General features: G+C 43.4%; 1 protein-coding gene across 2 annotated transcripts; it reads left to right on the top strand.

Moving 5' to 3' along the window:
• The first annotated feature begins 11,739 nt into the window (after positions 1-11,739).
• ISM1 (isthmin 1) lies at positions 11,740-83,645 on the top strand. 2 transcript variants are annotated; one of them, XM_035005828.1, is made up of 6 exons: positions 11,740-11,927; positions 57,202-57,441; positions 66,626-66,890; positions 73,316-73,459; positions 78,326-78,415; positions 81,941-83,645. In XM_035005828.1, exons 1-6 carry the CDS (start codon positions 11,790-11,792, stop codon positions 82,456-82,458), a joined length of 1,395 nt encoding a protein of 464 aa, XP_034861719.1. In that variant the 5' UTR covers positions 11,740-11,789; the 3' UTR covers positions 82,459-83,645. The 2 variants fall into 2 exon arrangements, with proteins under 2 accessions (XP_034861719.1, XP_034861720.1); XM_035005829.1 differs by lacking the exon at positions 11,740-11,927 and adding an exon at positions 51,216-53,725.
• Positions 83,646-132,375: the final 48,730 nt, after the last annotated feature.

Here is a 132,375-nt window from a genome sequence, read left to right as displayed (position 1 = left end):
GAAAGAAAGAAAGAAAGAAAAAGAGAAAAAGAAGAAAGAAAGAAAAGAAAAAAGAAACTGACTCAAAACCCATACTCCATTCTGGACCAGCCAAGATCAGTGAAACCACAGCTGACCTGCAGATTTGCAAGTGTAAATTAAAATATTTGTTACTGAAATCCACTGAAATGTTGGTGGTTTTGTTAAGCAGCACTATCACAGCAGAAACCTGACTAATATGCAGAGTATTTATATATAAAGTTATTATACTCTAGGATGCATATTATCTTACTCTATAAATTAGCAACATCCTTGAAAACATAATTATTTTATGTTTAGTTATATCATAACTGGCTTATACTAGGAAATTTTATAAGACTTAGAATCCTATTATGAATCCTTTTTGTAAAATGCAGTTCATGGAGCAACATCTTTAATTATACCGAATTTTTAATTTAGATTCCTTTTTTTTAAGTCGATTTATTTGTTTTTTAGTAATCTCTACATCCAATGTGGAGCTTGAACTCATGATCCTGAGATCAAGAGTTGCATGCTCTTCTGACTGAGCCAGCCAGGTGCTCCTGAATTCAGATTTCTTATATTCAATGCTGGATTAAATTGAAATTTATATGAAGTCTAAAGAAGGGTTCTAGTCCTGATTCTGCCAACTGATTTATTATTATCCTTTGGCAAATCTAACCACTACTAGCATTATCTCAAAAATGCTGTCCTCTATCTAGCTTATAAGAGTACCATAACAGAAAAGGAGATCCTAGGTTTTTACAAAATAATATGCTATTTGCTTCAAAATAGCATTTTTAGAACATATAAGATTATACTGAGGAATTTATAAGAAATTTAGTCAAAACCTCTCTTCAAAGATGTATCACAGTATATTTTTATTCTTATTTTTGCTTTTGAGGTAACTTATAAAGTGCACAAATCTGAAGTGTACTGCTGAATTAATTTTTACATATTAATGTAGTATGTAATTACCAGACCAAAATATAGACCACCTCTAGTACCCTGGAGTTCTCCTCATGCCCCATCTCTGTCTACACCTTGCCCAAGGCACTATTCTAATCTCCCAGCCCCTTGGATCAGTTGTACCTATTCTTGAATTTCATATAAATAGAATCATAGAGAATGTGTTCTTTGGTATCCATTTTTCCATTAAACATTATGTCTGTGAAAATCATCTGTATTGTTACATGCAGCTGCCAGCCATCAGTTCTTTTCCATTGATGATTAATATTCCATTGTATGGCCATATTGAATATTTTTTATCCATTCTAAAACTGATAGACATTTGGATTGTTTCCAGCTGTGGACTATTAGGAATAAAGCTGCTATAAATATTCTCACACATATTTTTCTGTGATTTTGCTGGGTGTATCTCAGTGATATTTTAAGTGATATTTTTGCAACATAAGTATCCAAGAATAGCTAAATACATTCTGGTATTTTCATACAAGATAATATGCTGTAGTCATAAAAAGTTTTCTTTTGTATGAGTTTTAATGGCCATATGAAACATGGTTTCACTTGTGTCCCCAAACTATATAAAAACATCAAAACAGGCATATAGGCTATGTATTTGCATGTACATATGTATGTATATATTTGGTGTGTGTATGTGGTTGTATAAACAGGAAAGAACTATATCAGAAGGCAAATAGTGATCATCCTTAGGTGATAGAAATATATATAATCGATTTTCCTTTTTTATAATTTTCCACATTCTCAACAATGAAAATGTATTACTCTTAGTTACAAAAATGCTTAATAAAAAATTAAAAGTAACAAATCTTCTGCTCATTAGTAAAATCTTATATTATAAATCTTATATTACATTTTTGCAATGCTTTTTAAAAATTTATTATATTTACTTAACCTAAATGATATATAAAATCTTACCCCTATCATACCTGCTAACGAGTCAGGATCGATATGGTCAGGCCAAGCCAACATTTTCCTACGTGGTTCTGCCTGGACTATCCCATGAATCCAGTTTCTCATTGATCTTATCCAGTTGTACAATAATCAGGAAAAGTAGAGACACAAAGAGAGAAAGGAGCGAGAAGAAAGGCAATATCTTAGTACTTCATTGATATAATAGAAGCACCAGATGAATCTCAATAAATAAATCATTACAAAGTGCCTAGAAAATTAATATTGTAATTTAGCATGTTGTAACTGTGCATTATGTTGCAGAAGTGAACTCTTTTATAATGACATATAGGTTTCCTATATTTTGAAAGATAACCTAATATTTCTTATTTATCATTCAATTTATAGTAAATATTTTTACTCAAAGGAAGGCTGCTGTTTAATACCACAGTATTGTGGTACAAGCAAGCAATCATTTTTATTGTGTTAAGTCATTGAGCTTTGGGGGGGAGTATTTATTATAGCTGCTGATGTTACTTGCCCTGACTAATACATGTATAGGAAATTTTTTTTTTAAAGATTTTATTTATTTATTTGAGACAGAGAGAATGAGAGACAGAGAGCATGAGAGGGAGGAGGGTCAGAGGGAGAAGCAGACTCCCTGCCGAGCAGGGAGCCCAATGCGGGACTCAATCCAGGGACTCGATCCAGGGACTCCAGGATCATGACCTGAGCCAAAGGCAGTCGCTTAACCAACTGAGCCACCCAGGCGCCCCATGTATAGGAAATTTTTCAATATTGATGTGCCTGATATCACCATCGCATATTGTTTACTCACATACACACACACACACACACACACGCACGGAAGTGTGAGAACAGTTTATCCTTCAGGCTTTGTGAGTAACCAAAACATCCCTTTAAAGTATTATTTGGTTTTCATATCCCCAACAAATAAAATCTTTATTCCAAAACACTACTTTCTGTTCATCACTTATGGATAAAACAACTACAATTTCAGAATTAAGTTAGACACCAGGTAAATAAAGGAAAATCCCGACCTTTGTAAAATAACAACCATCCCAAATTTGAGCTCCAAAAATGTGTAAACAAGCTCTTTCATGCTTATTCTTCCAAGGGGCTATTTCTCATCTAACTTTCATCATCCTGTTTAGAGTTTACCAAATGAGAATATTCAGATTTCAGTTTAGACACATCTGGCTCACAAATGAGGCACTACACCCCCAATCATTGTGAAATCCTTGCCATAAGCATTGGTGATGAGATCTTGTGTTTATTAGTAAAGATGTGAGAAGCACATCTTAAAGCTGTTTTGTGTGGAGACATCTCTGATGTGGCATCTTAAAGGTGTCAGTTTACTCTTTCTCTGCTGAGGAACTGCTGTCTTATTCCTTTCTAAATGCAAATTTACCAGTTTTAGCTTTCTTTCAGATATAACTCCACTAGAAGCTGTTGAAAAGATTTCCAAAACTCTTCAGTTGTTAAAAAAAAGAGAGGGCGTTGCTAGCCTGTTGGTTTTTTTCTTCATTTGACTGAGCTCTTTTTAACCTCTCTAGGTATATTTAGATTCTTCGCATTTGAAAAAAAAAATGTGACACAAAGTTAATGTATTTATTATTTTTAAATCATTGAAGTCAATTATAATTAATAACAAATGTACTTCTCTTTTGTTTTACACAACGTCTGGTTTGCTACCCCCCCAAAAAAAGTTTGAGGTGAGATGATTAAGAATGAATTGATAATGACTTCTTATTAGACCAAACAAAAAATAACTGATTCATATAGGAAAGTCACCCTCTAATATGGTCACAGTTCACTGCCCTGTGGGGACTGGACAAGGTTGACAAACAATTTAGAACTAAATGGCATAGATTCCTGGGAAATCAGATAAACTTGTGTTTTCTCTCTTTCCACATTAAAAAATATAACCCACCAACATATCCTCAGTCAAGAATTCTTCTCACTTAACTTCACAAAAATGATTCAAGATTTTGCATCTTGAAAGAGATTCCAAAACAACTGGGCAAATAGGCTTCATGTCCCCTGTGATGTAATCCACTAAGAACACAACATCATCCAGGTAGTTTTCCTGCCTAAAGTGCATAATCTGAAATTAATCTTGGAGAACCCCAATCAGACAAGTATAAACTGAAGGTCATTTGGCCAAGTCAATTGGTCTAAGCTCTTTAAACGTGTTAATGACATGAAAGACCAAAAGAAAAGGGGGCGTGGGGGCTATTGAAGACAGATGTAAAGAGACATGACAATGGCAATGAAATGCAGTGAGCAATTCTCATCTGAATCCTGGGTAGAAAAATAAAATAACTATAAATGATATTGTAGGGACAGTAAGAAAATGTCGAATAGGATTTTAAATTAGATAAGATGATTGTATCAATGGTTGATGTCCTGAACAAAATTATACTGTGATGATGTAGCAGAATCTCTTCATTCTTAGGAGATATATGCTAACATATTTGGGGCAAAGGGTTATATCGAACAGCTTTTTCTGTGTGACAAACCCCCTATATAACAGCAACTATTTATTTAGTTCATTATTCTATTTAGGCTGGGCTCAACTGCATGCTTCCTGTCATCTCTGTTGGGTCCCCTTATGTGTGTGTGTGATCAATGACAGGTCGGTGAGGTGGCTCTGCTTCTGGGGATAGGCTGGGTGTTGGCTGGGGTGACTAGGACCCTGTCTCTTTTCCTGCAGCAGGCTAATCCTGGCTTTTTCACATGGCAGTGGCAAAGCTCCAAGACAGACACAAAGGGAAAGGAAGCGCATGAGGCTTCTTGAGGCACAACCGGCAAACGGGGCACAACCTCTGGGTGTTGCCTTTTGTTAGTCAAAGCCAATCACAAGGCCAGCACAGTCAAGGGGAGATGCCTCCACATTGTGATGGGAGAAGCCACAAAGTCACGTTGTGAAGGGTCTGGGTACAGTGAGAGGAAAAACTGTGATCATTTGTGCGATCTACCACATGGATGTCTGGGTGTCATTCAATTATACATGTAACTTTTCTAGACATTTGAAATTTTTCAAAATAAAAAGTTGAGGAGAGGGTTGGAAAATAGCATAAGAAGCCAGATCCCGAAGAAAACATACTGTAAAATTCAATTTGTATTAATGCTTTAAAGGCAATTCAAATGTACTGTGATCCAAGTCAGAATATTAGTAACATTTGGGTAACTGGCCTCTGGGGCGCTGGTAACAGACTGTTTCTTGATCTGGGTAGTAAAAATTCCACTGAGCTATACACATAGGATATGTACTCTCTTCTATGTGTATATCATACTTTCATTTTTAAAATTTTCCTTTGAAAAACAGAACATTGGTCTTAAAGCTGGGAAACCTAATACTGCCACCAAGTCCCTTTGAAATATTGAAAATGTCTACTTAATTCTCTGGACCTCAGTTTCCTTGTCTAGAAAAGGAAGCTGCATACGGAATTCTAAGCTCCCCTTCCAATATCCAGACTCTGAGATTCAACTCTGAGTGAACAGCTCTCTCACTTTCTGCCTAGAGATTGTCAGAAATTTAAAAAAAAAAAAAAAACTTATATATATATAACCTTATATATGAAGCCCTTTTCTCTTCCAGCTATAACATGTCCCTGAAATTTTATTTTGCTTCCCAGAATTTGCACAGAAATAATTATAGCAAAGCAAAGGCAATAAAGGGGTCTTTTTAAAATACAGATGAGAGCTACACCAGCTCCCTAAAGTATGAAGTCCTGGACTTCAGGACTTCATACTTTAATATCACGCTAGAAATGTAGGAAAGGACCCTGCCTCATAAGGAAGAACCATCATAAACCTTTTCAAAAAGCCAATCCAATCTCCCCCACAGCTCTAGCTCATGCCTGAGAAGGACAGCCCTCACTCAGGAATGCAGTTTCTGGGCCTCCTCCAAAGGTCATGCACTCAGTGGTCGCAGGTTCTTTGTACATTTAGGGGCTCTTAGGATGAAATGGAGAGTGCCACAAGCATCCCCTCTTCACACGTTTTGTGTGTGTGTGTTGGAGCGTCAGGAAGCAGAACGTCGCCAGAGGTCCAGGTGTCCCATAAGCCTAGCTGTTGCTTCAGGGGGGTGGAGCTCCTGGGAGTGCCTCTCAGCCTCTGGGGGTGGTGATTTTCTCACTTTTGAGCACTGTGACCCCTTCATACTTCAAAGGACTCTAATGGAACAACACTTTGGGCTTTTTGTTTGTTTGTGTTTCCCTGAGGGCTTACAGTTCATCTCAGATCCTTTCAGCTACAATTTTCAGCAGTTTTCTGAAAGTTGCATCCATTGAACAAATATTTATGGAGTATCTACTATGTAAATTTGGAAGTGAGGGACACAGAGAAGCTCTCTGTCCTCAGGGACACAATATGGTGTCCTTCATCTAGGAGAGAGAAAGACCGGGGACTACTCAGCTTGCCCTGCTGTGGAAGTGATAGTTGAACTTCACATCAGCCCTAGAACAGCCATTCTTAGCTCCGATTTACAGATGAGGGAAATGGAGACTCAGAGAAGTACAGTAACTCGCCCAAGAGGTGACACAGATGGTTAGTGGAATCCATCTGCCCCCACTTTGCTATGATTTCCTCATCTACGGCACCTGAAAGGAGGTGGTAAGGTGTGCCAATCTCTCAGAACAGGGACTAGCAAACTAAGTCATGTGGTCCAGCTGTCTGTACACAAAGTTTCATGAAAACACAGCCACACCCATTTGTTCATGGATTTTCTTTGGCTGCTCTCCTACTAGAACAGGGGGTTTGAGTAGTTGCGACAGAAACCATAAAGCCCACAGACAAAAAAGTCTGCTATCTGGCCCTCAAAAGGAAAGATTTGCCACCCCTCCCCCTTTATTAATGAAGGTAGTGAAAACTCCTGTAACAAACCCCCAAATTTTAGCGGTTTAACACATTTTTTTCAAGTTTATTTTTCAGCCACACAAAAGCCCAGCCAGTTAGGGCACAGTTAGGGGTGGGGTAAGGGCTCTGCTCCAGGGATCCAGGCTGATCATTATTCTAAGGTCACCCTGGGCAGACACATTCATCCAGTGGGCAAGGAAAAAGAGAAAGGATCATGCATAGGAGACTTTTATGGGCTAGACATGGAAGTGGCACACATAACTTCCACATTCTATTGGCCAGAATTCAGTCATGTGACTGAATCTAAATCCAGAGGATATTGGGAAATGTAGTCTACTGGTATGTCCAACAAGAAGAAGAAAAATTTTGGGTGAACACATAATAGCCTCCACTGCAATCCCTACTCATTCTTACACCCAGAAACTCTCTGGTTTTTACTTCTCAAATCTGTTTTATACTCAAATACAGTAAGCATATGTTTAATTTTTTTTAATTCAGGCTTTTCTGAGATACAAACTGAAAGAAACAATTTACAAGTGAAATGATATGATGTCATGGATTTGCTTCAAAATAATCTGAGAGGGAGAAAGTACATGAGAATATAAGATGAAATAAGATTGGCCATGAGTTTTCTTGAAGCGGGGTTATGGGTATGTGAAGATTCATTGTATTATTCTCTTTACTTTTGTATATACTTAAAATTTCCCATAATAAAAAAGTTTTAAGACTACTAAAACTACTCTTCACTGCCTTGCAACAGTTTTTAGTAAGAAAAAAAAAGTAACAATAATAAAATCCTGTCATAATAGACTACAAGATTCTCTTCAACCATATTTGCAAGGTGTTCTGACTTGTTAATTTCTCTTATTTTCTCCAAATATTCCAGTCAAATAAGCTTGTCTGCAAAAGAAACAGACCAAGAATACCAGATGAAATCTATGAGAGAATAGTATAATCAAAAGACATAAGAGTTCATATTTATAGGTCAGCCACCTATAGTAGGAATACTTAAGGAAAGTGAACTTATTAAGTAAGGTCTATATAAAGACCACATTTGTTATAGCCATTAAACAAACACTGGTTGAGCAACTACTTCATTCAAAGCACTATGCTCAGGTCTAGAAATATAATGATGATGAGACAGGTCTCTGTCTTTTCTAAGACAAGCTGCTATAGCAAACAGCCCTAAGTCACAGCGGCTTTGAACAACAAAGTTTTATTTCTCATTATGCACAGTTAAATGCAGACACCCTTGTTCCCATACCTCTCCTTTGAGCAGTAACTCAGAGATTTGGGCTCTTTCCACTCGGAATCCTTTTTCATATAGAAAGGAAAGGTAGAGTGTGTATAGATGATCACTCATGATGTTTTAGGGCCAGACCTGGAAGTACCAGAGCTCTTCACAGTCCACCTAGACCCAGTGTTGCATGAACATGTTCTCTAACTATGAACCCAGAAAGAAAACTGTATGCTGGAGGTGGGGAGGGGATGTGTGCTCTGGAATGTTCTACCACAGGTGGTGATCCAGGTGTGGTGAGAAGGCAGACATGCACACAGACACATTCTACTAGGGCAAAGTAAGATCAATAATAAAGGTATGGGGTGCCTCAGTCGGTTAAGCAGCCAACTCCGGATTTTGGCTCAGGTCATGATCTCAGGGTTGTGAGATGAGGCCCGGAGTTGGGCTCTTGCTCAGCGCAGGTTTGCTTCAGATTCTTTCTCCCTCTCCCTCTGCTCCACCCCTCACTCACACTCTCTCTCTCTAAAATAAATAAATAAAATCTATTATTATTATTATTATAACAACTGTAAAGGTATGAATAAATTGCCCTGAGAACTCTGAAAAAGGAGGTAGGATTTTTTAAAACTTTCATCAGCAATTGGTACAATTCCATAAACGTCCTTGCAACCTAATTTGTTTCGGCTATTAAATTTGTAATTCCTTTTCCACAAAATTATAATCCAGTTCTCCCTAACCCCTAAAAAGCAGCCTGGTTTGGTAACTTTAGTCACAGAGTATGGACATTTATCAGTACTGGCTATGTATGCTTACTAGAACATAAACTCACCTGGAATTTGGATCTCACAGCGTGAAAGGATTTTAATAGGATTCATTCATACATTTGTTCAACATTTTATAAAGACTTCTGTCCCCAAAATTCAATTTACAATTTTTACAACATTTTACAAAGACTTTGATCTCCAACTCGCCCTTTACAAATTTACAAGAATTTACGCTCACTGCAAGGATTTCTTTCCAGAATTTTTTTAAAAGTTATTTCTCCTTAGGATCCAAAAATGTTAATTTTAGATGAGAGGAGAGGCAATTGAGGCTCACATGTGGGGACTGTGTGTGATGGAAATACAGGACACAGCAGCGCCTGGATTCTAATTTAGACCAGCCTGCCTCAGGCAATAGGAAAGTCATTTGTCCCTGTGCGCCCACATCATAATCTGGCACAACTGGGGCTTAGAGCCAGGCTTAAACTCTCTCTGCCTTCGGGATTCTAGTTTGCCATCTTAATTTATATATTTCATTATTGTGGTGATTCTCCTGCCCTCCTCCCCTTTCGAAGTGACTCTAATTAGAAAACACACAGGAGGATCCTTGTGGGGTCTGAAAACTGCTGGGATCCCCTCTTTGATGTCCCATCTGAACTGCTGACGGTCTATTGTTTCAAATTCTCCCTTAGTGCTCCTGTTGGCAATTATTTGGCATTTTAGAGCCTGGAGATTGCAAGGAGATGCCTGACAGGACCGACCGCCTGAAAATTCAAAGCAAGCATTCCCTCCAAACATCTCCCCTTTCTCTCCCTGCAATCCCTCCCCAAATTACTGAAAAGGAAAAGATACCGAGTGCTTTATAAACAGCTGCCAATTCATTAATAAAATGCTAGGGCTGGTTAGAATTTTGAAAATGCTCACAGCATCTCTAGAGCGGCAACAAGCTTAGCCCTTCCTTCTCCGGACACAAATTAAAACGCAACCATTACACCCTATCTTAACCACAGCTATTTAAATTCTGCAAAATGCCACGGTGACCTGAGGAACTTTCGGACTGATGAAGGGTTTCTTGTCTTAATTTGGGTAAGACTCGGCTGACGTCCCTTGCGCAAAGATGTGAAGTCGGAAGGTAGTTGACTTTAGAATCTTCAGTTTGTAGGACCGACAGAAAGGCAGAAACGGGGCTGGGGGTGTGCAGGCGGAAAAAGTTTATTTAATTTTGGTCACCAAAGGAGAATCGGGAGGATCAGCCCAGGGCACCGGAGTCCCAGAGGCGAGGTAGGCTTGGAAATTTGCGAAATGGACTTGTGCGAACGCCTAGGCTGGGGGCTCCGCACGCTGGGAGGGACCGGCTGGGCGGGCACAGGGAAGGAGGGAAGGAGGAAACCCGGTAGGAGGCGGAGGCAGCGCAGTATAAAAGGCCCCAGCCATACAGCACGCTCGCCACTCTGAGCCACTCGGGAAGGCGGGAGCCAGAGCAAGATCAAAAGGGAGGGAAACGCGCGCGGCCACTGCGGTTATCAGAGCCTGCTACCGGACCCAGTTCGCTCTCGCATCCGAGGCCAGGACTCCGCGCCCTCCGCTCGACCCGGGAGCCCTTCCACTCGCCCAAGGCCCCCAGCAAGGCATGAGCGGCGCGCGGGAGCCCGAGGCTGCAGCGCGGTCATGAGGCGGTGGCCCAGGAGCGGCGGCTGTGCGACGGCAGCCCCTAGGTCACCTCCGGGCGCAGCGCCTCCGGGATGAGCCCCTCGACCCGCGACTGTCTGCGCTGCTTGAAACCCCAGTGCCCCACCAACGTCCTGCGCGCCTGAGCCGCGGGCTCCCTGCCCAGAAGCTTCCCGCCGCGCCACCTGCGCGCTCGACCGGACCCACACCTAGCGAACCCGACTCGCCTCACTTCCCAGGCTCTACCCCGCGCCGCGGGCGCGTGAGCAGCGCTGCTCAGGGAGTTGCGGCCCACCGTCCAGGAGCAAGTGTCAAGACCCTTCTGGAACGACACTTTATCATTCCCCTGGTACACGCGCACGGCAGCTTCTTCGGCAAGGGGCGCACAGTCGCAGACAGACACCTGGCTTGTCCTGCGCCCTCTCGGTTCTCCACCACCACAACTCCCAACTCCACTTTGTCAATAAAGGTTTCTAAACTCGCCCAGGCACCCCACCCACCCACAGCCCCGAGCCTCAGTACGCACAAGGTCTGCCCTCGCCCTGTACAGCGACCTCGGCAGCAGTGTGCGCACTTGGCGCAGCCCGGAGGCCGACGCCGATCCCGGAGGGGCGCCCGGGTCACCTCCAAACAGTGACAGCCCCTGTGTACCCGGGGCCCCCATCTGGAGCCGGCTCACCCTAGGACTCGGCGGCGGGGCGGCGCGGCCCGCGGCCCGAAGGAGCGCTGGGAGGAGGGGAGGTGGCTCGTCGGGTGAGTGGCTCCGGGCGGCAAGGGCGGGGGAGCCAAGCGTGGAGGTAACTCCGGGCCGCCACTGAAGCCCTCCTCCTCATTCTCCTCCTCCTCCTCCTTCTCCTCCTCCTCCTCCTCCCTGCGCTCCTCTGGCTGCGGCTCCCGCTCCAGCTGCGGCGCCGCGGCCACATCTGGGGCGCCCATGTGCGCTCGGGGGCTCGGCTGCGCCCGTCCCGCCGCCGCCCCCGCTGCCCCCTGCCCGCAGGGTGGTCCCTGGCCCGGCCCGAGTCCCGGGCTGCCCCCCGTCCCCGCCGCCGCCGCCGCCGCCGCCGCCGCCGCCGCCGGGGAGCGCCGGGGTTTGCTCCGCAGCCGGCTTGGACGTCCCCGGCCCCGCCGTGGCTCCGCCGTGGTGCGGCGGCGGCGGTGGCGGCGGCGGCAGCTCCTGCTCCCCCGGCCCGGCGCGCCCCGCTGAGCCCAGCGCCAGCCCCGTGGGCCCGGGGAGCGGGGCCCCGGCGGGGGCCGAGGCGGGAGCCGCGCTGCCGGGCTCCCGGGCTCCAACTCCTCCTCCCCCGGCGCCACCGCCGCCGCCGCCGCCGCCCGCCGCGCCGGGTCCTAAAGCCGCGCGCCTCAAGAGGATGGTGCGCCTGGCGGCGGAGCTGCTGCTGCTGCTGGGGCTGCTGCTGCTCACGCTGCACATCACCGTGCTGCGCGGTTCGGGAGCCGCCGACGGGCCAGACGCGGCCGCGGGCAACGCCAGCCGGACCCAGCTGCAGGTGAGTGCGCCGCCAGAGAGGGGCGCGCGTGGCTGCGGGGCCGCGGGTGGTGGGATGCTGCGCTAGCACCCGCTGGATGCGAGGAGGCGGGTCCCCCGCCCCGCCAAAGAGCAACTGTTTGGGCAGCAGCCTGGCGGGGGCAACCTGTTTTAGGCAGAGGCGGAGCGGGGTTGCGTGCCTGAAGGCTGAACCCTGCACTGAGGTCTGGCAGACGCTCTCCTTCAGGTCTGTCAGGTACCCGGGGGTGCGAGGCTTGGGATGCGCGGAGGAAGTGTGGAGTTATGTATGCGTGTTTGCTTTGGGGTGCTGCCAGTCTTTGGTTGCCCTTCAGAGTCTAAGTAATGTTAATCTGGGGGGGGCAGGGGAACGATAGGGTAGGAGACTCTTAACTATAGGGTAATATCCCCAAACTGGGTTGGAGAGGAAGAACCTTGTGAGTCCGCCCCTTGGGAAAGCAACGCCAAAGGTCAGGAAATAATTTCCCGAGGAGAATGGCCAGACACGCTCTGTCTGCCCACGCGGTCCACATGCCTCCCTTGTCCCTCCCCAGCCTTGCGGAGGGCGCGGAATCAAGCCACCTGTCGTACTTGGGGCCCGGGTCACCTGGGGCTTTTAAACGTAAAGACTTCCAGCGTTCTGCTCCTGTTGAGGGTCGCTTTAAGGAATGGGATTCTGATGATCCGTTCAGCTCCAAGGCGGGCCGGGGCGGGGGGGGGGGGGGGGGGGGGTCCGCCTTTGGGGAGGGGATAATGGGCTTCAGACACAAGGTCAGTTACAGCTTCCGAATGAAGGATTGCTCAGGTAGGGATTTCCTGGGGCTGTCTTGGAAGACGTTTTTCCTTGAGTCTAAGGGTGTTAACAACTGTCAACTTGGAGCATGGGTAGAAGAAAAGAAGAAAATCCACAAAGGATTTTCCCAGGAAGCAGTGGGAATTTTCTGGCTCCTAAAATCTCTTCCTCAAACCAGCCTCTCTAAAACTCTTTACTCTGCAATGTCCAGATAAGTATTATTCATTGTTCCCAAAGGGCTTTACAATTACTGCCCCAGCTAATTCCTTTTTTTTTTACATTTTATGTAATTTTTGTGAAAAGTTTTACTGTTAAAGAGAGAAGAATTCACCTATTTCCATAGTGCTTACTATGTGCTACTGCGTTAAGTGCTTTACAGAATTTCACTGATTTAATGAGGTTCTATACTGTTAATATGCCCCCTTGACAGATGCAAAAACTGAGGCACAGAGAGATTAGGAAACTAGCCCAAGTTCATACATTCCAAACTCTTGATTAATTATACCAAGCTTTCTCTCTGCCCGGGTGTCATAGACTAAAGCAAGGTGATCCTTGCACACAAATGCCCAACCAGGAGTGGAAACGTATACACCCCAGAGCTAGCAGTTCTTTTAAATTTGGGACATTTCTGAAAATGTCAACTCCTGTGGGCCAACAGGTACAATGACAGACTGATAGGATTCCTTTGGGGAAACTGAAGAGACTCCCATTCTATAGACTATGGTATATCCCACCAGTCTAACACTGTAGGCATCATTCTTAATATCTTCAAGATTTCTGGAAGTCATATTTTATACATGATGCTTTCTTTCCTCATGGGCTCATGAAAAGCTGTAAAAATGATGTTCAATGGAAAAGTAAATTTGGCAGATTTCTTTATGAGGTGTTTGCTATCATTAGAATAACCTGGGGTTGGCCTTTTCTGCCTGAACAGTAAGGTAATGAGAGAAGCATCTGGTGGAAGTGGCAACTGCAAAGGGGAAGTGGATTAAATTCTCAAAAGGGCCTTCGGCTGAAGAACTTCCCCAAGAGGGCAAAAGAAATTGGGGGGATTTAGAAGGAGTAATGTTCCTAGGAATATCTTGGGTCCCAAGGAGCTGCTAATCCACCAGCTTCAGCTTATCTTGTAATAGTGTTGGGTTATTCTGTCCACTCAATGCACTTATCCAGGCAGAATGATGCATTTAACAGTTTGGTTCATAATTTTATTCTCTTTTGTAATTTGTTATTGTAAAAGTTTTATATTCTTCCTGACTGAAGTTATTTCTTTGGCTCTCCAAAGATATTACAATTCAAATGGAGAAAGAGAATATGTTCCACCAAGTGAGAAGGTCTGCAAAAGACATTTATTAGTATGTTGTTTTCAGCCCCAGAAACTGAATTCACTAGTAGCAGGTGTATTTAAAAACAAAACTGGGGACACTATATTCTTTCTGTTTACTGGACATTTCTAACCCATCTTAAGCTCCACTTAAGTTTGTTGGCTCTGTGATATTTTATTTTATTTTATTTTATTTTGGCTCTGTGATATTTTAAGTTGCTAAACTCATTCTTTGTAACCAGGAAGTTAACCAATCCTTACACTACCTTGTTTTTTTGGTTATTACTGCTTAAAATATTCTAAAATATGAGGTTGCAGTTAGAAATGCACAACGATTGGTTTATTTACCCAACCTGTATTGTATTTGGGATCTTTTAAAAAGAGATACTTCCTTGTTTAAGATCTGGTGATTTTCACGTATCAAGGACACCCAATAAAATAGTAGTAAGAATAACAACAATTATAGCTAAGATTTCTCAAGTGTCTTTTATGTGTCAGACACTCTTCTTAGCACTTTACGTATATCAACAAAAGTCTTATGAATCGGGCACTCTCGCTATCCCAGATTCAAATGAAAACACTGATGTTAGGTAACTTGTCCAAGGGTGCACAGCTAGAAGATGCTTAATTTGTTTTTGTTACTTTATAGTGAAAAATCTTCGAAGAATATTTGTACTCCAAGTTCTTAGCAAAGTCTTCATGCTGGCTATAAGACAGAAAAAGCCTTTTAACAACTTAAATTTGCAAACACATCTTGACAGTCTTATTGTGTTAAATATGAATATATATATTTATATATATATACACATACATTGATAACATTATATATACACACATGCACATATATATAAACATGATCTAACATGATTTTGGGGGTAGTTTCAACATACTAGAGGATACACTTTTTGGCTCTGTGACTGTCTTCGTACTGTAGGTACGATGTTATGAGGTGGCAGTAAAATGCTTTGAGCATGCTATATTTCATGTGGCTCATGAAAACAATGTTAGTCTTCATACTGCTTTCGGTATTTTAAAATATCTTATAAGAAATTGTCCAGTTGTCTGCAACAGCTGCATAAAAATGCACAGAAACAATTTTTTTTCACTTTTGAATGAATCTTATCTCCTAATTGAAATGAGTGTCTCATGTTGATCAGATACTCAGATTAGTTCTTTCATGCCTTTAATTGATAATAGTAAGAAAACAATTATATATAATGAAAGCAGTCTGGAAGATAGAGCATCCTAAAATATAGAATCCACAGCAATAATAATAAATATTATTATATCTCTTTTACTTGAAATTCAGATGGCTGCCTCTCTACTAAACGTCAGTCAGATTTAAAACCATGAATTTCTACTGATTTTAAATAATAAAGCTAGAGCTTATTAAGATATAAGCAAGTATTATAAACCATCAAATTGATTATTTTTATAATACCATTACTGCAAACCAAACTCTGAAATGTAACTAAATGCCTTTGTTCTCTGTCTCCTAATTACCATCTTTAAGAGCTCTTTCTTCCTTTATCCCTCTACTTGCCTTCAGTAATACGGCTTAGCCTCTTGTACTCACTGCTTCTGATGCAAGAGGTCACCTGAGCTCTTTATAGCAGTAGAAGCAAAAGGGACATTTATTTGTTCTTAATACAAGTAAGTTTCCTTCCAATGATTCTGTGGGATTGATAGTCTTTGTATACCCATTTCACAGATGAGGAAATTGAGGCCTGGAGAGATTTGAGTAACTTGCCCAAGGCCACACAGCTGTGGTGGGCAGGGCCAGGATTCAGACCAGGCAGGCGGGTTGTGGAGCCCAAGTTCCTTTTCCAGTTCCTCAGCAGGACTCCCAGCTCTGATTCAGGTCAACAGACATTGTGTTTCTTGTTTTGTGACTTGCCTGCCCATTTTCCAGGCAGGCTGTTTGCTCTTATCCCTGGAATTCTTTATAAATTATGGATGACTGTCCCACTTAGCTATTACTACATAACAAACCACCCCAATACTTAGTGGCTAAAAACAACCATTATTTTATTAGCTCATCAGTTTGTGTGTCAGCAACTTGCTCTGGGCTCAGCTGGATAGTTCTTCTGCTGATCTCACCTAGAATTACACCTGTGGCTATAGCCTTGTGTTGGCTTGTCATGAGCTTGATAGTCCAAGATGACATCACTCATATGTCTGATGGTTGATGCTGGCTGTCACCTGGGCTCTCTCAGGTCTTTCATCTTCAAGTAAGCTAGCCTGCATGGCTTTACATGGTAGACTTAGAGCTGCAAGAGAGTAAAAGCAGAAATTGCAAGACCTCTTGATGAACTTGTACAACTTCAGCTACATTCTATTGGCCAAACAAATCACTGGGTCAGTTCAGAGTCTAGGGGACAGGAAGTAGACTCTTCTTGACTGGAGGACCAACAAAGTAACATTGCAAAGGAGCATGTGTACAGGGATGGGAGGAATTATTGTGGCCATCTTTGCAAAATCTCTACCATATTGACTTTTGTCTCATAGGCTTTGTAAATGTTTAGACCAATCTTGCACTCATCTTTTAATATTGTTTCTGCTGCCTTTGGCCATGCAAAAACTTTCTGTTTTAAATGTAAGCAACTCTGAATCATTTCCCGTATGACTTGTGGTTTTCTTGCCTTACTTAAGAAAGAGTTCCTCAAATAAAGATTGTCAAAATCTTTAAACAGATTTTGTTCTAACGGTTTTATAGTTTTTATTGTTGTTGATGCTGTTGTTGTTTAGAACTACAATCTACTTTGGTGTTATTTGTGGGTTTAAGGTTTGTTTGTTTGTTTGTTTGTGGGTTTAAGGTTGGTTTGTTTGTTTTGGGCTTAAGCTTTAAGATAAAGATACAGCTTTGGTTTTTGTCCAAATGAATAGCCATTTGTCCTATCATACCTAGGTTTGATTGCTATTGTGAATAGTGTTTTATTTCTTGTTGTTATAGTTTCCAATTTGTTAGTTCTGGAATCTAGGAAAGCTATAGAAATATATGCTTACAGTTTTCTTGGTGTATGCATGAAAGCTAGAGGTATCCATTTCAATAGTGAGATCACTAGAGTTTCATGGGATGGAGTTGAAAATCTTCATTTTTTTCACTTTAGCACTTTAAAGAAGATTATGAGATGGTTAGAATTCATTCATAAAACCCTTTTGGCCTTGGTACCTCTTTGCTTAAGATCTCTGATTAATATTCCATATTATTCCATGGTCAATAGTCTATTCAGATAATATAACTTTTCTTTAGTCAATTTTGATAAATTATGTTTTCCCAGAATATCATATATTTTTACATACTGATAAATTAGACTTTCTCAGTATAAAGTTTGTACATAGTACAAGCATATTTTGCAAATATTCATGACTGTATATTTTTATGCTGTACAATCTTACATCTCTTTGTAAGACCTATCAGATCAAGATTGTTAATTATATTATGAAAACCCTCCAACTCTTGATTTATTTATTATCTACTTATCTGCTGATTCCTCAAGGAAATTGATTTCATTTTTATCCTACTGTTGTAGATTTGTCTGTTTCTCATAACCCCATTAATTTTTGCTTTACTTGTTTAGAATCCATGGTGTTGGGACATAAAGTATCCTTTTTGGTGGTTATATTTTATCAAGATGAAATTCCTTGTCTTAAATACTTTTTTTGTTTGATATTAATGTTGCAACTCTTGCTTTATTTTTCTTTCTTCTGGGATTTGTTGAGTGTCTCTTAAATATCTCTCTTATTAATAACCAATAGCTAAATTTTCTTTTTCCATGCAGTATGTCAATGAATTTAACTCATTTATATTTATTGTGATTACTAATAGATTTGAAGATATTTTTCCCATTTTATGTAGTATTCTCAAATTTCCACAATTTTTCCCACTTTGCCTCTTACCTTCTAATTTATTATCTGTGTGACCATTGGCAAGAGAGTTAGCCTATGTCTTAATTTCCTCCTCAGGAAATTAGATATGTAATAACTATTTCCTAGTGCTGTTGTAAAAATTAAAACACTGAATGAATGTTAAGTACTTTACTAGCACATGAGGGGCGCCTGGGTGGCTCAGCTGTTAAGTGTCTGCCTTCGGCTCAGGTCATGATCTCAGGGTCCTGGGATCAAGCCCCACTTCAGGCTCCCTGCTCCGTGGGAAGCCTGCTTCTCCCTCTCCCACTCCCCTTGCTTATGTTCCCTCTCTCGCTGTGTCTCTTTCTGTCAAATAAATAAAATTTTTTTTTAAAAAGTACTTTATTAACACATGAACATTCAATAAGTATTTACTTTGTTCATTTTTCCTCAAGTTTTGAACGTGTTCTATTGCTGTTACTCTTAAGATTTTAACAGATTTGAACTTACACTTTTCTATCAGTGCTGAAAATCAATCCATATTTATAACCTAAATCCCCCCCAAATAAGAATCTGACATGCCTTTTCTATGTATCTCTCAACTTTTAATACATTATATGAATATTTAGTACCAGATTATTCCTCTTTCTTTCTGTTTCTTTTTTCTTCCTTCTTCCTTTCTTTCATTCTTTCTTTTTCATTAGAACTATCTTAGGAATAATTTCTTAGCAGTTTCACTTATGTTCCCAATAATTATCTAGGTGTAACTATAAGATTTAGCTATTTCTTTATCTGCTGTTGCTGCTATTTGAATCTCGTATTTTCATCTTTTATTTTCTTGGAAAATATTCTCAAAAATTTATTTTAGAAAGGTTTTATCAAAGGCTAAACTCGCTGAGATCCTAAATTTTTTAACATATCCTTATTTGGTTATCATACTTAAATGCTAATTTGGTAGTTGGCTGTGTTCCATATTGTTTCCCCTCAGAATTTTGAAGATAAAATCCAATTTTATTACACCATCTCATGTTTCACTCAAAAACCTGATGCTGTGGCATTGTAGATGACTTTTTTTTTAAACTAGAAGCTTTTGGGATTTTTCACTTTATTCATAATGTTCAGAAATGTCATCATGTTATGTTTAGATTTAAGGCTTTAGTTAGGTAGTTCTGGTTAGCACTCAGTGGACCCTTTTAATCTGAAGCTCCATGTTTGTCTTCATCTTAAGAACACTTCTCGAGTAATTTCTTGCTTATGCACTCTTTAATCAGTTTCCTGTCCTCACCTTTCTCTCCCAACTTCTATAGCCTTGCCTCTCCTCTCCTCTTCCTTCTCTCCTCTTCCTTCTCTTCACTTCTCTTCTCTTCTCTTCTCTTCTCTTCTTCCCTTCTCCTTCTCCCCTCCTCCCCTCCTCTTCCTCTTCTATTTTTTCCCTCAGCAGTTTTAGTTTTAAAAAAAAATAATGAATATAATATACATACAATAAAATAAATGATTCTTAAAAGTTCAGGTCCATTTTTGACAATTTTATATGCTCATGTAGCCACCATCAAGATTAGGATATAGAATGTCTACATCATCCCAGAAAGTCTTCTAGTGAATCATTATAGGCAATTCACTCCTCCCGGAGGCAACCAGTGTCTGATTCCTATCATCATAGATTAGTTTGCCTGTTCTAGATCTTCATATAGATGGAACCATACTGTGTGCATTTTGTGTATGTGTCTGGCTTCTTTTGCTCAACATAATGATTTGGGGTTTCATTTTTGTTGGCGTGTATATTAGTAGATTTCTCTCATTTATTGCCACATGGTAATCCATTGCATAACTATATCACAATTTGTTTATCCGTTCCCCCCATTGGTAAACATTTGGGTTGTTTCCAATGCTTCAGATACTATAAAAAAGTCCATGTTAACATTCTTGTGCAAACCTTTCTGTTAACATATGTTTTCATGTCTTATGAGTAAATGCCTAGTAGGGCAACTGACATAGCCTCTATTGTTCCTAGTATTATAGGAATTTCTCTAAAGAAACTCACTTTTTAAAGAGATTTTTCTTCACTTTCTCAGCTCTGTAGTGTTTCACTTTCAGTTGGTTACCATTTCTTCCATGTCAACTAGAAATCATTCCTTCTTCTATAGGTGAACCCTTTCAGCTTTACAGCTCTGTTGTGGATTCTTTTTTTTCATCTGCCTTTTCAGTAGAATTTGGAGAGGGAAAGGAAGTAAATGAAAATTCTTGGTCTACCACCTTGAACTGAAACACTGTAATTTTATTTCTTAATTTAATTTTCCTTTATACAAACTAGAAGAAAGTTTTATTGTTTGTGTAGCCCCTTCGTTCATTCTTTCCAAGCCATGTTCTAATAGGCATTGATCTTTGAGTCTGGGGGACATTTTTAGAAGTCATGAGAACTATCCATTCAGTAAAGGAGAATCTATTTTGGTTTTAAAGCCTCCGAAGGAAAGAATCCCACAATCTTCTGTATGTCGTACAAGTATTTCTTTTAACAACCTTCAGTGTCACAATATTTTCCCTCTGATGTGTCCGTTAAATCTTTTACGCTACCTCTTAATTTCATGTTTGCTATTTTTTACCACTATTCGTTCACTTTTCAAAAAAAGCATCTCATGCAGGACTTGAAGACTATTATTTTAATAGTTTCTCTCTCTTCTCCAGATTCAATTATCTCCATCTTTTTTTTTTTTAACTTGTCTGCATTGGTCTTATTTTATAGCATTTAATGGTTTCTGTGGTCCTCTTATTTCTCTCTCATTTTCTGAGAATTCTTCTACAACCCTTAGCTCAGGATTTTTTGATTTATAAAAAGAAAGAGATGGTGATGAAGCCTCTTTCTTCAGGGACAGCTATCTGTCCCTCTGTCTGTACTCATTTACTAAAAGACAGAAGATTCCTTAGGGGATGGGATAGGGTTATCAATTTAATGCCCAGGATGATAGACAGTGACTTTAAGAAATAGCAAAGGAGTGTGCTATTAAGAAACAGATCTCATTTTGCATTTTATTTAAATCTTTTCTGTACTCCACTTCCAACTTCATAAGAAGCCATGAACATAAAAGATAAAACTTAATTTTTTTCTTTCTGTGGCTGCTGAGTCCAGAGTTTAGATGGAGTACAAATGCTGACCCCCTGGCAGGGACAGTGCTACAGGGCCAATAGAATAGGAGAGTTTCTGTTTTCAAATTTGGGGTTCCTGGCTGCCAGACTCACAGTTTGGGGCACCCCAACCTCCAGATGTTCAGATAAGTGACCTGGAAAAAGGAAGGTAGACTGTGAAGGCAATGGGCCATTTCCCACCAGACACCACATCTCTATTTTCAAAAATAAAAAGATGTGGCCAGAATCTATATGAAGGATCCAGGGAAGCTGGAAATGATGCCATAGGCCACCCAGGTGTTAACTTACCCCCACCAGTGTCTAGATAGAATATTCATGCCAGTGCCAATGAAACAAATGAAAAACATGCCTTGGCTCCCAACAACTTCTCAGACATAGGGATGGGGAGAGAATGGGGGGGGGGGGGGGGGGGAATGGCAACTGTATTATTATTTTTTAAAATACAGCTTTATTGAGGTATAGTAGATGTACAGTGAACCATGCATATTTAAAGTGAACAATCTGATGAGTTTTGACACCTGTCAAATCATCACCACTATCAAGATGATAAGTAAATCTATCATCTCCAAAAGTTTCTTAGTGCTCCTTTGTGAGTCCTCCCTCATTCTCCAGCAGTCTCCAGGCCACTGAGCTGCCTTCTGTCACCATAGATTCATTTCTACATTTCCTAGATTTTTATATAAGTAGAATCATACAGAATGTACAATACAGCAAGTTTCTTTGCTTACCATAATGATTTTGAGAATCATCCATGTTGTTTTATGCATAAAGCATTTGATCCTTTTTATTGCCAATTAGTATTCTACAGTATGCATACAATATGCTTATCCATTCATTCACTGAAGCACATTTAGGCTGTTTCCAATTTGGGCCTATAAAATAAAGATGCCATGAATATTCAGGTATGTCTTTGCATGAACATATGCTTTCATTTCTCCTGTGTGAATACTTAGGAGCTGAATGGCTAGGTCACATGGTAGGTGTATGTTTAGCTTAATTAGGAAATTGTGGCAATCTTTTTAAGGCACTCACATAACATGTTTAGGATCTATAACAATCCAGGGACCCAATGGAAAACTTCAGAATATTTGCAAGTTGAGCCTCAGGATGAGATCTTCCTACAGTTAAAACATTTGTAGATTGTGATCTACAATATACAGTTGAGTCTTAAACAATGCAGGGGTTAGAGGCACCAACACTCCCCTCTCCACACAGTTGAAAATCCATGTATCACTTTTGACTCCCCAGAAACTTAACTACCAATAGCCTGCTGCTGATCAGAAGCCTTACTGCTAACATAAACAGTTGATTAACACATGTTTTGTAAGTTATACATACTATATACTGTATCCTTACAATCAAGTAAGCTAGAGAAAAGAAAATATAAGAAAATCATAAGGAAGAGAAAATACATTTACAGTATCATACTGTTTTTATCAACAAAATCAATAAAAATCCATAGACCCAGGCAGTTCAGACTCCTGTTGTTCAAGAGTCATCTATATGATGGAAAAGTTGAAGGAAGGAGAGAAGATATCTCCTTGGAGAGAATTCTCCTATTTTTGCAGGATGCCCAAAGGATAAAATTTCATGGGGCTCAATTCACCAGGTGATGGTGATGGAAAGAAAAGTTAGATACTAGACCAAAAAAAAAAAAAAATAGGTTGCAAAGATGTCCCAGCAGAAGACTCCGCTTCCTACGTAAGCTGCTGTCCATTGCACCCTTCATCTTCCTGTCCCCATGCCCTCCCTGACTAGAAATTAAGTAAACCAGAAATAGATTTTCTATCTCTTGCCTGGGGACTCAATAACATTGTGACTTGGAAATCTGGTATTGGTTATGAGCCCCAAATGAATTGGAAGCCAGTTTTATTGCTGGGAACCTTCAAATTCCAGGAAGTAGAAAGGGCAAAAAGTAAAAAAGGGGAGATCTCATTAGGTGACTCTAATCCCTAGCCCATGAAGTGGGCTGAAGGAAATGTTAACATGAGCTGACCTCCTGGCTATGCTGGACGTAGGGGAGAGTGCTCAGGATTAGAAACCCATGCAGAGTTCTCACTGGAAGGCAGGAACTGTCCCTCCCTCACCCATCTACCACCCTGATGTTCACCAGGCACAGTTGTGGCTCCGAGACACAGAGGAGAGGCTCAGGATGACTGCTCCACCTTTGCACCCAGAGTGCGTTGAGTAGAGCAGCAGTACCTCCTGGGATCTCCTAAGGAGATAAGAATCTCAGGTCCCACCCAGAACAACTGAGTTAGGACCTCCATTTTAATAAGGGCCCCAAGCTAATCCTAGGCACAGCACAGTTTAAGTAGCATCATTTAAGATGCTTATCTTGTAAGTTGCAAGTCCCGGAAAACATTCAATACAAGTCGGGGATTATTCAGCTCTTGCTTGCCCAGTTATGCTGCACGACAGAGGACCCCCAAACTCAGTGGCTGTAACAGTAGGCATGTATTCTCATGCTCATGGGTCTGCAGGTCGTCTGGGGTTTAGTAGGTCTAGGCAGGCTAAGAGCCAAGCTGTGGGTTGGGTCTGGGTGTCATCCAGGCGTCTCCCATGTTCCTGCAACCAGCAGGCTACTTACCACGTGTTCCTGTCATGACAAGGAAAACGCTCAGCAAGGCAGAGGCTACAAACACTCTTCCCCCTCTGCCGGGGCCCCACCATTCCTTCAGCACACACTCATTGCCAGGCCCGACAGAGTGGCCAAAGACCCGGGCTTTGGATTCGTTCCAACTTCACTTCTGCTTCTCACTAACAGGCGCACCCTTAGGCAGAAGTCACACACTTCACTGTGCTTCCGTATCCTGTTCAGTAAAATGGGATAATAATAATAATAGCTACATCACTGGGAGCTTATCATGTTGCTAGGACTGTCCTCAGATGTCCTGGAACGGTTTAACTCATGGGTATTGGTATGATAGAGCTGTGTGACCCCAGGCAAGTCACTTCGACTCTTTGCATTTCATTTGCTTTATCTGAGAACAGACATCCTCATGGGATAATTCTAAATTTTGAACTTCGTCCTCAAAACTGATAATGATGATGCAAAAGCTAACAGCAAGCATTTACTCTGTGCCAGGCCCTGGCATCAAGACTATATGTCTTTACACCTTTTAATTCGCAAAATAGCCCAACAGGGACTATTTCTATTTTGCAGCTGAAGAAACTGAGGAAAAGCAATGTCAGGAAATCAAGGTTTAACATCTGATTGTTCAGAGCACCTCCTGTGGAGGGCAAGATATGACAGAACTGATGCAGTCCAGGCTGGCTCCATGTGGCTGACACATTCTGCCTCATGCCAATCAATGATGCTTCTGAAAAGGCTATTCTTGTCTTCTTCTGCCATGTGGGAGAAGGAAAGGAAAGAACAAGAACAGCTTGAGAGAAGAGACTCGAAAGCAGCTGGCCTCCTGGTTCAGCGGAGGCCCCCTCCCCACCCGACCCACCACGCGGCCGCATCCCAAAGCAGATGCCGGATGGATGTGATGAGCATTTCCAGTGGAACCCAGCCATCACCTAGGGCTGTGTGTCTGTGGAGCACTCAGCCTGGCTCTGGGCCAGCATCAGGCCGAGGGGAAGGGTGGGGCCCGAAGGACCCTGCCTCTGAGAAATTAGAACTAGAAAAGGCTGTGGATTTCTGTCAGCACAGGATTCCACCCACCAAAGGTCGTTTCTAAGTCAAGAGATGCACGTCCGGGGGTGCCTGGGTAGCTCAGTCGTTAAGCGTCAGCCTCCGGCTCAGGTCATGAACCCAGGGTCCTGGGATCGAGCCCCAAATCGGGCTCCCTGCTCGGCGGGAAGCCTGCTTCTCCCTCTCCCACTCCCGCTGCTTGTGTTCCCTCTCTTGCTGTCTGTCCTCTGTCAAATAAACAAGTAAAATCTTAAAAAAAAAAAAAAAAAAGAAATGCATGTCCATCTCTTTCTGCCTTCCCTCTGAATGCCCTCCCTTGTGCAGTCCCACTGCTTAAACATCGTGTGCTTCATGGTAGGGATGGAACTGTGCCCGCAAATATGTTCTTCATCACTCACAGAGCCTTAACCATTTAAGCCTGCAACCACTTCCCTGACGAAGGGACACCCTTTCCTACCTTCCTTTCCCCGACAAAACAAGAGAAACATGACATGCCTGGGGGACAGGAGTTCCCCAGGCTCGGTGAGCTATATATTTTGCTTTTTAGTGATTGTTGCTGGCCAGAAGAATTTCTTCATTGCGACTAATTCAATTTTCCCCTTTTTCAGTGTGTCACAAAGTCCATTTCTTCAAGGTCTTCTGAAGAACAAGTGGTCAGTTTTGAAAATGTTTCCCATAGTTGAGAGTAGTATCACATTCCCTTTTTTAGCTATGGCATTACATTGCTAATATCTAATCAGCTTGTGGGCCACTCTGGTTCCAGATCTTTTTTGGTTATTCTTCCCAAGTCCCTTACTGCCCTGAATCCCCAGTGTATTTTATCCTCTGTTTTGTTTTGGTTTTGGTAGGCTGTGTCTCATACTTCTGGTATGTTCTGCAGCGCCCTCTTTGTTCTCCCTTTGCACCCCAAATGTTGAGTTGGGCAAGTCTCATTTCAACTATCTTAATAGCTCATTAATTTGTTGATTGTCACAGAATTGAGCATCGACTGGGTATATAGCTAAAATAGAAAGGACAAAATAATTGTAAAAAATACATGACCACTGAAAATATGAAATCACCATACTATCCCGACAGAAAGGCAAAAAGGAAAACAAAAACAAAAAAACTGAAGACACCAAGTGTTGGCGAGAATATAGAGCACCTATAGGGAATGTGAACTGATATAAACACTTCGGAAAATTGGTTTTCCAAACTACTGAAATAATGTATATGTACCCCTCGGCGCAACTGTCCTACCCTGGATATATACACCACAGAAATGTATTCATCTGTGCACTCAAAGACCTGAGAAAGAATGCTCAGAGCAGCACTACTTATTTTTTTTTAAGATTTATTTATTTATTTGAGAGAGAGAGAGAGCGCTAGTGGGGTGAGGGACATAGGGAGAAGCAGACTCCTGCTGAGCAGGGAGCCTGATGTGGGGCTCGATCCCAGGACCCTGGGATCATGACATGAGCTGAAGACAGACACTTAACCGACTGAGCCACAGGCACCCCTGGAGCAGCACTATTTAAATAGCCCCAAAGTGGAACCAGCGAAATGCCCATCAACAGTAGAACAGGTCATCAGTAAGTGCACATACTGAGAGCGAACAAATGACAACTACTCACAACCCATACAACTTCACAAATGTAATGCTGACTGAAAGAAGCCAGGCACAGAGGAGTACTTGCTGGCTGATACTGTTTATGTAAAACAACCAGGAAGAACAAATGAATGCTCTGAGAAGAGAGGACACGGGTTACCCTGGTCAAGGAAGTGACTAGAAGGGAGCACCAGGGGGCTGTCGGGGGTACTGGTAATGTTCTGTTTCTTGATGTGAGTGTTGGCTGCACATATGCATTCAGTTCGTGGAATCTCACGGAGCTGTATAGTTATATGTATGTGCATTCTATATGTGTGTCAAGACTTCAATGAAAAATACAGTAAGGCATGCAACAGGCGGGGTGGACAGTACCAAAGAGATGGCCATTTTTCCCTGGGAAGGGCAGCCCACAAGCCCCAGAGCCCACTCCCTTTGCTCCCTGATGGGCGGTACCCTGCAGACTGGTCTCCACATTTTAATGAGTGTGGACGAGTTTCGGTGTTATGGGGATCGTCTGCTGCCTCCATGGCCCCATGCTATTGTTACGACATCAAAGACCAACTGCTGACTAAGATACAGTCCATATGAAAAGAATGACCAGCAAATTTACTGCTTGACTTCATTCCCTTTAAATGGAACTGGCCCCGTGGTCCTCTTTCAAAGCTCAATTGTGGACATATATCTTCTTTATAGGACATTGTGTACAATAAAGAGAAGCAATAACTTAAATTTTTTTTTAAAAAAACACCTTTGAGAGCGCTGTGAGATGAGCATTCCATCACTGTGGTTATGTGTGCCCAAACGCTCCTAAAAGTCTAGCCATTGGTCTGACAGCCTTCTATTCAACATGGTGACTTTTTTTGACTAATTGAGTTATATTTTTATGCCCCAGCCCTTTCCCTAGGCTCTGCGAAGTCTTGGGAAAGTCCTTAGTGAGGGGCGATCAACTTCAAACCAGAGGGCCACCTCACCGACATCAGGCAAAATGGCAAAGTCCATATCCCATTACTCATTAACTTATTTGGAGTTGCCCTTTGTGGAGTACACTTTTTTTTTAAGTACTGAGACCAAACTAAGCCTGGATCAGTTCTCTGCAGTCCTTCAGGACCCACGTGGACAGCATTCCTTCACACAGCCCTAAGAGTGGAAATCTCAGGGAGTTATTAGCATTTACAGATACTAGAACTGAGTGAGAAAAGAACAGAGTTGTTCTTATGACTCTGAGAAAATGAAGAACCTTATTACCTCTGTAAGGGGAAAACAGTTCTCCAGTACACAAGTAAAATCACAACATACAGGATGTCTTCAGTGTAACTTGAGGTCTAACTCAGGTGGCAGAGGAAGAGGCTTCTGCAATCCCAATTGCCAGCCCACTCAAAACCAAACAATCCAGAACAATCCTTTCAATCTGCAATCACTTATTACAGCAGTGAAGCAGTCCACAGGGGATAAAATATTTTCAAGAGTGGCCAAGTCCCCCTGGCTCAAGATTTCCACTTCTATTTAATCCATTACTTTTGAAATTTGAAAAGGTTCGGCATGCCACACTTGGCTGGAAAAAGGCTAACTCCTGAGTAGATCCTTTCCTTTCTGCTCCCCTCACTGGCACCTTCAGGAAGAAACACCTACCATGTGAAACAGCTGCAGGTTTCCTGGTGAGATTTTGACAGAGGCAAAACAATTCATAAGACACCTATGAAATAAGATAAATCTCACCTAAAACAGAAATAAGCATTGGAGGGAAGAAACTGGAAATATTTGGAAAGGCCATGGAATCCCCAAGGGGAGTGACTCTAACTGTTGAGTAGCAGGTGGAAGTAATGAGAGTCGGGCTCTTCAGAAGGCACCTGCGGCAGACAGCCTTCTGTTCCAAGTTCTCGCCTCGTCGCCCTGAAATACGGTCCAGTGAGGCGCCCCTGGCCCACCGTGGCTCTTTCATTGCTTTTTTTTTTTTTTTATGTTATGTTAATCACCATACATTACATCATTAGTTTTAGATGAAGTGTTCCATGATTCATTGTTTGCATATAACACCCAGTGCTCCATGCAGTACGTGCCCTCCTTAATACCCATCACCGTGCTAACCCATCCCCCACCCCCTCCCCTCTAGAACCTTCAGTTTGTTTCTCAGAGTCCACAGTCTCTCATGATTCGTCTCTTTTTATCCAAGGCCCGGCCCCATGCTAAGCTCCAGGATAACCCAAAAATGAACGTCAATATCCTTGGCCCTAAATGTGCTCATAAATGGGAAAAGGAGGGAAGAAGAGAAGGGAAATGGGCCTGACCAAACGCAGAGAACTCAAGTACAGAATGATATGGCCCAAAATAAGCAAAGAACCGTGTGCCATGAGCCAAGAAGAACACCGTTCCCACCTTCCTAATGTGAACGAAGGACAGGGATGTGAACACAGGGGAAAACTAAGAGACAGAATCACAGCTTTAAAGAGCTACCCTCTAATTAAGGATCCTGCTTCTTTTCTCTGGGCCTCTGAATGCTTGTTGCTCCAAGATTGCTCAAACCATTAACTCAATTTACTTATTTTGCAGTCTCTTTTATGTGTCTACTATTCTTGGGGTTGGGGTTCTTCATGCCACTTAGGATGTGATGGAAGTGCTGTGGAAAGTTGCCAGTGAGATGGAGCTCGCCCAAGTGGCAGGGGCTGTCTGTTTGCCACATAGACTCCCTTTAAAAAGAAAAACTCAGCACCCGCAAAATCCCAAGTGTTCAGCCTGGAACAACGTCAGGGAGCCATCTGTGGGCTCCCCCTTGAGATTCAAGGAAAGGTGGATGCTGGCAGGAGAATTGCTCTGGCTATGCCCCTAGAATGTTCTGTGTCTTGGTCCTAACAATCTAAGTGAAGTGCTTTTGTGTAGATAACAGGTGCTTGTGCATGCACACGGTGCAGTCAGGGTCCCTGCCCTGCTTACCAGGTTGAACCAGGGCTTCATCCAAGCTCTGTGCCACACACACACACACACACACACACACTCCCCAACCAAGATGAGGCACTCTACTTAGAAGGCAGGTCACAGGCACTCACCAAACCCTAGAATTTTCTTGTTGGCAAGATACCTGGAAAATAGAGTCCCAACTTCCCATTTCTTGCATGAGGAATCCAAAACCCAGAGAAATGAAAGAACTACCTCAAGGCCATACTACTCATTCCAGGTTGAATGACTCCCAAGCCAGTCCTCTTTCATGAAACCACACAAACTCCCATTTCTGGACATCTTTAACATGGTTTTGTTGTGCTGAAGAGAATTGGAGCAAATGCACATCTGAAATGCCCAGGCTCTGATAGTACAGTTGCTATTAGGTTGTTAGGAGAACTGAAAGGAAATTAAATGAACATGAATTGTGGCTGTTTTATTTCAGAGACCAGGTTGCAGTCAAGTAAAAAACATGGTATACATATAAGTATAGAGCATGGCCCGACTATATAGTAAACATTTCATGATTCCATTCATTCACTTAGCACTTACATATTGCCTATTAGGTGCAGGCACTCTGCTAGACACTGGAGATTCAATAGAGTACAAGCTTATGCTCTGGAAGGGGAGATTGCAAATAATTAATTCATAAGTAAAGTAATTATTATGGATTATAATAGGTGCTTAGCAGGACATGAATAGGGAGCAAAGATAGGGAATACCTGGGGATACCTACTAAAAGAGTGTGGCCAGGGAAGGACTTTGTGGAAAAGTGGCACTGAAGTCTGGAGCTGAAGAATAAGACAGGGCCATCTTTGCAAAGACCTAGTTGGAGAGCAGTGCAGGCAAATGTAATCACAAGCACCAAAGCCTTGAGGTGGGAAACTTTGGCTTGACTAAAGTATAGAAAAGAGACTGGAGAAAAGGAGTAAGTATAAGGGAGAAAGTGGTTTGAGAACTTGCAGAAGAGGGTGGAGGCTTCTAGGTCATGCTAAAGGATGTATCTGTTCTTCTGAGAACAGCAAGGAAGGAACCATTAAAGAGATTTTGGATGATGGCTCTGTCTCGTTTGTGGAGAATGGGTGGGATGGGTGCAAACACCTTAGGAGGTCCTGTAATAAAATAATCCAGCAAGAGAAAAAGGGACATGGACCAGAATGGGGAGGAGTGGATGGATGCAAGACACCATTCTGACACAGAGCCAATAGGATGTGCTGATGGATCGTATTTCAGAGTTGAAAACTGACAAGTCAGAGATAACTTCCAGTTTTATGGGGAATGGGGCATATATATCAGTGGATCTATATTGGACATATGGAATTTGAGATACCTGTGGGACATCCAAGTGAAGATGATGAGCAGGGAAGTGGTCAAATGGACTGGGAACTGAGACTGAGATGTCATGACTAAAGTGGTAAGAGGAGAACCAAGAGTTATGTCATGGACACCAAGGGAGGAGACTACCTCAAGGAAAGAGTCCTTTTGAATGCTCCTGTGAGAGCAAAGAAGACAAAGACAGAGAAGTGTCCATTCAACTGAGCAGCATGGCCATTGCTGAAAGCCTTGATGAGAGCAGTATAAGAGGCATCATGGGAAGAGATGCCAGCCTCTTCTGGGTGAGGTAGCAAATGGAAGGTGAAGAAGAAGAAACAGAATCTGTAAGTAGGTCTTAGGGAAGCTTTGCTATGAAGGGGAAACATGTGACTTGGGGTTGAGGGCAGATATTTGGTTCATTTGTTTTGAGATCAGAGGTACCAGGGTGTCACTGATGCTGAGACTGAGCCAATAGAAAGGAGAAAATTAATGATGACAGATTGAGAGGGGAGGGCTGAGGGGTAAATTGATCAAGAAAACAAGAAGAACGCATGTGTGGAAATTGGCCTTTGATAGAAGCAGGGTGACCGTTCCATGCAATAGTTGAGAAGAAGGGGGAGCTATGCAGATGGGAGTGTAGCTCTAGTGTGAGAATACAAAAGTCAACCATACAACTCTCATGGATGAATTAAGCATGGATGGCTCCTGTTCCTTCAATGAAATATGCAGTGAGGACAGTGAGGAAGAGTAGGGGATTTGGAGGGAGTAGATATGAAATAGTTATCTTGGATACCGGCGAAGGCGAGATTGTGAGTGAAGGGCCATTGATTCTGGAACAGTGCTGAGTACTCATTTGAGCTTTGAGAACATGGAAAACAGCAGGTTTTCAAGTTGGGCTATTTTATTTTTCCTGTCGTCCATCTGCTTGGCTACTAACATAGAGAAGTTGGATCATGGGGTTCAACCAGAACTGAAGTTTTGCCAGTGAAATAGATCATAGGGAGAGAAGGAGGCAAGGAGAGTTGAGGGGAGTTACAAAGAAATGGCTATATAAAGGAATATGTGCTAAATAAGAAGGAAAGTAAAAGAGAAAGCTGCAGGGTGGCAAGAAAATGGTAGCAGACCAGAGATCTCAGTGAGTTGAAATCTAGGGAAATGAGCTAACAGGACGGGAAGTATCTTTGTGTAGATGTTCTGACAGAAGGTCTAGGCAGAGGGTAGCTGAGATGCAGTGGAGGAAAAGGTTGTTGGTGGTGAGAAGTCAAGGAGCTGAGAGGGCCATCTACATAGATGTTGAAATTACCAAACAGGATAACAGATGAGATTGGTGAAGAAGACTGAGCCAGAAGGTTATATTTTCAAAGAATGAAGAAGAATGATGAGAGGGTCCACATAGCAATTGGAATGGCCATGATCCTGAAATGCTTATGCATTTTTGGTTTTGTTTTTCAGGAAGAAGGGGAAGAAATGGTCAGGAAGAAGCTATGGGGACCAGGAAGACCTAGGAGGAGGTTGAAGGAATAGTCAGAGATGAAGTTGAAAATGAGAGGAGATGGCTTATCATGGAATAAAAGTCTAGAAGGAGGGTTTGGGGGGGGTGAAGCTTGAGTCCAATTAAGAGATGTTCAAAGCAGTGTGGGATGGAGAGCTTATGGTCATGGAAGATCTCTCAATGGCAGCTAGAGTAACCATGATGGGAATGGTTTTGAAATTCTCTTGACTGGAGGTGACACCTTTTCTAAATGGTGGCCTCTGGGCTCTTGTTTCTCTGATTAGTTTGATGTAATGGCATCAGATGAGGGATAGGAGTTACTTAGGTCTCACAAGGTGGCATTGGCAGCCATAGCTTAAGGCATCGCTCCCTTAGTGTTCACATGTGGAATGGTGTACGCTGGTAGTTATATAGATCTCACCTGATTTTATCTACCTGTTTTTGTCAAACGCTTACATAGCACTTACTATGAGCCAAGCACTTTTCTAAGCAAGTGAAGAATGTTAATTTATTTAATCCTCAAAACAACACCATGAGCAGGCACTATTATTAACCCTATTTTTACACTATAAGGTTAAATAACTTGTCCAAGTCACATAATTAGTAGAGGTAGAGGCAGGATTTGAACTCTGGCTGCCTGGATCCCAGAGTCCATACTTTCAATCACTATGACCACAGTAGCTTGGGGCAAGTTCCTTTTTCATTGTCAGAAAGAGCTCTTACCTTGAAAATCAGAAGAAATGAGTTTGAGTCTCCACTCTGCCACTAACTGGCTGTGATCTCGGACACAGCACTTAACTTCTATCGTCCTCAGCTTTCTTAGTGGCCATTTCCATGCAGTCATTCAGGGACCCAAGCTGATGGAAGCACTGTCGTCTTTTTTTTTTTTTTAAGATTTTATTTATTTGGGTTTTTTTGTCAGAGAAAGAGAGAAAGAGCACAAGCAGGGGGAGCAGCAGGCAGAGGGAGAGGGAGAAGCAGACTCCCCACTGAGCAGGGAGCCTGGTACGGGACTCAGTCCCAGGACCCTGGGATCATGACCTGAGCCAAAGGCAGACGCTTAACCAACTGAGCCACCCAGGCATCCTAACACTGTCGTCTTTTTTTTTTTTTAAAGATTTTATTTATTTATTTGACAGAGAGAGACACAGCGAGAGAGGGAACACAAGCATGGGGAGTGGGAGAGGGAGAAGCAGGCTTCCCGCCGAGCAAGGAGCCCGATGCGCGGCTCGATCCCAGGACCCTGGGATCATGACCTGAGCCGAAGGCAGCCGCTTAACCGACAGAGCCACCCAGGCGCCCCTAACACTGTCGTCTTAACAGTCCCAGCTTAGAAAGGACACACATCACTTCTGCTCACATCAATCACACCTTGATGCAAGGTGGCTGGCAAGTGCATCCCTTGGCTGCCTCCACTTTGGAGCAGGGGTACCTATTTTTGGTGGATGGCTAGCCCTCCCTACCTTATTATTCAATGTGCCTTATGGTTCCAGGACTCTGTGTGTCCACTCCTGCGTACCACACTTGAGCCTGTGCTCTCAGCTTTTTGTCTTCTTCCTGCCTCACCATTAGGTGTGTCTCATGGCATGACCCACAACTGACCGTTAATTACCATACAGCCCATCACTTCGCAGATTGTAAGACATATAGTTGAGAAAAGCATCCCTTTGCACCTATATGTGAATATATATCCAGCTACCAATCAGCAAAACATAGTTTGGGTAGAAGTTGCTATAACCCATTTGATTAGGAATACAGGACTTAGAGTTCACAGTATTTCTGCAGTTAGAGTAGCAGGTATGGTTTCCCTGAAATAGTTAGATGTTTGAAGGGAAGATGGACTTACTTTCTCTATTACCCAGATAACATATTTCCTTTATGAAATGGAGATAAGCCTCAATGCTCATGGAATTTGCAGAAAGGAATGTTCATCTATTACCCAGCTGCAATGGAGGAGGTGCTGATCCACCTGCAGGTGAGAGAGAGAGCCCATTAGCAGTTTAGAAAGGTCACACTCATGGACAAACCCACACTGTATGCTGTCTTCCCCTTCACTCACAGATGGGCGACGCAAACTCAAGCAGAAAGAAAATATGCCTCAATCTGGTACTAAATGCAGAGCTCATTTTTTTTTAGAATGAAAAGTGTCCATGAGCAGGAGAACTGACTCAAAACAGCTCACCTAGGACTGATTTGCAGGTGGCCGTCTCTCACCGCTATGATGACCACAAGTTCTCACCAAGGTGTCAAGCTCAAGTACAGAGTCTCTGTTTCCCACTACTGTGGAAGATGTCATTATGGAGGGAAGAACGAAACAGCCTTAGCTAATAGAAATGGAGTGTGGTTACTTCTTTGGACATTGTATGTCCTTAAGTCCTGCAAGCTATGTGGTAAGGCAGTTTTAGAATTTGTTTTTCTCGCAAGAAGACCAGTGAAAAGAATTTAATTACAGGTAATCACATTTCATATAAAGAAACACATATAAAAGGTTTAACATGGAAGTTTATTCCATAGTTTACATGATATTAGTTTTGCTAGAGACTACTGTAATTCAAGCACAAACGAAGCGATAATTCGGTTTCTTAAACATCCTCGGCCAAGTTTTTTGTTTTTATTAACTATCTTTCAAGTATTTTGGTGCCACTAACGCATTTGTACTGAGAGAATAGTTCCCCTTACCAGGCTCCTAAAAACAAACTGCCAATGCAAAATCAAAAGAGGGCAAAAGGAAAGGTGTGTTTGACCTAAATATCAGATTTAGAAGTATCTGCCTTCCCTCCTGTGTATCGCATTAATTTCCTGCCAGTTTTTCTATTGGAATGCCCCCCTAAGTTGCTTGAAATTGAAAATCAAGTCACGTTTCTTTAATCAGCTCTAGGAAACAGTGGAAGAAGGGGGTGGTGGAGAGGTGGGGTTTTTTTATGAAAATTTCTAAAATCAACAAAGCCTAGATAAAAGAGTATGCACAACTTTGGACCATGAGGCTGGGATTTTAATCTCAAAGAGCATTTGTCCCCACCATCTCCATGCCAGTTAAGTATCTTCCCCCCTGTATTAGTTACCTCTTGTTCCAAAATTTAGCAGCTTAAAATAGGACATTTATTATCTCACATTTTCTGTAGGTCAGGTACTTGGGCATAGCTTAGGCTGCGAGTTTCTTGGACAGGACAATGGTCATCTCAAGGTATGGCTGGAGGACGACTGGCTTCCAGGTTTACTGGCTTGCTTATTGGCAAGATTTGGGTTCTCACGGGCTGTCAGCAGAGGGTCCCCAAAGCTCCTTGCCGTGGGGGCCTCTCCATAGGGCAGCTCAAATATGGCAACTCACTTCATCAGAGCAAACAAATGAGTAAAGCCAGAAAGAGAGCATGAGCAAGACAAAACCCATGGTCTTTTGTAACCTAATCTCTGTGACATTCCATCACTTTTGTCATATCCTATTTGTTAGAAGTAGGTTACTTGCTCCATCCCACACTCAAAGAAAGGGGATTGCAGGAAAGTGTGAACTGCAGGAGATTCGACCACTGAGGACCCTTCCGAAGCTGCCTTCTGTACTGGGCTCCACATGTAAATGGGTCCCTGCCCATTCTGATTTGTCGCAGTGCACCATTCCCCTTCCCTGTCTGGTGTGGTGAACTGGGTCCTTACTTCCTAGATCTCCTTATTTTTAATTCTAGTTTCTCTTGTCTATTTAAAATAGAATACATTAAGTTCCTTAAAAATGATTGCCCTCTCTTGCTTAAGAACCTCCAGAAGCTCCTCCTATTGCTTGCCTCAGAACAGGTATAAAGGAACTGCATATCTGGAATTAATCAACTTTTCTCACCCTTTGCTTTATAGGCTGTATTTGCAACCAAATTGGACTCTTATTCCTCCTTGTGCTCTTTTGCCTCTCTGCTGAGACCATTCGCTTGGCTAATACTGCCTTGCTCCCTCTTTCCAGCTACGAAAATTCTGGACAAGTCGCAAAAGTTTTTTCTATGAACTGTCAAGGTGGAAACGGGCCATTTCTGAACCTTTATGGCATTGTGTGTCCACTAAGTGATGACTCCATCATTCTTCATATATAATTATCTGAGGATGTTAAACATCCCCACTCCCCCCTCTGCCTGCCAAAACAGAGTAAGGGTCTTGGGAGCAGAAATAGTAGCTGCTCCTCTTTTCTACCCCACAGCACATGGTGTAATCCCTGAATGTATACAGCGCATGTTCAGTAAAATGTGCTCTGTCAGTTAGTACTGTGCTTCCCACAATGCTTTCACTAGATTTGCGAAGACAGAGCAGACATTCTTAAATTCATTTTAGAGATGAGAAAACTGACATCCAGAAAATTGACCTCCTTGCTGACAGCTGACCGTGATTAGATTTTTGAGTTCCAACCCCTGACCTATAAGAAGGAAGTGACTAATTAGGGCTTCTCCATTCATATCTTACTTTTTCTTTTAAATGTAAAACTGCTTAACTTGACCTGATTTTTTAGTGGAATGATTCACAGTCATTCAACAACCCCCGCATTATAATAAATGTTCTACTCTTTTGATTTTTTTTTAACCGTCCCAGGGCAAAAGACGGAGTAGAACAGAGATTTTTTTTTAAGAAGTAAATAAATAAAAGACCATCAGGGGCAGGAGGGGGGCCCGAATCTGCAATTTTTGCTCCTCTGTGAATTAACCTTTTCAACTTACCAAAAAAAGCAGCATCAGGAAACATTGTGCTATTAAATGTCACCTTGTGTGTGTGTGTGTGTGTTGCTATCCCCTGATTCACTTCTGACCATGTGATGAAGTAAGTTATCATGTAGCTTGGAGCCTACACAGGTCAAGAGGTTTCTAGTGACCCAGGACACTTTCGCCAGATGCTGTGGTTGGAACCACAGGCATTTCTGTCGGGAAAGTGGTGTATGTGGTGTGTATGTGGTGTGTGTGGGTGTGGGTGCGTGCGCACATGCGCACACCTCAGAGGAGGAGGAGCAACTTAAAAGAGACTCAGGCATGAAGGGTAATTATTTCTCAAGCCCACTGTCCAGACCTCTGTAGACCATATTCTGAATTCAAAATGATTTTCAGCCAAGCCATGTTTGCACCTGGGAACTGTGAACAGTCTTGAAAGCTTCATAAAGGAGATGTAACTTGACCATGATGGAAGTGACTTACAGCCCCAGAGGCTCAGATGTATTGACAGAAGGTAGTGAAGTAGGAAAGAATTATGGTTTTCAAAAAGTCGGATCCTGGTTTCTCTTTTATCTCAGTAGGATGCATGTGTCCTCGAATAAAGCCCTCTAACCTCAGTGCAAACGTGATGTTCTTGCAACAGGCCTTGTCTGAATCCCTTACTTTAGTGAGTCTGATACTGAGGAAAGTCAGAATTTCCTGTATGGCTTGTCTATGCTGCATCAGTATTGTGGTTTCCAAATACTGTATGAACCTGATTTCCCAAGTGCCAGGTGGGCCATGCAGTTGATGGCGACAGCAAAAAGGGCTGAAGGAATTAGCTACTGGGTTACTGGAGGCTAAGGCTGTGGTGCCCCATTCATATTAGTAAGTTTCTTTGTACATGAATTTTCAGAAGACTTTATTCTCTAGCATTTAATCCCTTGATTCTCCTTCAAGAACATTGCTTGTTTCTCCACTTGAATTAGCAGCCTGATGTCCAGCAGCAGGTTATTATCCAAAAAGCTGACTGTGACCTACCCATAGTTGGTGGTGCGTGAACTGACTCAGAGAGGCCGTGATCAACTGGAAAATTTGATATAATTTTGACAAGCTGGTGGGCCATTCATCTTAGCAGTGAGGTGTCTACACTCCGTAGGAAGCTATTTTTTTTATGTAACATTTTGCCTGACATAGTGCTGCAGGGTCAATCTCAGAAGGGTCTTAGGTTTAGCCAAAGCATGCTTCATCATTTCCCAGCAGGTGACTTCATAATACGTGAGGCCATTGAACTTCACCACTTGAGCCAGGTCCCTTAACACAAATTTCTACAAGTGTTCCTCTCATGTTCCCTAGGATGAATTTTGCTTCTCCTTTCAGCCCATGTCTTTCCCCTTCCTGCACCCCGATCCCCATGTTAGAGTGACAACTTCAGAGATCCTGAAGGGATGTCGCATGATGGCTTTGATGCCATTCCTCTGATCCCACAAGATGTTTGGGAGTGGGGAAAAATGGAATAAATATATTTTTATCTACAAAGCATAGCACTGGCTTTGGATTTACCATGAAGATACAACTGGGAGACAGGGTGAAAGTATATGATGTAAGGAAGAGAGGTGATAAACACAAAACTGGTAGAAAGGGCTGTTATTTCTGAAGCTGCTTATATAGTAGAGAAAGCTGTTTGTATTTGGGTGAGATTGGCTACACACCATGGGCCAAATTCTGGCCCCAAGTACGTGTGGTCAGCACATGAGCCCTGGAAAGAATCTGACTTTGCCTTTATCCAAATATTAGTCATTGCTGGGTGGATTTTTGTAGGATGATTTTTTTGAAAAGATAAATAAAATGAGGACACAAAGACCTGGAAGAAAAGCCAAGTCTTGCAGGGAATAGGGCTCCTAATGATCTTCCACTTACATCAAGAGGTACAGAAACAGGCATGAGTGAGGGCCAGTGGTGAACCTGTCCATTTCACAGGTGGACCAGGACTTGGGAGCTGGCGCAGCCAGTCCAGGCCCCAGGGCCTCCTGCCTCCTCACCTCTGGTTCTGCTCTGCCTCCAGACGGGAAGCCAGAGCAGGTCAACTTGAACCTCTCCATGCCCTGAGTGGATGGATGGGGCAGGACCACACGGAGTCCATTCTTCTCCAGCAAAGCCATGATGCGTTCCAGGCAAAAACCCAATCTGGGATGTTTTGGCCCAAAGGAAACATTTACAACCAAATTATACACCTCGGAAAATAAATGAGCTTTCATTTTGGAAGGATACCCTGCCAGGCTCTTTATTATTTGCACCACAATCATAAAGTTGGTTTTAATCTCTACAGTGGAATGCCGCTGGGTTGGCCAACTGGCAGGCTCTGGCGGTTTGAGTAGGGACCACTTCAGCCTTAAGAACGCACAACGGGAAGCAGGGGAAGTCCTTCTTCTGCAACATTTTTCTCAGGATCCATCATTTGGGTTTTGGGTGTTTTTTTTTTTTTATTTTGTTTTGTTTCTTCTGGCACATTCATTGCAACTTCAAAACAGACTTCTTTTTTCTTTCTCTTTTCTTTTATTCTGATTTTTGAACATTCCTGGGGCCTTCCAGAAAAAGACTTAATGTAATGTTTCCTTTCTAAATTGATGAAAATCCAGGAGTAGGTCCAAGAAAGGCTATAATGGATTTCCATTGATTGCTTGAAGGGGAACTGGATATAAAAAACTCGGAGAGAACAGAGGGAAAGGGCTTATCGAGCAAGTTCTCCTTTTCTACCTTAACAAAGACATCGGGTGATTTAAACCTGCTGGGAATCTGCTCCCAGGATTTATGCCACGAAATGACCATGTAGATATGGCAGCCAGGAGGCTTCGAGTTTCTGGGATGGCCTGGGTCTCATATATTTTACACTGTTATCAGATTATGTGCTGGCTAATGTGTTCTGATTTAGGGTTTGGAATAGGAGGTGTTCCTACCAGTGTTTAAAAATGTGGCTAGTACTTGTAGTCAGGAAACTCCCCTAGGAGCTACACAGAATTTTGCACTTGTTTGGAAGACATTAGGATGAAGTTCTGTGGACACATGGAGCTTCAGAATGCAGAGTGGAAGCTGCTAGAACAAGCAACGAGCAACGTTTGGCACTCTTAGATTGGGCAAATCGTGGCAGCACAGCTTAGAATCCTAAGTGATTCCCAAATTTGGTGGCATCACAGAAACTCCGAGATCTTTGAAAAGTACTGGTGCCTGGGTCCTATTCCAGACACCCTGATTTAAATGGTTTGGGGTGTTACCTGGGTATCAGGAGGTACAGCAAAGTTTGGGAACCCCTGCTGGAAACTATAAACTCCATGAAAGCAAGAATGGTGTCTGTCTTCTCATCATTGTATTCCCAGTGCTTGGGGTAGAGTAATTGGCCCTCAATAATTACATGTTGAGTGAGCAAATAAATAAAGTCCTGAAGTTCATCTGCCCACATACCATTCGAAATGAATCCCAGCAGCTCTTAAATATTTGAGGTGGTTTAGGGTGGAATGCGGGTTAAGTCTGGGTCTTCCTTGACCCCATCTATTTTATCCTCTGTCTCTCTTCTTAAAACATCCTGAGAATGATTTTATAAGCTCTTCCTAGGTTACTTTTCATCTTCATGGTATGGCAGTGTCCCAGCTGAGGACCGTTGATTGCTTTGTATTTTCTATAAGTCAGGAATTTATACCTGGGGTACCCTGCACCTTGGCTTTCCCTGTCCCTCCCTGTGATACCTTAATTATCCAGAAATGGATCAATCCAGTTCTTGGCCAGCAAATTCACAGGGGCTTCTCTCACCCGCTTTTAATGCACAGTTCTTATTCTCTCGTTCTGACACTGAAGGCTTCTACTACGCACTGTGCCTTCGTCCCACCTCACCCCCTCCCACAGACACCGAATCCTGGCAGTGGATAAGTCAACTTCCATTGTAAAAATGTTTATGGAGACTGTCAGTTCTTAACCTTAAAACTGAACCATGCTGTTTGTATTTTTCCAAGTGATGGAGAGTGTGAAGGACTAATGAAAATGGAGCGTGAAGAGATCAAACATGCGTCGTGGAATCTTTGTTCAAAACCTAGGACGGGAGCAATTCCCTTGGGGAGGGGCAGGAATTCCAGGGAATGGGATCCTCTATTAGTTGGACTTGAGGCCTGAGATCCCGGTCAGGGAGTGAGGGAACCAGCAGTGGTGTGAGGGGGGAGGGGTCATAAGATGCTTTCTTTTTCTTCTGAAAAGCAAGAAACGGATTTCCTTTGGTCAGAGAATGAACAGACCCACTTGTAACAAACTCTATCTTCTGACCTTCTAGAGCCTGCTTTCAAAAGTCAGGATGTTGAAAGTCATTCGTAAGTTGATGGAACCTGGCATGTGGGAGAAGTTTCTGTGTACTGTGTGCCTTTCCTGTAGACCGCTGGGGAGGGCGAGCATTTGACTGACCACTCATGATTTGGTTAAAAATGGATTTTTCTCTACCTAAAAACCAGTCTTTCCATCTGCAGACTTGGGGAGTGAAGGGGAGAGTCCAAGCTGAAGCCAAGAAATGGCATTTTCACAGAATGAGGTATAAATTTGCTGGAGGAGAGGAAATCTCTGGCTGCTGCACGAGCCCTTTCCAGTCGGGGCCTGTGGGGGTTGTCTGAAGACAGCATTCTCTCGGGTTGGATTCATCCATCAGGCTTCTGTTTTCCAGAAGGTCTCCCTGGGAGAATAAGGAGCAAGTGTGCAGGTGAACTGGTGAAGGAATGCTCCTCGGGGGTGTTTCCCTTTAGAATGGGGCACATTTTTATGGTGACTGCTGCGGATAGGCTGGGAACAGATAGATTTGTTTCTTCAACTTCACACCTGAGTCATTCTTTAATTTCCTGAAAAATTGCGGGTTAGCTGTTGGACAGTTTGGGATTTAACCTTGATGATGGGTTTGCTGTGTGGCGCTTTTAGGGCAGTGGGGAGCTCTCAGGTTTGAAAAGGAGCCACCTCCAAACCACGGTAATAGGCACTTGGCATTTGGGGTGCCTGAAGGAAACTCTCAATCTAATTCTCTCCTCTGTCTTCTGCCTTCTTTCTTCCCTCTTTTCTTGTATACTGATTGATAATTTCTCTTTGGCCTTCCTGAGGGCCTTGTTGAATCTGCCAGCCCTCTGAGCTAGAAAAGTTTATCTAGTAGCCAATCAGGGCCCAAGCCTGTCCCTCCCCATGGACCCACGTAGCTTATTCAGAGATAGATACACGGTGAAGGGGATGTCAGTTAGAAACCCTTTGCTGCCCCATTCGGGACACTTGCTACCTAAGTGAGCAGGACAAGGCTAGAATATATTGATGCTGGGGATAAGTGGGAAGCAAGTCAAATCTTATAGTACACCCTCTACCTTCGAGGTTCTACCTTTTCACCCCGTGTATTGGTTTCTAATGTCACCTGACTCAGCAACAGCTTCCTTCACCCAGGGACTCAGGAGGGTAAGGAGGTCTGTCCTGGGTGTCCTCACTGGGGGGTTGGGGGGAAGTCCCTGAGGAGTGGGTGACAGCTCAGAGGGTCTCCCCAGGCTGGACTGGATGCCTTCGGGCTAATTTGCTATTCACCTGATTACATTTCCCCAGTAAAAATACACCAACCATTTGAGAGCCCTTCATTTCCTGAGTCTTTCCCTTTGCTAAAGTGACTATCAGAATAATAGCTCCGTAACTACTACTCAGCTACCTGTTCCTCATATTTTCCTGGTTAGAGCCAAGGATCTCAGATGTTAGCCTGCATCCGAATTACTGGAAGGGCTGGTTAAAACACGAGCTGCTGAGCCCCACCCCAGAGACTGATTCTGCAGGGTGGGGCCTGAGAATCAGCATTTTTCAAGTTAACACGGAATGCTGATGCTGGGGACCACACTTTGAGAACAAGTAGGTTAAAGTGATAATTCACCTTATTACCAGCTTTCTGTGAGCTTGGTGAACACGTGTATACACTTATGTATCCATACTTATAAATATGTGTATCTGCAAATCAGTATGTATCTAGACATACATATGTATCATCTTTGGATTCTTATTTGACATTGAAGAGAACAAGTAGATTCCGAAAATGTTCAGAATCAGAACTGAATGTACCTGGGCTCCTACCCCTCATCTCCTTCTGAGTCTTCTTTCTGTCCCTGCTTCCCAAGCCCCTCCTGCCCTATGTTGCTGGTACACTCCCTGGGTGTTGAATGGTGAATCGGTCATGCCCAGGTGGCTGTCCCCTTTGGTCCCTCCAGTGCAGTCTCTACATTCTCTGTCTGGGCAGAGAGTAAAGCCAGGCACTGCTCATGATGTCACTGGGAGGCAAGTGCCTCTGCCATGTCATGTTGGGCAGAACTTGGGGTCACCTCACAAGTGGAGACCAAGCCAGGAACTGAGGTAGGGAGAACTTTCCCCACCTTTGTCAGAGCCTCTGTTCATCCCCCCCACATCCCAGGACCCTAACATGTTTTCAGGGAGGTGGGGTGATTCAGCTGTGCCCACACCTATGGGGCTTTGAAATCCTGTTCATTCATCCATCCATCTATCCTTCCATCCACTTATTCAGAGGGTATTTAGCAGGTCCAGATTTTTTGATGAGACGGCTAAATTTTTGTGATTCCATCGTGGAAAACTGTGGTGGACAAGAGCAATACCACGGAAGCAGTCAATTCAATAGGAAGCCCCAGCTGGACCCTTTATGAGCTGAGCAACTTTGGTGACATTCTCCGTTCAGTTTTCTCATCTGTACAGTAGAGGTGGTGTGCTTGTACCCATCTGATGGGGAGCTTTGGGAGGCACTGAGTTGATGCATGATGAGTGTTTGGACAAGGCTAGCACAGAGAAGACATTTCTGAAAAGGTAGCAGAGGTGGAGGAGTGCTTACAACTAGGGAAGATAGGAGCTGAGTGGGGAAACATTCAAGAGGAAAGATAGATACCTCTGAGTACTAGAAAGGCTAATGAGAAAAAGGAATAATGAAGAGGAGAAGAAGAGACCTGTGTTTACTACAGAGATGCTCCCCATTTGACAGGTGAGAAAATTGAGCCACAGGGAAGTAATGTTGGCAAGGTGAAGCCCCTCTTTTTTCAAAAACTGCATTCCCTGTACCCTTTATTGTTCAGAAAATAGCAGTAATATGGAAGTGTGGCATCTTTAAGAAATATTCGTGATCTTGCCAATTGCCATTGCTCTATGATTCATTCTGTTTTCTTTTCTTTTGGTTTTTGGTAATTATATAAGCTCTGCATCTAAGTAACATACACACCAAAGGGAGCACAAATCACAGTGCACAGCTCAATCGATTTTCACAAAGTGAACATACTGCGTGACCAGCTCCCAGACCAAGAAATAGAGCATGGCTGGTGCCCCCGAAACCCAAGGGCTCCCTTCTTGTCACTAGCACCCCCGGGGTCACCGCTGTCCTAACTTGTAACAGCCCTGGTTCATTCTGCTTGCTTTTAAGCTTTGTATAAATAGAATCGTATGTTTTATGTTCTTTGGTATCTGACTTCCTTTGTTCACTATCATGCTTGTGAGATTCATCAATGTTTGTTCATTGATGAACTTTGTTCATTCTCCTTGCTCCATAGCATTTCATTCTGTAACTATTTTATGCCTGCATTTCACTTATACGTTCTCCTGTGGATGGCCAGCCATTGGGCCCCCAGTACTTTCAAAGGTCACCCCAGACTTTTAGCAGGCATGAGGAAGAATGTGATGGCACCAAATGCTAATCTCCGAAGCAACACATGTTTGAGGCCGGGCTCTTTGTGACCTATTTTGTCTGTTCTTTGCTTCATCTGGCCCTCTGAATAGCTGTCACAATGTTTGCATGAAGTACTATGCGCCATTCCATTCTTTTTTTTTTTAGAGAGAGAGAGGGGAGGGGGAGGGGCAGAGGGAAAGGGAGAGAATCTTAAGCAGACTCCCCACTGAGTGCAGAGCCTAATGTGGGGGGCCGATCCCAGGACCCTGAGATCGTGACCTGAGCCAAAACCAAGAGTCGGATGCTTTACCAACTGAGCCACCCAGGCACCCTCATGTGCCATTCCATTCTTACTTCATCTCTTCTCTCTCTATGTATATATACACATATATAGATAGATAGATTTTTTATTTATGAATATATATATATACATAAATTTAAATATATACTTTGTTTAGTAGGGGGAGTCCTGGACTCATTTTCCTAGGAAAACTCATTCATTCTCAACTTGTGCAGTGTGACTATATATATATTTATTTATAAATATAAATTATATATATAATATATACGTATATATTGCATGTGCTAATGTATAAAATCAGACTGCCCAAGTGAAGAGGCATTGGGCTAGTATAAGTTTTCCTAAGAAAAAGAGTCCAGGACTCCCCCACCAAACAAAGTAGGGGAGCAGAGTTGAGGATGAAATCAACAGTGTGCTGCAGGTCAGTATTCTTGAGCCATCCCCGTGGAACTGCTACCCCTCATTACCCCTGGACAGGAGCCGCAGTCAGGGGAGGATGGGGACTTCTAGGGGCTGCAGACCCTCTTAGCCTCAAGAGCACCTCCAGGGGAGGAATTAGGACAGCAGGGCACAGTGGGAGGAACAGGGCTGTGGAGCCTACTTACTAGCTAGGGACCTCTCTGACTCACCTTCCCCATCTCTGGAATAGGGGTACTCATGTCTACCTCAAATGGATGTTGTGAAGGTTCGATTTAACGTCCAGTGCCTGGCACGAGTGATCACGTGGTCTTCCCAGACATGTCCTATGTGCCCTATATCTTCTCTTTCTGTCTCTGGACCCAGCATTTGCCCTTCTCCATCCTAACTTAGGCCTCAGGTACTTGATCTGTATGTATTACATCAACAGGCTCCCTTGCTCTGGGGCAGCAGAAGAGGGGAAGAAGAGAGGGAGGGTGGCAGTATTTAGCAAGCCTCATCTGCCCCCACACACCCACACACCATGCTCCTCCTTCCACTTTGGATAATGGTAATGTCTCCCTTTCCTTGCCTCTTCAGGCCTGGGGCTGTAAGATCGCCCTGGCTTTACTGGGCATGGGTACTGCAGTATCATTGGCGGTTTCCAGCATCTTTGATCAGACATCTGTAAATCGTTCCTTTATTAAGCTCTCCCTGGCCGCCCAGTACCTCAGTGCCATCCATTTCCTGCCCAGATTCAGACTGATACATCCTAATACCATAGTGTTTATACTGGGGAGGGTAGTAAACCTGTAAGCATGTTCTCTGTTGCAAACCGCCCCTCTTCATGACCGCCCCGAGAAAGCAAGCTTCTGAGAACCTTGCTGTCCTCTTTTCTTGAACTTCTCCTCACTGAATGAATTCTACTGGGAGAATTATCTTTGTCAAGAACAACATTGGGGGTTGCCTTGTTTCCCTAGGGTCAGAGTAGGAAATTGTATGGGTGCATGGAGGTAATAAAATGGTTGAAAGTAGTGTGGGTGCCCACTGGCACATGGCCTTCCACCCTCCCTCCACGGCCCTTCGTCAGAGGAGAAATCCCAAGAGAAGTCCTGTTCACAAACCATGCTTCTCCACACTCATTTCAGCTTGCTGCTGCATGGGACCTGTATACAGATAGGGGTCTTTTAGAGAAAATAAAAGAACATAATACGGTGCTGTAAAAGATTCAGTACATGCTGACTTGAAGTCATTAGTAAGAGTCTGGATCATTTTACTTCCTTACATTGAAAGCTTCCACTCCTAAGGAATTTCCCACTTCTACCTTGCATCTTATATGTGTGTAAGCATTTTTTAACTTCCCCAGTGGAGTCTGAAGTCCTTGAAGAAAAAACACTGTCCAAATATGGTTTTCATAATGTTAAAAACATGAGTCTGATACAAATATGAAAGGAATACATATCAAAAATTAATTTAATTAATAAGGGAGCTAAGATGCTAACGCCAGGTCAGAGGACTTGAGGAACACATATTTAAAACATTACTTAACAAAATCATAAGGATGTAAATTTGTAAGCTAGAAATAAAACTGATTAATGTCCTATAGGGCAATAAGTAAGCTTTCAGTTATTGTTTCTTTTTTTTCCCTAATTTTATTGATACACAATTGCTATATAACGTTGCATAAGTTTAAAGTGCACAACATAATGATTTGATATATGTATATATTGTGAAATGATCACCACAATAAGCTTGGTTAATATCCATCACCTCATGGAGTTACATGTTCCTTATGATGAGAATTTTTAGGGAATTATTTCTACCAAGTCAAAAAAAAAATTGGGGCACCTGGGTGGTTCAGTTGTTAAGCGTCTGCCTTCGGCTCAGGTCATGATCCCGGGGTCCTGGGATCGAGCCCCACATCGGGCTCCCTGCTCAGTGGGAAGCCTGCTTCTCCCTCTCTCACTCCCCCTGCTTGTGTTCCCTCTCTCACTGTGGCTCTCTGTCAAATAAATAAATAAAATCTTTAAAAAACAAAAAACTACTTATATTTCTACAGGATGAAAATGTACAGGTTAGCATGTAACATTTAGTCTGGGGCCTAATCAGTAGTAAATAATAGGTGAAACAAAGCTACCTTCTCCCGGAGAATTAGATAATCTTGAAGAGGCCTGTTGTCCTTCAGCCTGGTATGAATTGAGAGACCTGCAGACATCCTCTTGCTTTATTTCCAAGCTTTGGATAATTTGTCCTTCACAAGTGATGTGCCATTGAACTATCTCACCCTCCGCAGAGCACCCGGCACAAAGTAGGTGCCCAGGAAGTGTTCGCTGAGCGAATCTAAGAAAGGAACAAACACCCCCGACCATTTATAAAGAAAGGTTAGCCAAGCTAAGCTGAGGGACCACAATCGCCTGGTCTACCAGCTATCCACGTAAGGATCAAACAGTTTCCCTGGGAGAACAGACCAGCAGTCCAAATAAGAACAATCTGTATGGGCAGGTGGGGAAGCGAGCTAGTCCTGGTCTCTGCACGTCGGGCTGTAGTTGGTCTATGATGGCTCTATAATTGTTTTATAGTGTCAGTAGGGGTTCCCTAATAAATGGGCATTTGCTAGTTTCTGGCAGCCCACAGAGCTGTACAGGTGCATCATGAAAGTGAGAGGGGAGAACTGTTAAATCTCAGGTCTGAATCTTTGAAAAACCCGCAATAGGGCTGTTAACAAAGCAGCACACGTGATTGACGGAAGCGGTAGGCAGGGGGTTGTTTTCCAACAGATTTCACCCAGCTTGGCAGTTAGCAGGTGGAGAAGGTAAATGTGTTCTAGCAATTGAAGATAGTAGTTACATTTTAGATATTTAGAACCATCAGTTTTTGTTTCATCTGCCCACCTTCAATTTGATGTTTTCAAGCATTTGACGTAACTTTTTTTTTTTTTTTTTGCATTGTTGGAAAATATTTTTCTCCAGGACTAGTGTCTCCTGAGGACTCTGTTCCTAGGATGTCAGAACTGGATAGATGGAGGGGTTTTTTTGCAGTTCCCACTCCACCTCACCATGCCCATTTTACAGAAGAAATAACTGAGCTCTGAATTATTTAGCTTTTGCTGTAACAAGCCACTCTGAATTCATTAGCTTAAAACAATGAACACTGATTCTTTTCCATGAGTCTGTGGGTCAGCTCAGTGGCTTTTCTAGTCTGGGTTGACTCAGCTAGGGCTGGGTGGTCTAGGATGATCTCCATTTGAGTGGCTGGTCATTGGCTGGCTGATTGGGGCGGATTGCTCCGTTCCACATGTGTCTCATCATCCAATAGATTAGCCCAGGCCTCTTCACACAGTGGTCTTGGGATTACAAAGAGCAGCAAAAATAGACAAGCCCCAGTACACAAGCTCATTTCATTGGCCAAGCACTATGACAATGTGGGAAGCAGCTACCCAAAGCATAGATATTAAGAGAGTATTTGTAGACATTTTTGCAAACCATAGGCACAAAGGTACAGTAACCTGCCTAAGCTTACAAAACTAGATAGGGGCAATGCTAGGACATAGAACCAGGCCTCATACCTCCTGGCCTAGGCCCCCTCCACAGTACCATGAACCCTTTTCCAGGATTTCAAGGTAAAGGTCCAATTCCCTTTAAAACTTATTTTGGAGGTACTTGGAACATAGATTCATGGTAGGGTTCAGTGAAGGGTCTTGACTTTGGGTGTTGAAAGAAATCCATCTTCTTGATTAAAATCATAATCTGGGCAAGTGTCCCCTGGGTTACCCGCACCCCAGGCCAGCCTCTGGGGGTCTGCCATCTAATGCTCTTTGGTTCTGCCTCTCAACAGCAGAACACCAGCCTTGACCTGGGCCTTGGAAGCCCCCCATTCCATGCGTCTCCTTGTCCTGTTTGACATCCTCCCACTCTGGCCAAGGGACGACTTAGATAGTTGGGCCACTTAGGCATGTTAATAATTTGGTGCCTCTTCAAATCAGGTCCTGGAAGATGGGTCCTGAACAGTTCCCCCTCTGTTTTCTTTGCTACAAATGGAGAAATCACGACTTGAAAAACCCTCAGTAATCCAGACTCATGAAATATTTGCTCAAAATTTGACATGGAGGGGAGGCTAAGCCCCACATGGCTAAAGGGCCCCCTGGTGGCCACCCTTGGCCTGTTCTCTACAGCCCTGAGAAGGTTAGCTCTGCCCTCAAACTCCGACAGCCCTCTCAGCAGATAAAACCTCCCTGTATCTTACTCTTGAAGAGTCTCACACCAAAAAGGACTCATCAAAGTGTGCCTTCTAGGCAGGTCCACCATTGCCTCTGAGAAAGGTTCTGGAAAATACAATTTCTCCATCCCCTTACATTTGCAGAGATGTTTTAGATGATGGGTGAAGGTTTCTTTTGGCCAAATTGGCTTCTGACCCTTAGGCTCTACTTCTTACATGTTTTCTTAGACTTGAAAGAATAATTTGTGTTTCACTTCTATTCATTCTTTAGCCTCACAGGACATAAAGGAAATGGGTCCTGGATAGTTCCCACTCTGTTTTCTTGGCCAGCAGTGGAGAGAGCACAACTTGAAAAATCACAAATAACACACACATTTCCAAGATCAAAGCTGTTTATAGCAGTATCAGAGACAAGCCAGTGGGGTATTGACTTCCATTTTGTCAGCCAGCCCCAAGAGCCTTCCATTAAGGAAGAAGCACAGGAGTGGGTGGCCTGCCATAGTGACCCCTTCCCCTGTGGAACCAGCTCCCTGCTCAAATGCAACTAGTTGACCATTCTTCATGTCTTCTAAAGCCTCGCCTGGGATCATCAGCAGGGTCATTCCCAAGCCCTAAAACAGACATTCTTGCGATACATTCTGCCACTGTAATGTAAGATTCCTCAGCCATTAGTCAGGCTTTCAATAGAAGGATCCATACCCAACTGAGATGCCACACTCCTGCATTCTTGAAACATGATGTGTTTGTGTCACTCGCTCCCAGGGTCGTCTTCAGGCTGCTACAACAAAGATTGAAGCATATTTCTGGCCATTTCCCCTCTGCCAGGAAGTTGCCGTTCCATGCTTGCTGTTAAATAAAGCCAATGATACTGTCTTTGCTCCTGCTGCCTGGAGGGGAGCAATTACCATCACACCCGAACAGAGAGAGCAGAAGGTGGCCAGCCTTGTCATCTGCGTCTTCACCTGTGGGTCCTGCTTACTTCTTTCCGACACTTTGCAGACCAAGCCTCCACCACCCCCTACTGCCGCTGCCATAATGGTCTCGATGCTGTCTGCCCAACCAGGCCCTAAGAGCAAGCGCAACCCCCTAAGAAAGCCGACTTCACTGCCTGAAACTCATTTGTTTATTCTGGTTTTCTCTTCCTAGAAGCGCTTGCTCCCCAATCATGTGTAAAGATAATCAGGGTGCCCTTTTATTCTTTTATCTCCCCAAACGGGGAAATTTTGCTCTTCCCTTTGAAATACCACCAGTGGCATTCTTGAACTTATTTTTAGATGCGTGGAAGTGTTCCAGACAAAAATCGATGCCTAGCGCAGATAAAGCTCTGAGTTTTGAGTGTGTTTATCGTGGGTAGAAGAAAAACGGAGTGTTTTAATGTGAAAGGAGCATGGCCATATGCCTGGGTGCAGTATGGCTTCCTTTAATCTGGAAAAAGGAAACAAGCATTGTCGATAATAATATGCAGATGTCCAGCCCCAAATGAGGACATATTGCTAATTAGCTATATTGTTAGTATGTTTTAAGAAGAGAGGCTGCAGTGACATTAATTATAATCTCTGTTGTTTGTTGTTCAAAGTCTATGAGACCAAAAGCATTGCTAATAATATCTTCTTTAATATCTTCAATAGACGATGCCTAGATGGTTTTTTTCTTCAGAATCCCACATAAAAGCCACATTAGGGGTAATGAGGCCTGTAGCCTGAGCCTAATTAAAATGAAATCTAACTAGGCCCATAGCCATCATTATCATCAACTAGTACTTATTGGGTGCCCCCTGAGCTTGTGGAATTGGAGGGTGTGGGCTTTGAGATTGCAGATACGCTTGTGCTTTGCCCTCCAGAAATTTGCCATCCCGTCTGCCTCCAAGAAGTCTGCCTGGTTGTGTTAATCTGGGAATAGTTACCACAGCCTTGTAAAGAAAAAAAAAAAGGCACTAAAACCTTCCTAACCAGCCACCAATTTGTGCCTCTTCTGGAGGTTCTGGAAATGGTCAGATAAGCCTTCCCCCCCACACACACACATACCAGTCTTTGGTAGATGTTTGCAGAATAGGGCAGGTGCCTATTTGCAGACTGGGACAATGATGCTTAGCACACGTTTCCCAAAGGTGGACCCATCACCCATTTCCACACCTTGATTGCCTCCCTGTGAGCTGATCACCCTCGTTTGCCCTGTGTCCCCCAAAAAAACTTCTCCCTCTCTGTCTGCCTATGCCAAATGGCCAGCTGGAAACTCTGAACATTGTGACCACTTTGACCTCGAAGGGGCTGCGGCGACCCTCGCTGGTCGCGAGGATAGCCAGAATGAGCAACTCCCCGCCATGCAGTGGCTGGAGGCAGTGGTTGGGCCAGTGATGTCCTGGGAAGAAAGGACGCAGATGATAAAGCATCTGGCTTATCATCTTAGAAACTGTCCCCAGTCTACAGATGAGAGACATTTTTCTTCTCTGTTCATCTTGGTAGAGCCTTCCCAGGGGCATTCAGGACCAGCTACTGAGAGCTGGGAGGAGGGAGGAGATCCCAGCACCCCATAGCTTCAGAAGCCTCCAGATGACCCAGAAAATGCCACCAGGGAAGTGATGGCCTGGTGGAAAATCACAACACTATGACAGAAAACTTTCAGACCAAAGGTTAATGGGTTGAGATCTCTGTGCTGGGCCTGACGTTTATATTCTTTAACTCCGTGATATCTTACTAAGACCGCAGAGTGGCTCCACTCCATCCCAGCTCGCATGTCTTTTGGGTCTCTATGCCAGGCCCTCCCACGCCCTGCGGAGCCTGCACCCATTTGCTTTGCCAGGACTGTGGGCTCCGCTGGCCCACCCCCCCCCACCCTGCTCTGTGCTTTGCACCTGCTTCACTTGCTTCACTTTTGTTTGCCTCTGCAGTCTCGGCTCAGACATTATTTCTTCAGGCAAACCTTTCCCTATTTTTAACACCAATGTTCCAAGTAACAAGTGTCATAATTCCTACCTCAAATGGTGACAGTATTTTCCATGCTTTCTCTTTTGTGTGTATCATCCTAAGTTCATGGATTTGCATGGATTTTATGTGCAGTGGTAAACTACAAACAATTTGGGTTTGTTTGACACCCAAATTGTCTAATCTTTGTGCAGAGGGGACCCTTTAACCTGGCTCCTGTGTTCTTTTGGGAGGGCACCATTAACCGCTAAAAGCTTCCTCATTTTCTGGAGCATCCAAGTATCCCAAACTCACCTATACTTCCCTGCTCAAGCTCTGGAATCAGCGGGCCATTTGTCCAAGGGGCTCTGGTTTCTTTTCGTGAGGGCAAACTCCTTGAAATTTAATGATAGGATTTTAAGACAACTTAAAGGAAATATTACATTACACAGTGAGGAATACACTTGAGAAATGTAATATACAGATGCTGACACAATGAGAAGACTCTGTAAACGTATGGGGAAGGGCATAGATGGCAGAATGGGCATATGTAGCCTGGCTGCCACTGTGAAGTTCACCACGATGACTCACTAAGTGCCCTGTCGGTACCTCTGTGCGCTGCCGATTATGTGCATTGCACAGAACCGAGCACCCAGCTTTGAGTCCCTTCACTGAACAGGGCTTTTCCCTTTCCACTGGTAGTCACAGCTCTAATACTGAGTCACAACAGGGAACGTGGCTACTGGTGCTGCAGCATTGTCAACGTTAACATTAATGCTCGGGGCTGTGGTAAAAGAAGATCAGAGGTCACCAGTCCAGGATTCCTATGATGGCTCTACCCTGCCATCCCGGACCCAGGCTCCCCTATCTTTCCGCTCAGCCATCTTTAGAGACTAGCCTTCAACCTCGTGACTGCCAGCAGCCTCATTCACTTGAAGCGCTTGTATCTGCATTCCAGGTAGGAGAAAGTGTAAGAGAGAAGAGCAAAAGGTAAACTGACCGCCTCCCACCGGGCAGTCTCATCCAGCACCTTCTGCGTACATCTCATTGGGTGGAACTGCGTCACATGGTCGCTGCTGGCTGCGGTGGTTGCTGAGAAATGTAGCTTTAGCCAGGTACAGGGCCACCTGACAGGAATACTGAGTAAAAATGAATGAATGAATGAATGAATGAATGAATGAATGAATGAATGATAGGGGGATAGAATTGGGTAGGCAATTGCAATATCTGCCACAATACTGCCATCTAGGGCAAAATACATGGCTCCCATTTCATTATTTTATCATAGTTGTTAACATTTTATTACTTTTCCCCCCATTTTAGATAAGAATAGTAGTAAAATAACGGAGGGACAGGACAGACTTTATGCACAAAGATGGGGAGCGTCAAGTAGTAGCTATATAATTGGTCACTGTAGATCGCCTGCCTCAGCTGTTGAGCAGTGCGTGTGTATAGAGCATGTAACAGCCTTAGTGCTTCGGTTCCTCTTTTTGTTGGTAATCCCAGCTCCAGAGAGAACAGTGCGACCGGAGCTGCAGCACCGATTGAAGATCAGCTCAAAGACGCATTATGGGTAAAGAAATGTTTTCTCAAGCTAAGCCAACCTCCTCATGTCATGTGAATTTAGGCAAAATGATCCTGCAGCACCGCAGAAAGCATGGCGACGTTTCCTTTCTTTAGCTCCTGGGCTCGCCCAAAATAATGCCTTCAGAAAAGAGCGTTTGCTTTTCTAAATAAAACACAAACTATTTAAAATCTTCATTTTGTGGTCCACCCTTCCTGAGAATCTTCACTCTGCTAGCATAACTTAAGTAGGACATTCAGCGGGTGAGCTCATTGATAGAGATGGAGTGATGGCCACCAACCAAGACCTCCTGGGGGGGGGGGGTGGCTCTGCAAGGAAGACGTGCAGCGTGTTCCCCCAGACAAAAGATGAAGAAAAGGCTTTCTCCTGCATCGTTGGTGGATCCTGTTTGCTGCCTCCCACCCCAGACGTAAAATTGAGATTTTCAAAATAATGGCTACTCCCGAAACTTGTTATTGATTGAATAAAGTGGAGTTTCATTTTATATGAGGCATTGTAAGACATCCTTCTATCCTAGGGCTTCCAGTTTCTGGAAATTTGGGGCCATGCCATTGCTGAGAGCCAAGGTTTCCAGTTAAATATGTTTTGATAAAGATGCAAGAGGAATTCAGATATTCAGAGATTGTCATTAGTGTTTCTTTATTACTTCCCATCTTCCAAATGCTTTATGAACACTAAGCTTGTTTGGGGCATGGGTGGGGGTATTGGGAAAAGATGGAGAAATGCCACAATTGTGTGCAGAACTCAAGCCAAAACATACTTTAGCCCCAGTCTATTCCCGGCAGAGGATCTTTTGGCCTGAGCTGATCAGCCGATTGCCCTAACTCTACACTTCTCTCTCTCTCTCTGTCTCTCTGTCTCTCTCTTTTTTCATGTGTAGACGCAACCCAACTGAGTTGTCTTGACCATCCTGCTGGGACAGCATGGGACTCTCCTTATTATCTGCTGTTTTACATGGAGGATCATTGAGCCACAGAGAGTTTAATGGGTTTTCTTGGTCCATGGCTAAGCCAGGATCACTCTGTGGTGGTATATCTCCTACCAAGAAATTCCAGAGTCAGACCAAGAAACCAATCAGATTCAGTCCTTGGTTTTTGAGCCATCTAAACAAAATGCCAAATAGCATTTCCTATCTCTTCTCCTAAAATGTGATTTTTAAGAGTAGAAAGTGTACTTCTTCACAGGGTAAAGGAAGGAGAGCTCCATTTTGAACCCAGTTAAGCAGTGTGTCCCAGTTACTACAACAAAGTTAGGGCTGGATATGCAGGCAATCCCTGAAGCAATTGGCAAGCAAGCCTTGGTTCCCTTCTGAGAGTTATACTCACAAATCCTCTGCAAGAAATTCTCTATGAGAATCCAACTGTGCTCACTAACACTGTTGGAGAAGTTTTAGGGTTGGGGATCCAGGAAGAAGAACAAGAGAACAATTGCCTTCAGTCCTCACTCCTTGGACTATGATAGAGAGAACTCTTATGTTGAGGGAAGACTTAGCATGCTCCTCTCTCTCTCTCTCCTTCCCCTGCTCTCCTTCCCTTCCCTTCCCCCCACCCCCCATGTGCTGGGCTCAGTCTCAGCATAATACATTTGGCCCTCATTGCATTGAGCAATGCCCGGGAATGCCAGGGCAACTCCCTTTATGAGGATGTGCCCGGAGACAAAAACCATGGCAGAGAGGGGCCTGGAAAGGTGAACAAAGACACTGCCCTTGGCCACATTTCTTGAGCAAAAAAGGGAGGGCAAGCAAAAACATGATGATGAGCATTCAGGTTCTCCCCGCTGTGTAACTCTCTAACTGCATGTTTTAAAGAGGTGAGAGCAGACAGGCTATCTCTGTCTTGCACTTGCAGGGAAGGGTGCCCCAGGCCCTTGCCGGAATCTCTGTCTGGGGAAGGGTCAGTGTGCAGCCTGGTGGTCCCTTGCCCTCTTCGCATATTCACCAAGGTGGTCTCTGCACCAGCACGTTTATTCCTCAGCTCCATTTCTGTTTAAACGATATAGGAAAGATTCATGCCTTCAGATTAACTCTCTAAGAAGATATTTATCTGCTACATGTGTTTCATCCTCTGGCCGTTCTTGACCTTTGGTACTCAGAGTCGGGAGTGTTTTGATACCAGATGTAACCCTTTGGCTGGGTCAAAGGCACCTCGGTGGGGCAGGGAGTGCGTGTGGAGACAGTGTGCTAGAATATACACTCCCAAACCCCAAAACATGCCCAAGAATAACAAGAGCATTAACCACTGACCCAAACGCTGGTGAAATTCTATCTCTACATCTCCCTTCACCAGTAAACATGAAAATGCTATCCCTGAAGGGATGGAGGAAGCCACCAATGAGAGGTCCAGGGAGAACAAGAGGAGGAGAAGGGCTGGTTTGGGAAAGAAGTCCAGCAACTTCTACACTCTTCAATCACTACAAAAATTTTACCCAAATGACAACTAAATAGAGACATTTTTTACTAGCTGGAAAAACAACAGACTTGCACTTTTCTTTTCAGAATAAAGGCATTAAATTTCAAAATGCCTTCTTGTCAGTTTTTCTTTGGCTATCCCCATCTCTTCCTCCTCATCACATACTGTCTTCCCTCCTTCACTCCATACCAGCCTCACTGGCCTTCTTTCTGTCCCACAAAGAGGCCAAGTTCATCTCCAGCTCAGGACTGTCTTACTTGCTGTTTCCTCTGTAACAGGTGTTCAGGTCTCGCCTTCCCAAGTAAGTTTTCCCCAGCAACCTGTCTAATGTTGTCCCTGGCCACTGTCCATCATGTTCTTCTTTCTTCTTACCAGTCACCACTTTCTGATCTGATTTTGTCATATTTATTATTTTGTTCCCTCAATTAGTTGTACACATTAAGAGAATAGGGCCCATGTCTTGTTCATGGCTCTATGTCCTGTGCCTAGAATGTGGCTGACACTTGTTGACTGGATGGATGGGGAGATGGATGGATGGATGGATGGATGGATGGATGGATGGATGGATGGATATAGTCAATGATTTGGCTCAAGCATTTTATCCAGTTTGGTCAGATCTTTTTTCCATGGCCTGCACCAAAGAAACAAGCTCTGGACACGGGGGCTATAACTAATGCCAGAGTGATTAATTAGTTGAAGCTATGAGAAGGAAACCATCATTTGATTCCAGTTCTGAATGAACACCTATTCTCCTCCAAAATAGCACTTTTGTGTTGATGTGCTTCAATGTGTAATAAATATCCCATAACATCTTAGTCCTCAGAAAATTCCCAAGTAGCAGGCTGGGAAAAGTTTCCTGATGATTTGACTTTTTGAAGATGGAGTAACTAAAACCAAGGGGAGTGAAGATGAATTGAGAATACCATTCTGGTTTAATTCCAGCCATGTGAATTGTCTTTGCTCTTGAATTTAATGGTCTGTTAAGGGGGGTATTTTCAAATCATGTGCCTCCTATTTATTTGTCCGTTTGCTTGTTTGTTTGTTTGTTTGTTTTAGAATAACCTCCACATGGAAAGTGATGCTACATCAGAAACGAGCTTTCCTTTCTCCAAAGAAGCAGCAGGGGAACATCTGGACCACCAGGCTGCACACCAACCCTTCCCCAGACAGCGATTCCGGCAACAGCCTGGGCACCCTTCACTGCAAAGAGATGGCCCCAGATCCTTTCTCCTTGATCTACCAAACTTTCCAGATCTTTCCAAAGCTGACATCAATGGGCAGAATCCAAATATCCAGGTAACGTTCAAGAGTTGAAAGGTGGAAGAAAATGAAACAGTCTATCTTTTTGTGTCCCGATCTGATTCCAAAGCAACTACTACCTCACCTCACTTTTTTTCTCACCCCCTTATGAATCTGGTTAGCAATCATATCATCTCTGTAAGAGCAGTGTTGTACTGCATCTGTGTGACACCCTTGATTGGGAGATGCACCCTTAGTTTATGCACCACTAAAAAAAGAAAACACTGATAATTAAAGTAGGACACACCAAGGATTACAATACATCCTGCTCTCAGAGATGTTGAAATGTAAAAACAAAGCAAAATTATATGCCCTGAAATTGATAAAATATGGTAGCTGTAGAAAAGGGCCAATTTAACATGGAAAGTACACTCAGCAAAGTATAGTATGATTTCAAAGGTATTCAAGAAGGCAAGCCCTCAAATATCTCTTAGCTTGCCTCAGACACCAGCAACTCCTTCAGGAGGTGACAACACTTCAGTTGCTCTAAAATGTAAATGACTGATTCAAAAAGTTGGATGAGAGGAAGGGAGGTGAGAACAGAAGTTCCTAGGGGAGACATGAATCTGTACCGCTAAAATGGGCTGGGATGAAGCTGAAGGAAATGGGAGGTTAGGGAAAAGTGTGTGTGGGATTAAAAATAATAACCCTCATCTATGCTGAAATAGACATGCTTTACAAAGCAAATGTTGATCTGATTTGACTCTTCCAGCACCCTCATGAAGGAGATGCACAACATCATTTTTCCATTATCAGTAAAGCAACAGGTACTCAGGAAGTTCCTATTTGGTTTGCCCAAGGTTACATGGCTAGTAAAAGTGGTTGGAGTTCAAATCTAGGCTCTTGGGCTCCTGAGAATACTCACCCTACCAATCCATGTTTCAGAGACAAACCTGATTTTGATTTTTGCTGGTACTTCCTTCTGTGTCTTCCCAGAGATGGTGCCCATGATAGCCAAGGAAGAGGACTGGTCAACAAGGCAACCTCATCCCTGTTGTAGCTCCTGTCCTCATTTGCCTGCTTCCATACCCCTAAGCTTTGTTCTTGATTCTTTTCATTTGGGAAAGGGCAGCATTTTCTTATTCTTCCCCTCTGCCTCAAATTCCAATTAGCTTACATGGCTGAAAGTTCCTGAACCTGACCTCAGAGCAATTGATCCTTAATTAAATTAACTGTCCCTCTCTCCAGACTAACATTCTCTGCATGACACCATTTTAGATCAGATTTCCTTGGTCAGAGTTGTTTTGCTCATCACACCAGTGTCATAGTGGCTAACAAATGTCACTGAGACCATGCCCCAATTAGAATGTTGACCAGCTCCTACTGGGTATAAACTGCTGTGTTAGGGTTATGGGAAAGTAAGAAGTGTACGACCTTCTCCATCTAGGAGATGACATAGGTATGAAGGTCCCAGCTACCACCCAAGACAGTGCCAAAGGGAACATGGAGACAGAGGAGGAAAAATGCTATGTTCCATTGTAAACAGGTCTGAATAGGCAGGAAGAAGTAGGGCAGGATAATGTTGAGGGTCCAGAAATGAAAAATGTTCGGAGGTCACTCTTTGATGACCCATGAACAGAAATCACTGCATGCACCTGTTAACATTTCCAGGGAGTCTTGTATTGTTCTAATTGATTAATTGGAAAAACAGGCCTTTTGCTCCACTGTTCTCTCTCCAGGAAGTGGTTACATGGCTCTCTGCTAAAGAACAAAGGATCCATTGGGGGGAGGTGCAGATTGGCAAAAAAAGGTGCAGACATCTCCTTACTGTTACTCAACAGTGCTCCCCATTGGGCCTTTACCTACAGGAAGTGATTTTTTTTTCTTTGTTTATAGATTTTATGGTTTCAGGACCAGACCACCTTCACTCCAAGGGAGCTTAGGCCATGCCCAAAACAATTTTAGGCTTGCTGTGGCTCACATTTCCCCCCCGCACAGGTGGGAAATGACACTGTGGGGTTTAATGCTGAGAATTGAGCTATTAATGTAGTAGATTTAAGAATTTCTCTTTTTTTAAGATTTATTTATTTATTTGAGAGAGAGAGAGAAAGACACAGAGAGAGCACAAGCAGGGGGAGAGCCAGAGGGAGAGGGAGAAGCAGACTCCCCGCTGAGCAGGGAGCCCCACATGGGGCTTGATCCCAGGACCTGGAGATCATGACCTGAGCCAAAGGCAGATGCTTAACCATCTGAGTCATCCAGGGGCCCCAGATTTAAGAATTTCTTATGTTAAGTTACAAGAAAATGCCTGGATGCTGGGAACTGAAGGTTACAGGGAGAGTATCCTCTCATTGGAAAGTTATTAAGTACATGGGGCTCTACCTAAGAACCAAATTTGGAGCAGAATTTCTCAGGATCCCCTGCCTCTCTCCTAGATAAATCCGTGAGTCTGGGATTCCCCAGACCTCACTTGGGCCTTTTTAAAACATGAACCTAAATGTCAGAGAAGAACAGTGGTTGAAATCCTTAGGCCCAGGAAACCCAGATTCCTTTTCCAAACAGAAGGACAGGGCAACCGTGAAGTGCTAAGCCCTCTACAGCTCACACGATGGATCAATCTGTGCATGAAGTCAGTAAAGCACCCAGGGTTCCAATTCATTTTAAATCATCCTCATCTATGTTGTTTAGCTGGATGGGAAGTGAAGAATGCTCTGGAACAGTTCCACCTGGCTTCCTGAGGGCGAGGGGCTGTTGGAGTTGGTGGATGTGGAGAGAACTAGAATGAGCCAAAGGGGCAGAAAATGGAGGTGAGTTATGAGAAGGCCACACACGAGAGTCTGGCAAAGGCTCTTTCTTGCACTTTTATAAAAGGCAGCTTCCCTCTGCACTGTCATGAAGGTAGGACTGCAGAGATGGTACAGGTGGAAATTATTTGCCTTGTCCCCTCTGAGACCCCAAGGCACATGTTTACATAGACTTACAACAGGGGCAAAGTAACAATCAGTGCTTCGTTTTCACTCTATCTTACCATCACCCCAGCACGGGGACAAAAACTCGCCTTCGGGTGCTGCTTCAGAAAGGGAGGCTTTGGAACACAGGGTGGGAAGAGGACAGGGCCGCTCCTGGATGTCCTCATCCCTTTCCTGAGTTGGCCTTTGGACAGCAAAGTTCACCATAGCTCCCAAGATCGTAGGCTTCCCCATAGCTGCAAATATCAAAGTTATGGGCAGAATGGATTCGACATTTAATGGCGCACCAACCCTGATCCTGTTAGAGTGCAAAGCCCATGAAGACTAAAGTACTACCACCTTTCTGTCCACTGCCTAGACAGGCCACTCCACATCTGCTCTGTACAATCCTCATGGCTGTTAGCCTTCCGCAGGCAAGTGGGGTGAGGGGGAGCAGCCTATGTTTTACTGATCTGATGACCTGTTGGCCCTAAAGAAAAGAAAATTGAGCTGTATTTCTGGCCTTCTCTTTCTGGAAGACCACAGAGGTCACTCAGAAAGATGTTCAAAGAAAGAATGAAGCAGCTGCTCTCCCTGAGAGCCGCAGCCTAGGCCTGTGTGTGTGAGTGTGAGTGTGCATACACAAGCACACACACTCACACACACACACACACAGCGCTGGCTGCTGCAGCCCCATGCACCACTGCACCTGAGTAAACCAGTTCCCTGGTGGTCCTTTAAAAGATGAGGTGCTTTCTAAAAAGGGGGTGATGGGTTCTGTGTTGGCAGCCCTTACCCCTTCCTTACAGCACTGATCTTTTGTTGAAACGCACTGGTTTGACACGGGGCGGTTCAGCCAAGCAGACAGCCCCAGTGATCACCCAGGGCCGTCAAAGCATTTTCTCTCCCTGGGGAGCAAGTGAAGACAGGTGAAGGGCGCATCAGTGGGTCGGCTTCCGCTGCCAGGGCCCTTGGCCTTGTCTCCCCCCTCCCCTGGCAACCTGCCCCTCGCCCCCACCTAGCTGTCCTTTACTGAAGCCGGGGAGCTGAACAGGAATTTGATACCCTCTCTCTGAACAACCCCCCCATCCCCTCCAGTGTCTGAAAAAGTTTCCCACGCTCTAGGCCTAGGGTCTGCCGTCCCTCCTGCCAAATAACCCACACCTTTCCAGAGTGACATTGCTGAGCCTGCACAAGGGGCCACCTCCCTCCTGGACCTCTTAACTTTGGGGAAGGAAAATCCGTTAAAAAGCCCAGCTTTTTGGAGCTTTTTTAAACCCCCCTCCCCTCCAAGCCAGGTGGGACTGGCTTAGGGCTGTGAAAGTGAGTGGGAGGCACAAGTTAGAAAGAAATAGCCTCAAACTCCTGAACCCAATCTCCATATTAAATCTGAAACAATAGTAGAAGTTGGATTTTGTTAAAAATCAATCAATCAATCATTCAGGAAAGAAAGGAAATTCTCCCAGGACACGTTAGACTCGAACTTTAGTCTTGTTGACTGGGCTTTTGGTCTGCAGCTGATGGTCAGATAGCAAAGACAAAAGTCTCTAAAATAAGCTCATTTTTAGGCTTTACTGCATCAATTCATTACCACAGTAGCTATTCACAACCAATTATTTCTCTTTTCTGGATCAAGCCGAGGTTAGTATTCATTTCAACCAATATACTGATTTCTTTTTTTCCCATTGAGGGGGACTTAAAATAGTCATCTACAGGTCTTTTTTCCCCTTGCGAAGACTTATTTACATGGCCATTGGCCTCTTGAGTGCCACGGATACAATCAGATGGGTTGGCCACAGGCTACAAATGTATGTGCTTCTACTTTTGATTCCCCCCCTCCTTTTTCTCTAAACTACTTTTGGAACGGCAGCTCTGGCCAACCAAGAACCAGGAAATCTCTGTGCCCAAAGCATGGCCCCACATACGTCTGGGGACAAGCCTGTATTGTGGAGATTCTCACGGGGGCATACTGTCCAGCACATGAATGACAGAGCCCACTGACCTGCACTTGAGATCAGGCGCCACCACCGTGTCTGCCAGGCTTGGCCACAATGGCTTCCTGCCGGTTACTGGACCTCCCTGTGCCTCATTTTCCTTGTCTATAAAATGGGCATGATAATACTACCCATGAGTACCTCTGCAGTACCACTGCACAGAAGCAGGGGCTGTTATGAGGATGAAGTGAGAGCATCCATGTGAAGCACCTCGCAAGAGGGACAGGTATATGGTAAGCTTCCCCAAATGAGTGGATGCAGGCTGGTGATGACCATAGATTGAGATGACAGATGAAACATGTAACGTAATTGGGAATCACAAGAGCTAGTGTTGAGACCAGCTCTACACCTTCCTCGTTCTTCACTTCAGGAACGTGAGTTCTCCATGCCAGTTTCTGTGCTTGAAATTCAAATCTAACTTGCGGAGAACAAGCAGTAATATCTGGGCCAGCATGCTGCAAGTCTCAAAGCATTAACCACCATTAGCTGGGTTACCATAGTTGTTTTTAGAGCATCAGTGAGTCTGAAAGGAGGGGATGATATATCTCCATAGTCCATTTTGTGTCCTTTCTGCAGCGATTGTCAAGGAAGGAGGAGTGGCGTAATCCCGGGCCTTTCACTGGAGATTTGTTTTCTTGTCCCTGGATGCTCTGTGCTCCTGAGGAAATCACTTCACCTTAGGGCTCACGTTCCTGTCTGGGAAATACTGACCCATGCCTACCTAGTCACCATAGCTTTCAAGGCTTAGAGGACTGAGCTAAGAGATTGTAGAAGATTCTCCTGAGTTGAGGTCAAGGCTTCTGTATTCTCAGTCATTCATTGAATAACCAGTAGACTTTTGAGACTGAGTGTAAAGTGTTTGTTTCTAATAAATGTCTTAACTGTCAAGAGGAGGAAAGAAGCTGGTAACACTTCATAAGATCTTATCCTCACTTCCCAGTTTTGGACACCAAACTGGCAGCTATTTTGGACTCTTTCTCTCTCTCTCTCTCTCTCTCTCTCTCTCTCTCTCTCTCTCTCTTTTGGAGCTAACAAGATCCTGCCAGTTGTTGGACTTGGGTCTTTTGAAAGAGTTCTCTTGCTTGTACTGTCTTGACTCATGGTATGGAAGTCCAGAAGAAATAAATATACTAAGACACCTCAATTATGTGTATAAAGGAAGAGAAAGGATGGTAAGGTCTAGCATCTTTATTGGCTTGGAAATCTGCTGTACTCACTCCCACACCTTCAGCTCATCACATCGATTATTGTTTAAGGCATCTTTATCAACACATTCTTTGATGCTAAAGAACATGTAAACAGAATGAGAGCAACAGGAAATATAAAACTAATCCCCACCATCCGAGAAGCCACTGATCATGCTCATTAAGTTTCTTTAATTGGATGCCTATAAAATTTCAGGTTCAGGTTTAGATTTCTTCTTTTGATATCAGTATGAGATTTCCACATTATTAACTGTAGGGAAGGGTGGATTCTAAGGTTTGTGGGGTTTTTTTGTTTTGTTTTTTGGGGCTTTGTTTTGTTTTGTTTTTAATTCAATTGGGGCAGTGGCCAGAAATTAAAGGGGAAAAAGAAACCTCTAAGCTGTTGAGATTTAGTCATTGATATAGTTTTTGGAGTAAATTTGTATTTTGCTACTTATTGCCTGGCCAGGCAACAAATCTATTTTGTTTGGATCTGAGCAACGGTTTGGAAAAAGAAATCGTATTGACGGTAATAGCTTAAATCATGAAATTGTTTTTATTCCCGGCTTGGAGAAATTGCAGGGCACATTTTGCTTAGGCAATCCCTTTGACTCCAGTCTGAATACAAACGAATACCAAAACTGTTGGGCATGTTCCCCCTTATCTTCTACCCAGAGACTGATTTCATTACCATAATTGCAGGCTTGCCTGGCTCTTGGCAGCTTCTCCCCTCCGAGACCCTTAATAGCCTTACAGACGATTGTTGCGGCTCAGTTGTTCTGTCTGTAGGCAGAGGGGGACGAGACTGCAGAGGAGAAGGGTTATGTCTCCAAAGGCTCAGCATTGCCCCGTCACTGCCCGGCTTGGTTCTGCCCCGCCCAGCTTCGCACTCCTGGGACACTTGTCCTTCCAGAGTTGCGTGTGGGTCCCAGTCACTCTCCAGCGACCAGACATTCCAACAAACAGCAGTGATATAAGACATATGATTCCCTTTTTTCCCCTTTTTGAAAGATTTCTAAAAGTTCCATAATTACTTATAAATATGCAAGGGATGCTTACGAGAGTGGAAAATTGTGATTGTGCGGAATAAAGCCAGTGTTACCCATCTAGGCATCCCACACCAGAAAAAAAGATTCCCTTGGCTGGCTGCAGCCAAGGACACTCCGGGACTGATGGCCATACTCTTGACCTTGTATCTGGACCACACAAGGTCACAGCCCTGGCCCGGCCTCGGCCCGGCAACTTCCTTGGAAGGTCAAAGCAAGGAGAATTCAAATCTCCCCATGCCTAGCACACAAGGAAGGGGATGTTTGTCTCAGGGATGGGCACACCCTGGTGCAATTTGGCAGAGCATCCCAGCAACTCTATCAGATGTTGGGTTAGGGCAAAACTGGAAATGCATCTGCCCAGTACATCTTGCGCTGATTACTCAAAGCACATGTTTCTGATTCATTTGCACACAACTCATCCAGGGGGTGTTGCAAGGGCTATGTGATGGCCAAAGGAACCCAGCGAGTCTTTTATTATATTTTTTAAACAAGTTTCTCTACGTTGATTGTCTCTCAGAGCCAAGAAACTGCATTCTTCCAGCCCCGTGACTTCAAAACTAGGCTCTGTAAATTCGAGAGCAAGTTCTAACCTTGGCTTTGGAATTCTCTGTTCTGACCCTGAGGGTCGGTTGAGGAGTGTGCACACAGGGTCAGGGTATGGCATGAGTGAAAGCCACAGCTGTGGATCTTGAGGACCTTGTGCTCACACCTCTACACAAGCTGAGGCAGCCAGCCCCCACCAGCCTCTGTGGCCTTCGTGCCCCTACTTGCAGGGGACAGTACTTCTGTGACTTTTTGGAAGGCAGGGTGGCAAAGCTGTTAAGAGCATGGGCTCTGGGGCGCCTGGGTGGCTCAGCTGGTTAAGCGACTGCCTTCGGCTCAGGTCATGATCCTGGAGTCCCGGGATCGAGTCCCGCATCGGGCTCCCTGCTCGGCGAGGACCCTGCTTCTCCCTCTGACCCTCCTCCCTCTCGTGCTCTCTGTCTCTCATTCTCTCTCGCAAATAAATAAAATCTTAAAAAAAAAAAAAAAGAGCATGGGCTCTGGGGCTCGACTATCCACATCTGCCACTGACCAGCTGCGTGACCCTTAAACAAGTTGTTAACTTCTCTGTGAAAAGCTAACCTGTTGCTGTCTAGCAACCAAAACTTCACAGCTTGAAGCGATGACCATCGGATTGCTCATGGTCCTGTGGGTTAGGAATTTGAACAGGGCTCAGCCAGTAGAGCTTGTCTCTGGTCCACATGGTATTGGCTGTGATAACCCAACGGGGCCGAAGCATCTAAGGTGGCCTCACTCACATGACTGGGGCCCTGGAGTCGGCCATTGGCTGAGGTACCTCAGTTCTCCACCAGGTGGCCTCTCTCTCCACGTGGTCTCTATGTGTAAGGCTTCCTTACCCTAGTGGTAGGAACATTCTGAGAGAATGAGAATGGAAGCTGCAAAACCTTGTCACAGTGTCACTCCTACCATATTCTACTGAACAAAGTAAGTCACAAGACCAGGCCAGAATGAAAGGGAGAGGAAATCACTTCTTAATGGGAGGTGTAGCACATACCTACAAGGATGGGCTGAATTGCTGGGGCCGTCTTTGCAGATGGTCAACCATAGGGGCCAATCAATAGTACCAACCGTATACGGTTGTTATGAGGATTAAATAAATTAATATATGTAGGGCATTTAGAACAGTGCCTGGTACAGACTTAGTGCTCAATAAGTGTTTGGTTTTATTGTAATTACTCTTGTGTTACCTCAGGAACACATATAGTACATGTTTACTCCTTGAATTAAAGACTTCCCCACAATGTAGTTTTCAGTAAATCAGTAACTCCAGTGATGACCTGTATCCTCCCAGCCTGAGGCCCATGTACATCAGTCCTATCTGGTCATGGGCCCATTGGGCCATCTCTGGGTGTTTTCCATCCTGCATCCCCATATAGTTTCAGCATTCCTCCATGAGGGACGCATCCATCATTTCCCTCTGCTCTCTTAGACTTTCTTCCGAGGGTACCTAGTTTGGAGGCTGTAGACTCCTCATTGACTCTGGCCTGTTCTGAATTCTTCAGGTCACCATAGAGGTGGTGGACGGTCCTGACTCTGAAGCAGATAAAGACCAGCATCCAGAGAATAAGCCCAGCTGGTCAGTCCCATCCCCCGACTGGAGGGCCTGGTGGCAGAGGTCCTTGTCCTTGACGAGGGCCAACAGCGGGGACCAAGACTATAAGTACGACAGTACCTCAGATGACAGCAACTTCCTCAACCCCCCCAGGGGGTGGGACCGTCCAGCCCCGGGCCACCGGACTTTTGAAACCAAAGAGCAGCCAGAATATGGTGAGTTTACCACCCAGCAATACAAAATTGGTGGGGAGAATAAATGAGGATGATGAGACCTAATGGACATGGAGCCAAGCAAAACCCAGTTTACAGTATGTGGTTTTGGGTCTTCTATGAGGCATACCTCATAAAGATTTTGTTCCACAGAAGCCCCAAGGAGGCACCAACAGCCACATTTTTCTGAAAAGACTATAATTTTTAAATCATACCAATTATCCTAGGAGAGAATTTTTTTTTTAGTTAGGGGTCTTTGAGGTTCCCCCCAAGTTTTGGTTTTATTTCTAACAATGAAGAAGTTGCCAAATTAACTTCCTTGTATATTTTACTGTAAAAATTCATACTGAAAATCAGCTTAGTCCAAAGAGATGTGTCCAGCTGCTTCCTTGCTTGACATTGGCAGTGGAGCATCCCGTGGGAACCCACAGGAATGCGTGCTTCACGGGTTGTCAAAGGAAGGCTTCCCCACCAATAAATATCAAGATGCCAAGTTGGGACTTCCAGTTCCCCATGTTTTTAGAGTAGGAGAGGGGAAGTAACATGCACCTTACAAATTCAGTGACTTAAATAATAAAAATCCCTTTTCACTTCAGTTGGTGTGGGAGACAGAGTGGGGGAAACTGGGCTCCACTCCGTCATTCAGGGATCCAGGCTCCTTCCCTCTTAGAGCTCTGCCAGCTGCCAGGGCCTGAGTTACGCACCGGATGCTCTGCATTTGGTTAGCAGCCAAGGAGACAGACAGGCAGAGCCTGGAAAAGGCACACGTGCTCTTAACCACCTCAGGCTGGAGATGGTACACATCACATCTGCTCAGACTCTGTTGGCAACACGTGGTCACATGGCCCCATCTAGATGCAAAGAAAGCTGGGAAACACATCCTGGGTATGTGAGAAGAGAAAGAGACCCGGCAAGGCTTCGTGGGGAATCGGGCAGCCTGCCTTATGTTATAAGAATATCTGAGGTCATACACATGCCTCCATCATGACGGTGTTCTTGTGGTTCCTAAGCAGCCTTAGGAAAAAATGTTATATGATGGGAATGACTTGTCTCACACCATTGTACTCTCACCCTTACCTCCATTTCTCAGTGGAAAGACCAGCTGTCATTTCTGTCGCTAATAACCATGCTAAGCAACTTCCAAAACAGGAAGACCTTTTTTTAAGAGCATGCCTTGTGACTGGCACCGTGCTAGGCTCTGGGAATCCAAAAGTTAGAAAGACACAGGCCTTCCATAAAGAGGATCTCACCTGTCTGTGGACAAGGGAGAAAAGTTGAGTGATAGAGGAAAACAGTGCCATGGTAGAGATACACATCAGATGCTAGGGGAGCAGAAAGAGAACTCCCATACTCCTTCTAGCCAGAAGGCTTGTAAAACCTCCCCTTTCCCAGAAGTCCAGTTTATCTATTTTCCAAGAGAAAGTCACCAACATTTATATAGCACTTCCCATGCACTACTGCCTCTTCATGGCATCTCACATATATTAGCTTATTTAGTCAGCTCTCTCAGGCAGGTACCCCATTTTACAGATGGGAAAACTGAAGCCTAGAGAAGTGAAGCAACTTGACCTCAAGGGTCAAGACCTAAGATTCATCTCAGGCAATCTGAGCCCAGAGTTTGTTCTCTTAACCACTTTGTTATTCTGCCTCTCTGGGGAACAAAAAATAACATATCCCTTCAGACAGTGGTTTCTAGACATGCATGCTTAACTTGGGAGACAGAAATGGGAGGGAAAGCAAGAGAAACCCAGAGGATCCCTGGGTGCCAGTCTGACATGTCACAGGTTTCTGGCTTAACCTGTTTGCCTAGCACACAGGGGACATTGTTTTGAAGAATGGAGCTCAGACCCTCCCTATCAGAATCCCCCGATTGAGTGTTTAAAGTTACCAATCCTGGCCCCAGCTCCTTCCCTCTATACCAATGGCCTTCAAGATGTGAACCCCAAATCAACTGCATCAGCATGGTCTGAGGTTGTGACAGAAATGCAAATTTTCAGGCCCCAACCCCAGGCCTATTGAATCAGACACTCTGGGCTGGTCTCCAAAATCTGTGTTTGAACAAGCCCTCAAGGGGGCTCTGGTGCACTGAGCACCACTATTCCAGAGTGACAGTCCTCAGCCTTGGTTGCTCCTTATACTCACCTAAGCAGTTGTTTAAAGTCCCAATGCCCAGGCTTCTCTTCTCTTAGACTACGTTATAAAACACCTAGACCTATTTGGTGGAAGTTGGTGGAAGTTAGTTAGACCTAGTTGGTGATTGTGGGAACATGATAGGACCATGAGTTGGCTCCACTCTGGACTGTATTTGAGGTGCTACATTTGAAATGCCTTCTGTAGAGATACTTAAGGTATCGTCAAGGACAAAGAAAGAGTCCAAACAAATATTTTTCTGTCAAATAGTTGTATACCATTCCCAAAATTGTTCTGAATAACCCGCATAATGAAACCAGATGGGTATTGCTTACAATAACCTGGGTTTGGGACTCCGTTCTTTACAATTCTCTGCCTGGTCATAGGCCTATTTTAATAGAGTTCACAGTGAGTTTTGTCAAGGCTTAAGTGGATGTCTTAAAAAAGAGAGGCCAGTGTGGGCCAGAATTATAGCTGCAGGGGTACCGGGATATAGAACAGCATACGGCAGGCACAGAGAGACCTCACATCTCATCCCAGCTCTGCCAGGTTTGAGCTGTGTGACGTTAGGCAAGATCCTTAACCTCTCTGAGCCTCAGTTTCCTTATCCATAAAAGGTGGATGTTTCCACCTACCCACAGGATTATTACAGGAGTTTAATCAGTATGTTTAGACAGAGAAGCTGGTTAAAGCAGGCCCTCAAAAATTGGTAGCCACTCTCATCTAAGATTAGTGGTGGAGGCTTGCCCATGACCAAGTCAAGACCCAAATCACTCCAGTTGCCCAGACACTGTCACTGACCCACAGAAATCTAGTGCCCTGAAACTGCTTAATCACTACTTTAAAATTTCAAATGACATGCTTGAAACCCAGCTCTCAGCCCAGTACACTGCAGATTGTTTTCTTCCCTCACTGAACTCTTTGATGTCACAGGGACTGGTTTTTACTGTCATTGTTGTCATCTTAGCAATTACTGCTGTTCACATTCATTTTCTGCTCTCAGCGATGCTCCCTGGCAGGTGAGCAAATGAGAACAGGCTTGTTTTATTAAAGCAGAATGGAACACTGCCCTCAAAGCCTTCTGTCCTTCACACACATTGAACAAATAGAGATTCCCCAAGAGCAGGGTCTTTCCTGGGACATTCATCTTGAGACAATCTGCTACGGAGCCTTCAGGATGGTGAGCTGACATACATGCTTAGCCCTTCATCACTAGCCTAATAGAAATGATTAGCCACGTGGCAACGGATCTATTCTGTGCCCGACTTTGGGGGACCACGTTTTAAGTTTGGAAAATAAAGGGCTTTGTGAGCATTTAAAATAAAAACATGAAGAAAGCCACTTACTGGGATAATGAACCCTTCATTGTTCCAGAGTCCACTAGCCATCTAGAAAGCATATTTTAGGGAGAATTTTATGGTATATTTGTAACAGTTAACTTTTGCTGCTTAAGGAACCACCCCCAAAATTTAGTAGCTTCAAAGAACAAACATATTCTCTCTTAAGAATCTGCAGTTTGCCTGGACTGTTCTTCAGCTCTGGGCTGGCTTGGCTGGGGCTGGATTGTGTAGGATGGCTTCCCTCAGCAGTGGGGCCCCAGCTGGACAGGTGGCTGGCTGGGGTCTTTCTCCAGCTGTCCCTCACCCTCAAGGTGGCCAGCTCAGGCTCTTCACATAGTGTTGGAAGAGTTCTCTACAGCAAGAGGGCAAACCCTAATGCACGAACACTTTTCTTCCAGGCTTTGTTTGCATTATATTTTCCTGTTGGCCATAGCAAGTCACATAGCCCAGGCTGGGGGTCAGCAGGAGAGGAAAGTAACCAAAGGGTTGATATGGGGAGAGGAATTATGGAAGTCATTTTTCACATAATCTGACACAGTATTAACATGTAGTAATTTAGATCCAAGAAACCAAGACCAGAAATTACCTTGTGCAAAGATTCTGATATAAGCCTCATAGCAGGTTTAATGCTTAAGTCTCAAAGTTCAAGGATATTTCCCAAAATTATCTCTCCATATTACTGCAACAGGAAGGAAATGTTGCAAGAGATTTCTAGAAGGCTGCAGTCCCATTGCTTCTGCTGAGCCAAGCAGGAACACCACTTGGCATCATTGGTTACGTACCCACCATGTAGGTACAGGAACTTTACTATGTGATTTAATAAACTTTTTCTAACTGGCCCACCACCCCCTTGATGAGTCTAATGACAGTACAATCTTTATTTGTGACTTTTTGTTGCTGTTGTTCCCTTCAACAAAGCTGGTCTTGGTAGTATGTGTAGGATGTGGTTGAGTGTGTTCATGTGTGCCTATTACCCACTGCACCTGAATGCTCCCCCTGATGAGAGTGTGATGTCATGATGGTTCCAGGCATATCTCTGATGTTCTTGGGGACATTACCAAGAGATACCAGACCCCAGAGGTCTTGGAGGAAGCAGCAGCTGCCCCTACCAAGGTGGTTTCTCCCTCCGGAAGCAGCTTGCCTCCCCAATTCTATGTGTTGATGCCTAGTAAGAGATGGGAGAGATGAAGAGGCTCACACTGGGGAAACAGGCCCAACTCCTTCACATGAGACAGTAGTTTCAAACATCTGGCTTGGCTGTGTTGCTGGAAAACCATTTCTTTAGAAGAAGATCAAAATACAAAAAGATTCCTTTTGGGGAAGGAGGAGAAGTGGATGGGGACCCTGTGGGCAAACTCTCTGCTCTGGGTTAGGGATGAGAATACAACCATGAACAACCCCCCACCCCCAACTCCATTTAATGGGCTGAGGAGACTCGGCGGCCCTGTGTTTGCCTGAGGAGTGTTCAGAGTGAGCACCATGTAAACAACAGCCTGGGAGTCTGGCAAAGAGCCCACACTGCAGGTAGAAACATGTGTGGACTACATTCTTGCCAGGTCTACATAATAATGATCACCGTGACCTGTTAGGAACCGAAAGGACCCCTTCCCAGCAAAGCACATGCCTATAGCGCCAAGCTTGGCACTGGCAGAGGCCCCAAGGCTGTAGGAAGATCTGGAGGAACCAGGAGAAATTATTACAGAGGAGAGATGCTGCAGAGGGAGTCATGCTGTGGAGATCAAGGGCTCAGCACTAGGACCCCAGCTTTCCTTTCTGTTACCCTTATGACCTTGGGTAAGTCCCCCCACAATCACTCTAGGACTTAGTTTCTTTACTTTTAAAAGGAGAAACTTATTCTTGATAATATACCGACCTTCCTCACACCCCTCACATGCCCAGGCGCCCCTAGTTTGGTCTACTTCTTTTTTCCATACCTTTTCTTGGCTTCTAATATACTGTGTAACTTACTCATTTTGTGTTGATTAATTATTGCCTGACTCTTACTACGAAAATATTAGTTCCACCAGGACAAAAATCTTTGACAGTTTTATTTAATGATATTTCCCATATACCTAGAATTATGCCTGGCATACAAAGGGGCTCAATAAATATTCATTGGATAGATATTAAGTGATGACCTCGAAGGATCATTTCTAGCTTTACCATGATGTAGCGGTTATCTGCTGCTGTATAACAAACCATCCCAAAACTCAGTGGCTTAAAACAACAGCAGTTTATTATCTCTTGATTCCGTGGCTCAGGAGTTCAGGCAGGGCCCCACGAGGCAGTTGCCATGCTCGCCATGGCATCTGCTCTATTTAGCTGTCCACTGGGAGGGGCTAGAAGGTTCAACAAGGCTTCACTCACCTGTGTAGTATCTTAAGGCCCCTCATGTGCCTCCTCTCTTCCATGTGGTGGCCCATGATTTACAGGTTTAGCCTCAGCTTCTTTCAGAGTGACTGGATTGCCCAGAGCGAAAGTCGGAAGCTGCCAGGCTCCTAGGGTGGAAGTCAGCTCAGATTTTAGGGAAGGGGAAATAAACTCTCTCTCTCTCTCTCACTTGCTCACTCTCGCTCTTGCTCTCTCGATGAATGTATGTATGGGGAGGGAAGGAAGTGATGGTGGTCATCTTTGGAAACTACCTACCATAGTATTGCATGATCCCATACTCTACAAATGCATGCATTCTCATGAAGGTCTTACTGGGCACCTCCTAGGGGTCAGGCCCTGGCCACGTGCTGACCACCACAGTGCTCAAAACCTCAGACAGAGTCCCTGCTCTCATGAAGCTAATCCCTAAAATGAACTCTGGAGCCACAAGCCTTTTGACTCCAGCTGGCATCTGGTCCCCTCTAACGGTGAGAACGATGGGAGAAGACAACTGGCAGGCTACTTGACAAGGGGGATTTGGGGACTCTTCGGGCGAGGCTGGTGACCGTATCCCTGGCTCCCTTCCAGATTCCACAGATGGTGAGGGCGACTGGAGTCTCTGGTCTGTCTGCAGTGTCACCTGTGGGAATGGCAACCAGAAACGCACCAGGTCTTGTGGCTACGCATGTACTGCAACAGAATCTAGGACGTGTGACCGTCCAAACTGCCCAGGTGGGTTTATGCAGGGGAGTGGCCAAGTTCAAGGGGAAATTTTTCATTTATATTTAGACCTTTGAGAAAATGACTTTTTAAAGGACAACCATTTCCCTAATAAGAATTCTGACCAGACTGAAACAAGAGATGGGTAATGAGCTGAATGGATGGAAACATGGGTTTTCTGAGTCTTATGCACAATTGCAAAGGCCATGACGTAGAAGACAATGCTGCAGCGTACTTGTTTAATTTAAAGGAGGGACTCTGGTTAAGTTGGGCCTTTGATGTGGGATTTGTTGTGCCTTGAAGAGACACATGCAGAGAGACATTCATGGTCTGATAAGGAAGCCAGGATGAAAGACTTCACAGACGCGTACAGGAAAACCATGCTGGTAGCCCTGTCGGTGAGGCGGGAGAGTTGCTAAAGGCTCCGTGGGAGGAAACAGGAAACTTGGCAGTTAATTATTACTTTTTTTTAAAGATTTATTTATTTACTTGAGAGAGAGAGAGAAAGTAAATGGGGGGAGGGGCAGAGGGAAACACAGAATCCTGAAGCAGACTCCCTGCTGGACTCAATCCTAGGACCCTGAGACCCTGACCTGAGCTGAAATCAAGAGTCAACCGCTCAGGGTGGCTCAGATGGTTAAGCGTCTGCCTTCAGCTCGGGTCATGATCCCAGGGTCCTGGGATCGAGCCCCACATCGAGCCCCACATTGGGCTCCTGACTCAGTGGGGAGTCTGCTTCTTCCTCTCCCTCTGCCTCTCCCACTGCTCATGCTCTCTCTCTGTATCTCTGTGTCTCAAATGAATAAATAAAATCTTAAAAAAAAAAAAAAGAGTCAACCGCTTAACGGACTGAGCCACCCAGGCGCCCCCAGTTAATTATTACTTTAAACTGCATTGCCTACTCTGGGCAAATGCATTAAAATCCAGAGATTCAAAAGCAAAAATAAATAAATAAATAAATAATATTTTAAAAAAATAAACTGCATTGTCAGTGTTTTAAAAACTAAACTAATTGTAAACTTGGTGAGAGGCCATATTGGGGGTAAAAAAATAATTGTGTTTGTCTGTAGCAGTTGGGTATCAAAGTGTGGCCTGTTTTTATACAGCATACACATTTTTAAAGGGTCAAGAAGAAGGAAAAGGAAGAGGAAAAGAAAGAAGAGGAGGAAAAAGAGGAGGGGAAAGGAGGGAAGAAATATGCAACCAAGACCACATGTGACTCACAAAGCCTAAAATATTTACTCTCTGGCCCTTTACAAAACAATTTGCCAACTCCTGGTCTGTAGTTTTGCATTTTACATGTGTTCCAGTTGCCAGGTAGAATACCAGCTTAAAATAAGATCTCGGGTTCTTCCAAGAAATGGCACATTCTGAGTGGCTTCATCTGAAAGATATTTCAGAGAAAGTTTGATCCCCACATGCCCAAACTTCCTTTTTCTTTTTTTTTAAATTTAAATTCAATAAGCCAACATATAGTACATTATTAGTTTCTGACATAGCATTCAATGATTCATCAGTTGCATATCACACCCAGTGCTCATCACATCATGTGCCCTCCTTAATGCCCATCACCCAGTTACCCCAACCCCCCACCCACCTCCCCTCCAGCAGCCCTCAGTTTGTTTCCTAGAGTTAAGAGTCTCTCATGGTTTGTCTCCCTCTCTGATTTCTTCCCATTCAGTTATCCCTCCCTTCCCCTGTGGTCCTCCATGCTATTCCTTATATTACACATATGAGTGAAACCATATGATAATTGTCTTTCTCTGATGGACTTATTTCACTTAACATAATACCCTCCAGTTCCATGCACATTGGTGTAAATGGTAGGTATTCACCCTTTCTGATGGCTGAATAATATTACATTGTATATATGAACCACATCTTCTTTATCCATTCATCTGTTGAAGGACATCTCGGCTCCTTCCACAGTTTGGCTATTGTGGACATTGCTGCTATGAACATTGGGGTTCATGTGCCCCTTCTTTTCACTACATCTGTATCTTTGGGGTAAATACCCAGTAGTGCAATTGCTGGGTCGTAGGGTAGCTCTATTTTTAATGTCTTGAGGAGCCTCCATACTGTTTTCCAGAGTGGCTGTACCAGCTTTCATTCACACCAACAGTGTAAAAGGGTTTGCCTTTCTCTACATCCTTGCCAACATTTGTTGTTTCCTATCTTATTAATTTTAGCCATTCTAACTGGTATCTCATTGTGGTTTGATTTGTATTTCCCTGATGCCAAGTGATATGGAGCATTTTTTCATGTGTCTGTTAGCCATTTGTATGTCTTCTTTGGAGAAATGTCTATTCATGTCTTCCACCCATTTCTTGACTGGATTATTTGTTTTTTGGGTGTGAGGTTGATACAGACTTCCTTTTTCTTTTCTTTCTTTATTTATTTTTGGGGGGGCGGAGAGAGAGTGCAAGTGAGTGGAGGGGCAGAGGGAGAGGGAGAGAATCTCAAGCCAGCTCCACACTCAATGCAGAGCCTGATGCAAGGCTCAATCTCACAACCCTTAGATCACGACCTGAGCCAAAATCAGGAGTCCGGCCATAACCGACTGAGCCACCCAGGCGCCCCCAGACTTCCTCTTTCTATTCCTAGAACTCAGTTGTCAGACCATAAGGCTGAGATTTGAAACAAAAAAGAAGTGGAAGTGGGCACCTGGGTGGCTCAGTCGGTTGAGTAACTGCCTTCGGCTCAGGTCATGATCCTGGAGTCCCAGGATTGAGTCCCACATCGGGCTCCCTGCTCAGTGGGGAATCTGCTTCTCCCTCTGACCCTCCTCCTCTCATGCTCTCTCTCTCTCTCAAATAAATAAATAAAATCTTTAAAAAAAGAAGAAGAAGCAGAAGAGCAAATGGGTTTCTGAGGGGAGAGAGGAAAGATCAGATTGGGCATGTGTATGTTAGCAAAGAGCATATGTAGAAAATGGGGCTGAAATTTAACAAGTGGCTGTTCTGGTCTATGTCAGGCATGTGGGTGGATTTCAGAAAGTGGAGCAACCATCAAGATGCTTTTCCTGATCTTTCTCATGCTCATCATAATGAAGCTGAGTTGGAAGTCTGATGTGATGGGATTTAGATAGGTGGAAATAAACCCATAAATAATAAATAAGTAGAGAAGGAGGAAGAGGAGGAAGACAACAAAGGAGGAAGAGAAAGACTATGAAGATGAAGAAGAAAAAAAAGATGATAATGAAGATCATGGAGAATAGGATTTTTTGAGGACTTAAGTATCAAGCAAATTTCTAAGGTCTTCATGTGCCTTATTTCATTTTCCCTGCAATTGCCTCATGAAGTGGGTGTTTATTATTGCCCCCACTCGACAGCTGTGGAAACAGGCATGGGGTTAACTTGCATGAGTCACACAAGCAGCAAGAGATCAATCTTGAATCTGAATTCAGGCAGTCTGATTCCAGAGTCCATGGTTTTAACAATTAATCTATTCCACTGCCACCAGGAGGAAGGATATGGGGCTCAGCCACCCGTGGATATAGATAGCATTTAGTTTTGGGGCTCAGGGGCTTGCCTATTGTTTTCTTGTCCCAAGCTTGTACCCGGATCCAAGTCTACCACCCGGTGACCACCATTTTGAATGTTTCCTTCTTGTTTTCTCTCACCACCTAGAGCAATGTTCCCAGTAGCCCTGCTTATACATTTTCTTCTCTTCTGACCCTGCCCTTCTTCCATCCTTTCTGCCTCTCTGTTCCTGGGCCATCTGTCCAGTGTTTCAGGGTTCCTTTGGAACATGAAGGATTTTTTTTCTTACAGGATCTCTTTCTTTATTTGGTTTGTTGATTCTCAGCCTTACTGGAAAGAATCATGGAGCAGGCAATAACCACCCCCACCCCACCCCACCCCCGCCTGGCAGTGATTACACTGTAAAAGCTTGTCCCCTAGGTCAACCCTACAAATAAGTTCAAGGGGCCTCACATAAAGCCAGAGAGAGCCCCTTAAAGGAAATCAAGTCATGCCTCGCAGGCAGCCAAGGTTCTCCACCAGCATAGACTACCATGTTCCACCACCCTGGCCTCCTCAGATGCCTCAGCTAGCACAGCAATCCTGTTTGTAAGGGAAGCCTGGATGGGAGTGGTAGCTTGAGGGAGGGAGAGGGGAACCAGGAAGTAGGAAACAAACTGGATTCAGCCACTTAGAGCAAGTAATGACAAGCCCAGCTTACTCTCTTTGAAGCATCATGGGCAGTGCTAGACGTCCTAGAATGTGAGGTATCTGCTCTTTAGCTATGGACTGCTATATCCTCAAAATGAGCTAGAAAATACTCCTGGGGAAATTATCAGCTAACACTCACCACTTACTGCTGTAAGTGCTTTCTTTACACATAATTCATTGATTGCATTTAACTCTATGAGGTGGGGCATTTGTATCTCCTCATTTTACAGATGTGAAAGCTGAGGCACATGAAGGTTAAGTGGCTTGCCCGAGGTTACAGGCTAGGAATGATTTGAACCCAGTCAGTCGGTCCTGAAAACTGGTATTGACCACTAGACAAAATATTAACCACTGCCTCTAATCCAGTTTGTCACCCTGACACCACCAGACAGACAGTCTTGTAGACAGATACGTGTCCCCTCCTGCCCCAAACCCTATTCCGGGGCCTAGTGAATGAGTTCCTTAAGACTCATTCAGGCACATTTGGATCTGATTTCATGCTGCAAATGGTATCTGGGGGTTTAATATATTTTATGCTCTACTACCTGCTTTTTACTGTTTCTCCACTGGCAAGTTCCTACCCAAGAGTAGTAATGAATACAAAAAAGGCTTTGTTCAGGTGTATTTGTTTCTTGATTTGCTGGGGAGGTGGGGGGGTCACTTTTCCCATATAACTAGGGAAAAATGAGCTCCTGTCTGTTTTTAGGAATTGAAGACACCTTCAGGACAGCTGCCACCGAAGTGAGTCTCCTGGCCGGAAGCGAGGAGTTTAATGCCACCAAACTGTTTGAAGTTGGTAAGGAGATTTTTTTCCCCCTTTTTTTCTAATCCAAATATTGATTTACTATTTTGGAGATTCCTTTGCCTTTGCAGTGCCATCCGGTCCTAGGATCCATTTAAGTGTTTCATTTTCCTCTTATGGGGTCTAGTTCTCCCAGCGTATTTCTTGCTCACTGAATATACTCCAAGCAAGAGAGAGCCGTCCCGTGCCTCCTGCAGCAGGCTGAGCAGAGCAGAGAGGCCTCTGTGTCCGCCTTGCTTACTATCCAGCTTCCATGGCAAGAAGTGGGACAGGGCCGCTCTCTCCTCAGCATGGATTCAGTCTCCAGTGGGGCCTCAGGCCACATGGAATCTCTTCTGACAGCCCTCACTGAGTGTCCCCAAGAAGTCAGGCAATGCTGGTCTCAGTTCTGTAGCAAAAGGAGGGAAAAGGAGCTCTCTCAGTATTGTGACTGCCTCCCTCTACCGCATACATTTTTTGTAAACCTTTGGCATACCCTGCTACTTGTCTGCTCAAAAGTGCTAGACCAAACACAATCCACATGAACCAAGCCAAATTGCAAGTGACTACTCAGGTGCAAGGGAAAAGCTTCCTTTTTAAAAATAGCTTCATGTGCTTCAGGATGCAATTCTTTATTGCAGAAAGGTGAGACTCCTTCTGTCACATGTCTGTGTGCCACCCAAAACTTCTTCAACCTCGGCCAAACAGGAGTCAGTTTGGACATCCTGTGTGACCCAGGGCTTCAACCTCAGTCCTTCATATGCACAAACTACCTTTGGCAGGAACTTTCTGCAAACACAATGCATTTGACTACCCCACCCCTGTCACCCCAAAAGAAATTAGAGACTAAATGTGGGAAATTTACATAAAAATGGTAGAGCAACAAAGGTTGTCTCTTGGGGGCAGAGAGCTTCTCAGGTCTTTCCATATTGCACACCTTGCAACAGGTAGCTGCTTGCTTTTTTGAAGAGGATAGGTCCAGTAGCACAAAGCCACACCTGAGGTGGGACTAAAGACACACAGAGATGAGCAAGGATGGGTGCCAATCAGGTTCTGGGCAGGAACAAACATGACACACTGGAATCAGGTAATTGAGGAGCATTTGATGAGGGTCTGTTGGCAAAGTTGTGATGAGCAGGGTAGAATGGATACCAAGAAGGGCTGGACAGAACAGTGGGGAGCCCTTACCACCCCTTGGCCTGAAGGGACCAGAGTAGCTGTGTGGAGAGGGCTACCTGTCAGCACTTGGGGCTCTCAGAAGGATGTAGCCAACCTGCAACAATGAGGGAGGAACCACAGGAACAAATACTTTGACCTCACTCTCCTCTCTGCCCCTGGTCTCTGGCCAGGTCCTCCCTTTGGCTCAACCCAAAGAGAAGTCAGGGCTCAAGGGGCCCATTGATAGAGTCCACATAGGACAACCTTCCAGGGCAAGGGAAAACATGGAATGAGGATAGAGAAGGACAAACAGAAGAAGCCTAGCCGAGATGGGACACAGCTTGATCTGCACAGGGTCACTTGTCAACCTAGTAGTGCCTCAGTTATCTGATCTGCAAAATGGTAAAAGGTAATAGGGCCCCCTTGTAGAGCTATTATAGAATTAAATGAGTTAATACTGGCAGAGCATTTAGAACGTGCCCATCATACTGAACACCTACCAAGTTTGATAGATAAAAATGAGTCAGTGTATGTTCTGTAGGTACATGAATTATGATGACCTTCCACACTGGAAGGAAAATAACCAAGCCATTTTCTAGGGCCTTACTGAATATTGTCTCTGAAGACCTGTCTGATGGAGGAGACCCTCCCTGGCTTTGCAGAAACACATTTCCCAGGAGGGAGCCTGCAGTCTCTCCCTACTGTTCAGTCCGGGGCTCACAGGGCTGGAATCTTAGAACTCAGGCCCCAGTGGAGCCTTAGCACAGCCCCGCCGGCAGCACCCTGGAACCTGTGTGGAGGGCTCCCTACGTTCCTGCAGTTTAATCCTCATCGCACTGTAGGAGACAGGCGTTCTTTTCATCCCCAGTTTAGAGATGAGGATACTGAAACCCCGGGAGGGAGACTATACCTGCACAAGGGCATGAGCTACTAATTCCATCGAGCTGGAATTCGATCCCAGGGAGCCGAACACAAGATCCCACACTCTTCTTCTTAGGCCAGGCCTTTCTGAGCTCCTGAGAGATGCCCCATCTCTCTCTTCCTCATTCCACTGAAGAGAAAGAAGCCTGAGCCCTCCTCCAAACTGCCCCCAACCCTGCCCCCATCCTGGCCACTTGATTCCTTCTTCGGGCACCACCAGCCTCCCAGGCACCTGGGTCAGAGCTGGGGAGTCACTCCTGATGTCTCTCCTCCTTCCCCTCAAGCCCACCCAGGCCCGGTGGCCCTAACTCTCTGAGCACGCTTGATCCCTCTTGTTCTCTTCCTTCCCACCTGGACTCTTGCAGCTGATACCAGCACTGAATATATCTTCTTCCTGTACAGCTCAGCCAATAGCTCACTGTCCTTAATAACCTTCAGTGGTTCCCTAGTGTCCTCTGAACACGTCTAAACTGCACTGAAGAGCCCCAAAATCTGACACCCACAGCCTTCCTTCCCCATAAACTCTGTCCCGGTGACACCGAATGTTTTCCACACCCCCAGACAACCCCAGCAGATTTTTTTCTGCTCAACCTTGGTTTGTACAAGTGGCCTGTTCCTGGGGGCAGGACCAGCACAAACATATCTTGTTTTTTCAAATAAAACCAGGAATCCACATTAATAAACTGGAACCACCTAAGTCTTAAATTATTTCAACAATTAATTAATTAGCAATGAATTCAGCATTTTTTAATATTGTAAGGTCCAAATACAACAACCTCTAGGGGCAGGTTCTGGCTGGAAGCCTAGAGGTCAGTGGCCTCTGGCCTAAATGTTAAGTTCCCTAAAAGCAAGGGCTACCAGCCCCTTCCTCTTTGAGGCATCTTATCATATGGATTTGCTTACAGGGATTGTCACCCTCCAGTGCCTGTGGTTAAGAGATTAGGCCACCAGCTCTAGCTTAAACCTGTCGGTGAGTGGCACAAATAAAACTTAGTCCTACCAGTTTGCCTTTGAGGCACTTTCTACCTTGTCACCAGATACTTAAAGAGGAGATTCAAAATTGCCCTGTATTATTGTTCATTTTGTTATAGGCCCCCTATCCTCCCTTTTTTTCCAGATGCCTACTAAAATTCAGGGATAATAATATCATATATTTTCAAGAAACAAGACCGATGAAGCAACTGTAATGGTTAAATCTAGGTGATTGCTGACAGGTAGTCACTGCTGATGTATCATCTCTCTACTTTTCTGTGTCTGAACATTTTTCATAGTATAAAGTGGGGAGGAGGTTGCCTTGTAAATAAAGTTCCCAAGTTCAAGGGGGGTGAGCATGACCAAACCGAGGGCTGGTGGTTCCAGGGGACAGCAGGGGTTGTCCCTGGGAGGAGAGGAGTTGACTTCAGTGTTAACCTGCCCCCGGTGTTGCATGTGGTGAGCGGGCTTCTCTGTGGTCTTTCTCAGACACGGACAGCTGCGAGCGATGGATGAGCTGCAAAAGTGAGTTCTTAAAGAAGTACATGCACAAGGTGATCAATGACCTGCCCAGCTGCCCGTGCTCCTACCCCACCGAGGTGGCCTACAGCACCGCGGACATCTTTGATCGCATTAAGCGCAAGGACTTCCGCTGGAAGGACGCCAGTGGGCCCAAGGAGAAGCTGGAGATCTACAAGCCCACGGCCCGGTACTGCATTCGCTCCATGCTGTCCCTGGAGAGCACCACGCTGGCCGCCCAGCACTGTTGCTATGGCGACAACATGCAGCTCATCACCAGGGGCAAAGGGGCGGGGACGCCCAACCTCATCAGCACCGAGTTCTCAGCGGAGCTCCACTACAAGGTGGACGTCCTGCCCTGGATTATCTGCAAGGGCGACTGGAGCAGATACAACGAGGCCCGGCCTCCCAACAATGGACAGAAATGCACGGAGAGCCCCTCGGACGAAGATTACATCAAGCAGTTCCAAGAGGCCAGGGAGTACTAAGGAGATGTCACCTCCGGTATTTTGACACAAACGCACTGCGCTGATCTGCCGCCGGGGCAGAGTTCGTCTTATCCGCATCCATGGATATTTGTATATACCACGCGGGTATTTTCCATAAATTACACTAGAGGTGCGCACAAGGCCCGGGTGACTGCCGTCTGAAGCCACCTTGCCATCCAAAATGCCCGCAGAGCTCCTTGGAATCCCTCTGAGGGGTGATGTCAGCAGGAGGATGAGGACAAAGGAGCCAGAAGAAGAACCTGGAAGCCATAGTGGGTGGGATTCGATTTACACCCAGATCCTGCGCTTCCAGGAGAAGCAAAGAGGGAAAGACTGAGTTGTAAACGTTATAAGCAGTTTTTATATATAACTTATTTAATATGAATGTGACTTAAGCATAATCTTTTCGCTGGAGTTGTGAAACTGTTTAATCACTTCTGTGAGAGTTCAGACAGGGGCTTAAGGAGGTGGAAGAGAAAGGGAATTTTGGAGTAACTTTTTTAAAACTAAATAACTCAATGGAAGTGTATCAAAAACAAGAAAACGCCCACCTTAAACCAAATGTTCTTTAGTCATGACGCACCTTGCTGGCGTCTCGGCTTCCAACATGCCCTTGCCTAAGATTGGATAGGGGGTGGGGGACACAGGGGTATTTTAGGGGCAAATCTGAGGACTGGTTTTAAATAGGCTTTAAAATAAAAGGCCAATATTAGCATAATGCCATAATTCTACTAAAAGGCTTCAGAGTGGCAGAAGTTCTGCTCATGTCTTAGTGGGAGGTTCAGAAGCCTGCGGGAAGGTCGGACATAAAAACAGGTAGTAGCACTTTTCCAAAAGAAAAAATAAAAGCAAAATAGATGGGAAAAGAACATGGACCTCATTTCATCTATTTTATTCTAATACCATCGTAACAATGTTTTTCTCCACCAATATATTACCAGTAAATACATATAAAAAGAGTAGGGGGACTCAAGTCTTGAAAATCCTATTTTTTTTTTTTATGTTTTAAGAAAGGGGGAAAAAACTACATTATTTTTGTAAAGTATTTATTGAGTCATTGAGTCTTGTGCATCAAGCATTGTAATATGACCTGGTTATGTAGTGTGGAACTTAAGACAAAGAGTTTGTTCTTATGCAGTCTTTCCTTGCAAAACTCCAGGAAAAGAGAATATATCATAAAATCATGATCAAATGTGTTACTGCAATAAATGTGTAACCTGCAAATATTTATGATGCAAATACCATAAAGAGTAGGCCCAGGGCATCAAGGCAGGAGAAAGGAAGGTTCAAACCAGGTGGGAATAAAAGGCTCATTGATTGATGTGATAGTGGGTGGTATAACTCATGGCATCTTTGGCACCAAGAATGTCAAGCCAATCCCCAGGAGGCTGAACTCATTGACACACAGGTAAGTTTTTGCCCACTCAGAGCTAAGAAAGAGCTAAGAAAAGCAGGCCAGAACAAAGGCTTGAGAGTCCAGGTGAGGGGCACCTGGGTGGCTCAGTTGGTTAAGCATCCAACTCTTAATTTCGGCTCAGGTCATGATCTCAGGGTCGTGAGATCGAGCTCTGTGTCAGGCTCCATGCTAGGTTTGGAGCCTGCTTAAGGTTCTCTCTCTCCCTCTACCCCTACCCCTCCCCTACCTCCCCCCATCCCTTTCCAAAAAAAGACCATCCAGGTGAGCAGGACAAAATTCTGCAATGACAGAAGTAAGTAGAACTACTCATTATGCAGATTATTCATTTTCCAGATGAGAAAACCAAAACCCAGGAAAAAAACATATATCACATTGGACCCATCTTTCATTTCCTGGCCCAATGCTCTTTCTACTATATCAAATTATTGGTGTCCTGGTGGTGTCTTTGGTATTCTTGATCCCACCCCTAAGTTCCCCTAATAAAATATGTTCTTTTGGAAAAGGTTTTATCAATCATATACACTTTAGAATGAATCACCCATGTATTTCCCTTCTCAGAATATTTATATTTAAAAGCTATTTCTATTATGACATGAGAAGCTTTATTGACATCTGAAGGAATTTTAAACAACTGAACTGATAGGGAGAGAATCAATATATCTATATATCAGGGAAGCAGATTTGGTTTCTAATAATAAGAAAACCATTTTTTGCAAAGAAATTTGGTTGCAGGGCGCCTGGGTGGCTCAGTCTTTAAGTGTCTGCCTTTGGCTCAGGTCATGATCCCAGGGTTCTGGGATCGAACCCTGCATTGGGCTCCCTGCTCAATGGGAAGCCTGCTTCTCCCTCTCCCACTCCCCCTGCTTGTGTTCCCTCTCACTGTGTCTCTCTGTCAAATAAATAAATAAAATCTTAAAAAAAAAAAAAAAGAAAGAAAGTTGGTTGCAATGGATTGCATTGCCTTTGAGGTGGTGAGTTCCCTGTTGGGACAGGTATTCAAGCAGAGACTGGAGATGAAACACATGAGGAGCTCAACTGAGTGATGAGAGAAAAAAATGTACAACAGTAACACCCTCTAATAAATGTTTTCTTTAAGGGTAAGTGCAAAGTACTATGGGAAAACAGGCAGGAATCAGGGAAGTACCTGTTGGGGCTAATGGAGGAGTGGTATTTCATAAAGCAGAGAAGAGGGAGGGGGAAGTGGACATACTTGGAGTTAGAAAAAAGTAAGAATAAAAACAAGGAACAAGGAATGAAATTGATGTTTTCTGAAGGCCAGTATATTTAGAGTGATGAGCAGAGGAACAAGAGTAGTAAGTTTTGGAGCTATATCTAAGATGTCTTTATTAAGGATTTAGCATGGAAGATTAAAAGGAACAGAGGTCTTTCCTACTAAAGTGAGAATGACTGATATGAACAATATTTTCAACAGGCTCTTTGCCTTTTCATACCAGACCTTGCTGACCTAGTAAAATGAGAGTTGGAAGATGAGGTGAATTGGGGGCAGGGGAGGGCCCCTGGGCTCTTTGCCTACTGAATACATCCCTGGTCTCCTATACATCATCAGGTTAGTGCCATACCTCTGGAAATTTGCTGAACTATGGTCTGCCTCTATCAGGATAAGCTAGTTTTCAGTCCCAAAGCCAATGAGTGATACTCAGAAAGCCAGAACCCCTCTACTCGGGTATCTGATAAGACAAGGCAATCTTATCTTATTTTCAGCATAGGACCTCAAGCCAGCTCCAGGGTAACCCCAAGTAATTCCTTCCTTGCAAGTGGATCATGAGCTCAAGGGCCAACTTCACCTGCAGCAGAGTAGGCTGCCTGCACCCTCACCCACAGTTCCTAAATATGACCCCTCAGCAAGTGCTCTACAAAGACCTCTCATCAGATTTTTTGCTCCTTCAATTCTCCCTGGAAAAAGAGCCCCTTTTCTAATAATCCACTGGGCCTCTTGGGTGCCCCATGTGAGCGAGCCAAGAGGGGCAAACAGAGATGCCCAAGGCCCTCTAGTGGCCACACATGGGAAAGTTGAGGAAGAGGACTGGGACACGGGGCTTTCTCCTTGGCCCCAGTAAAATCATCCACCATGATTATAGTCTCCGGAGTGTTTGGAAGAGCTGGTTGAAGCCAGTTCTTTCTAATCACCAAGCCAACATTCATAACCTTAATCCTTGTTCTACTCCCTTCCTCACACTCCCTTCCTTCTACTCCCTTCCGACACTCACAGGATCAGTTTGGTTTTTGTTTGTTTTTCTCTCACTCACTCTGCCTTTACTCAGATTGTTCAAATCTGCCAAATGTCCCTGCATCAACCCTTACAGTGTCTCATATCGGGCACAGAGGATCTGGCTTTATTTCTACATATTCTGCTCAGCTTGGTCGTTCTTGATCCTATAGCTGAGCTCTGGCTCTTGTTGGGTCAGTAACCGAGCTCAACATTTCTAGAAGAACAGAGTCTGGCCTGTTTTCCCTCCCACAGGCAAGTCCCATGCTGTCGTCGGTTGGGTGGGCCTCTGGGGCAGGTGTCATGTCCCTTACTTTTCCACACCCTGAGCTCATAGCACTGCACTGGGCAGACGTCAGGCAATGTGCAGAGAGGACTTAAGAATTTGAAGGTTGACTCAAACGACCTGTATTCCAGTCCCGGCTCCCACACCTGCCGGCAGGGTTCCACTGGACAAGTTAATCAGCCTCTGTGCATTTCCGTTTCCTCATACAGTTGTTATGAGAACAAACTAAGATAAGAGCCACGAAGTTCCTGGGGCCTGTCAGATACCATGTGCCATGAAGCTTAGACGTTGGGATTTAGTCATTTGGCAACTATATATTGAACATCTCCTAGTTGCCAGGCATTGTTCTAGCTACCAGAGATACAACAGTATGTAAATCCGAGTCTTTCTGTTGGAGGGCAGACAGCCGAAAAATAAATAAGTACATAATCTGAGATAATGATAGGTGATATAAAGAAAAATAAGTTATTTGATCACACACGTATGTTGCATTATTTATGGCAATACTAGTTGCTGTAATAGATAATCCTCAAAATCACAGTGGCTTAACCCAGTAAAAAGCTAGGGTCTGTTTCTGGTCAAGTGACTCTCTTCTAAGTGATGACCCAGGGGTCCAGGCTCCTTCCATATTGTGGCTCAGCTATCTTCAAGTTGTGACTCTCTAGGATGTCCTGGGGGTCATCTCTATTCCAGCCTGCTTGAAGAGTAAAGAGCGGGCAGGACAAGCATAAAGGTTTATGTAGGTCAAGCAGAGAAGTACTGTACATCATTTCCTCTCCATCTCCACAGCTCTGTTCCATGTCACACTCTTCTGCGAGGACGATTGGGAAATAGAGTTTAGTTGGGGCGTTGGGGGTGTAAGAAGCCGAGATTGGCAATGTGAGCATTCAGCCTGTGTCTGCCACAGCGGTAAACCACCAACTACCTGGTTACACAAGGCAGGAATGAAAGTCAGCAGAAGGATCTCTGGATGGGCCCAAAGTAGGCGACCAAAGAAGAGAAGTCCTTCCCAGCCCCTCACCATCTTCCACATTGCATTATAGTGCTAAACTGGACCTCAGTTTCCCATCTATCAATTGGATAAGACCACCTGTTCTACCTACTTGCTGGCACATCCCCCTTGGCACTTACCACACTTCCTACACATCTATGTCCACCAGCCTTTCAGGTGGAAGTCCACCAGCCCAACTCTCAACTGATCAAGCCTTTGCCTGATCTCTTTCTCAAGGGGCAGTGGGGCCCCTTGGCTTGCACAAGGAACAGAGTAAAGTGCCAGGGTGTTAACAGTGCCCCCCTGCCCAGGAGCACTTAACAGCTGACCTAGAGGAACTATGTGGATGAATACCCCAGCCTCCTCACCCTTAAGTGGAGCAATTCTGAAGCATATTTTATACTATTCTCAGAGCTCCCAGTCTGACTGAGCTCCCTTCACCCACAGTGGTAACTTCCTTGCTAACACGCCATTTATTGGCTTCCTTCCCATCCCCATATTTCTTCCCCCACCCCCCTCTGTTGCTTGCTGGAATCATTTCTCCAGTGTGCTATCTGCTCAGATCATTCTCTCTAGATTCTCTTTTGGGGGAGTCCCAAACCAAGACATACTTTATGCTTTAATACTTACTGAGTGCCATTCAAATATAAGCTTACTATTATTATCATCATGCTCATGTGGAGAGGAGGTTTTACTGTTGGTGATATCTCTACCAAAAAAGAAAATTCAATCTCATTCTGACAAGAGATTGGGGCTCTACTAGATTTTTGAGCTTTTACAAAACAAATAATAAGCCCCCAGTTTTTATGATTAGATCCAACAGACAGAAAATGACTCTGCCAGATCCCTCTAAAAATTGGTGAAACCGTCTCCTAACTTTCGAATTCATCTCCTTGCTGACTACAAATCAGCCCTGCTCCACAGACCACACTTTGAGTAGCACTGTTCTAATCAACTGAGCAACAGTGATCAATACCCCCATGAGCAGGGATTCTGGCCTGCCATACAAAATCATGAAAAACTTCACAGGAAATTATGTGTGGGGAGGGAAGATGACGGGGTTCTCCCTTTGTCATCCACTTACAATTTCCAATGGAAAAATGTGTGGGTTGTCACCATTATGCCTGCACTATTTCAGACTAATTAAAGGCTTGCCGTGGTAATTACTGGGTGGGTATCCACAGGAACATACATCCATGTGTACAGATCCTGAATACAGTAGTATAAATTAAGACAGAAAGCTTACAGCCTGGTGCTTTTCTGAAGCTTAGTATTGGTTTACCATATGGGATTAGAAGAAGAGGGGCACTTTCTGGGATCAGAAGGTAAGACTTCTTAGGAAATAAGTTTATGGGACTAGCAACTCTTTGTTGAACCAGAAGAAAAAAGCTTAGAGACAGTTGCGGTTTTTTGTTTTGTTTTGTTTTTTGTTTTTTGTTTTTTATTTTTTTTCTATCTCCTTCTCCATGTAGAAGTTTGGAAAGCCAACATACAAAGATCAGTGCTTTGCCTGGAATGGTAAAAAGAACATCATCCTCAACCATTTTAGTGGCAGGGCAATGGTAGAGGGACTGGATTGAGACACAGCTGCAAAAGCAAAGCTGGGGAAGAACTTTGTGACTGCTAATTTTCTATCTGTTTTGGGAGTAATAAATATACCCTTACAGATATTCATGATTGCCCTCAAAATAAAAGATAATAATAATAATAAAATAAAATAAAGACAACTTTTAAATGGCACAGAAAAGCCTTTCATTCCTGAGGCATGTAATTCATGGATGATTTTCAAAATGTCATGTTTGAATTGGGAAAGTAACATTTCTTGAATCAACCGGCCAGTTTCTTCAAAAACATGACTCAAAGGATATAAAAATTTCAAGCCTGACTTCTAAAAAAGAAAAAAGGAATTTTTTCTATGCAGCCAAGTTTATTTTTCACAAAGGTCATGGCTGCATGTTAGGTTCTAAATGAAGTACACCTTTAATTCCTTAGAGAAATGGAGCATTAGCAGATCTCAACAAGCACCGGTTCGAAATTTCACACCAGTAGACGTGCGGTTTCGCTTCATCCAGCTCTGTCCTCCTGTACTCCCTTCTACACCAGCCTGGATTTGGTTTTGTTTATCTTTGGAGAGCTTAGCAAATGGACAAGGAGGCAGGAGAAGGCAAAGAGGAAAGCCAGGATTTCCCAGAACAAAATCCTCTTTGGAGCTTCTAAAGTAACTCATTGCCCCCGGTTGTCAGTATAACTAAGGTGAGGTATTTACACAGGGGAAGACCGGGGAGACCCAGACCACTGATGCAGTCCTGTCCCCAAGGAGTCTTCAAATCCCCCCTTAGGGACCAGCCCTGAGCAGGAAGAGATTTCCAGAGGCCTCATGCCTCAGAGCCACGTGATGAAGATTCTTCCAGTCAAAAGAGAGTGGGATGCTCTGTGCTGATTGCTCTGGAGGGAAGGCCTTTCTTCAAGAATGTTTTCAGGTCTTCACCTGGGGACTGACTCTACTGAGTGGAGGCCAAGGCCGCCTTCCCCAGGTCTGGAGAAAGCCTTCCATGGAGCGACTCTTGAACACTCTGTCCCGCTCTTACAGGAGAAATTAAGGAGAATTATAAGGAGAAAAAAAAGGAGGAAAGCAGGGATCCCATTCTAGGAAGATAAAGCCTGGTTCATGCCAATCACCATCAGCAAATATACAAAACCAAACCTTGAGATAAAAGCAAACTCACTCTCTGTTTCCTCTTCTTCAAGATTTCTACCCTGTGCCATTCCAACCGCCTTCCCCACTGCTCCTCATTCATTCCTTCTGCCACCCAACCGGCCATCTCATAGCCAGCCGCCATTCTTTGGGGCCAACCCTTTTTTTTAATACTCTTCAAAAAATAAATAAATAAATAAAAATACCCTTCGAACATTGGACTGATGTATAACATACAATCGGAAAAATGTACACGTGTCATAAACGTGTGGCTCAGTGAATTTTCACAAAGCTAACACACTCGTGACCAGAGTCAAGAAAGAGAATAGAAGGTTCCTGAGGGAGCTCCCTGGGATGAAATGTTCTACGTCTCGGTTAGGGTCGTGGCTACACAACTGTCTGCATTTGTCAAAACTCACTGAATCGGGCCCTTATCGAAAAAAATTGAATTTTATCATATGTCAATGTTACCTCAACATCAAATAACTAAAACATCCCCATCACTCCTGCGCCACCTTCTAGTTAGTACCCACTTCCCACCAAAAGTAATAGGTGTCGTGACCCGATATTGGTTTTGCTTGATTTCGAACATTGGTGGAATCCTACAGCATGTGCTCCCTGAGGTCTCGCATCTTTTGTTCAACATTGTGTTGTGAGAGTCTTCCATATTGCTGGTTGTAGTTATCGGTCATTCATTCTCAACACTGTCTAAGTTGCATGTCTCTACCTTTTCTACATTTGGGTGGTTGCCAATTTGGAGCTTTTATAAACAGCACTGCTGTGAATGGTCCAGGGTGCATCTTTTCATGCTTGTCTGCACACTTTTGTATTGGGAGTGTAATTAACAGGTCCTAGGGTGTGCACAGCTTTAGCAGATACTGCCCAAGGGTTTTCCAAAGTAGTTATATTGGTTGACATTCTATCCAGGAGTGGTTGAAGGTTCTGGTTCTTTGATCAATCTTGGTTCTACCCCTACACTAAACATTCTTTGATATTCTTATCCTTTAGATTTAAGTCAACGTATGTGCACCAAGCACTTACTGTGTGCTTGTCACGATTCACCATGCTGGATACTGGAGACACAAATAGGAACAGACAGGAATCCTGTCATAAGTGAATGGTTCAGTGGTGTGACCAATTCAGACAACTGTACTACAATGTGATAGGTGCCATGGACCAGATGAGGATGTGATTAATCACAGCAGTTGTAATTAATAAGTCAGAGTTGCCACATTTTATTTAGGAAAAAAAAGTCTGATAATACCAAGTGTTGGCAAGATGGCGCAAAAACAGAAATTCTTATTGCCACTGCTTATTGGGATATAAATTGGGGGATAACTTGACTATACCTAGTATAGTGGATGCTATAAAGTGGATATAGCAGAAGTCACCAATTTCACTCCTGAGGGCTTTCTTTATATTGTTAAAAATTGGAAACAACTTGTCTACCAACAGAGGAATGGACACATAAAACATGTATTAATAAGATAGAATATCATCCAGCTGTTAAATATATGATCTAAAGCCATACATACTGTTGCAGATGTGTCATAAACATATAATATGTAAAAAAAGTAAATCTGAAATGGATATATAAAGTATTTCACTATTTCAATAATTTAAAAACTCGCAAAACAATGTTATATTATGTCTGGCACTGACATAGGCAATAGTACTAAATTATGCATGGGAAGGCTAACCACCAACTGCAAGGTAACAGTTACTTCTGGAGATGGATGACAGTGAGCGGGTGGAAAAAGTGGAAAACACTAGAGGTAATATGTTATTTCTTTTTTTAAAAAGGAAACCTAAAATATATTGCAAGATATTTAATACTGGTTAAATCTGAGCATTGGGTAATGAACAATTGTTACATGATTTTCTGTATATGTGATATATTTTAAAGTAAGTACTAAAAATACACGAAACTGAAAAGAAAAAATAAATGATGTAGTGAGGTTGGATGGCATCCTACAGGGTCATGAGTCTGATGCCCCTTGGTACATATGAGCCCACACACAGAGGATGATGTGCAAGCTGCCATTGGCTGTTGATGGTAATGGTGAAGTTGGGACATCTGTATTCACCAACTCCCAGGCAGTGAAGCCACTCCCAACTAGTGGTCGCCTTGGTTCTTCCAAGAGAAGCACACACAGCCTCTCCCCAGATTCAGAGTCTTCCTTCCTTTCTTGTGTGCACAGCTTGGGATAAACAGAGTCCTGCACTGGGAACATGGTCCCAAATCCAGCATCTACTGAACGGGAGGCCCCGAGCCCATCCCGCAGCCTTGCTGAGTCACAGTTCCTGCCACCCCCCTGCAGTCCTGCCCCCAGATCTGCAGGAGGAGCCAAAGACAGCATAAAAACTGCCCCTTCTGGGGCCACTGGCTCCCATCTCAGGCTGACATGCCTGCCTACTGTGCTAGACATTGGATCCAGAAATCATCTCAGTCACTTTCTTAAAATTTCACAGGTGAGGACCCCAAGGCTCAGATATTAGAAAGATCACTCAAGTAGTAGATCCATATTTAAACCTGGGGATGTCTGACTCCAAATCCACATTTCTTCTTTCACCATTTGGATATCAAACGTAGAGGCAGTTTGTCTGCTTACTTCTCTCCCCTCTGCCCCAACTTTCCTACACGGAACCAGCATCTGGAAGGGGTGTGAGAGAGTGAGCTCTGATTCTTATCTGAGCACCTTCCAAATTCAAGTTGGGCCCCTGTTCCCCACTGGTCCATCTGAGGGTCTAAACCACCGCCATCACTGATGACTAAGCATTCATATGCCACAGATTTCTCCCACCGCCTGCTCCCCTGAAAAACTGAATTGCAGAAAACCAAACAGATTAAGAACAACTAGACTATGAGCAACTTCTGGCTTCCACTGGATGAACCAGATGTGAGCCTGGCGTGCCAGGTGTTTCTGCTTCTAGTCAGTAACTGGAAGTTATAGAAGGCAGAGTTCGGACACAGCAGGGGCCGCTGATCCGCACCTTGTCTGGGTTTCCAGGGGCCAAGGGTTGAGGAGTGAGCCCCACTTAATCTTAACAGGGCACACTCAGGTAAGTGGGAAAAAAGAGCTCAGCAAGGCACAGATTAGAGAAGAGAGAGAAGTAACGGGGGAAAAGATAGTGAAATGGAAGCCTGAAAAAAAATATCCCACACACTAGCCTATTTATCTGTCCAAAAAAAGAGTTGGTTTTCAGAGTTCTAAGGTTGTTATGACACCTGAAGATATGAAGGGGTTAAATTTTGGCCGCAAAAAATATTACCCCCTCCCCACGACACACACACACACACACACACACACATCAGACATGACAGAGGCCCACGGAGGGGTATGGCATCTTGTTGTCTCTGGGGCTGTGGTCCCACCAGGGTACCTGGCAATGGCGTGTCTGAAGTCTGGTCAAAGGAAAGGAGCTCTCTGACCAGCATGGGTCCCACAGAGACTGTGCAGGGCTCTGCTGGTGAGCAGGGAGGGAAGAGAGCACTGGCAATTCTGAAAACCCCACCTATAGCTTGAAGGCTAGAGGATCTGCCTAGCCTGCTTTGAGGCGGTGACCCTGGACCCCAAAGTCAGGGGCAGGGGGTGGGGGTAGGGAGACGTGTAGCAGGTGCAGCTCTAGAGCAAAGGGCCCAGGCTTCCCTTCCCATGGGAAGTGACCAATAACTCAGACCACTGGCTCCATTAACCATGCCCTGCAGTCAGAGGCCCCCCACCCACCCCCAGCAAAGGCTGAGGGGTCATGGGCCTTGGAAAAAATACAGCATCTTGTCTTTTTTTCCCCAGAACTAAGATAAACCTATGGAAAGGATAGCAGAGTATGCCTCAAGCAAAAATACTCCCCAAATTCTGAAGAGAATTCAGACTTCATTAGCAGAGTTCGACGTGGTATACTAGCTTTGTATTTCAGGAGATACTTTAACCTTAAAAGCATTGGTATCATCCTGTGTTTGCAAACCCAAGGGCAGCAGTTTGAGACAGATGATGACAGTAAGGACTCAAGGTTGAAAACAAGAGAACTTAACTCTGGTTAATTTAAGAAGAAAGGAAGCATATTGGACAGATGTTGGGTAGCTTTAGGGAGATTCAAACAAGTAAGAATAAAACCACATCATGTATTATTTAAGAGGGAGGCTATATCAAACAAGGTAACCATGGCTTAAATAAGATAGAAGTTCATTGCTCTCTTGTGAAAAATAAGTCTGGCCTTAGATAGCCCCAGGGAGGTATGGGATCCAGTTTCTTCCACATTTCTCTTCAAGCCATTTCCACTTCCTGGTCTAAAATGACTACCCACACTTCAGCCATCACATTCATATTCCAGTCAGCAAAAAAAGAGAAAGGGGTGAAAAAGGACTTCCCAGAAGTTGCAGGCACATTTCTCTTTGCCTCCCATTCACCAGAACTCAGTCCTCTGGTCTCAACTAGTTACAAGAGAGGAGGAAGTCTTTAGCTGGGCAGCCAGGTGCCCCAGCTAACAAGAGTCCATGACAAAGAAGATACTGGAGAGAAAATGAGCAGTTCCTTCTATAGGCACCTAAACCGTATGATTTTTTATGACAATTGCAGTCACACTTTTTATGGCAAGTGTGGTCAGACCAGGCAAGGAGCCCCATGAGCAGGGGCTCTCTTCCCTCCCTGCTCACCAGCAGAGCCCTCCCAAGGTAAGTGATGATTGTCACTTGGATCCAAGGAGAGAAATGCTCTGTTCCAGGAAGTTCCAGGTCCCTGGTCCCACAGCATCTAAAACCCTCAGTAGCGTTGCTGTGCACATGTGATCCTTGGTCCCCTGGCCAGGCCCGTGGCCTTAAAGCCTCAGCTTGAACACAGGAACCTGGTGTACTTCGGTCTCTGTGTTTTGCCCAGCACCTAGCCCAGGGCCAGGCACCCACAGCCGGCTTTCAAAGAAATGTTTATGAAACCGATGAATGAACCTCTACATTCAACTGCCTCCCACATACATGTGTGACTATTTTTCATGTGGATGAAAATATTTAAAAGTATTACTGAATTTATAAATGTATATGTTTTCTTCCCATGTGTATTTTCTCAGTGCATTTCTAAGTACATGTGTGTTTGGGGGAGGGGGGCTGGGCAGCAGAGTCAGATTCTCGGGCCAGACGGCCTGGGTTTGAATCTGTGATCGGCCACGCACCAGCTGTGTGACCTTGAGCAAGATACTTCACTTCTCTGTGCTACAGTTTCCTCATTTGGTACTGTTGCTCTTGGGATTGTCTTGAAGATTTAATGAGTTAATATTTATATTCTGTAAATTGTATCACTTAGGACAGTGATTGGCACAGAGGTTTAAATAAAATGAAATATTAAAAGCTCACATACCCTTTGACAAAGTCTCATTTTTTAATGTCTTAAAGAGAGTCTCCTGAACAAAGCTGGAAAGCTATGACCCAGACTAGATGATTTTTAATTTGGCAGCTCTTTAGATTCAAGCTTTTTTTTTTTTAATTGCCCCAATCCCAAGAGCAAGCCAGTTCCTCACTGTCAGAGACAGTTTGTGGGGCATCTCCTGAGGGTCCAAGGCCAGGTTACGGAATTACAGGTCACTCTAAGAGAAGAGACCCCCGCACACACCATTCGCCTCACACCCTGTTGTCTGTCTTGACTGATGAACCCAGTTCAAGGAGTGATTGTATTTCTCTCTCCAAACCCTCCACCTGCCACCTCGCTCGCTTCATAGCATGCCAGCAGCTGACCATGTTGCAGAGACCAATTCCCTTTGATGCCCGGGACCAGACGAGGTCCATATGAGGCTCTCAAACAAAGCTCTCGCTTTGTTTCTAAACAACTTAAGAAGGCTTAAAGGGGGAAGAAGTGCCCTATTTTCTCAGGCTCCTTTTCCTGCTCAAACAGAATGAAAAACCCAAGACCCAGGGAGGGACCCAATGAGACACAGAGAGAACCAGACTTTGAGAAGGAGACAGGAGTGCAAGACAAGGAATGGCTGCAAAGCTTAGATTACTTCCTAAAGGATGGAGGGTGGGTTGGGGGGTGGGGGCGATACGTGATCTTTATCTAATCAGACAGTCTACCCAGGAAGTCCCTGAGATCAAAGCAAGGGGCTTTTTATTTAGCCCTGTGTCAACTTAAAAACAGTCCTGGCAAAGCCACAGATCTGGACAAGCTCACACCTCTCCCCACCCCCACCACCCTGAGCTGTCTCTCAGCATCTGAACCCTCTTAACATTCCATTTGGAATAAAACCCTGGGATGAAAAGAGTTCCCAGGATTACTGTAGGAAGAAGAGACAACATTTGACAAAGTAAGACAGAAAAGGCTCGGCCAAGCCACCGTCCTTCCTGGCTTCTCGGAACAACTAGGTGTGCGCTGAGGGAAGGCACCACCATTTCTACTTCTCTGCGTACATTCCTCACCATCCACCATCCCCCTAGGATCAAAGGAGTCCTCAGAGGTACACAGCCACTTGTCACAAGCATTTTTCCCCACATGCCAGGGACTCTGCCAGGACAACTCTGAGGAAAAGAAGGCACTAAGGGAGAGGAACCAGACTGTCATGGGATAGAGGCCAAGAAAGGAGAGCCACAGGCTCCATTCCTTGGTCCCAAGGATGAGCTGGTGAGCGGGATCGGGGTGGGGTGTGTTCGTGTAAAGGAGGAGACACACAAAGGCTGACCTGTTGAAAAGACAGGTGCTGAGAAAACGGGGGACTGGTTCAAAAGGGAGGAAAGTCACTTTTTAGAAATACAACCACTCAAGGGGAACAGGACGGGAAACTTGGAATCACACCACAGAGGTAGAAAGAGTTCATCCCGCTGGATAAAAGACTACAGAACCAGGGTCACCCTCCAGTGCATTACCATAGAGAAAGCTCAGCACCGTTTTTTTTTTGTCCCCAATGCGGCTGAGATTCTTGTATCCTTTATTTCCAAAAACACAGATGTGGTTCGGCTCATAAGGACCTAAGACTTATTGGTCATTTATTTTGTTAGGCATTTAAAATACTTATTATCTTAGTTAATCTTTATAAATACCTTATGATTATTACTCCCATTTGATGAACTGGATTCATCAGTTCAGACCTGGTTTTTCTTACACAAGCCAGGGACTGCTCCTTGAGTTGATTTTTATTTTATTTTATTTTATCTTACTTTATTTGAGAGAGAGCGAAAGAGAAAAAATGAGCAGGGGTAGAAGGGCAGACAGAGGGAGAAGGAGAAGCAGACTCCCCGCTGAGCAGGCAGCCCGACTCGGGGCTCCATCCCAGGACGCTGAGATCATGACCTGAGCCGAAGGCAGACGCTTAACTGACTGAGCCACCCAGGCACCCCTCCAGTTGATTATTAAAAGCAATTTTTAAAAGAAGAGTATGTAACATTCACCTTGAAAGGAAAGCTTGTTCTTCACGGTCAGCAGCTTGAAGTGGAGGCTTGCTTCTGGGAGAATGAACAAACCTTTTTTCTGTCCACTTTTCCCAACAGAATTTATTTTTTCGTAGCCAAATCGGTGGGAAATGGAGTATTTCTCGAGTCTTTCTGGATTTCAATGTAGTCAGTTCGTCACTTTTAGGATGTGTTTTTCTCTAAGAAATGTTATGTATCTTCCTCCTAATAAGGACAACATGCACTAAAGAGGAATTCTAATTTTAAGCCAAGAAACATGTGAAATAATGTTGCAACTTTCAGGTACATCTCTGGGATCTGGCTGTGAATCAGCTTCAATAACACTCACACATGCATGCTTGTGTGGCCCTTTATAAAACATGTCCTCATGGGTGTTCTCTTTCATATTCCCGACTCACTGGTAAGGAAATGGAAGGTGTGAGCAACTAAGTGAGTTGCTTAAAAATACACAGGACTTTGTAGGGATCAATTACCTCATTATCTGTTAAGACATAACTAAATGTGAGGTGTATTTTTAAAATACAGCTTTTAACTTCAGGACTTATGAAGGCTTAAAATGATGAGCAGGACCCAAAAGTGTGGAAGGAGGATCTTATCTACATTTTTATCAGGAGTGTAGGATTTAAATGTGCATCCTTATGTTTTTCTGAAGACTGGTGGGTTTTAACTGCGATTGGATGACAGTCTCTTGGAAGAAATTGTTTCAACTGGCTTTGATTGTGCCCTAATTATTATCAGCTATTTCAAATATTCAGGATGCTTTCCCTCCCACAGGTGGAAGGGGCTAGGTGATGGAGGTCAGAAAGATGCCTACAAGATGTCTTCACATTGTCTTCAATTTCCCAGGCACTGATCTCTTCTCCCAGCTGGTGCCAAGTCAGGGAGCAGAAATGGCTTCCCACACCTCTGCAGAAGACACTTCCTAAGCATACATATATTGGATAACAGATAAGTTTAAAGCCAGAGCATCCTTATAAATAGCCTAGTTTAAGTTTCTTATTTTCCAGATGAGAAAACTAAAGCACAGGGAGGGGCAAAGAGATATACTCATGCAGCGGAAGAAAAACACAGATCTCCTAGCCATGATGACTACATTTTAACACCATTTGGTCAGAAAATACTTTGTTTCTTTTCTTCTCTTTCTTCTCTTGCTGGTCTGCTATTTCTTGCGACTCCAAAGAAATAAATCAGAATGTTTCCATTTGTTTTATAGAAGTGTTCCAGCCAGGGAGCTTCTTTCTGGAGGCAGGAACAGAGAGCCACTCCACCTAAGTGACCACCAGGGGGTGCCCACAGGACAGTCCGACAAATGGGGGGTCTCTGGAGAATCTCCCTTCTCATGGGAAACACATGTGATACCACAACTGAGATTATTATCTTTTGTTCTTAGCAAGGGGTTAGAGGTCTTTGGTCCCTTCTGAAAATGAGTTTGGGTATGAAAAGTGAGGAAAGAAAATCTGCAACACGTGCAGACCTCGTGCTTAAGATGTATTTGTTTAGAGCTCTTGCTTGCTTGCTCTTCTAGTATCTGTCTCCATAAATAAAACCAGGAGAAACCTGTCGCTTTGAGTCCCAAACAAAGCAGAAAAGAGCAGGGATTAGATGTCATGAGAGGGCTCACAACTTCTGCTATAAGAAAGGTAGTAAGGGGCGCGGCTTATAATACGACTTTCTGCACCCCAACCTGTTTCCTGGAACAGTCATCTGGTTGTTTGTCCCCAGACACTTGACCATGACCAAAATCCCTCTGCTCCCTTCAGAAGGCAAAACTCACTTCAGGTGAAAGCAAGATCCAAAACGATCAGCTCTTCAGTAAATCCTACCAGCATCAAAATACTGATATGTGGGTAATACATATTCATTCACAATTCCCATTTGATGAACTGGATTCATCGATTTGGGCATGGTTTTTCTTATTCATGCCATGAACTACGCATAGAGCAGAATATTAAAAATTTTTGAAAGAAGAGTACTTAACACTCACCTTGAACAAAAACCTTGTTCTTCAAGCCCAGCAGTTTGAAATGGGGGCTCCTTTATGGATTAAAAAACAAACAAACGTGGGCGCCTGGGTGGCTCAGTTGGTTAAGCGACTGCCTTCGGCTCAGGTCATGATCTCAGGGTCCTGGGATCGAGTTCCGCATCGGGCTCCCTGCTCAGCAGGGAGTCTGCTTCTCTCTCTGACCCTTCCCACTCTCATGTGCTCTCTCTCATTCTCTCTCTCTCAAATAAATAAATAAAAAATCTTTAAACAAACAAACAAACAAAAAACCAGTTTCATCAACCCCCAAAAAACTCTGTTACTACCTGTTGTAGTCACACCCTCCACTGCACCCTATTGATCCTGCTAAGCACTGATCACTGTTTGTCTTTTTGAAATGTCATGTAACTAGAAACATATAGTCTATTACCTTTTGTAAACGGCTGATTTCACTGGACATAATGAATCTGAGATTTATCCAAGTTGTTACTGTTGTTGTTGTACGTATGTGTAAATGGTTCATTCTTTTTTTATTGCTGAGTAACAATCCAGTGTATGAATGTACCACAGTGTGTTTATCTATCACCTATAAGGGACATTTAAGTTGTTTCTAGTTTGGGACAATTATGAAAAGAGCTGTCATAAACAATTATGTACAGGTTTTTGTGTGCACATAAGATTTCATTTCTCTAGGATAAATATCTAGGAGTGGGATAGCTGGGTCGTATGGTAAGTATATGTTTGACTTTTTAAGAAAACACCAAATAGCTGGACTGTTTTGAATTCCCACCAGCAACGTATGAGCATTTTAGTTGCCACACATCTTCGTGAACACTTGGTTTTGTCAGTATGTTTTTTTTTTATTTGGGCCATTTGAATAGGTATATAGTAGGACCTCATTATGTTCTTTGTTTGAATTTTCTTAATAGTTAATGACATTGAAGATCTTTTCATGTGTTTACTTGCCTTCCACGTATCCTCTTTAATGGAATATCTTTACATTTTTTGCTCATTTTTAAAATTGGGTTGCTTTGTTACTCTTGAGTTTGGAGAGATACAGGTTGGATACAGGTTGTTTGTCAGATATGAGTCTTTCAGATATTTCCCCTCAGACAATAGTTTTTTCTTTTCATTTCCTCAAGAGTGTCTCTTGCAAAGCAAAAATGATTAATTTTAGTGAATTCCAATTTATCAGTATTTTTCTTTTATCTATTTTACTTTTGCTGTCATGTCTAAGAGGTCAGGAAGATTTTCACTTTTTAAAATTTTTATACAGTTTTGCATTTTATATTTAGATCTGTGATTCGCTTTTAAGTTTTTGGGTTTTTTTTTTTTTTCGCTCTGAGTTAATTTTTGTATAAAGTGTGAGGCTGAGGTCAAGGTTCACTTTTTTGAAAAGGATGTCCAATTACTTCAACACCATTTGTTGAAAAATTATTCTCTCTCCTTTTATTTATCTTTGCACTTTTGTCAACAATAAGTTGATTTTACTTGTGTGGGTCTTTTTCTGGATGTTCTATTCTGTTTTTTTGATATATAAGTTTGTTCCTTCCCCAATACTTCATAGTCTTAATTACTATAGCTTTAAGATAAGTCTTTAAGTCAGGTTGAGTTCACCAACTTTATTCTTTTTCAAAATTGTTTTGGTTATCCTAATTCCTTTAATTTTCCATATAAATTTTGGAAACAGCTTGTTCTTATCTATAAAAAATCCTGATGGCATTTTGATTGAAATGGCCTTAAATCTCTAGGTCAATGTGGGTAAATTCAACATATTATTATGTTTAATTGCATAGTAATCCATAAACATGGTATATCTCCCCCATTTATTTAGGACATCTTTGATTTCCTTCATAACACTTTAAAGTCTTCAGCATGCAGATTCTGCACATTTTTTTTTTAGATTTATAAATGAAGTATTTCATTTTTAGCAATATCTTATTTCATGATTGTTATGGTCTGAATTGTATACCCCTATCACCAATATTCATGTGTTGGAGTCCTCAGCACCTCAGAATATGACTATATTTAGAGATAGGGTCTTTAGAGAGATAATTAAGTTAAAATGAGGTCATGAGTGTGGGCCCTAATCCAATATGACTGGTGTTCTTATAGGAAGAGGAGAATAGGACACAGACACACACAGAGGGAAGATCACGTGAGGACACAGGGAGATGACCATCCACAAGCCAAGGCAAGAGGCCTTAGAAGAAACCAACCGTGCCAAAACCTTTATCTCAGACTTTTGGTCTCCAGAATTGCGAAAAAATGTTTCTATTATTTAAGCCATCTGGTCTGTGGTACTTTGTTATGGCAGCCCTAGAAAAGTAATATAATAATCATACTTTAAAAAAAAATTAAGTTTCAGTTGTCCACTGCTAGTATATAGAAAACAGCTGATTGTGTTTACCTCATATCCTGTAAGCTTGCTAAACCCACTATTAGTCCTATGAGGTTTTCTTTAGAAATTCCTTGAGATTTTATACATAGACAATTGTGTCACCTGCAAATAGGGACAGGTTTATTTTTTCCTCTTCAGTCAGAATGCCTCTAATTTCTTGTTTTTGCTATTGCAATGGCTAGGACTTCCAGTATAAAACAGAATGGGGACTTGCTCCCAGTCCTAGAGAGAAAACATTCAGTCTTTAACCATTAAGAATGATGTTAGGATTTTTGTAAAATATCATTCTTAAGTTGGGGATGTTTGTTTTATTCTTTATTTGTTGAGAATTTTTATCAAGAATGAATGTTAAATTTTGTCAAATGTTTTTTTCTGTATCTATTATTTGATCATATGGTTTTTCTTCTTTCAACCATTAATATGCTGGATTACATTGATTAATTTTTAAATATTGAATCAGCCTTACGTGTGCTAGATAAGCCCCTGTTGTTTTATACACTGTTAAATTTTATTTTCTAACTTTTTTTTTTTGTGGATTTTTGTATCTGTATTCATGAGGGATATTGGTCTATAGTTTTCATTTCTTTCAGTGTCACTGATTTTGGTGTCAGGATAAATCAAGCCTCATAAAATGAAATTAGAAATGTTGCCTCTTGGGATGCCTGGATGGCTCAGTCAATTAAGCATCTAACTCTTAATTTTGGCTCAGTCATGATCTCAGGGTTTTGATATCAAGCACTGCATTGGGCTTCACACTGAGCATGGAGCCTGCTTAAGATTCTCTCTCTCTCTCCCTCTCTCTCTAAAAAAAAAAAAAAGAAGGAAGGAAGAAATGTTGCCTCTGATTTCCTGGAGGAGATTATATAGAATTAGTAGTATGTTTTTTTAAGGTAATTAGTAGAATATTCCAGTGAGAAAATCCAAGCCTAGAATTTTCTTTAGTGGAAGCCTTTAAACTACAGATTCAATTTATTTAGTTGTAGGACTATTCAGGTACCTATTTTGTCTCGGGTGAGTTTGGTAATTTGTGAAGCTTTTTCCCTTCTTGACTTGCCATGTGTTTTTCTATTTGCTATTTAATGTTGTTCTAAGTAAATATATATGTAAAATTTAAGTAAAAAAATTTATGTAAAATGTATTAGCATGAATTTTACCACTCATCCTTATATTGAAATTTTAAATGAAAATATTAACATTTAAATGAAAATATGAGTATTTAACTTGTGCAAGGAATCACCAAAATTACACAATTTGTATTTCTTGGCTCATACATGCTTATGTGTTTTGTTCTTATCAGAACAGTGGAAATGCTGAAAAAAGCTAAATCAGGTGGTTTTTATCTTACTTCACACACTCACATTCTACCAACCAGTCTCTATTTGGGGCTTACAGATGAGTTAGGAAGGACTAAAAGGAAAAGAACAATTCATTGTCCTATCTTTCTCTTTCCCTCTGTGTCATTACCAGCATACAAGGTTGGCTAATATAGGATATGATAAGGTTTCTTGATCATTCATGCTTCTTACAATGCCTTTTTCTTCTTTCTGCATTCACAGCAAGTCTGGAAAATGTGGCCTCCCAGGGCTATCAACACTACAGCTTGCTTTGTATGTTGTACACATACATGCTTTGAATTGTGCTGAATTCCCATGCATTGCTGGTCTGCCAGAGCTCTATAGTCATGTACCATTGCAAACACTAACTGCAAATGGGCAACAAAAAACAGCAGACCCACATATTGTATATATCTCTTCAGCTCATATACGTGCTCCATTGCCCTGTCAGACTTCATTTGTGCAATGTAAGATAAAACTATTAAAAATGTCAAGATAGCAACAGCAGAACATTCAACCAAGCATGGGGCCCTACTGAGCATGGGCCCATGCAACTACCCAACTCATATACCCATGAAGCTGGCCTGGCATATATGTGTAGAAATCACCAATAAGGTGATTCTCCATTTTTAAATTTGTTTTATTGTTCTACCCACACTTGACTTCCTGGGAAATCCATGGAATCCAGTGTGACATTTTGAGATCATTAACCACTTGACAGGGGAGGAGAGAGAAATTTAAAGCAAATGTGTCAGGAGTCGCACCTAATCAAAGATCAATCCAAAGCAAAGATAAAAGCACCTTGAAATTACAACATGAGTCAATAACAAGATAAGTTTTGATCCCAAATATTTTGGGAAGAGGTCAGTTATGTCGAGGAACACATAGCTGCTCCCCAAAACATACTGAAATAAAAATATTCACATTTGTTCCTACCTGCCATAACCCCTTTACAGTGCCTCCCTTTAAAAAGACATAGTGGATGTTCCATATGTAAGCTATAATGTTCAAATTTAAACAGCTTGGTTGTATAATAAGATTGTTGTCCATATGAAAAATAGTGTCTCACTGTTCTATTAACAAGAAATAAAGTTTATGATAAATTAAAGGTAATATTTCTTTTATACATCATACAAATTTATTTCTTGTTTCATTTTTATTATTTTAAGGGCATTATACTGAGGAAAAAAGCCAATCTCAAAACATCACATACTATATGATTTCATTATATGGCATTCTTTTTTGCTTTTTTCTTTCTTTTTTTTTTTTTTGTTATTTTTGAAATCTTTTTAAAATGCATCACACATTTGCTTTCTTCTTAAATAAAGTGTACAGATCCCTATTTGACCTGTCCTTGAGGACTAAAGATTATGATGTCAAACATCAATTATTATATTCAATTGGATTTAACAAACATTTACTCAGGAACATTTACTGGCAAAGCATTATGCCAAGAGTAATGGCTATCTTAGTCAGTTTGGGCTGCTATAACAAATATACCATAGTCATATATATCCTTATATTGTGCAATACCAGTTTTAAATGAAAATATGAGTATAACAAATATAAATATCAGGTATTTATTTCTCACAGTTCTAGAGGCTAGAAGTCCCAGGTCAGGGGCAGCATGGTTGGGTTCTTAGGGAGGACCCTCTTCCTGGGTCGCAGACTGCCCAACATCTTGTATTTTCTCATGGTGGAAAGAGGGCTAGCTCACTCCCAGCCTCTTCTTACAAGGGCATTAATGCCAATCACAAGTGCCCCACCATTGTGACTTCATTACCTTCCAAGGCCGCACCTCCAAATATCTTTACACATGGGAATTGGGTTTCAACACATGAACTTGGGAGGGACACATTCAGTCCATTAGAATGGCCCATGCTATATAGTGCATCTGATCTAACTGGAGAGGTAAGGCAGATGTGTAAGTTCAAAATTCCTCACAAGTGCTGTTATATACATCTAAACAAGAATCACGGGGACAAGGAAGAGAAAGGAGGGAGAATACATCTTGAGAATTCAAATGGGTCTTGAAGGATGACTTGCAATGGCAAGAAAGGGTGTGCAATGCTAAGAAACTCACACTTCTTAAGTGAAAGGTGAAATAGAGCAGGGTGTTGTGCTGGCACCACAGGTCAAATGTTTGGGAATAGATGGAACAGTGAGAGAGCATTAGACTTGTATCTACAGACGGTGGGGAGCCATAGAAGGTTTTGTAATAGGAGGATGACATGAGCATTACACTTAATTGCAGCAATGCATTTTGAAATGCATAGGACAGTACCTGTATAAACTGTTCTACTGTTATGCATTCTTTTAACTTGTTATTATAAGTTTTCTGCCACCTTTTAGTCTGCCAGCTAGTCTTGATACCATCAGCCTATATGACTCTTGCCACATTCATATCTAACTTCCTACTAAAATTCTGCCTCTACCCTACTAAAAGCTAAATATTAAATAACCAGGATTATTTGAATTGTATTTAAATAAATATGCGTACACTATGAGGTACAGACTAAAACTTGCTATTTCTCTAGATTGTTTACTGTTTACTTAGTAAACAGCAGGGATTTGCCTAAAAGAGAGGTGCATGGGCTTGGACCCCAATAAAAATTAAGATTTCCAAAGGAAACTTCTGGTTAAAAATACTGGACCATGGCTACCTTTTCTTCCTACCCAAATTTCATTACAATGATAGCCACGGAATTTTTAAAAACAAATTAATCAACAAGGTCAAAGAGAATGAGAGACAATTTGCCATAAACGCTTTCAACAAATTTTTGGAAGGTGAGAGATGAATGGAAGAATGGTAATTACCTTGGCAAATGAAGAAAGGAGAAAGCCAATTGCTTGCAGACAAGTGGGGACTGAGCTGCTTCACCCTGAAGAAACTCTGAGCTGCTCAGTGTTTATAAGCAACGAAAGTTTCAAAAGAAACATGAGAGTAAGGCCCCTTATTTGTTGGAAGTTTGCCCGTTATGTGGTTGAGCCCTTCAGGTCTCCTCTCCCCTGCATTCCTTCAGGCAATAGCCCTTCTCTCAAGTCTTTGTAAAAAGCTGGCTGCTGATTCTTTGGAGTAACTGGACTTGGGGGGCGGGTGAAGAAAGGTCTACATGTCATACTGTGAATCCCCCAATCCTCCTTCCCCTCATTGTTTCCAGAACTACTCTCACCTACACATGCATGTGCACACACACAAACATACACCCTGGCAGGAGATTTAGGTTCCCCTCTAAACAGTTCAGAAAAGACCTTCAAATAGTGACATTTTGGAGTTCTTCAAAGAATTGGTGATTCATTCCCTGACCACCCTACGGTAAAGTGTCCCGATCCATGGTCTTAGAGCATCCCATCAAACTGCCTCACTTTTAAGTAGACTGAGAGGTTTTCTTCCCTCCTGGCACCAAAAACATAGTGTCTTTTCCAACACCATTTCCCCAACACTCTGACACCAGCTGGGTCAGATAATTCAAGTCAACAAATCAATTCGGTTCTGATACCCTCTATTGGAGTTAGTGTCAGATCCTACACGTTAAAGGGTTCAGTCCCACAAGACTGTCCCACTTTGGGTGCTCATCACAAGTCTCAGGCCATCCGTACTACTGACCCACCAGCTATAAATTGGGGGTTCCCTCAACCCCCTCCTTAGGTTTAATGATCTGCTGGAAAAACTCACAGAACTCAGGAAGGCTTTATTTACTATAACCAGTTTACTATAGAGGATATAGTTCAGGAACAGCCAGGTGGAAGAGATGCATGGGGCAAGGTGTGGTGGGAGGGTCACAAAGCTTCCACGCCCTCTCCAGGCACCACCTTCCCAGCACCTTCATGTGTTCACCCACCCAGAAGCTCCCTGAACCTTGCGGTTTAGGGGTTTTTATGGAATTTTCATTACATAGACAGAATTGATTAAATCATTGGCCATTGGTGATTCAACTCCACCTCTAGCCCCTCACCTCTCTCCAGAGGTCAGGGGTTGAGCTGAGACTCCTAACCTTCTAATCATGGCTGGATCTTTCTGGAGACCAGCTACCATCCTGAAGCTATCTAGAAGCCCCTCAACCAAAGGTCATCTCATTAGCATACGAAAGAAACTCTGCTCCATCAGGAGATTCGAAGGGTTTTAGGAGTTCTGTGCTGGGAAAATGGGACAAAGGCCAAATATTTTTTATGCCACATAAGCATATCACCAGATATTATGAAAAGTCCCCAACATGAAAGAATAGGAACAAAAATCAAAAGGGGGGGGGAGGAACAGAATTAATGTAGGAATGAATAAAAGGATTGAAAATATTATTAGTATTCTCAAATACATAAGAAAAGATATTGCATACAAATAAAAACAGTTTGCTAAAGAGGAAAAAAGCTCTTGAAAATGAAAAATATGATTGCAAAAATTTTACTAATTTCATTGACAGTTGACAAAGTTGAGGCAAAGATCAAGGAGATAGAAACAAGGAAAAGAAAGGAAAGCAAATTAGGGGACTGACCCAACATCCACCAACAGGAGTTGCAAGAAGACAGAACAGAAAAAAAAATCGAGGAGAGAAATTACCAAGGAAACAATGCAAGACAATTTCCCAGAAGACATTGGTTTCCAGACCAGAAGTGTTCTCTGAGAGCTCTAGACAATAAATGATGAAAAATTCACATTAAGGTGAAGTGAGACATTTCTGAAGAGAAGACAAGGTTAAAGAGAAGATCCTAAAAGCTTCCAGGAATTAGAAACAGATTACATAAAAAAAAAAAAAGGGAATCAAAAGGTCATCAGGAAAGAAGACTCCAGCCATAAGATTTCAGATGGCCAGTGAGTCATGTCATGCTTTTGAAATCGTGAGAGAAAATAAGCTTCAACCAGAACCAGTGAAGGTACAGAGGGTCCTGAACTCAGAAGGGAGCCTCACACTTGGATTTCATGCTGTGGTCACCATTTTAAATAATTTTATCTTTGAATTTGTGTATTGGGAATGAAGTCCCACAGGACGGTGGTGCGTGCCCAGCACTGCCTTCTACCACCCCCTCACCTCCCTGGCATGGGTTCTCGGCCACCTGTTCCCTGACCCCCACCAAGAGGCTACTGTGGCCCCTGAGCACCCCCCCATGGGCCTGGTGCAGGTACAGGGACAGTTGGGGTTGGTCGTGTACACACTTGGTGGCCAGGCTCTGCTCTGGGTGCTTGTGAAGGTCTGCACTCACCCAGCCAGTCTCCCCATGCCTGAGGGAGTGTGACATTAAAATAGCAAATAAAAAAATACCATGGGAGGTTGAGAGAGAGAGGTCACAAAAGAAAGGAAAAAAGCTTTTTTTTCTGCTCTTTGAGAATTTTCAGTGTGTGCTGAGCCCCAGGAACTATGCAGCCATCCCTGGCTTCAGTTTAGAGACTGCCTGAGAAGCGAGAACTTTTGTTTTGTACCTCAAAAGCTCAACTGCAAATATCACCAAAGATAAAAAAAAAAAAGCAAGTCCTCCTCATATTGGCTAATTTTATAACGATGTCAGGATCGTTCCAGTGTGGACCCTGGATCCCACAGTTGGAAATTCCTGGTTCCAATGTGCCTTTACTGAGCCACACCCTGACTACCGGATTAGGGCGCTGACAAGCAAGCACTAGATTCATATCCACACAGCCACAATTTCAGACCCAGAAAGACAGTTTCAGACAGAAATCCCTGAGTGGACTGAGGGGTTTAGTGAGGTTTTTGCCATATGAATAGAGGCACCTGTTTTAGGAGAGTTTCTCGGGGTCTTCTAAGTTCAAGTTAAGGCAAAACCATCTCGAGGAGAATGTGAGACTCTGAAAATGGCTATCGAGAATGAGAGGATGTCCTTCTCTGGGAAATCTTAAGAGGAAAAAAGATTCCTGCTCATCTGGACCAGCACAGATTAGACCAGAGGCCAAGATGGGGAGACTCAGACTCTCAAGCCCCACCCCCAACCTCCTGAGTCTCTGATTTTCATTTTCTTAGACACCAAGGTCATTGCCAGTGGTGAGAATAGCCAAGTCCAGACCTTGTTTTTGAAGTAAGTACTGCAACTTGCTTCACACGGGTCCACAGTCTCAGAGCCCTTAATTCTCCCCCCATCTTCCCCCTCGCTGCCACCCCCAGAACCTCAGACCTCAATGGATTTGGTGACCTGACAACTGCCCTTTACATAGGGATTTGTATCGTAAATTACCCCTAAGAGGCCTCTGAGACACGTCTTCCTCACAAATGTATGCTGTCGTGGTTTTCAGACAGAAACAGGTGTGGACACATGGGCCAGCCTTGCGCTCATCAGACAGGTTCTATGAAGTTAGTCGCCAGGTGGTAACCATATTACTTCATGCTTCTCGGTAACTTTTGTGCACCACAATTATCTTTGACAGTTCTTGAGTGGGACAGCAATTTTCAGCAAATGTTTTCAGTAACTGGAGGCCAGAAGGAAAGGAAATGTGAGTGCGTCAGTTAAGCTTTGAGTGTGGGTTTGATAGCTCTTCAGCACCTCTGTGGTGTTAGAAATAGGAATTCTGTGGAAATTTGGGCACATGGAACTTAACAGAAGGGAGCTAAGCAAGGCCCAGGGGGTTTCCACTGTATTTAAGAAAGAATTTGCTCTTACGCAGGGTAATAAGTCCTACCATGATGAATTTCTCCCAAGCACCAGAATAGAGTAGAATTTTCCTTTCGATGGGGTTTCATGTGAGGGATGTTTTGTCCTCCTTCGTCTTAATTCCCTACTGTAGACAATGTGACGGTCACTTCTTGGACTTGTCTAAATGTATAGTGACTTCAGCACTCCTCAGGGTTATCTAAGGAAGATGTAGATCAATTCACCCTCCATGTACTAGTTTCTTTTTTCAGGAAAAAAAAAAATATTGAGTCATCACAGGTGAGCTGTTCAAAATCTGGTCTTACAGAATGAGAATATGAAAGTCAATCACTTCTCCACAGTCCCCTCACTAGCACCAACACACACTATACACACACACACACGCACACACAAGTATGAGCACACACGTGTGCAACAGGGACTTTCTAAGAAAATACAAAACAAAGTACCTGGAAGTCTCAAGTCATACATCATAGGAAAAAAAAAAAGAAACTTTAGGTCCCCAAATCACTAGGTGTTAAAAGGACTGATTACACACAATTGATACATCTGCAGAGTTAGGGCTGCTGGAGTTGAACATGAGGTCATGTGGCCACGACCACATCCCAAAGAACGTACAATGATTCATCCTCCTGGCCTGATGCAGAGCAAAACTTTCCTTTGACACACCCAAGAGAAGAGCCTACCCTTTGCTCCAATTTCATTAGCAGTGTTTTACAGGCAAGCTTTCTTTTGATCTCCAGTGACTAGACACATGATATCATCAGCCGTAAATCAAGCCACATTTTCCCCCTTTCCCTATAACGGGTCTCACTGGTGAGGACAATGCCAGCTAATCTGTAACATGTTGCAGATTGCAACATCTCCTGGTGCCGTCATTTGTCACCTTCTTTATTTGCTTACCAGCCACTTTGTCAATAACAGTTGGTGATTTTTCTCCTAGACTCCGAATCCAGAATTCTGATTTTAAACTTTGCTTGCATACCTCATCCCTACCAAAGTTCGACATTTGACCATTGCCCATTTTGAACTAGTTTCCGTGCATCTCAGGACTCCGTTCTTTTCTTAGATGTGATCCTTTGGTGGAGAACAACAGCCTCGAAAGTAATCTGCAGAGGGTATGATATAGAATAACTCCCCAAAATAACTCTGTTTCCCCAAAGTCACAAGTGGCAGCTTGTCAACCATTTATAAATGGTTGAATATGAATCTTCTGCTTAGTTCGGGAGACCAGAGAAGGAGGCACCACAACCAGGCAACACATGTGTAATTGAGCCATTCTTGAATCATGCTCAACATGAAAACAGTAGGCCGATGTCTTTTATTTCATCAGTTTTAAAGTAATAGCCTTTAATCAACATCTTTCTTATGATAAAAAACACAAAATGTGCCTGTTACCAAAATATCAGGAAGTACAAGCAAGCAAAAAGTTAAAAAAAAAAAAAGGAAAGGAAGGAAGGAAGGAAGGGAGAGAGGAAAGAAGGATAGAAGGAAGGAAAATACTCCAATTTCCCCTGTAGCATAACTATTGGTTGGTTAGGCCAAGACATTCCCAAGTATTTCCTCACTAGGCTATCTCTGCTATGGAGTCTGACAAAGTCCCTCGTGCACCTTAAGGGCTCATATTTGAACTTTGTCTGTAAAATTAGAATTGCTGATAAAGCCGAGGACATGATGTGTCTATGGGAAGGTTGAGCAAAGAGGCATGACAACCCCCTCTTCTGAAGTCCCTTTCTCTCACCTTTCTCCACCCTTCTCCTGATGATGGACTGAGTTGGTGTATCAGTTAGCTTTTGCTACATAACAAACCACCCCAAAACATAGTGGTTTAAAACAATCACCATTTATTATTTTTCAAAATGCTATGGATGCACTGGGTGGTTCTTCTCCTCTGAGCCGACTTGGCAAACTGTCTCATGTGTCTGTGATCACATGGCGGGGTGGGGAGAGGGTCCGCTGATGGCCAGCTTTACAATGACCACAATCACATGTCTGGTGGCTGAATGGCTGTTGGTGAGGCTATAGGATGACTAGTCACATGTCTGTCATCCCCCAGCAGGCTAGCTGGGGCTTGTTCACGTGGTGGTCACCAAAGTGAGAGAGAATGTGCAACACTCCCTGAGGTTCAGACTCAGAACTGACAAATGCTCACTTTTGCCACATTCTCTTAGTCAAAGCAAGTCACAGGCCAACCCAGGTTCAAGAGGTGAGGAAACAGACTTCACCTCTTGATGGGAGGAGCTTCAAAGTAATAGACAAATTTAGGAAGAATTTGCGGCCATTTTGGCAATCAATTACAATACTCAAACAGTATGCTGGAACCACACATGTGAGCTGGCCTTCCCAAATCTTCGCTGCCCAAAAACCCAGACAGAGTTTGTTTTTCCAGTGGGGCACGGGTTGCAGGTCTGGATGGGTTGTTTGTTTTTGTATTTGTTTTGACTTTAAGCTATTTCCAGGATATTTCTTTCAGAGCAGAGAAGGCTCAGTTCTGTCTGCCATGTGTATTAAAGATGAGCTGTGAGAGAGCATTGCTTTGTGGTGAGAGGACCTGGAACCTGGGACAGAGGCAGCAGAGTCCGTGACAGACCCTCGAGGCAAGGGAGTCCACCCTTCCAAAATAAGGAGACAGTCTTCTTCCTGCAGTGCTGCCTGGGGCTGCCTGACAGCCAAGATTGTGCAAGTCAAGGGTGTGACCAGTGTTACCCAGCCCTGCCAGGGATGACAAGGCAAGTTTACCTCACCAGCACATAGGGGACACTCCAGCCTGATGAATTTGTGGAATTCCTGGCCCTTGGTTGACAATATCTGACTCATCTCTCTCTGCTTTCAAGTTTGGAGATTGCACAAGTGACATGAAAGGTTGCAGAGGGCCTTAGAATGTCCCATTTGATGAAATCACACACAGGGACAAGGAGGGGTCAAATACTCCTGACAGGGTGCCCCCTGATGACGTGCGCATGTTGGAGGGCGGGTACCCACCTGGCTTGGATCACTTCTGGCCATCTGGGGCATGGACAAGGAGAAGCTAGAGGATGTGACTGGCAGAGATGCAGGAAGGAATGTCTCAAGAAGAGTGAAAAATTGCTTTCATGCACTTTGCTGGCAAAGCCTCCAACGATGGAGCCTTTTCCTGAGGAAATATTGCAACATGCTAAGCTGCTGAAGGGTCCTGGCCAATGGGGGTGAATGCCCCTTCACTGGCCTCCCTTACCTCTGGCGAGTCCTGCTTTGTGGCATTCCCATGCAAGTGGGGAAAGTGAGAAATTCCACTTCCAGTCCTTGCCGCCCACACGGAGGTCTTAAATGAGGTCCGGCAGGAGGCCAGTATTAGATATGCCTGGAGGCTCACATGGGGAAGCCAGAACTTCCACCCAAACAAGCTGTGGCCATGCTCATCTACTGCTGGGAGAGCAGAGGTTCAGCGTGCCGGAGGGCGGCCCAGTTTGGCTCTTGGAAAAACGGCCCTGTTGGGCTTCATTCCTCAGGTACTTGCTTTCTGGCTCGAGAGACAATGCTAAATTCAGTGCGCACCCACGTGAACGTTTCTGAGTCCAAAAGTTGAGGAGACTCCCCAGACCACACTTGGACCAGGGGAAAAACAAAAGGAATCCATCTACTTTCTTTTAATGTGTTTCTCCCTATTGGACTGGGGGCAGCAGAACTGGGCCAAGCAACTGTGGTTCCTAGGAAAGTCCTCCTAATCTACAGAAGGCCCAGCCCTGTCCTGAGATGCAGGGCTCCCCTTTCATCTGTGACTCCTGTTTGCAGAGCACCTGCTCAGGTCCCACAACCAATGGTTGCAGCCAACTTGTAGGACGAAAGGCAGCAGGGACCCCAACCCCATTCCTGCAGAATCCAGAACCTGGGAGGGTTCCCAAGGCCAATTGGGCAGCCCTGTTTCCATAGAGCTGCCACGAGAGCCACACCAGCCTTGCCGTTGGTCCCCCTAGCCCACCAGCTTCTGTTTCCATGTGGTTACTCCACTCAGGAATGTTCTCACTTTTAGCCCTTCTGCTTATAGATGTTCTACTCCTCCTTTCTCTATTGCTTCAATCCCAGGCTGATTCCATCTTTCTCTGTTTAGTATTCTCTTTTCTGGTGTTCAGTGGACTTTTGGGTTGTGGGATACTCTCAGTAATCACATCCTAAAGGAGAGAACCATGATCTATGAAGGCCAAGAAGTACCCTTGGTCTTGATCTCTGGCTCTGGGGGTGTGGTACTGTGATTTATAATAAGAAATATATATTTGGACTTTGTCCCCATTTCTGGCACAGAGCTTCTAAAACCCTTAGAATTTCCTAAGAAATGAGTTGCCTTTTGTTAAGTTAATGAAGTGACTTTTGGACACCACCTAAGGCTCAGTGCTGGTTGCCAGGAGAATCAACCAGGTAATTAGAGGGCTGGAACTTTCAGTCCCATCCCCCTGATCCATAGGGAAGGGGAGAGGGGCTGGATACTCAGTCAATCACCAATGGCTAATAATTTAATCAATCATGACTATGTAATGAAGCCTCCATCAAAAAAAAAAAAGTTAGAATTCAGAGATCTGGGTTGGTGAATACATGGAGATTTGGGAAGAGAGGCACACTCAGTCAGAGAGGGCTTGGAAGCTTCATGCCTTTTCCCCATATATTGCCCTACGAATCTCTCCCATCTATTTCTGAGTTACATAATAATAAAATGGTAATCTAGTGAGTAAACTGTTTTCCTGAGTTCTGTGAGCTACTCTAGAAATTAATTGAACCCAAAGAGGGGGTCATGTGAACCTCTGGTTTATAGCCAGTCAGTAGAAATACAGGTAACAACCTGGACTTGTGATTGGTATATGAAGTTAGGGGAAGTGACAGTGTCGGGGGACTTGGCCTGTGGGATCTGAAGCCATCTCAGGGTAGAGAGTGTCAGAATTGAGTTGAATGGCAGGACACCCAACTGGTGTCAAAGAATTGCTTGCTTCTTTATGGGGAAAGTCCCTACACATTGGCATTGGAATCAGAATCACTGGGGGGGAGGGGCAGGTCTTGGGATGGTCTCAAGTTTACAGTGTCTAAAATACACACACACAACACACAACACACACACACACACACACACACACACCTGCCCAGACTGGATTTTCAAAGTTTCCTTCAACAAAACATTAGAATCAGACTTTTCAGACCCTGATACATGGGTACAATTAATTTAAGCAACTGGAGGCAAAGGGAAGGGGTAGTTATCTACATAATGGAATGGGAAGCTGGCACAGAAAAGATCGGGGAGAGATCCTTCATTTAGAATCAGAGATTCTCAGAATTTAAGAAAAAGACCTACCAGTAGAGATCTCTGTGTCCAGGGGAGGTTTTCTGGAATGAAGCTTTATTCTCTCAATGGTCTCCTTGCTACACTTGGAAACATCCACCCTCCTGGGAAGTAAAGGTAAGATTAGACCACTCAGTGAGAGAGGATGTCCTTTAAGGCCAAGTTCTCGAGCATCCATTGTTTTCTTCCCATCTTCCTAGGGCTTTATCTTCTCCATGTACCACACACCCCTAGCCCACTATGCTGGCCCCTCTCTATCTGTGCTGGCCCTGGGTTCACCCCACTCCAGCTCATTCAGGGGCGGACATGATTAATGAGCCATGGCAGGCCCAGAAAACAGCCCCAGCGGCCTCCAAGATTTCTTTGGCTTGAGGCATAGCAGAGGCCCTAAGTCTTCCAGGATTCTACCATACTCGGTTCCATGTAAGGATGTCAGACCCCACACAGGTAAGCATGTCCAGTCAGACTGCTCCCACCCACTCCTAATCCACCACCACCTTCCACAGGCTTGTGCATGTTTATACACATTCGCCAAGCTGGACTCCTGGAAACATGAACCTCCCTGATTCTACCTTTGAAAAATTGGTGAAAATTTTAGAATTGTTTCCTTTCCACTTTTCTTTTTTATTATAAAGACCATATAACCACATTACAAAAAAAATGAAGAAACCTGAGTTAAAATTTTTGTTTTTATTTCCGTTTAGTCTTTACATGTATGCATACAGGCTTTTCTTTCTGTTTTTTTTTTTTTTTTTTTTTTTTTTTTTAAGCAGTAAGCAGAACGTAGGGAATTCTGTTGGCCAACTTTTTCTCCACTTCAGCTGCATTTTCTGGTCCATCAGGACTTTGGGCACTGGAATCCAGCAATGGTATTGGTGGGGGGCCCACGGTGCCACTCAAGAGGCAACATCAAAGGGCTGACACCACACCCCTTCGTTCTTCCCCAAAAGAATCTAAGGTGTCCTTGACCTCCACAGAGGACCAGTGGAAAAATGAGCTGCCTCCCTGACTGAGCAGCCTTGCATATATCCAATGGTAGGGCTCTGGCACTGCTCCCGGTGGACCTAGGTTTTACAAGAGGGAGGTCTAGCACGCACCTTTTCCCAGTGGAGTGACGCAAGGCTGCCGCCTCACAGAACAGAGCCGTCAGTGTCTCTGGAGGATGGACCTTGGCACTGGGTTCAGAGTGGGTGGAACACTGGGCATTTGTTAGCTGAGCCAACCCCATCAGTTCCACTCTTTCCCCAGAACCAATGGGTTCTCCTATCTCTGCCAAAGGTTGAAAGGGGCAGCTGGGGATGTGGAGCAGGACCCCAGAGGACTGACCCCCACCACTGCCACAGGCTCCTCAAAGCCTAGTCGGTCTCGTCCCATGAAAACACTCAGTTCCCTCCCAAACGGTAAAAAGCGAATGAAGAGCAGGACTGTTTGGCCAGCACACTGTCTAAGAGAAACCTTGGAGGCGGCTCAAGGGCTACTACCCGTTCCACGGGGACCATGCTTCCAAACACAAATATTAACCTTGGCCATCTGTCTGTCTCCTGCTTCACAACTTAGACGGCGATTTTTTGGGGTCATGTTTAAGTTGGGGAAGAGGGAGATGAAGAAAAAAAATATGAGGTCTCCTGGAACAAAGTGAGCTTTTGATTTCTAGACAGTATTTAAATGGTGCTAGTGTTTAAAATCCACCCCTGTTAAAGACTACTTTTCCAGGAACTTCTAGAGCAGAAGGGTGAATCCCAGCAGCTCTTTCTTATGGGGTCCTCAGGCCGAAAACACACAAATGGAAATATCAATGCTGTGATTCTTTGTTGCAAAAGCACTCAAGTGACAACTAATCCCCACAACTCAAGGCTGGAGGCCCAGGGAATCAGCTTCATAAAGCCTGAAGACTGGTCCTGCGCCGTCGTGGTTTATATTTTATGAGACGGTCAGCAGGTGTGGCCACAAGAGGAGACAGAGGAGAGGTTCAGGGAAAAACAAAGTTTCTTATACTCACAGATCCTAGAGACAAGAGGCACGGCACACCTTGCCGGGCCACTTAGGAAAGGCACCAGGGTGGTCGGGAGGCAGAAACGGGAATGAAGGGTATGCTTTGGCCACAGCCTTTATGGGGGTTTCCTTGGGAAGGGCAAGGCAGGGCAAGGTAAACAGTTTAGGATTGCTAGTTTGAAAACTTTGAAGAGGCTTCGGGCTTTAAGAGCGGTCATCAATTGCCTGGCAATAGCACTAGCCCTGGGATGATTGAGGCAGAGGAATATTGCCTCCCGGGATGCACTGGCCAAGTAGAGTAGGTAGGTTACTCTGGATTGGTTAGGTTGCACATGGAGGACAGTTTCCTGGCCCTATCCTTTGCTATCTCTAAGAATTTTATAACCAAGGGAGGGGCTGTGAGAAAGATTTTTCTTTTCTTTTCTTTTTTTTTTTTTAAAGATTTTATTTATTTATTTGACAGAGAGAGGCACAGCGAGAGAGGGAACACAAGCAGGGGGAGTGGGAGAGGGAGAAGCAGGCCTCCTGCGGAGCAGGGAGCCCGATGAGGGACTCAATCCCAGGACCCTGGGATCATGACCTGAGCTGAAGGCAGACGCTTAATGACTGAGCCACCCAGGAGGCCCAAAAGATTTTTCAAAGATGGCAAAACATCATGGTATACAGAAAATTGAAATTATTTACAATACACATAGCCTTCTCCAGATGGGTCCACAGTCTATGAAAATGCACCTAACCTCATCAGGGATGCCAAATCCAGAAGACAACAGTTGTTCTGTCCACAGCACCGTGCCAGGGGCAAAGTACTATGGTGTGCCAAAAGTTAAGTGGCCCAGGCACAGGAGAGTAGAGTCATCCCAGGGCCCTGGGAGCTGTTGGCTGCTGGGGGGGTGGGGAGCAAAACCCACATCAGGGCTCAAGCCTTTCAAACTGGGAGCCCCAGACTTCAGCAGTCATCTGGGCTTTAGAGAAGGCAGAAAAATATGCAGTGCATCTATTAAATTACCCTTTCTTCATTTATGCCCTAGTTATTTTAGCTCCTTAAGCTTCCTATAATTTGGGGCTCCCTTTGAGAAGGGCATTGCGATACACACCATTAAACCAATGATTCCACGTCTAATAATTTGCCCATAGGCAAGAATCAGTGATGAACTATAGTCTTAATCTCTTAGACGCTTAACTATGTTCATACTAGAAGAAATTTGAAAACAACAACAGTCAAAAGTGAACTGGCTAACTACATTATGTACAAGCAAATAATATGCAGCCATTTCAAATGATGTCTTAAATAATTTAATGTGGGTTGATATGGGAACTGAAAAAGGGTTATAAAACAGTATGTACGGTGTGATACTAAAAAGGCCACAAAACAGTACGAAACAGCCTTTACTCAAAATGTGTATGTGTATCTATATATTCATAGAAAAAAATCTCCATGTGGGGGAGCCCTTCTTGGCATGACCCCCACATTCCTGCCTTGACTCCTAAAGCAGGAACCCCCTCCCAACTGTGTGGCTTTCTCAGAGGAGGTTCCCAGCTGTGGAGATGACCCTCCAACCTGGAGAGAGCAACTTATGTTAACTGGCTGTATCGGCAGCAATTAGGGTCATTCTGTCTCAAAACTCAAAAACAGAACCTCTCCTTTCCTGTCCTCTCAGACCTGCTCTGGCAGAACCCTACGCTTTTTCTTACCTCAGACAGGTCCAACCAGGCCTCTTCTTTCTGCTTCCAGCTTCTCAGTTTACTTTGGATGAATGAAACCAGTCAGGCCCACTCATGCTCCAGTTGCCTCAAACTGAATAATTGATAAAGTTGATAACTTATAAGTATCATCTAGACTCCTGGTGGGGAAGGGGGATGGATGATAGGATTCAGTCAATAAACCCCACCTTGAACCCAGAATGGCCTAAGGCAGTGAGGGCTTAGGAGACATTTGGCAACGGTCAGGAGCCATTTTTAGTTGTTCCAACACAGATGAGAAGTAGGAAGGGAGTTGTTATTGGCATCTAAGGGGTAGTGGGTAAGAAGCCAGAGATCCACTAGACACCCTACAATACACAAGGCAGCCCTCCATAATAAAGATTCATCTGGCCCAAAATGTCGGTAGAGTTAATGTTGAGAAACCTTGATCTGAAGGATATATATAGAAGTGCTGACAGCAGTTCGTCTTCTATTTTCTTAGCAATAAAGAAAAAAATAAAAGTTACTTTCAAATTTAAGACAAAGTGGCTGTACTACAATTAGGATTTGTCAAATGACGGGAGGAAGAAAATAACATGGTTTCTAAAAAAAAAAAAAAGGATAGCTAAGACTATGAATTTCTTGAGGCAGGAATATTTATATTTTGTACAACTTTGTGTTCTGAGCACCTATATCAGTAGGTGGCAGGCACGGGGTAGGTACTGGGCAATTGTAGATGGTTGGATGGATGGGTGGGTGGATGGATGGGTGGGTGGATGGATTGGACCAGCCTCAATATCATCAAGAACACTTAAATGTCTTATGGTAATCATTTTGCAATATATGCTTGTATCAAATCATCATCTTGTGTACCTTAAACATGTTACATGTCAATTATATCTCAATAAAGCTGGGAAAGAATAGGGAAAAAAGATAAAGTGGCTATAGCTTGTTAAAAGTTCAGGTATGGCCACATGCTGTGAGTATTTATTGAAAAAAATTAAAATCTGGTTCCTACCAACAGCTCCTGGCCCTCTTTGGAAGCCCCTCCAGAAATAGGGCCTAAGAGGTAGAGAGAATGAATTTGGTAGAGTCCGGTCATAGCTGTGCATTACTAGAAAAGAAATTTGGTAAGTCAACCCATCCCTAGGGACCCAATAAATTTCATGTTGGCTTATTTTTTTTCTCTTTTCACTCAAACAATGTAAATTTTTAGCTACTGATACTGCTGTATGCGTGGTGTAGTGCATGCCAGAAAGCATGTAGTTCTGTTTCCATAGGTTTATTATGGCTGGTCAGTCTTAATTAAAAGACTGCTTTTGTCTTGTCTTTAGGGCTTCTGGACATGGCGCCTGAGCTTTATTTTTGGCTCTGAGCACCGATGTTGCTTCCTGTTTTGTTGCCAGATTAATGACATACAGCATGTGAACTAAGGCAGCCCAAGAGAAATATTTCTCTCACCTTCCTTCTTATTCCCTGGGACAATTCTGGACCCACAACAGATCAAGTGCATCATACAAGAGCCAGCAACTCTGATGTGCTAAACACCCATGTCCCCTGCCACCTCCTGCATGTTGGTATTTTTGACAGTCCTCAATTAGCATGGCACAGTTAACTTCAGCCTGTCATTTGTGTGGGCTAAGCTGTTTGAAAAATCCTGGGGTCAGCAGGGGTCAGCCAGTGGTGGGAGGACCATTTTCCTATAAACAAACGATGGAACCTCTATGTCTGGAAGATACCAGCTGTGGTTTGGTGCCAGTGACCTTTTGAGGGGACAGAAATGTCAGCCCCCTTCCTTCTTGGCTCCTTGGGCTGTCTCATTCCTGGGACTGATGCTTTTCCATTCCATTATCAGAAGCCCCTGAGGTCACCAGGATGTCTGGTTCTAGTTTCATGTTCTCATTACTAGTGCTAAAGATGCAACATTTATCCCCAAGTAACTATATGGAATAACTTATTCAACTTATGAAGTTATAAATCCTTGAGAACATCTAGGAAAGTTGGTTTTGGTTTGAAGACTATGTCACCAAAACCACTCTTACCATGAGACCATTTCGCTGAGAGAATATTTATGCTTATGATTAGGGGTATGAGAGGGAAAGCATGTAGATAATCTAAAAGGAATTTCAATCAAAAAGATAGAAATGAAAAAGAAAGGGATCAGAAAACTCAGCTTTCATGTTCATCTCCCCCTCCGATTGCCCCCCTTCATTGGGGGGGGGACTCTGAAAAATTTGGACTCTGAGAAACAAACTGAGGGTTCTAGAGGGGAGGGGCTTGGGGGGATGGGTTAGCCTGGTGATGGGAATTAAAGAGGGCACGTATTGAATGGAGCACTGGGTGTTATACGCAAACAATGAATCATGGAACACTACATCAAAAACTAATGATGTAATGAATGGTGATTAACATAACATAATAAAATAAAGTTTAAAAAAAACTCAGCTTTGTTTTACATGACTTGAAATTTTTATCTGATCCCTCAGTAGAATGTTGCCAAAACCCTGATATTAAAAAGAAGGCTCTGGGGGCACCTGGGTGGCTCAGTCTTTAAGCGTCTGCCTTCGGCTCAGGTCATGATCCTGGGATCCTGGGATCGAGCCCCACATTGGGCTCCCTGCTCAGCGGGAAGCTTGCTTCTCCCTCTCCCACTCCCCGCTGCTTGTGTTCCCTCTCTTGCTGTCAATCTCTCTGTCAAATAAATAAATAAAATCTTTAAAAAAAAAAAGAAGGCTCTGTCCATCACTTGTAGTATGATAGTATATATTGAAATTTGAAAAGAATCTACAAAAAAAAAATCTAGAACTAATAAATGAACTTATCAAGGTCACAAGATACAAGGTCAGCATTTACAAACAATCAATCAGGGGTGCCTGGCTGGCTCAGTCGGTAAAGCATTCAACTCTTGATCTCAGGGTCATGAGTTTGAGCCCTACGCTGGGGGAAGAGTTTACTGAAAAATAGTAATGGTAATAATAATATAACGAAATTTTTAAAAATAAAGGAAAAAAAACAATCATACTACTTCATGCTAGCAATCAAAAATTAGAACTCAAAAAAATAAAAAATATGATTTACAATAACTCCAAACTGACATAATTATGTAGAAATCTAAAAAATATGTGCAGAGTCTATATGAGAAAAATTACAAAACGTTAATGAAAGAAATCAATGAAGATCTAAATACATAAAAAGATACACCACAGGGGTGCCTGGGTGGCTCAGTCAGTTAAGCATTTGACTTCAGCTTGGTCATGATCCCAGTCCTGGGATCCAGCCCTGTGTCAGACTCCCGGCTCAGCAGGGAGTCTGCTTGTCTCTCTCCTTCTGCCCCTCCCCCTGCTCGTGTTCTCTCTCTCTCTCTCTCTCTCTCTCAAATAAATAAAATCTTAAAAAAAGGGAGGAAGATATACCACATCCATGAATGGGAAGACTCAACATAGTAAGATGTTAATTTTTGCCCCAAATGATCTAAGGATTTGACTAAGTTCCAACCCCAATTCCAGTAGGATTTTCTTTTGTGGATAAAGTAACACTGGCTCTAAAATTCATTTGGAAAAGCAGCTAGAACAGCCAAAACCATTTTGAAAAAGAATAATAAATTTGGAGAAATCATGCTATCTAATTTTAAGATTTATTATAAAGCAACAGTAATCAGAACCATCAAAATTTAAAACTTTTGTTCCATAAAAGACACTATTAAAAGAAAGGGAAAAAAAAAAGAAAAGAAGGGTACATGCAAATCATGTATCTGACAGAGAACTTATAACCAGAATATATAAATAACTCTCAAAACTCAACAATATAAAAACAATCTAATTTTAAAATGGGCAAAAAATTTGAATAGGCCTCTCTCCAAGGAAGATATAAAGATGATAAATAAGCAAAACAGAATTAGCCATTAAGGAACTGCAATACCATAAGAGACTACCATATATGTATTTGAATGGCAAAAAAAAAAGACAATACCAGTGTTAACAAAGACACAGAGCTCCTGGATTTCTCATACCCTGCTGTTGGAAATGCATTATAGTACAGCCACTCTGGAAAAAATTGGCAGTTTCTTGTAAAATTAAGCCTATACTTACCATATGACCCAGCAATACTACTGCTGGATATCTACCTTAGAGAAATGAAAACCTATATTCACACAGAAACCTGATCGCAAATGTTTTAGCAGCTTTATTCATAAATTCCAAAATGGAAATGACCAAGATGTCCTTCAGTGGGTGAGTGGATTAACAAACTGTGAAACCACCATATAATGGAACACAATTCAGCACTGAAGACTCGGGTCCATGAAACAAATTGGATACATCTTAAAGGCATTAAGCTGTGTAGAAGAAGCTAGTCTCAAATGGTCACATATTGGGACACCTAGATGGCTCAGTTGGTTAAGTGTCCAACTCTTGATCTCAGCCCAGGTCTTAATCTCAGGGTTGTGAGTTCAAGCACTGTGTTGGAATGGTAAGAGAGTGTGCCTCTAAAGGAGTAGTGTGAGGGAATTTGAGGGGTTATGGAACTGTTCTGCATCATGATGGTGGTGGTGGTTACTTTAATCTTAAGATTTTTTTTAAATTTAACAGTAGACTTTGTACAAATATGTAATTATTATGATGTACACCTGAAACTAATATAATGTTAAATATCCATTCTATCTCAATGAAAAAGAATAAGCTTTTCATAACCATAGGACAGTGCTACCTAAGAGAACTTTTGGTAATAAAAATGTTCTGTATCTTGATATGCCGTACTGTAGTCACTTGTCACACGGGACCAGAAGGCACTTGAAATGTGGCTAGTTTGAGACACTGAATTTTTTTACTCTATTTAATTATTTTAACTTTAGATAGTCACATAGGGCCACTAGCTACTGTATAGGGCCGTGCAGTTACAGAACACTTGAATTGCTATGTTGTATTCCAGAGTTTACCTAACTTGTGTAGATACAGAAAACACAGGGATGCCTAGAATGGTAAGAAATCCAAAATTCATCACATGTATACTCATTGAGAATGTATGAACTTAGATTTTATAACCCAATTAAGATTTTCTGAGATTTAGGTTAAAATAAATTTACATTCAGGCGCCTGGGTGGCTCAGTTGGTTAAGCGACTGCCTTCGGCTCAGGTCATGATCCTGGAGTCCCGGGATCGAGTCCCGCATCGGGGGTCCCTGCTCAGCAGGGAGTCTGCTTCTCCCTCTGACCCTCCCCCCTCTCATGCTTTCTCTATCTCATTATCTCTCTCTCAAATAAATAAATAAAATCTTTAAAAAATAAATAAATAAATTTACACTCGCTTAGCGTACTACATCCAGTGAAGTGATGGGCATGTGGGCTGGGTGGGGGCAGACGGGTGGAGCAGGAGACACACCAGTAGTTTCCTGTGTGACAGCAGAAAGCCAGTCTCTATCCTTTCTTAATTGTTGTGAATAATTCAGATGGAAATCAGTACTTACTGACTTGGACTTGGATCAGCCTCAATGAGTAACCAAGCTGCCTCTTGGACTCAGACACTATACAACCATTGAACTGGTGTTTTAAATAATACTTATAAAAATACATGGTTCTTTATAACCTAGCCCCTGACCACCCTCCAAACACACAGAGAGGGACTTATAATTTTCCCACCTCACATCTCTGCCCCTTTGCTTTGTCCATCAATCCCATATGGAGTCCCCTTTCTACCCTCTCTTAATGTAATAAAAGGTGTCTTCCTTTTCTTTATTACAGTGTCTCCCAAACATCAATCATTTGAGTACTGCCTTCTTGAGTTTTTGCCTTGTCTCTATCCCTCCCTGTACTATTACTGATCTTAATACTTTGAACATGACACACTCTCATTCACTTAGCTTGTCTTAAGTGATCGTGTCCATGACACCATGGATTTGGTGTGTTAGTTATATTTTGGCCAGCACATACTAGAGCAAATATATTATAAGGAAAAGTGTTTGGCCATTCGTGCCCTAAAGTCAACTCATGTGCCACCAGCGCCACACTCAGCACTTTGGGTAATGTGGCTTTCACAGTAGGTGTGGTATGCACCCCTAGCGCTTCAGCAGTTAGGCATAAGCCTCTGGTAAGAGAATTAGAAGACTCTTCAGTGGGAAGTTGACTGACATTTGGGAGTCCTCCCACAGAGCAACTGGTCAACTGCTTGATTCCACTGTGAAGTCCTTCTTGCATATAAAGTTTCCAGTCATGTCTTAAGTACTTTACTAGAAATAGGAACAGAGAGCCAAAGACCACCAAATATTTGAGGAATGTCTCCTAACATAAAAGACAAAAACCAAAACAAAGAATTACAGAGAAAAGAAACACAAAGGTCGAAGAGATAATGTAGCGATCAGAAGGAAACTATAAAAATCCCACTAAAGTTAATATCTTTAGATTGAAAAGAGATGTTACGGAGCACCTGGGTGGCTCAGTTGGTTAGGCATCTGCCTTCAGCTCAGGTCATGATCCCAGGGTCCTGGGATCAAGCCCCATGTCTTGCTCCCTGCTAAGTGGAGAGCCTGCTTCTCCCTCTCCCCCCTGCTCATGCTCTCTCTTGCGTTATCTTTCTCTCTCTCTCTCTCTCAAATAAATAAAATCTTTAAAAAAAGAGAGAGATGTTGCATCCATGGGACAAGAAGAGGAAACTATAAAAAATAATGAATGAAATAATAAGAAAGAACTCTTATAAATTTAAAATAGGGTGGCTAAAATTTTTAAAAATCAGAAGGCTTGGAAAATAAAGTGGGTGAAACCTCTCAGGAAGTAGAACAAATAGAAAAATATTTTTCATAAAGGTTGATTAGAGTCTTGGGGAATCAATCTAGGAGATCCAAGATCCAAATAATAGTTATTCTCTAAGTCTCAAAGACTCAGAGAATGGAGAGGCAAAGAAATTATTAAGGAAACAATAAAATAAAAATTCCATAATTAAAGGGTTTGTGCCTTGAGATTGAAAGGGCTCACTGAGTGACCAGTACTGTGAGACTCATGGAAATAAAGAGAAAATCCTAAAAACTATCCCAGAGAGAGAGAAGGAAGAAAGACATCACTTACAAAGGATTGGAGATGAAATTTGCATTGGACTAGTCACAGCAATATATGTGCTAGAAGACAGTAAAGCAATTGAGTTTCAACCAGGAATCTATATATAGCCAAATTATAAATTATTGTAAGAGGGATAATAAAGACATTTCAGATGCATTCCTGGACTGAAAAAATAAGTGCCTCCCCTGTGCTCTGTCTTAGGAAACCACTAGAGAAGTTGATCCTACAAAAGGAGGGGGTAAGCCAAGAAAGTGGGAGATGTGGGGATCAAAAAAAACAAGGCAGCCAAAAAGGGAAGTCACAGGGTAATGGTGAAAAAATACTCCAGGATGACAACCATGCAGCAGCCCTAAAGACTGCATCAAAACAGGAGAACAGAGGGGTTCTGCAGGGAAGACTTCAGAGGAAGACAGTAGAATAAATTATCTAATATGTTTGAGCTTTTGGAAAAGCTGTCAGTGGGGGTGGTGGGGTGGGGGGGTTGACAGATCTGATTGGAAAAATTAAGGTAGGACCCAGAAAACTCTGCAAGTGGAAAACAACAATAAAATTAAGCATTGGGCAAGAAAGATAATCACAATTCCCTACTTGGTTCTGGGGGAAACCATATTTACGAACCATAACAACATAAATAGTGACAATTGATTTAGCTAAAATACTGTGATATAATTATGGGAATAGGGATAGAGGAAAAGGGGAGGGAGTGTGCAAAGGTACTGTGTCCTTATTTAACAGAGCAGAAAGTCAACACACAGGGCCTAAAATGAATAATCCAGAAAGAGTGTAAGCAAACATAAATACCCAAAAAAAAAAAAAATAGTTGAAAGCAAGTGGGTCTTAGGCAGCAGGACTTGGGCTAGGAAGTGGTAAGGCCCTTGATATTTGGGGGCTTATTTAATTTTTAAATTATGTACATACATTTTATTAAAAAAAAAAAAAACAACTTAAAAAGGGAGAGAGGAATTATGGCTGCCAGGCTGTAGATCAGAGAGCAAAGATTTAGTTGCTGAGGGGAGCCATAAATTATAGCACAGCCAACTTTCTAAAGGCTCCGTTCTGCACACACTACCCCCAGATGATGTGACAATATTACACCAGGGAGGAGAAGGAAAGCCATGCCCAAGCTCCACCCTCCCTTTTGGGAAACTCTTGGCTCAGTTCACAATACTGAGTCTTTGTTTCATGGTGTGTGCAGGACTCTGCCCTTTTGGAGGTGAGATGTTTACTTTCCATGGCCAGAAACTTTCCTACATCCCTACCTCACCATACGTGTGGCTGGGGAGTCACACAAGCCCTAGCATGCTTCCTCCAACACTGTGCATCAAGCCTTGGCCACGAATTATGTGTAACATGATGGCAATGGTGCCTTTGGAATGTTTTACGGACTGGCTGTGTCTTCCATTTTGACCACGTGAATGGTTCATGATGTAGCTAGGGACCTGATTGGTGGGAAGTGGCAACTTACCTCAGCTACACTTAAATGCGTCTGTGTAACTCTTTCTGCTCTCTTCCTCCTAAGCTCCAGTCCCATTTATCTTGGTCAAGGAGATCTCCCATCCCCAGAGTCTTATAGAGAGCTCATTGTTCCCCACTTTGCAGCAAAATAGTTATGTTGATACCATGTGCAACCTTGCTCATACCTCAACCACTACTGCTTTCTAGATGTTGAGACCTCATTAGAATCATCTGCTATTAAACTAACATGCTCTTGGTACTTCCTCTCACTCTTCATTCCCATTGGATTCTTGACAGGGAAACTAAAGTTTTGTTTCATAAAGGAATCATAAATCAAAAAATAAAGTCAGAGAAAGGACAAAAAGAGAGAAGCCTCACAAATCCATATCTTGTTTCCAGGACTTGCTATTGAAATGTTAGTATTTTATATAATAACAAGTTTTATGGCTTAAATTCAAGAGGTGGGAATGCAGCAGTTAGTATTCCAGTCATGCCTACAGATTTTTCCAGATTTAACAATGAGCAATTGTTGTGAAGCATAGTCTCCTCATTTAGCATATAAAGGTCAGAGAACTAATCTGCCTTTCTATACTTAGTCTTAGGGAACTGGGTTTTAGGAGCTGCCAGCAGCCTCATAACTAACAGAACTAAGCCCACATCAACATGACTTTAGTATTTGTTCCAGGAAATTCTTGTCCAGTAAATAACCTCAGTGTTTGCTCCAGGAGCTTCCTGAACATCTACTTATTTTCAAACAATGGACCACTCAACCAGCCCCCTTTTTCAGGCCAACAAGTTGCTCTGTGGGACAGACCTACTTGCTTATCACTGCGTACCTTGCTTCTTAGAACCCTTACCTTTCTATGAACTTTGCCCACTTGGAAGCCCCACATTGAAAGGTCTGCCTTAAACCACTCAAACCCAGATCTAAAACCCTACACATATATGCCTGGATCTTTCCCTTTGAAGCTACTACTAAGACTTTGTCAAGGTGGTGTTCTCCCCTATTGCAGTAAGTAACAAACAGCTTTGCTTGATCAGCAGAGTATAGCTATGGTCTTTTTAGAGAGTTGGCAGTCAACAAATGGATATATTTTATCATACATAAATTTTAGCTACATGAAATTGACCTTTTTTTTTTTAATGAAATGAAGGGGGAAGAAATTTGTTTCCAAATGAAACTGGTGAACTCTGCTCCAGATGTGATTAAGAGTCAGAGTTTTATGGCAATCTTGTTGCAAGAAAAGAGCTATATACATCAGGCTAATCCAAAGACTTCCTTTTAGTGGGGAAAAGAAATCATTAGGTAATCATTGTTAGACTAGGATACCAAAAGAAAGAATGTCAGCTGAGAGTCGCCTGGGAGGATGAGTAACTGGTTTCTCAGACATGGTATTAATCCCATCAGAATTCATCAGAAAATTGGGGTGCCTGGGTGGCTCAGTCGGTTAAACATCCAAGGCTTGATTTCAGCTCAGGTCATGATCTCAGGGTTGTGAAATCAAGCCCTGCATCGGGCTCCGCGCTGGGCATGGAGCCTGCTTAATTAAGATTCTCTCTCTCCCTCTCCCTCTGACCCTTGTTCCTCTCTCTCTCCCTCTCAAAAAAACAAAGAAGAAAAGGGAAGGAAAAGGAAGGGAAGGGAAGGGAAGAGAAGAAAAAAAAAATTCATCAGAAAGGTGCTTCTGCATTTATCAGGAAGGCCAATTTCTTCCTAAGAGGAGGTTTGTGTATATTAATTCACAAAAAAGGTCCAATTCCATACAAAATGTGGTACAATTTTTTTTCTTCCAAATATAAATTCACTAAAAAGGAGATGGAAGGAAAACATCTTAAAGTGTTAAGGGTTGTGATTATTTCTCAGTGATGGGGTTGTAAAGGAATTTAATTTTCTTCCTCATCTGATTTTTTTAAAAAAAAAATTCTAGTATATCAAGTGTATCACTTTTGTAGTTCCAATAATAAGAAAGAAATGTTTTTCACCATCATTTCAATAAAGAATTCTATTTCTTCATTATAACATGTTTGACTATGAAAAATGAAGTAAGAAATATGAAAGTGCTGGCCTGGGATCTGTGGAGGGAGGACAAGCCATGTTTCTCAATAGCACTAAGCTAAGGAGTGAAGCAAGGTTAGGAAGGGAAGAAATTCCTTAGAGAAGGAAAGATGCCAGGAGATGGAGATAAATGGTGCTATGGCTGTTGGGGGAGGGGCAGGTGCTGATTTGGTCTTGTCAGTTCTCCTCCCAACCTTTGTGCCTGTAGTGACCAAAGATGGACAGATAACAAAGGTCCATCTGACACACAGCAGCTTACCCTGTGCTCCTGTCCATGGGCTTATGAGCTGGACTGAGACTCCTAATTTTGTAAACAAAGACCCAGGACTTGAAGTCTACATATCTGACCCCTGAGATGGGCCAAACTGGTATCTCCACTGAAACACCTGTGCCCATTGAAAGAAAAAAATAATTTGAAGTGACCTGGAGTAGTCTGCTGTTCATTAAGTGCCCTACCTACTGCATCTTCCAAGACCAGATTAGAAGGCATCCTTCTGAGTCAGCCAGCTCCTCATGCTGCAGCTCAGGATGTGTGTGGTGCAGATGAGGAAAGAACTCAAAGGCAACTTGTACATGAGCCAATGAGTAAGCGAGAACATTAGTTGAAATGGTGAATTCTGGGGAAGGAGCAGGCTTGTGGGGTCAGGGGATGGGAAGATAAAAACTAAGGGCTCTGTGTTAGACATATTATGAAATGCTTTATTAGGTGTCACAGTGGATATACTGAGTCAGTAGTTTGCAGTTTAGGTGCAGTTCAGGCTAGAGATTTGGGAGGCACAATACTTAAAGCCATCAGACTAGATAAAATCATCTATGGAGACAAGAGGGCTGAGAACCAAGCCCTAGGACCACCAATGTTCAGCAGGAGAGAAGAGAAACCATAAAAGGATACTGAAAAGGAGAAACCAGGGCGGTATGAGGAAAACCAGAAACATTAGGTGTCTCAGAATCCAAGTGAAGAGTATCTTTAATTCTAAATCTTCAACAACTCCAGCTTATTTTTAAACAATCCTTTAAGCAATGGCTGCACTATTTCAGCCCAGTGACCTACCACTCCCAGACTTACTGAAAAGATATTCACTATGATCAAGTCTTTGGACATGGCCCAACATCCTCCCAGTCACCTATGTGGTTGATTTTTCCTCTCCCAGGGAAAGGTCAGCCAAAAACAAGTCCCCTGCATAAGAGATTCATTCTCTGGCCTTTATGATATAAAGTGAGCCTTCCCCCATTTATCCCAGCGTTGCCTGCCCTGACATGTTCTGCCAGTGAAAAATGGCTCCAAAGAGCACTCTTCTGGGTGTGTACCAAAAAGCATTTCCTCTTTCCTTGCAGACTCTACTGGTCTTGGTACCAAGAGGGTATTGCCTTACTTGGCTAAACACACACACACACACACACACACACACAGTCCAACTCAGCCCAGTGATTCAAAACACTGAGCAACTCAGGAATTGGTTTGGGGAGCGGAAGTACCAAAGTCACCACCACCTAGCTCTTGCTAAGCCTTAGGCGTTGTAGCTCATCAGTTAGTAACATTGAAAGACTCCTTTTATGGAGGCTTCCCCACCATCAATGAACTCATTTTATATAAATATTTAGCCAGGCAATAAACTGGACAGCCTATATTACTCAACATCAGCCTCAAAAGACCCTCCCGATTTATATACACAGCATCTTGGTGGAGCAATACATTTTACATGCATGACATGGTCAGCGATAAATATACCGGGGTAGGTCAAACCCTATTTGGTTCTCTGCTTTTAACTGTCTTGGGTTTTGTGTGTTTCTTTAATCAGTTGGATGATTTAGATAAACAATGTGTATTAGTCTTTGTAAGTATAACATGCCTTGAACTTTTTCCAGATCTTCATTCCCATTCATCATCATAATAGTTGCTCCCCCTTGGCCATCAGTAAGATTAGAAATGTCCTTGAACCATTTAATGATATTCCACAAGACTGGACAGACTTTTCATGCCTTGATGAATTGCGATCACTCAGCTTAGACCAATGAAATTGGATATCCTTTAATGTGCCTGATGACTTTAAGGAGTTTAGGGAAAGCAGTGCTCAGGAATCAAAATGGCTTCACAGACTAACCATTCATTTGGGGGAAGATGCATGATTTAAGTAAAAATTGACTAATGAGTTAATATTTAATCTGATAGCTAGCTGCAGTAGATATTATTTCTTTGTTCATACTGCTGAATATGGTTTTATCTGCAAGTGTCCATTTATTATAGAACTCATTAGAATTCTTAAGGGGGATATGACATAATTTTTTTAAAGCATAAGTTAAAATGTTAAACGAGGTTTCGTTTAACACATATAAAAGTGACTTTTATATGTTCACACCACTGATGAGGAAAACTATAAAAACAAGGCTGGGCTAGAATGTGTTTAACTACCTTGGAGTGAAAAAAGACTAGTTGTCTCTATTTTATGGGGCCCTGGAGCTCCAGATGGTCACCATGGGAAGGATGTGACCCCTAAATATCTGTGTGATACAAACAAGCAGACTTGGCCATTTGTCCCATAAATATCTTTAATATTCTCACAGATCTTTCTATTCCACCAACTCTGAAACCATTGACATCACTATGGTTTAGAGCTGGCTAATGATATTGACATATTTAAGTCATCTTTAAGTTCCTCTGCAAACCATGATCTGAGACAGCAGGGTTAAGAACAGGAAGTGAATGTGTAGTGGAGAGAGCATTGTGCTTGGGGTCAAAAGACCAAGTCCTGACTCTTTCATTGGTAATTTGATAAAAATTACTTACAGGAACCTCAGTTTCTTCTTTTATTCATCAATTATTTGTTAAACATCTATAATGTGCCACGTGCATTCTCGGGATACACAAGAGAATGTAACAGAACATGGGGCTCACATTCCATTGCTGGCCCTGACCAAAAAAACTCTGTCCTTTCCAGAATTGTCGTGTGGGTCAAATAAGATATCATAAGTAAAAACACTTTATAAGGTGCTTTCCTCCCAGCAGCAAATCCTGAGATAAGAATCTGAGTGCAAGGGCTTTATTTGGAAGGTACAGGAAACACTGATGGTGGGCCTAGGAG

The sequence above is a fragment of the Mirounga leonina genome, unplaced genomic scaffold (assembly GCF_011800145.1).
Source record: "Mirounga leonina isolate KUSES-001 unplaced genomic scaffold, KU_Mleo_1.0 Mir_150, whole genome shotgun sequence".
Taxonomy (NCBI): Eukaryota; Metazoa; Chordata; class Mammalia; order Carnivora; family Phocidae; genus Mirounga; species Mirounga leonina.
This window is presented reverse-complemented; position numbering and strand designations above follow the sequence as displayed.

Bases quoted from the DNA above. Each gene is read 5' to 3' on its own strand.
- ISM1 (XM_035005828.1), top strand. From the start codon at position 11,790: ATGGTGCGCCTGGCGGCGGAGCTGCTGCTGCTGCTGGGGCTGCTGCTG. The intron at 11,928-57,201 runs GTGAGTGCGCCG...TGTTTGTTTTAG, and splicing joins CCAGCCGGACCCAGCTGCAG to AATAACCTCCACATGGAAAG. The intron at 57,442-66,625 runs GTAACGTTCAAG...TGAATTCTTCAG, and splicing joins GGCAGAATCCAAATATCCAG to GTCACCATAGAGGTGGTGGA.